General features: G+C 35.8%; 2 protein-coding genes across 4 annotated transcripts; one reads left to right on the forward strand and one right to left on the reverse strand.

The window, feature by feature from the left end:
- Positions 1–4,365: 4,365 nt before the first annotated feature.
- Positions 4,366–15,912, reverse strand: LOC107318761 (protein unc-13 homolog A-like). 3 transcript variants are annotated; one of them, XM_015872984.2, is made up of 7 exons: positions 15,783–15,909; positions 14,479–14,508; positions 12,695–12,794; positions 12,195–12,312; positions 10,991–11,114; positions 9,999–10,134; positions 4,366–4,666 (listed from the first exon to the last, which is right to left on the reverse strand). In XM_015872984.2, exons 1-7 carry the CDS (start codon positions 15,802–15,804, stop codon positions 4,615–4,617), a joined length of 582 nt encoding a protein of 193 aa, XP_015728470.1. In that variant the 5' UTR covers positions 15,805–15,909; the 3' UTR covers positions 4,366–4,614. The 3 variants fall into 3 exon arrangements, with proteins under 3 accessions (XP_015728470.1, XP_015728468.1, XP_015728471.1); XM_015872982.2 differs by lacking the exon at positions 4,366–4,666 and adding an exon at positions 8,683–9,007 and having other exon boundaries at positions 15,783–15,912; XM_015872985.2 differs by lacking the exon at positions 4,366–4,666 and adding an exon at positions 9,024–9,134 and having other exon boundaries at positions 15,783–15,908.
- A 4,686-nt stretch (positions 15,913–20,598) lies between these two features.
- Positions 20,599–116,725, forward strand: WDR72 (WD repeat domain 72). Its single transcript, XM_015873028.2, has 20 exons — positions 20,599–20,889; positions 25,707–25,868; positions 26,514–26,620; positions 29,230–29,308; positions 31,776–31,947; positions 32,496–32,572; positions 33,943–34,062; positions 35,701–35,846; positions 36,216–36,312; positions 37,851–37,992; positions 38,442–38,684; positions 39,250–39,470; positions 40,407–40,602; positions 50,669–50,874; positions 65,669–66,489; positions 70,802–70,893; positions 72,501–72,583; positions 78,712–78,823; positions 109,634–109,732; positions 115,074–116,725. Exons 2-20 carry the CDS (start codon positions 25,716–25,718, stop codon positions 115,127–115,129), a joined length of 3,222 nt encoding a protein of 1,073 aa, XP_015728514.1. The 5' UTR covers positions 20,599–20,889; positions 25,707–25,715; the 3' UTR covers positions 115,130–116,725.
- Positions 116,726–144,179: the final 27,454 nt, after the last annotated feature.

Here is a 144,179-nt window from a genome sequence, read left to right on the forward strand (position 1 = left end):
TTTTAAACAAAGCATAAAAATTACACTAACCCTTCCATTTAGCAGATGCTTCCCCTATCAATTAGGTTGGCCAAACACATCAAAATTGGTCTAATATTTCAAAGTCAACTTGCATTTTCATGACATCTGTAAAATTAAATCTCACAATAGAACATATTGTAAAGCAGTTAATTATAGGGCAATTGCAGCATAGCCACATCCAGACATATAATGACATCCTCTGAATACTTATTTGTTTGCAGCAGACAGCCTAAAATACCTGCATTGATTTTTAACTATTCATCACTAGTGTTGATTCAATCAGCTCTGAATGCAACTGGAAATAAACAACAGAAGAAAAATTCAAATAGTTGCGATGTCTTTTCCCTCTTACAAGAAAAAGAAAGGCATTATGAGATGCTTTTCAACCAGCAGTTTCCACTCCCACACCACCACCTGCCATGTTTTTGTATTATTACATACACCTGGGCTTCAATGACCTCGTCTTCGTTAAGGCACCTGTCAAGAACTTATCTGAAGCTGGCTGCATTGAAATTGTTTACAGCTGAAAAAAAAGTGTATCAGGAGTTTTTACCTAACTCTCCTACTTAGTACAGGAGAACATTATTCTTGTAGAAAAGCGAATGTGGAATTTGGAACCTGTAAAAATGGTATCCCAGAATTAAGAATTATCATGCTATGAAGCTATAATTTAATTTTAGTTTTTAGTTTTAAAATTATTAAAAAACTATTTAAAGCTATTAAAAATTATTAAAAAGCTAAAAAGCTAAATTATTAAAAAGTATTAAAAAGCTGTTTAATGAGTCACAGTTTAGTAAAACACTGGGAAGAACTGAAGTAACAAACGTACTTCTCAACTGCAACATGTTAAAAAGAAATGAATGACAAAATATAAAATATTGAAAGGAGCATTAAGAAGAGAGCCAGGCATTCCTAGCTAGGTCACAGAAAGTCTTTCAAATTAAGCATCACAGATTCATAAGATTTAGCATTATCTGTCATACATATATACATCTTTGTATCCACTCATACTCTTATGACTTACTGACAAGACAAACTACTCTAAGATACCTTTCCAGTAGCATTAAATATATAACCCTTTACATTTTCCTGCTTTCAGATTCTTACTATGCATTTCATTATTTTATTTCCAAACACTACAGCAGAGAAACAACTTGTTTGTAGGTCAGCCACTTATTCCTATGATAAATTTTCATTTTGAATTTGACTCTGCTATTTTTTGTTTGCATTTTCTTTCTTACCATCTTCATCAACAAATTATATAAGCTTTACTATCATCTTTAATTATCTGCTCACACGATATTAATATTAGAATTGTTATTCACTTTTAAGAATTTAGAGTTATAGCCCTGGGTTCTTGGTGGTTTTTCTTGTGTTAAAACTACATTTTCAAAGCATAAGTTTCTTTTGGACAAGTTCCATATTTTATTTTGAAAGCAACATTTTCTGTAGCAATGAAATAATATTTACTGATTTCAAGATCATCTTGTGTACATACCTAATTCAAAACTTAGTACAGCAATAACACCTTCCTACCAACCATTCCAACCCAGACATTCAGTAACATGTGAACAGAAACAAAAATGTCACTTACAAGATCATATACTGTAGATAACTTTTTAAGAGATTTTTGTATCACACTTCTTCATGTTACTTACATAATCATTATGAACTTAAAGCTTATAACAAGGTCTCTTTGACCCATGTTTTGACTTACCTCTAGAGCGAAGTCTCCAGTTACATGTTTATTCCCGTAGTAAAACTCACTTTATGTTTTTCTTAAGCCTCCATATTTTCTCTACTTCTTCCTAAGATTTTTCATAGGAGCAACTCACCGCATGGCAATCTTCCCATTTTTCTGATGGTATTTGTTCTTGCTTGGTTCTTAGAAACACCTGAGCCACAGTCCATTAGCTGCACAGCTGCTAAAGACACCCTGTCAATAGCTGCAGCCTTGTTAACCCTCCTCTTTCTGGTGGTAATTAACCATTTGTTGGAAAATAAGTTCTTCCTTCTCCTTAGCATTTCACCCTTCAGACAATATTTTTATGGGTTGTTACCAGTTAAAATTGATTTGGGAAGTCACAACTCATTTTAGCAACTATTTTCCAATAAGCCAGTTTGAGGGGTTGAAAATGGTTACTGAGGGAGGGAGGGAGATAACTTCTTAAACTGCTGCAACTGACAAAGTCATTGATCCGATACACCGAAGTCAGTACTTAAAGTAAGCTTGTCTTGAATTTTACATTTGCATCAACTTAGCTTAGTGTATGTTTTACAGCTTTCTTTTGGGTAAGATCTTCGAAACATTCCAAACCCTCTTTGATGCATTGTGTTACATTCCTGCAGTCACCAACCCTAAATCTATTGCTCTGAGCATTTAGAAGACTGATCAATCAAATAAACATCTTGGCATTAACCAAAATGGAAGATGAAAGTATTCCAAGAGGTAAGGTGAAAGTTTCTGTATGTACACAGAATAGCCAGAAAAGGATTTATCTGAAGTTATTAATATTTATGATCATCACTTAAAAAAAACAAACAAAAAACAATAACCCTGAAGGGGGAAGCAGAGCTATAATCCATACCCCTTCTTTAGTGGGAAATGGCATTTTTAGAAGGACTAAGCTGGAACTGATAGCAGTTAGTTAGCTTTGCCATCTTTGGGTAAGCATTTTTGGTATCCCCACCTCCCTGTTCTTCCTAACATGAAAATAAGCACAGGCATAAAGCAAGTTGTCACTGAAGACCTATTGTTAGATCTTGTGTGAAATAACTTCATTTATGTCACCATTTACATGTTGTGACAACTAAACGCTCTCCAGGGCACAAGTCTACATTAATGATAAAGGTATTTCATTCCAACCTGACAGCAAAGGGCTGAAAGGTTTTCTCTTTGTGAATCTTCAGTAGTTAGAAATCAATCAGAAACCAACACAGAAGGCAAGATGTTTTATACAGAAACTTGAATTGATACGGAGAACACTTGAACAGGGTTTACAGTAACAGCTGAAGATCTGCAACTTTTTATCTCAATATTCTTTAGGATTAAACTCTTCAGGTGTATAAACTCCTGCTATTTTTAAGTCACTTCGAGTATTTTGACTTCTAAAGACAGATGCATTTTTGATTCAATGTTCCAAGATACTCCTTTTCTCAACTGTGAAGCCCACCTGTATCATAAGGCTTGGTCTGCAAAACTGGGTGGCATCCTGCTTTGCTTATGCTGGAAGAAATAACTCAACTGCCTCAAATATCATCCTGAGAACAACTGCAACTGAAGGCCTAGTGCTAAAATGCAGAAATTAAGAATAGTTCAGTTGGAAGGTACTTAAAATAATCATCAAGCCTAACTGCCTGACCATGCAATGTCTATGCAGGTCATAGAGAAGGGCATCCCTTTCCACTTCCCAGAAACTGTAAAAAGCAGTAAAGTCACCTCTTGGCCTCCTTTTCTCTAAACCAGATAACCCATGTCCTTAGCAGTTCACCCCTGGTAGAAGGACATGCCTTCTATCAGCTTCAATGCTTTCACATGGAGGCAATCATGTATCTCATTTTTTTTTCTTCTGTACCGTGGAGATGAATACTGAACACAACATTCAAGGGAGGCTGAATCAGGGAAAACTACTTTTAACTGGCAGGCTATGCTGTTTTTAAACACACTCCAACCACTCAAGCTTTGAACTGCAAACAGCTATTCGAATGCTGACTTTTTAAAATTTCAGTCTTAGCGTACTTAGTGCAGCTCCAGTAAATACTAATACTTTCTCCCTGCACAGCTATAGAGCAGTAGTTTTGAAGATATTCTGTATTATTCCCCCCCCCCCAAACACACACACACACACACAAAGTGTGTCAGACAGTAAATCAACATCTTACAAATAGTCTCCAAGCTTTCCTGATGAATGCAGGGCAGTTTTGTTAACTAAAAAATCCTCTCAAGATGCATTACTGTGCTGCAACAGTTTATCTTCTCCCCAGTGTAAGGCATTTATCAGAATGAAAGGACACACAATTATGATAGGAAGTGATGAACAAGGGCGGAAGCCATCAGAGAAGATGTGATGCAAAGAAACACGTGTAATTGTGAATAGGATATGAGTAAGACATCTTTCTACTATGGTCCAGTGATGTACCAGCTTCTAGTTCATCTTAACTGCCACAAAGCATCACATAGCACAAGTAACACTAAAGAGCTATTTTTATATGCTCTTTCACAAGTTTCAGGCAAGTGGACATTAGTCAGAACATTATTTACAATAACAATAGAACAACTATAAGTATTTATTTTCCCCATTAATTGCACGTGTTGAATTTGAAAATGAAAATATGATCTAGAATTACAGATGTGACTACAAATATCGCTATATTCATACAACTCTGCTCTTCGCAATATATAATAATACACATTTCATTATGAAATCTGCATCCACAAACACAATCATAAAATAACAGCTTTTTATTTTTATTGCTGCAGATAATCTTCAACAGTGTGAACTGTGCAATGCAAAACGTAAGAACAAGCCTCTGCTTCACAGCATAACTGCATCATTAATACATATTATTTATTCAGTAAGCATCTTCTCTACATTATTTTTCAGTCAGTACAGACTGTAAGAACAATTGTCCATCTGTTTCACTTCTGACAATTGAAAACATTCAATATAAAAAAAAAATCCAGCAACAGAACCTAGATATAATTTTCCAGAAACACATAGGAATACAGCAGGACACCACTCTTACCATGATTATAACATCAGTGGAAAAAAAATATCCCCTATGATTCACTCTAGGAATCTAACGCTCTTCGTTTCCCTTCCATCCAATATGATTTGCAACAAATAAGGAGTAATAGAGAAGGCTGTGCTGTCATATATAAACATCTTTAGCACAAATCACTGAAAATAGGAAAATGGATACATGTATATCTGTTACAAATTAGTTGTAATCTGATCATATTTCAGTCCGCTTTGTACGGAGTCCAACACCACAGAAAGTGGATGGGTTTTAACTCAAACTGAATCCATACCTGTAGTGCCTGCAGTTATGTGATTCACTATTGTTACAGCACTTAGTACTCTCCAGTTCTGATTCTGAACACTGCCCATACTTTCTCTGCTGTGGAGAGCTTCCGTAGCATTCTTTACAATTTCTTATAAAGATTTTTTCTTAAACAGACTTCGAAATAACATTTAACTTCAGAGAAATAATTCCAGAAACTTGGGGTAAGGGAAGTTTTGAAAAAAATGAAGTTGAATCTGAACTCTTCAAAGGCAACAGAGCAGAAAAGACCTTTAATGAGTGTACTAACTTGAGTGACAGATGAGAATGAAGCCTGAGGAACAATGGAATGAACTCTCAGCACCACAGTACTCTCAAAAAGGCTTAATTTTATTAAGAGTGTAAGCTGCTATTACAGCAATTTTCTAATATTGAAAAGATCTACCTTACTGTAATAAAATAAATGAATAACGCCATTTATATGTGGTTTTAAATGTCTTCAATAAGGCAAAACCAAACTTCACCTAAAGCAAAATATCTTTCTACTCACTTTTTTTTTTCTTTTTTTTTTTTTTCCCTGTAATTCATGTATAAAACTGCTGCCTGAGTGGACAGAATTTTCAGGTGAATGTTTCTCAATATGAAAGATGCTCGTAAGGGTGTAAGTATCTTGGTGGGAGCTTGCTGTTAACAGTGATCTTACCCTGCCATTTGAATGTACAACTATTAAATTACTTCAAGTTACCTAGGGAAAAAAAAAGCTTAAGCAGAAAAGCAAACCAAAGTACAGCTGCAGCAATAACTTCAAGATTGATTCTTTCAAACTATTCTGACCATCAAAAGATTGCTTCCCTACTCTTAAGGTATTTCCCATAAAGATGTATTTTTTTCAGCAAACACCATCAAGCATCAATACTACCATACCACCTTAAAGCAAAAATGGAAGTTTAAATCAGATGAGGTTCAACTAAGATGGATGCACAGCAGCTATTGCTAATACTTGGTCTTAGGTCATCTTGTTTAAAAGTTTTGCTAGCTGTCTGTTGTATGTGCTTTCAGTACTTCAAATTCAGGACAGTCCTCTTTCCCACTGGGAGAAAGAAAATCTCTATTACATTGTCTACTTACATTTGGAAGAACACAACTGGAAAACAATAATTTATACCAAAGTAAATAGTACAAAGTAACAGTATATTATGAAAGCACTGCCCATATTAAGGCAGCACACAGATCCCACCGTGCTAAGTACAACAGAAATGAGAAAATAACATTAGTTCTTCATCTTGAATACCTGCCTGTTGTTCCATTTGTGTAAACTAGATGATACTCATGTTCTCCTTCTGTATACCATGAAGTTTTACATATGCCCACTATAGTCTCTGTCTCAAAGCTCAGTCACCATCTCAAAAACATATTTGATTTAACTCCATTAGTTATAATCGAGATCTAAAATTATTTTCCCTCATTAATTGAGGTTTTGAAGAGGAATACAAGTATTTAATACTATCTTTTTTAGATTTGGGTAATTTCTGTCCCTGAGGCTGTAACTTGACAAACCTAGTAACTAAACTGCATTGCTTTTCACAAGGCTATTAAATCTCAGCACTGACTGAATTGCTCAGATATTGCTGATAGACAGAATGCCTTTGGGTGACATTTCTCAGTGTCTGAGGACATTTTAAGCAAGTGCTTTTAAAAATAAGTTTGTCATTTTTAATCCAATATTTAAAGTTCAAGTATCAGAAGCATGTCTAGTCAATTCATGGTCTGACTGAACCTTACTCAAACACTTCAAAGTAGAAGTAGGTTGCAAAAATGCTTACTAAATGAAGTCTCTTTCAAATTTTTTGTTTTCAGAACAGCAAAGTGCTTTCTTCAGAGGAAGTCTTCAAAGAATTTGTATACAAGACAACTGAAATTGTGGATAAGTATCTCTGAAGCAGGCAGAAAGAATCCGATTCAGATGCCTAAGTATAGGTATTCAAAGCTATAATGAACTCATCTGGCCTTCAGATGCCACTTGAGATGAGCTCGGGCATTCTAGAAACCCTATGAAATGTCTGCTATACGTGGAAGTGGGAGTTACCACAGGGAATATTAAATAACAATTATGTTTAGAAAGAGCATAATCTTGTACAAAATCTCACGTTATGCCTTTCACAACCTTCCAGAATTGATGAAGCTGTTGTCCTTGAAAATGATAGTTTTGTTCTTTAAACATGTTGAAAACAATACAGCATCAGTCATGAGAGAGTGAAACTCAGTGATACAACTGGAACAATGTAGCACATGTGGATTGTAATCACACATCTTGATTCTGGAAAACTGCCTCCAAATAACATATGTAAAAAACACACAGTCACCAAAATCCACTTTTGAAAGTGTTTTGTAATAGTAATAGTCTTGTGCGGGTTGGAAGGGACCTTAGAGATCACCGAGTCCAACCCCCGGGATTCGAGCCTCTGTGTTGCAGAGCGGCACTTCGACCACTTGTTCCACAGGGGGGATTCGAACACCCAGGCCGCAGTGTTGCAATGCGGCACTTCTACCACTGTGCCAAAACAGTTTTGGTTTGGTTTTTTTTTTGTTTGTTTTTTTCCTTGAGGGAGGGGTAAGGGGCAGGTATGTGAGGGCTTACTGCTTTCCGGCAGTAAATGTGAAATGAAATAATATGGAGGCTAATAGGAAATGAGATTTGTATACAACAAAACTTCAGTATTTACAGGATACAGCCAATTTGGTGCAATCATTCACAATAAATGATCTAATTTAATTACTCACCACAGGGTTATATGATGTATTTCATTAGTACAAATGTAATTTTTTTGATATAAACACACAAATATTTCATTACAAGCTTTATAACTATTATAATCTTTCTGGATAATCTTTGAAAATTGCCTCCAATTAGATTAAAGTAATTTCCATTTTGAATTACTACCTTGTAATTTAGTGATAACTCAATTTTGTAACACAAAAGTTCATTTAAATTCAAAAAAAAGTCATCTGAGACAAAAAGGCTGAGGAAATAATTTCATTATTAGGACAGATTAAGTTACTTTCATTTAGATTAATCTGCTCAGTAGATCAGATCTCTGTTGGAAAAGATATGTCAGCCCAGCCAATATGCTAATGACTGGACATGTTGTTAGGAAAATATAGTGAAATTGGTCTTTAATTACTGACATCCCCCACCCTAAGGAAGCAGTTTTACTTCTCCACTAATATACTGCAAGACTTTGCTTGTAAACTTAAAAAGATAAAATATAACAAGAAAAAAAAAATGCTGTAGCACCCAGTTTATGTTTACTTTCTACTGACTGACCACACTCATGAACTTGATCACCTTTTTGCTAACTCATGTATTTAGCAGTAATTCTTCGTTGAACATACAGGCATCAGAACTACAGCCCTTACTTACACGAAGAGGTCTTTTAAGTGTGTACACATCATACTTTCATAGAACACATACCTTAATAGTGTAATAGCTTTTATTGTCTTTTCCCTCTGATAGGGAAAACCGCAAGTTCCTGAATTTTTAACTCCACTGAAGTGTTCTCAGTGCTTGACCTCATAGGGCTTCACACCAGAGAATAATAAAATCAACTGTCTGTCAACTTTTCTGTTCCACTAAACACCCTTAGATGTTCTTCCCCGCCCCCCCCTTCCAGGCCCCGGTGTTCTCTGCTTTAATTTAATATTTTCTGTACTTCAAAATTAAGCATCATGCAGGCAGCACATTGCTTGTGAACCACAAACCAGAAAAGCATAGTGAAAGATAACACAAATAGCAGTAAGACTGTATAATTCCTCCTTTTGCAAGAGTTCAGTACACAGTTTTGAGGAAAAATACCTGTTCCATGCTTCAGCATGCATCTCATTATTTAGACTCGTTGAACCTCTGACAAAATGCTGGAGTAAGCAAGGTCTGCCCCTGCTCATTCCTATTGTTACTTCATGCTGCCACAAAACACTTGAGCATCTGCCAAGTTAAATGGACCACAAAGCTGGGCTGAGTGAAAATTAACCTGGCAAAACATGCCTCATTTACATACAGAACAGTTCCCCAGGCTGGTTTATTGACTAGCTATACAAACTGTTGTGATGACCTGGAGAAGGGGACAAAACAGGGAACAGTAATAATCAGCTGGCAGAGAGGAGAATAAAATTGCTCCATTCATCCCTGAACCTACTCAATTCACTAAACAGGCAAAAAAAACCTCATCAAGTGAGAAATGGTGCTACTTGTTTTTTGATTCAGACAAAGGCTCAACAGAGCGCATTCCAACAAACAACAGTTCCAGAAGAAGAAGAAAAGGAAATAGGAGTAACCAGCTGGTGACAACTAGAAGGAAATGAAAGAGTAGGAGGGGTCGAAAACAGGGACAGTAATGAGAATGACTTCCAGTTCTAGTGAGATGCTCCTTAATTTGAAAGGAAACTACCATATAATTTATCATTTGAACAAGCTAATGACTGACTACATCATCTTTAAAATAGTGTCCTTTAAAAGCATCACCTTAAATGAAGGCTGACAGTTGTGTGCTTCTGAAGCTATCTGCACATAAGCATGTACATAGAGTCTCTCGCAACAGATTCTAGAATGTTTGCTACTTTTATATCACTAACAGAACTCTGTTTTATAAGAATTTACCAAATAAGTATTTCTTATGCGCTTTTAATGCCTATATTTTTTATTAGGTTGAAATCCCCTTTCCTGACAACCTATGATTCAATGAGAGGGCAAAAATATCACTAATTTTCTTAGCAAGAGACTATTCTTCACACTTTCTTTCAATATAACATGAAGATATTATATTTCGTCCTACCATATATATAAAAAGGTGTTTTTCCATAGCTTCTTGTAGGTTAATGCAACTTCCAGTCACATACTTGCTTAAAATAACTGCATATATTCTGAGCGACATTCAGTGATAAATGTTATAACTGCTTGATATGACAAATTAACATACCTTATCTTGTTTTCCAGCATGCTGAGACCACTTTCCAAGGATGACAGACCATTATATGTATCTTTATGTGAATCTTTTGTTCCTTGAAGTAGCATCCCCCTGTTGCAGCCTTTGTAATCTAAATCTTCATTCATATCTGAGGAGGAGAAATACAGAAATAGTAATTTGATTCCACTTGAAATCACAAGTAAAGAAAAGCTTGAAGGGCTCTCACTTCTACTGAACATTATTTTCCCTTCTGCAGATTAAGTCTGCGACATTCTCAAAGGGGCATCTTTCAGGAAATACAAAAAGCAACAACAGTCTTTATCTTTCCAATGTAATTTGCTTAACAAAGTGACTACACCAACTCCAAGAGTCAAGGACAGATTCTCAGTTGATGACAGCTGAACTGAATAGTCATTCAACAGAATAAGTGATCAAAATGTAATGATTCATTTAAGCTCCAGATAGTGGGTGAAAATTAATAACCAGCTTGCTCAGTACCAGACAGAATGATTCTAAGTTCTCCCTCTGCAAGGAGAATTGTAGTGAAAGAGTGACCTCTACAGGATTTCCACGGCACTCTACCTAGAGTACCAAGGACAGTCTAAAATCCTATTTCTTTCAAATATATTTATTTGGTAGGAGTACAATGACATTCCTGCTTAGTAGCAACCTGAAAATCATTAGCAACCTGAATCTGCAGTTTGTAAATATACAGTTCGGAGGTGCTTCCTTCGAACAGGTCAACAAGGGGAAAAACAAACAGAAAGCCCACAAAAATACAGAATATTGAGATGGCTTAACTTAGCTTTTGAAATGCTTTACAATGCTTCAGTGACACATTTAATCTACAGAAAAGTTAATACTTGACTCTATTTTAGGAACTTAAAGTAGAACAGAATGGTTTAAAAGCCAGCATTGGAAGATATTTCTCCATTTATTAATTCTTTGGTAATGGTATTTACAGATGCTTCCCTTCCCTCCTCCCCAATTAATCTTTAACTCACCAAACGGTATTGCAAAGTAAATATCCAGTAAGAGCTCATGTGAAGTTGGTGTTCTTGTGCCTTGAATCTCAGTTCCATTTTTTATTACTTTGGAATGCAGCATCCACCAGGCACCTGGACCTTCCTAGGAGAAACATTCAGAAAATATGCCTACATAGAATTTAAAGCCTTATCCACCAAGTTTTTCTTAATTCAGTGTGAGTACCTTTATGACACCTTACATCTCCCCACCCTCCCTTATTCTTGTAAGCAGAATAATCAAAATGTCAGTTTATTATACTAATAGATGTTATTTTCTATGGAGAGGTGGCTATGAAAACTTATGGGGGGATGCTGTAAGAAAGCTTTTCTGATTTTCTCTCCTTGAACTTATCACTAAAAGGGCAACTCAGGCGCCAAACTTAAATCATCTTCCTAATTCAGGGTTACATATATATATGTGTGTGTGTGTTTGTATGTATATAATCCCCACAGACTACATAGAAGTGTATGGGTGTGAGAATTGCAGAGTATTGTAAGAAGAGAAGATGTCTTATTCTTTTTACTCTTTTCTGACAGTTTTGTAGCACTTCCACTTTGCTCCAGTATTCACATACTCCATGAAAACTTTTTCCATGATTTTCTAGCCTGAGAGCAAACATCCTTACACTGGTGGCTAACTAGGACTGTGCTGGGTACTTAATGACTCCTTGGAATAATGGGTGTTCTCCACTTATCTTTCTTCATTACAATACTCCATTCCTTATTACCGTAGAGCAAACTTCTGTTGCCCTCTACAACACAGAAGTCAATTCCCATGGGACAGGACAACAGGTTTTTTTTGGCCATTTTAACAGATTCAAGGTCACACAGTGAAAAGTCAGGCCAGGAACAACAATTTGAAATTCCCTTGCTCAGATCCCATAAAACAAAACGTTCCTGCCTAATAATTAAGAGTACAAATGAAGTCTAACCCACATACTGAATTACACCTGACTCGGTATGATGCTTGTTCTCCAGGGTACGAATAACTAATAGATATCAGCTGTTACTGAGTCACATTTGCTCTATACCTCAGTATTAAGAGGCCGAAGCTAGCAGAGACTATAAATTTACATCAATTATGACACTGCACCAGCGTGAGAGACAAAAAAAAAAAAAAAAAAAACCACAAAAAATTCATTTTATTTTACTTACTGTTTCATATTTTCACAGGTCAACTTACTTCTGTTGCGTGTTCCACAGATGAAAAAGGAATCCATAAAACTCCTAAAATTCTATCCCAGAGCAAACCTTTCTTCCACAGTTCTACAGTGAAACCCTTTTCACCAGCACCAATTTCGCTAAAAACAACGAATACAAAAAACATTAAATTGAAAATGGTGGGTTTTTATCACAGTTCCTTGTGTTAATGGCTTACAGCACATTCAGAGAAGGTTCATATTCAGCATACTCAGAAGACAAAATAGCAGGCATAATATAAACATCAGACTGGACAAGCATTAAAGCATCATCGTTCTCAAATGCTTTTTTTTCCCCCTCCATTTGGTAAGGATAATTCTACCAAAATTGCAGCACAGTTCCCAGCTGTCAGTTGCCTTATTCTGCTAGTGTAATTTTTCCTTTGCTTTCACAGGTTGTAAGTTGTCTCACACAATATCAAACCCTCAAATAAAAAACACTGAAGAAGCAACAGTCAGTTGATAAGAAGTACCTGAAACTTACAACAAAAAGTCCTGTTCCCAGCAAGGTTCACTTCCCCTTCTGTCTATTGTAGTGCCTTTCAAGTTTTGAACTTTCAAAACAACATAGGTGTCAAATGCCTCTGTAAAAGAAGTAACAAGAAAATATAGTTGCAGATCTAAATTATTAATATTTTCTCTAGCAGCCAGAAACACTCAATTTGAAGGTTCTCCATACAACACAGTCAGTGATTGCTTTCAAACACATGGCTGTGAACAAGGAAATCTTTACAATGATATTATAACAGGAAAACCCCATTACATGTGGGAAAGAATGTAATCTTAGATGCAAGTAATTTTAGGGATCAGATTCCAGACGTGACTTCCCAGATTATTTATCAATTTCCCTGACAGATTTTGTATGAAACCAGTACGTAGTCTCCACAGATATTCTTCAACTTTCAAGTGATACAATAATATTGGTAATTAACTACTTGGTATTCATGTTCAACAAAACCAAGTGAAGGAGAAGGCTAACCTCTTTGCCTCTGTTTATCTTGTAGGTACATCTAATTAATTAGGACTGATAATATTTGACAAAAGGACTAAAAGGTGTTAAGTAACGTTTTTTCCCCCCAAAGAAAACCAACAGTCAACGTTTTCTGTAATGTAGTACACCAGTGTTCTCAAACATCTTTTGTTCTTACTTTAAACACTGTTGACAAAGTCAATATAGATGTCCAAGAAGTTGGCTTACTTTTGAGAAATAGTGTCAACAAGGCATGATTCCCATGCTATCCTATTACTCCATGTAACTGAGGCAACAGGTAAAATTTGCAAAAATTTTTGGAGCTGCAAAATGAAAACGTGGATTGGAAGATTGCAGCTCAAGTTGTGAGAAATCCTAAAACCAAATCCCAATTAAATCATTTTGCTAAAAAACAACCTGAAACATTTAATCCAACAGCTTAAAGCCCCTGTACCCATTTCTAAACTTAAGGAAAAAGAACCAACTCCACAGCAATCTCACCAAAGTAAGAGTTCCCTTAAAGGAAACAGTAACAGAAAAGATAGAGTGGTGAGCTGGATTACTACTAAAAATGGTGATAAATCCTGATTGCTTTCTATCTTTCCTTGCTCATTTTCCAGCATAAGAGCTTCAAAATATTCTGCCTGCCTGTACTGACAAATTTTCATTCAAGAAATAATGATATCTGCCCTTTAGAACTACTATTTCTCCAAGGGCTCCTCGGCCTCTCTCCCTGGATATAGACACTGCCTTTCAGTGCTTTATCACTAATTAGTCCTCTTTAGATTTCATGGGTTATATTCAGTAACAAAATATAAAAGCCGTCTCCCACAGTACAGCAGATACTGCATTCTCCTTCAAAGAATAACTATCAAAACAGACTGTTACTGAGCTTCTCTGGTAGTAGAAAGGAGTCACAGACTTTGTTCAAGACAACCAGCTTTGCTTCCACAAATCCATTACAGCAATTCTCAATAAAAAATGGGAGTCTCTGTTCAACATTGTGTGAGCAAAGGAAGTGAAGTTAAAGAGCTCCTCTTGACTCAGTTTAGGTCAAATTAAGTAACATTACTTTTTAAAATGGAATTATCTTTTAACTTGATTGAGAGATGATAATTAGCAACTTAAAATAATGAATTGTTAGAGTACATAACCTTTTATTTTTATCTTTAAAGTACTTTTATTTCCTCATTTGTTTTGTGCTGAACTCCTGTTGAGATACATGACAGTCACCTAATAGGTTAATACGACATATGAAATAAAATTAAAACAGAAATTAGAGGGTAATTCAGACTTACCAGCTGCTTTATCCAATCTTCCTTTTTTAACTATAAAAGAAAAAAAAAGATTTAATACCTCAACAATGTAATATTATTATTATTTAAGGAAATCTAAGCTATTTCAATAGTTAAAAAATAAAAATCAACAAAAAGTATAACACTTCCAAATATACACACCATTGTAATAATATTATTTATTGATACAATTTTGGAAAAAAAAAAGAAAAGAGGAAAGTTTCTTTTACAGCCTGTTTGAGCTTAGTAAATACATGGGTCTGATACATGGGTCTGATGGTAGAATGGAGACTAGATAGTTCTTTATTATACACTACCCATCACCTCTTAATGAGGGTTCAAAATACTAAATAGATTTACAGAAAGCTTACAGTCTTCCCAACACTGAAACTAAGAACTAACACCCTATTAAGAAGTACTTTTCAGTATTAATTCTGCCTGCAAACACTTTACCAATTTAAAAGTTTGCATTTTGAATCCTGAATCATTTGTTTGTTTTACAGCTTTAAGTTCCACTCCATGGCGTCACTCCCATGGATGAAGTGTTCTCTGGAACCAGCTGTGATTGACATAGATTTGTCTTAAGTATGGAAACATGGTTATTACTTCAGATTTGATGTATGACTAGTAAATATCATCTAATTTAGTCTTTAATCCAGATAAACATTATTCTTTCCTGCTATACCAGCACACATAAGACAGTTTAGATGTATTTGAATGAAGCAACACTGCAGTCCTGCAATTTTTATGTATATCATGTATTTCACTGGTCTAATTTTGACCTAATAGTTGCCAGTTAATTACCAATAACTGTCAATTAAAAACGCAAAATTTCAAGTATTTAGCTTTACACTATTGAGGTCCCTATAGCTTAACACTATGTTCTGAGTTCCACTTGCTTATCTACCTTCCATTTACTTATTCTTGCTTTCATTTGTACCTAAATATCCTTAAGTACTCCATGGCATTACAACATACTTATAAAATGTCTACCTAAATAGCTCCACTTTGTTTTGCATGTTGAGAAAGCTTTTGCTTTCAGACCAAACAGGGAGAGACCATCAGACTGTCACCAAGCTGCAGGCAGATTGGGACTCCAAACACTGCATCAGTTTGACTACACTGCAAAGGCACAGAATTTACACACAGTGCTTGACTTCCCTTGAAGAAAGCAGTACAAGAATGACACCTCCCCCCCACCCCCTTCACATAAATCAACAACACACATCCGCAGTCTCTGAAGGTGCTTCAAATAGCCACCTACTAAACATGTTGGTGAAGAAGCCAGCTTGATAAGAAAAACCTACCTTTTACAGAGAGAAGTTCCATTCCAGAAGAAAGGTAATTTAGGAGATAACTTTAAATAGTTTGTCTTGGTGAACACTAAATCACACCTCACCTCCTGTTTCTTCAGTGTAAGTGTGTTACACATTTCACTTTTCCTACACACTCCTCCCATGTTTTACATGGAGAAAAGCCAGCCAATTAAAACATCAGTGACAAATTCTTTCTGCTTCAATAAACATCCAGAGATGGAAAAGGAATGGAAAAATTATTACAGCTGTTTCCTCACTCTCATTTCCTCAGCGTCTATCAGACATAGCTGCCTCCAGTCCAAATAACAATCCTGAATGCCACCTCTGTCCAGCAATAACAAACATGGCACAAGGATTTTATTAGGGACAAACTCTGGGATTTCTTAAACTTTCATTTTTAATACTCTGTTGAATAAAACGGCTCGGTACTCTACACACTGGTTCACACAGTCAGAACTTCTATTTTACTGTATTAGCTACAGCAAAATAAAAGTATGCTTAATTTACTAAAACAAAATGCAAATATCACAGGGACAAGCTTAATTTCAATTCACTCCATGAACTTGTAATTCTATTGCTGTACCTGTTTACTTTGCATGGATAACAAATACTCTGTTGCAGCGATACTTGATGACTTAGAAACAATACTCAAAACACTGAAATCACTACAAGAACTGCAGCTTTTTTTTTTCTTACTATTTGTTCTGGTTAATTGGGTTATTAATGGTGCTGTTTTCTGTTCTTAAAAATGTTTTAATATGTATTCATAAAGTGATGAAAAACTTCATTTTTTTCTGTCTGTACCATACAATCTGTTTTTCTTTTGTTCTTAGATCTTAAGTTCAAGTAGAGGAATAGAGTCCTCAGGGCAGAAGAGGAGATGTAAACCTTTTAAGCTCAGGATCTACTGAGAAATTGTTTGAAGTTCAAGAGAAATTCAGTGAAAGGTGAATGTTGAGACTTTTTAACCTGGAAAAGAGAAAGATGCCATTGGGGTGAAGGGAAATTTATCAGTGTTTATAAATATCTCAGAGGAGATGATAAATGGGACTGTCTTTTCTCATTGTTTTTTTAATGACAGGACAGGAGTTAATAGGCACACATTTTAATTACTTCATTTGAAGAATATCTATATTTTATCATGAAGGTAATTTAATACTGAAATAAAGTTCATCCAGAGAGAATGTGAAGACTTGTACAGATGTCATCATTACACAGGAAGAAATATACAGAGAATACCTGAACACCAGCAGAGAATTGCTGAATATGGACTGAGGACACGTTTAGCACAAGTAGTCTTTCACTTTGAGAAAGCATTATGCTTAACAGAAGAACAACCAAGAGCTCTGAGCAGGACCAAGCAGTCAGGACAGAGTTTGACTGAAGGACGAGAGCAGAAGCTGCAATATGACAAGGGTGTTTCACTACCCAATAGTTTCAGTACATTCAAGTAAATATCTTAACTTAGTGATACCTTCCCCTATGTTTTTCTCTTCCATTTTATCATTTCTAACATAATGACTGATATTACAGGTTCTATAAATGCATGTCTAGAATCAAGAATGCAGGAAAACATTTTAAGTACACAATCAATTGCCTTGTATTTCTAGCCAAACTATGTCAAATCCACAATGGGTAAGAAGTATGGACAGAAAACAAGGTATGACGCTCCTATTAAGATATCAAGCTGATACTTGACATCACCAAGTGATCTTCTGTAAGACACATGGAAATCTGTTCTGTTGCTTTTTGTTTTTAAACATACTTCTGTTACATTATTTCTTTGGACTGAGTTAACTTGCACATAGTAACAAATAGAAGCTGCTCAGCATCAAAAGCAAGGAGATTTCAGTTTGATTATTTACCTACTTGGCATTAGAACCACACATTGTTCTTCTCAGGAAGTTCTTTCTCTACAGGATGCTTGTAATGCAACAAATATGGTCACAAACACATGATTTATAATATGACGTATAACAAGAATGAGGATTAAAGCCTCTCAGTTCTCACAAGGGAAGGAAAATAAAAAAGTAAAGATTTCTTTGGTTTAAGAAATATGGAAAAAAAAAAACAAAACAAAAAACAGTGCAAAAGAAAAAAAAAAGACCTTTTAGCCAAAATTCAATTATACTTAAGTACTATTTATAGGAACAGCCTCCTTGAATCACATTCCTATGTGAATGTTATGAAGCTATCTTTTCTTGGCCACTTTTATTCAGAGCCATGTACAGAATGAGAAGAGAATCACATACTGTGGATTATTTTTATTCAGTTTGGATACTCTTCAGACTCTCAGCCTCTACAGTGATGGGGTTATTCAGAATTATGAAGTCACACATTCCAGAAAGTCATTGTATAGATAAAGATATGCTTCAGTGCAAAGATAGATAAAACTAAAGGAAACCCAATTTAGTTTTTAGCATCTATATTCAGTTACCTTTGATTTTTTAAAGATCTCTTTATCATCAATATGATCTGTGTAAGATTGATTGCTGCTACTGGAATTCAACTGCTCACTATAATTCCAGAGGAACAAAGGACCAAGACTTCTAGTTCACCAAAGCTATGAGCTGAAAGCAGCACGATGTGCACTTCTGCAACCTTAATCTACTTGAACACCAATTTAGCAATAACGAATTCTGTTTCCGCATTCTCAGGAAAATTAAACAGAAGTTTCTCCTCCAGCTTTTCCCCTGGCTCCCTCTAGCGTCGGAAAACGTGTATTACACTTCATGCTCCATTGCCTTAAGTAAGGCAGAAACACACATCTATTTTTAAATGATAACCCATATCACTACCTTATCTTTGGACCTGGAGATTCAAACATTATTTTTCTTGGGAAATGAAACATTAAGTTGTGTTTTTCAAATCTAAAGAAATGACAAGAAGTTGAACTTTGCCTTGCTTTGATTCTAATCCATGACAAGTAGCATCTTTCATCACCTGTTTATCCAATACTAATTTGTGAAATCATGCTTATTCTCATAAAAGCATTGAATTAACCAACAGCATCCTTAAGTCTCCAGGAGTGGTGAACCCAACAAAAGCCTTCCTTTGCAAAAGAACAGCTTAATTGTAACAACATGTAGCTTTGTACAATAAATTCTCACCGCTTGACAACTCTGCCCCAATGCAACCTAAGCTACAACTGCTTCCCACTTTGCTACACGACATCTGTCAACAATGTTGTTAAGTCCTAATTGTTCATATTAGTCTCAAAAAGAAGCTTTGGTTACTAAATGAAGCCAGTTGAATATTCTGGCTCATGTAAGTTGCTCATTGTTAGCCTTGTTTTGATCCAATTATAGTTTGGGAAAACAAGACACTGACATAGAAGCTAGCTGCACGATGTTTCTACACAGCCTGGTGCCCAAGTTCGCAATAAACACAGCATTCCTGAATGAAGCACTCTGTAAACCTACATAAGCTCTCTTCAACAGAAGAATCAGAAAAGAAGATCACATATACACAGAAGGTAAAATGAGGTGGCATGAGTGGTATCTACATCAGAGAGAGAGATAGGAAAAGAGCTGAGTTTAAAATGTTTATCTTCTGTATCTGTATGTGAAAACACACTCAAGGAACAGAGCTAGAAATGACTGTAGCTTTAGTGCAGGAAGTTCATTTAGTGCAGGAAGTTCACCTTCGGAGCAGAAGAACCAAACCAACCATTTATCTTCTCCAGAAGAGGATGCTGAATCCCAGCGCTGATTTCATTTTCTCTCTGCACCCCTATCCTTTGTGTATTTTTGACCCGTTAACTGCCGTTACCTTCTGGATCCCATCGGTTCAGAGGTCTCCTTTTCTTAGTAGTTACTTCCCTACATGAAATTATTCCACGTGAAAAAACAGTAGTCCTCCCTCACAAAGTTGTTTACAAGAAATACAATAAGTTTCCAAGGGAATGCTGAGTCTTAGAAAAGCTAAAGTGCAGAACGAGGTGGGGAAGGGGAGGGGGAAAGGGGAGAGCACTTTTTAAAGTTCCACAATCTCTACGAACTTCTTTTCTTTATGGTTACTCACCTCTATAACACGCCCCGTGGATGAAGGCTGCAATCACATCAATGTATTTTGGAATATCGTTCTTTACCTCAAGGCAGACACCTCAGGGAAACACCTCTAACACACGCACGAGCTCAGCAAGACTAAAATAAAAACACAGCAGGCATAAGGCACCGCAGTAATTATTGCACTAAAACAGGAGAACTATAGACACTAAAAACATACTTAAGCCTCTTTACATCCTCTCAGGTCTCTGTATGCTTTCATATTATTCCAGTAAATACAAAGAAGGCAGATTTAGGAAGTAATAAGTTCAGAGACACAAACTTTTCAGTAACACCTGTTCCCGTTGCTTTGTTTATCTCGCGAACCAACAACCATCACATCTATTCGCTGTCTTCTCTCCCGCTCTCTCTCTATTCACAACAGTCCACCTAAGCTCTCTTTAAGCCCTCGAAGCTGAGCAGCGCGTACCCCCCGCACCGCGCAGAGCCCCGCCCGCCCGTCTGGAATCACACTCCCCCGCAGCGCCCACCTGGGAGCCCAAAGCGGCCGCTCCGTTCCACTCCGCCCCTCTCGGAACACCTGTGTCCCGCTGCAGCGCGCAGAAGCTCAATACCTCTTTGCCCTGTACGGTAGTTAAGCATTGCCTGTACTCCATCGCCTGGTGGGGGGGGGGCGCTCTGAGGTCCGGTGCTCACCCGTCGGATGTGCTCTGGGTGCGGCGTGTCCCTGCCTCATTAGCAAGGGGCGGGTGGGTGGACGGGATGTGCTGGTGTCGTCCAAGTTTAACCCTACGTCCTTTTTATTTTCTACCTACTATTTTTCTTGTTGTTTCGTTTTTCCTTCTTTCGGGCTCTCCGTCCTTTTCCCCACGAGCTGTCGAGGCTGAGACCCGCTGTATGAGCGCGTCACCTCTGCGGGCGCCCTGCGCTCTGACCAGGCTGCGGGCGGTTCGTACCAGCTTCGCTCCGGCCGCCGTCCCGCGGGCGAGCACTGAGTTGTGCGTCACCCTCCGGAGCAGGACGCACCCTGCCCTCGCTCCTGCTTTTCCCCTCGGTGTTTCTCTCGCTCGCAGTTCCCGGAGCGGCTCCAGGTGAGGGGCTGCGCTGGCTCAGCTCAGCTTTTCTCTCAGCGCAGGCGAGACACGCGCATTGCACGAGGCTTTGCTTGTGCAGACCCCTCGCGCGGCTCGGGCTTGGCGTGGTGATGGGAGGACAGGGCGAGCTCTGCTGTGCTGCAAGTAGAACTTTTTCTTTTAGCTGTTATTTTGTAATTGGTTGTGGCCTGTCTGCGTATTTGTCAGCAGCTGCTCCGTGTTTGCGTGACATTTAAATTTCAGTTTGTGGTGCTTGATGTCTCGTGTGGGTGTTGAGATTCCAAAATAACTAGAGATGTACGTACATCTGCCGCACTTTGTCTCTTAGCAGTGGTTCAGATTAGGAATTCTGCTCAGGGAATCGAGAGGGCTCGCTGAGAGCCTCGTGGTCACAGTTGTTTCTTCAATCCTTGCTAGGACTGCAGCTCCCTGAAAGGAGGTTGCGGTGAGGTGGGGGTCAGCCCCTGCTCCTGGGTAGTGGCGATAGGATGAGAGGGAATGGCCTTAAGTTCTGTCAGGGGAGGTTCAGGTTGGATATTAGGGAAAAACTCAAGAGAGTGTCTTGGCACTGGAACAGGCTGTCCAGGGAGATCACCGGCCCTGAAGGTGCTCAAGAAAGGTAAATGTGACACTGAAGGGTATGGTCTCTAGCTGTCACAGCTGTGGGTTGATTGCTGGACTGTGATCTTAGTGGTCTTTCCAGCCTTTATGATTCTATTACATAACATAGTGGTGTTTCCTGTAACTTCAACAAATAGGTAATGCCTTCGTTAAGGGTATGTGAGCTTTGGGAACGCTCATTACAGACACTGCTGCTGTGTGAGCTGGTTCTGCTCCAAAGGTCTGTGCTGCTTTCATGGCTGATGGTGTGACTGGACCAAGCCTCTCATTAAACACTTCGAATGTTAAAATTAGAACTATACTGTAACAAAGAGTGCAGTCTGTGCCTTGCAAAGTATTGAGTCAGGTTCGGACTTTGCTTCATAATAAACTGTGTCTTTGTATGGGACTGTCTGTGTGTATATTATAAATCATTCAGGGCTGTTTACACTAAACAGTTGTGTGCCCCGTAGCAGGGAACATTGTGTAGAGGCCTGTTTGGTAATAAAGAGTACTCGAAGAGCAAAAGGGAAAAGTGAGGAGTTCTTAAACAGTCACAGTTGGGAAACTTTCCTGATGATGTGCTTGATTACACTGCTAATTAGTGATTATTGCATCACTACACAAAAGCCAAATCTGGTGAAATGTTTTATTTCTAGCATCTGATTCCAGTTCTGTTTGTTATTTCAACATGCTGGAGTACAGTGCAGCTGAACCCAGACCAACACCCTTCTGATGATGTATCTTCAGTGACTTCAAGGTCACTCAGGGAAGACAAACTGAGTGACTCAATCTCTGATGGGTATTTGCTGCCTTTCTCTTGGGGATTTTATTTATTTTTAACTTTTTCTTCCATATTAAAGCAGTGTAAATAATGAATCCTGTAGGCTTAGTTATGGCTACGTTGTTACACAGTGCGGCGTTTCATAAAAATGAAAGTTCATCAAAGCTCTTGTTGGTGATGTGCGACTTTGGCTTCTATTATGTATTAATGGCTATCAAATGTGTACACAGCTATTATATCCAAGACTTTTTAATGGAAATGGAAGAAAGGGATTTTATATTCTTGCATGTATTTTGGTTTTTGTGTTTGGAAAAAGGTGTCTCACAATGCTTTCCTAGCAAGCTTAAAGTAATAGCTTATGGGGCAATGCTAACTTCTAAGAGGTGCAGGTTATTATACCATACCCTGTATCATTGTGTACAGCATGAGAGTTCCAAGTTGCTGGTATTTTCTTGCCCCATTTTCCAGTTTAGGAGCAACATAAACTATTTTAATTAATATTGTGTCACCAAAAGGTTTTCAAATGGCCAATTGAATTCTGCCAAGATAGAGTCTTTTGATGAAAACATATCTTTATTGATTGTTGAAGAAGAAAATCATTCTTAAAATGAAATCCAGAGAAAAAAAATCATATCCCTCAGAGAAAATTTCTGAGTGGCAGGCTGAGATTAACATCATAAAATTGAATTTGTGCTGCAAACCTTTGATGTAATCAGCAGCTGGGAGATGGTGTTGCCCTTACTGTGCTCCTTCTGATTGTGGTGAATTACAGTGTGGAATGAAATAAGTGTTTCTTGTGTCACTCGTTCAAGAAATACAAACAAGGTATTACTAGGTGGTTCTTGCTAGTTAAAATGAGTTGTATTGATTCCTGGTCCTGGGCTCTTGCTCCCTTGGACTGAAAAAGCAGCACAGTTGCACCCCAAGGGAAGTCTGGTGGTCACTCAGCAGTGACTGCTCTGGCTGATGAAGGTGTAGGCCTGGCAGGTCCCATAAGAAGTATTGTTAAATCTTAAACTAGAAATGTACTGGCAACCACGGTCTCCAGAATGAGAATGAGGGGAAGCTATCAAAGCCAAGTAGAGGGAAAGGTGTGGTTCAAGATCTTGAAAAATGTATTAAAACACAAAGAGGTGGGAGAAAGAACAGTCTTCTTCCTTGGAGCCTTTTCATCTCCATTGTATTCTAATTTCTAAGTTCTAAGGTTTTTTTCCCTCAGTATTTCATTTTCTTTTCTAATTTACTGCATTGCTTAAACCTATAAAAACCTGCATGTACTCTTGATGCTTCACAAAATGCAAAATATTGTTCATTGTTTTCAGATTCAGGAGTACAATGGGATTCTGAAGAGCAATTCATAGCAAAGTTGTGAGCAGCATTGCTGGCATCAGTGTGGTGGCAGAAAGTTATTTTCAAAGTTAAGAGGCCTGTGCTGTGGTTCTGGTGAGACGTGTTCATAAAACAAGGGTCAGGATGGTGGAGATGTGATGTTATAGGTGGAAAGAACTGGTATGAGTTTAACTAAGAACAAGAATATATTTTTTACAGTTATGAGGGAGTACTTTCCGGCAGCCAGAGGAAGGCAGGACAAACAAGAGTTCATTATGTTGCAAGCAGAGAGAAATGAGAACATGACTGAGGAACCTGATTTAAAGTTGGATTATGAGTTAACACTGTGAATCAGACATGCTTGAATGGGCAAAGCTGGAGGAATTTAACATGTGCTGATAAGCTTACATGCAGGCGAGAAATGCCTTGGGCAGTATTTGACTTTGTAGAAAAGCTTTACCTCTTTAAAGGAATAGTATGACAAATAATTTGCTTTAGAAAAGGAAGAAATTTTGCTGTTGGTGCTTTCAGCTTCACTACATATCTTTGATAAAACCAATATTTTCAGGCAAAGTGTGAATATATGCACTTGTGCAAATAAGTCTGCAGTATTTCTAGGGCAGTCGTGGTATTCCTAGAGTCAAAATATTTATGCAAAGTACTCTTTATCTTGTACATCGATATCTTGATGTTAAAGAAAGCTAAGAAGAGGAGGAAGATTTAAGGACAATTACATGAACACAAGTTAATATGCCTTGTCCTCTGTTTCTCTCGCACTTCAGCTACAATGCAAGGGCAAAAGTACAAAATGTTTCTGTGAAAAATTACATGTAAAGGAGTTTAGAATGATTTGTTCAGAGTAATGTCAGTTTGTAAATTCATAACAGTTGTGGTCTAAAAACGTGCTAACAGATCATGGGTTGCTCCGAAAGTAATTTCTTCTATTTATTTCATGGAAAATACAACAGATAAGAAGAACGCAATAATACTACTTGATAGAGCACATTCTCAGCTATAAAACGCTATACTTCGATGTAGACACCACCATTAGCTATGCATTTTCACCAGTGATAAGCAAGAACCTGTGTGCCATGCTTGTAAAAATGTGCAGCAGCATGAGTGACTGTTTTGCTGCTGCTATGATGATGATGCCCACATTGCCTATCTTTCCACACACACACACACACGTGTATTACATACTCACTACATTCCTAAATTCATTATCCTATCCACACCCAATGACTGCCCAACAGACATAGCCTTATTTGGCGATCTTCATTGTCATCTAGCCTTCTAGCACCGTGATGGTCCACTTTCGGTCCATTGTTAGTCCTTGGGGTGGTCGTTTACTCCTCCTAACACTCCTTTTGTTCCAAAGATTGCTGTGGAATGCAAGGACAATCGAGAAGTCTCTGCACACACAGATAAGGAAGACAAAGGGGAACATCTTGATGCTGTCTGTCACGTTCTAGGCATTCTTCTGTTCATGACCATCTGAAACACTGCTTGAAAAGATACACTCCATTATTCTTGTTGCTCCTGCTGAAATGCAGCATCCATTGTCTCGCTGTGCTCACATCCACTGGTTGGTCTCCATAAACATACAGCAAGAATTGATGAACGTCAGCAGGTGTTATTTCTTCTGCAGAGGGAATTCAGTTCCACCTATTCTGTCTCTAGGAGGTTCTGCTCTCCCGATCAGTCTCAATCCATTCTCTTCTTAGAGCTCAGGCATGTTATGTAGGGCAGGGTATGCTTACATTGTGATAGTACTTGTCCTTTTTGGCACAGCACACGTTTAAAACAGCAGCTTTTCTCTGTCCCTTCTTTCTTAAGCTATTAATGAAAGCGTTAATGAGATATTGGCAACAGCCAGTCTCAATACTTCATCAGCTTTTATGAGCTCCCCTTTTCAAATGCTGATTTAATTGCTTGGTTGTGTTTTTGTTTTTTTCTTTTTCTGTTGTGTTGTACATTTTCCTGTTGTGGCTTTTTATTTATTTATTTATTTATTTATTGTTTATTTGGTAGTTATTTATTTTAATTATTTCTTTTACTTTCCATGTGGCTTACAATCATCTTGACTTGTTTCTGTTTTCAGGTGTGAGCTATGAGGGTATCTATGCCAGCTGTGGCGGTGTGGGGGAGAATTGCTCCCTCGCACAGCATCACTGCCATTATGATTACAGATGACCAGCGGACTATTGTTACGGGAAGTCAAGAGGGGCAAATATGTCTCTGGGATCTTTCATCAGAATTAAAGGTTTGTTTCTACCAAATTGATGAATTGAGGTTTTACCTTTTACTATCAACAGTGGAATTGTCTAGACTCTTGCATTTAAATTAATTATTAAAATAATTTATGAGTTATTATGGGAAACTTATGAAGCAAGGTTGTAAATGTTAAACCACCTGTATGAGTAACTGATTATTTGCAGACATCAGAAACGATTTCATAGATGATTGCTGATTTATGGATTATTTTGAGATTATGTGCTGTAATCGCTGTAAGAAAACATGTAACTACTGCAGTTCTTACACCATGAATTCTTTTTGCTTCAATACAGTTGTTGAGCATGGGCTGTCATTTCAAGATAAAAGATGAGATGTTGTAATTATGATATGATTAAACTGCAAAACTACTGACGAATTGACACTCCATAAATTCTTTAGGAGCAGATTCTAAACTATAGTAATTAAAGATTATAATTCCTTTTGGCAGCATGCAAACTTGAATGATCGGTACACATCTCTGTATATTTCAGGAATGTGGATGAAGAACATAAGAATAAAAAGCACATTGTCAATTACTGATAATGTCTACAAATAGGATTTACTAGCTTTTAGATCTCAGTAGTTTATAAAGAAAGTGCTCTGTTTAAGTTAAACCACTGTATTATTCTCCTAGATTTCATCTAAAGAAATTCTCTTTGGCCATACTGCTTCTATAACATGTTTGGCAAAAGCAAGAGAGTTTGAGAAACAGCCATACGTAGTAAGTGCTACTGAAAATGGGTAGGTAACTGAATACTCAATTCATTTTTTCTGAATCATGAAATGTACATCAAAAGTAGATCAAATTCTGCATTTGGCAGAGAGTTTTTAATCCACTTTCTTCATTATATAAAAAGAATAGCAATTATGATAATGACTATTTCTCATATACAATCGACTAACCAAGAATGCATCTCTTAGGCAATAGAAGAGTTTGCCAAGTTCAGGTAACCAGTTAGTTGTCAGAAGAATGAGTTATTCAGAAAGTCAGTTAGGCCCAGTTCAAATGGAGGATGATGGGCTATGTGGGGAGGTATTGGGACATTCATAATTTTAACGTCATGATGTCTTTTTTCTTCCTGAATTTGATCTCAAGAATTGAATCAGGAAGGAGGCTAATGTCCTTGATGCAGGTTGTGCTTGCTCAGTGACCACATCCGGAAGCACAGGAAAAAACTAGTCTTGAATAAATGGTGTTAATGTTCTTCCTCCTTCATCTTAGCTTCACCTTTTTCAGTTAACAAGGCAGCTCTCTTAAAACCTCTTTTCACAATGAACTCTTGTCAGTTGCTCTCTTTCAGCTTCAACTTCTGTACTACTTTCGCACTGAGAACGTTATCCTTTCCTTCCAGCTACTGAGATCTCTAATTCTCAAACTTCAGGTTGCAAGGAGAGGCAAACTAAGCAATGTGATTCAGGCATTTTAACCAAACTGTTTATTTCTGTCTGCCCAGTGGGGCAGTCTAAGCTTTGAAAATTCATCAGAAAATAATAGTGGGAGAACTACAGAACTAGTTTTTGTTTGCTCTCTCACAATTCTGCTTGAGGGCTCAGAAGTGAACCTATCTTTCATCTTAGTTCTGAAGTTCTATTAGTGCAATATCATTTCCAGATCATAATGAAAGACACTATTTCCAAAAGAGCTGTGATGAAATGTGTTAAGAAACAATGAGGTTTTTGCTATAAATGTGATACATACAGATATTCACATTCTGAAGTTTCTGCCATATTGGGCTTGCTTGGAATGAATACCGGTAGGACTGAACAGTCTTCTGGATGCTTTAAATACTTGCTTTCCAAACTACCAAACTATTGCTTGCTTAAATTCTATACTGAGTAAATGCAGAATATGTATCACTTATCCCTGGAAGGTTACAATGTGAAGTTGAGAAGTACAAATAGGAAACTTCATCTTCAGGAGATATGGAATTAATCAAACTCTATTTTTTGGCCTGTGAGTCCTTCAATTTTCTGCCATTTTCAAGACACTACCTTTTTGCATTGGGGATAGAGGAAACTGTGTGGGAGATACTTCCTTTCTTTGTTTCTTCACTCTAAATCCCTCATCAGAATCCCTTAAATGTTTCTTTAACTGATTTATTCCAGAAGGATGACTATCAGTCACCATTGGTACTTTTAACACTGAAATATTATAATTTAATTTAATCCACTATTCATAAGTTTTCACTCCTGTCCTCTGTCTGCTTGTGGCATGTGCTGTAAGATGGTATTATCAACATGCTGCACCAATTCTTTTTTATATGCAAAGTAAATTAAGTGCAGCGTGCAGATGCTGAAGCTATATTCTGATCTAACTTTGTGTGTGCTTCCATGTATTTACTATAGCAGCTTCACTGAAGTGGTGAAATTAATTTCTGTGTATTCTAATATAAACAAGAAGTAATTCACTGCCTTGAAAGTGATTACCAAAGACCAGAAGTTATTATTTTTGTTCTATGAATGCTGGCATACTGTGTATATAGATTGTACCCCTACAGAAGTGAAAAAACATTAAGTCAGTGAGTAGATTAAAATGCAGGCCACTAAGTATTTTTATATATTTTATATATATATATATATATCCCTTAATGCTTAAGACTCCTTTTGTTAAAAATGCCTTTGAATACAATCTGAGAAATTGTGGATATAATTATTTAAAATTTGAAGCAGAGATTATTGTTTAATTGCTGAGCTAGGACTACAGGCCATGTAAAAATTCATTTACTGCATTTAAATTGGTGGTTTTTCTGTTGTACTCTAGCTCAGTAGTATCTTGACCAATATCTCAGTGAGGAGCAAAACTAGCTAATGAGACTCTCTAAAACAGGGCTCTTGCATGTTATGAAGTAGAACTGCCATTCAGGTTGTCGAGAGCCTTCGGCAGCAGCCTCATGGTGGCACTGTTTCTTCTTCACCGAGGGCGTCAGTTCTCCCCGAGGACTGAAGCCCGCAGCAGAAGATGCATTACGTTTTTCAAAACGTGTGGTTTAAGTTCAGTGAAATGAATCATTTTCAGGAGGATGTCGTTCCAACGAATGATAGTTATAGTGATGCTCTGACGAGCTATAATGGCAGTATACCTACAATTTGTTGTAGACTAGAGTTGGCCTTAAAGTCAGATTTGCTGCGAAGTAGCAGGGTGTAATTACCAAAACAAAAAGCAACAGATACTGTATGTCATGCCCTGCTAATGACTGCAACGTTTTCATACCCAGTAATCTGTAACAAAAAGCCACATAAATGACCAGACTGCACTTAAGTATAGCACTAAAGAAAAACTTGGTGGCACAAAATTATTCCATCCAACTGAGTGGAAATGACAGAGAATAATATGAAGTTATCTTTGGCAGGGAGATGTGTGTTTGGAATGTCACTAGTGGACTGTGCATTGAGAACACAAAGCTTCCTTATAGGCATACAGCAATCTATGTAAGTACAAAAACTTTTCATGAAATATCCCCTTTCATTATAAGAGGAGTTTTTCCTCTACTAACTTGATTTATTTTTTAATAAATAGGTAGTTTTAAATACAGTTCTAAACATAATAAATAGGAAATTGTTACAATATGAGTTGTATGCTATTTTTCCTTTTAGATTCCTTCTGAGAAAATAACTATGACTCAGTATTCCTTAGTCAAATCAAACTGATTCTCATTTAAAGTATTTAGAATGCAATCTTATTTCTGTATTTTAAAGATGTGGTGTGAAGTAAAACTGTCTTGCAATCTTTACTCTTGTCCTTTGTTAAAATAGCATGGAAGCTTCAAGTTTTAATGCTGACTTCTGGGTGATCTATTTCTGAAGTGCAAGCAATCTAGGCAAACAGAGTGCCTTAATGACTGACCTCCAAGACTGGTCTGCCCCACTACCAAAAACACACTTTCATTCATTGCAGAAATGAGGGGGCAGATTAGTGGTGTGCTTTGTCTCACTGGCCAAACTGCTTTAAAACTTCAAATCATTTGAAGTCTCTGCCTTAACTGGATAAGGTACATCAAATACGTAGATATTGGAATGTGAGCATGTTTAAAATATGTGATTTAGAGCCTAACATGTATGGATTTGATTCAGAGATGCTTCTATTTGTGAAATAGTAGTAAAAGAGCTCAGAGCTCATAGGTTAATTAAAAACATATTTTTCTCCAGTGAAGAAGACTACAGTGGAATTAATCCTCCCAGTGATGGGAATCTGAGACTTCACTGAGTTCTCACGTGACTCTTAAACTACGGCCAAATTACAAAGTAGAAACTGTAGATGAGTAGCTTCTTATCAGTCCATTCACTTGTACATGAACATGTACAAAAGCGGTGTAAGCCATTTTTCTAGTTAGTACTAATGTATACATGATGGAAAACATATATGCTTTTAGTGTTTAATTACACATAATATTAATGCTTAATTATGTATTTGAAGCATGGTACCATTGGTGTTGTGTATTGCTTTATTAGATTTTAATAGTTTTGGAGAAGTTCTTCAGAGAAGCAGACAGATGCAGTCTGGATGATTATCTGGTGCTTTGTGTGCTTCTCTGAAGATAAGTGGCAGAAGCTTAGCTCTTCAAGTAGGAGATGCAAATATTTTCAGAATAGTGTTACTTCTCTATTAAAAGTAGTGCCGTTGTGACTAGATAATGATTTTTTGGTCTATAATTCTGATGTGCTAAGATGGCTAAAGGACAATGTGAGCACCTAAGAAGAAAATTTCCTAAGAATGCAAATACTGCAGCTAGGACAAGAAGCAATTTTTAAAACACAGTCTTCGAGTACTTGTAATTGTTTTGTGTTCTTTGGTTTTACTTGGTTATGGTTTTTTGTTGTTATGCTTTTTTCCTTCTTTTTCCTGTATGACAGAACTTCAGCTTCATGTGGAGTTTTGTTTGGGAGTCGTAGTGCGTATTGTTTTAGCATCATCATTTTAAAACGTTTTAGTTGACGTTATCTGGCTTAGTACGTTCCTTTTGTTCAGCATCGGTAGTTCTGCTACTAATGGCAGATGTCGAGCAGTGCAAAAAATACTTCTGATTTGCAGTGGAAATTAACACCAATGTCAACTCCTGACCATTTCTGGGATCTTAACAAAAGTGGGATCTTAGAGAACTGACTGAGGACTAACCTCATATATTTGAGTAACAGTTACAAATTCATCCTATTTCTAAGCATTTCTCCATTTGATTGTTCATTTCTGTAAGAGTACTCATCCTATTCCCACCTATTTATGAATCTTTTGTTATCAGGTTTGAGTTAGTTAACTGACGCTTTGAGACCTATCTAACCCAAACTGGAGGTACAGAAAAATATCCTTGAACATATAAAACACCTGCATCCCTGTTGTCTATTATCAAGCCCTTTGCTATGTGTTTCTTCCTTTCTTTATTTGATTTTTTTTTTTTTTTTTTTTTTTTAAATAATGGATTTCTTGAACAGGAGAGCAATGAGCATCATCCTAAATATATTGTGGAGTAGAAATTCATCCTGGAAAATAATTGGGAATTCAATATAAATCCTCTTCATTTTTACCTAAATTAACCCCAGTCTTTGTCATTCTCGCTAAGTGTAGTTTTATCAGATGTTTGGAGGAGGTGAGCTCTCAGAAATTGCTACCAAACTTTTTAGCAATTTAGAATGGAAATTAACATCCCTGGACCTTTCTAAAATCCTGCCTAGGCAGGGCAGGTAATGTTTTCAGTATTAAGTCCCTTTATCTAGAATTTAAACGTATATTAATTTGTTATATGTTTATGTGAAGCACTTCAATTTTACCAAAATTGTTTACTGTTTCATGTGTGTAATTCAGAGTGTTGAATATATTTCTGAGTGTGATATGCTTAATGTGAATGCTACGCACACACATTTCCAGAGCTTTTTATGCTAATTCTCTTTTCTCCACATTGCACAGTATTACCATTGCTCTTTCCGAATGACGGGTGAAGGCTGGCTTCTTTGTTTTGGAGAATATCAAGATGTTCTTATTATTGATGCTAAGACTTTGGGTGTTCTGCACACTTTGTCTTCTCAGTCTTCTGACTGGATAAATTGTATGTGTATTGTTCACTCCGCAAGAATTCAAGGTATACAGTATAGATATTCATATTGACCAATTAATTTAATGAAATATTTCTGTACAGTGTGCTCTTATTAGATTTCAAATACTTAATCGTGCTTTACAGAGCACTTATGCATAAGACATTGTTCCATTATTAGTACTTAAGTTGTCTATAATACACCTGATGTTGTCATGTTTATTTCTTAGTTTCATAAAGAGAAAAACAAATGACCTCTACGACAGCTTGTTGTTTGGAGAGAAGTACAAATTAATTTGGTATTACCAGGGAAATTATGGACAGAGAACTGCTGTTTTATCTTTGCTTGAAATGTACCTGGTTGGTCAAAACAATTCACTGTTTGCTTGCATGTTTTGTATTTCTAAGTATGAATGGGTTGATTCACAGAATCACAGAATTATCAAGGTTCATAATTCATTTAAACTTTGCCCTGTAGAATCCATCAGATTAAGTGCTATATAGAGCACCACTATCTATGCCAAGGTTTTTCTTGTTGTTAGGCACTGTTTGGACCCTTGTTTCAAAGTGATTGTCTCGCTGTTATTTTTTCACAGAAGACTCATTGGTTGCTGTGTCTGTAACTGGAGTTCTTAAAGCATGGGACCTATCTTCATCTTTGACTAGCATACAGGTCAGTTTGTGAAATGACAATTGCAACAATAAGACAAGTGTAAGAATGACATCAAGTGAAGATACACTGAAGCAGAATATGAATGAGAATCATATGAATATGCATTAATCCAGATTGATTAATTTGACTGTCCTTGAAGACTCTGGAGTCCTATTAAGTTTCTTCAAAATTCTGAAAACTCACCCTCCTGTAGCTATTTAAAACTGGTAATGATATTGTCCAGTTCTTGCCTTGACATTGTAGTGTTCATATCTTTCCTTAGACTCTTAAAAATTCACCCTTTGTATTCTCGCTTCATCCTTGTTATTTTTCTCAAAATGATTCTACAGATTATACATAAATATTTTTCATTATACTGTCATCAGTTAGAAAACACTCTTGCTGTGTCAAGGGCTCAATTTGTCCAGCTTCAGACTGCTTGATTCTGTTGAAATTTGTCGGTATTCTCAGTAGCAGTCATTTGACTTGCACAGGTGCTAGAAGTGGAATATGGTGTTCTGGGTTCTAGTCAAACTCTGAGGACTGGTATCAGTCACAAGGAGAGTAGAGTATTATAGCTAAGTACTAGGAATTTCATCTGAAATGGCAAAAAGTCATCAATCTTCTTTGAAGCGTCCATAATACATTACTGCCTTATTTGACAAACCGCAGAGCATGCCACTGCAGAACTTGTTAATTGATAGGATCAGGCCCCTCAGGACAGTCTGTCATGTTTGATATTGTGTAAGTGTTCACGTGATGTGTTTTTGACTGTTCTGCAATGTTTTGGGGCTTCCTTCTAATATTACTAGATGAAAAAAATGCCACTATTATTCTATAGAAATTCTGGAGACTGTAAAAACTGATCAACACGTAGCATCAAACCATGTGTGCTTCTGCTACATCTTTATGTTACTGTCTGGGACTTTGTTTTTGAAGAGAGGAGAGCAGAGATAGTAAAAATCAAGTTACTGCAGATGCATAGAGAACAGTAATAAATATTGTTGGATTGAATTGATATTAAGATGAGGTGGAATGAAAGAATGGTTTGCCCTCTTAATGTGCAATGATTCCATAACCAGCATAACGCTTTTGAGGGAAGTTATGATACTGGCAGTATCTATCAAAGCAGAAAATGTAATTTTTCATTCATTTAATTGTAAAGGTAAAGTAACTCCAGTATAATCATAGATGAAGATATCAGCCATTCAGGATGTAATTTATTTATACAGTACTTGTGAACTCTGTCTTCCACTCTTGCTTTTAATTAGGAAATATATGTTGCTTTACACTAAACAAAATGATTTTTCAATAGTTTCTTTCTATTCTAAAAGTAAAGGTTGGGCTATCTGGAATAAATCACATGGCTTTCTTTCCTTCTCTGCTCAAAGGAGAGGCAAAATGTGTGTGAAAAGGAATCAAAGTCTCTGGACTGTATAAACTGCCGAGCAATACGGTTTTGCACTTACACAGAAAGGCTCCTTCTGGTTGTGTCTTCCATATGCTGGCAGGTATGTTATTGAGCATTATATTTGTTTGATTTTGTTAAGAACTTTGAGAAGCTGATGTGATCAATTCTATCATGTAAATTCCTCTTCTTTTAAAATTAGTGCTTGCTAATTGTCAGGTGTGTGCTGTCTTCTCCTCAGTCATCTTAACTGTGTTACTGAGGTTTTCATTTTAAGTATTCCTGCTTTAAAAGTTTGACATTAAATTGGTTTGGTAGGAAGGGGATTATTTTTTAAGTATCCCTCAGTTTTAGAGCATTAACCAATGCTACATTAGAAGCATTGCTCCGTGCTACATTATAAAACAAACTGTAATTGTGAGATTTATCTGAAGGTGATTTTGGACTATTAGTATTAATGTCCAATTCAGGCATCTCTGGAAGGCTGGAGTTCATAGAGCTGAGTAAGCTTTGTCTAATGCTTTTGTGTAGGGTATCCTTGAGTTTCCTCTTGTGCTATTTTGGGGAGAAAAAAAAAAGTCTGTATAAAAGCACTGATAATTTTCTTGTACAGAATTGTCAAGTTTTGCATGAAAAAATACTGTACTATCCTGTTTATAAATTTCTGTGCTTTTCACAAAATGCATGTGTCCTGTAGCATCTTGTATGTTTGTGTACTTAACTATACTGCTGATTCAAGCAGCAGAATATGCAAGTGGCTTATTTTGAACTTCTGTTTTAATAAATATATAACCCTAAATCTATATAGTCCTCTAAAAGGAAAGATGATGATGAAATCACTGCTTAAAGAGGTTATATAGTATGTGCTGTGGGAGAGACTCGCATGCACATGTATCCTCAGTGTCTCAACTCACTTCTATGGTTATGAAAATAGTGAGCGAATTATCTAAAGTCCTGTGCTCCAATTGGGTAATTCACAATAATTCTCATTCTGAAATTTTTCCTCATGTTGTTGGAGTAAGTTGTAGAATGTGATTAAGAAAACTCTTTCCAAGACTACTAAGGAACACAAAGACCGTATCTTGGGTTGCCAGGCTTTAGTTTAAGATGGGGATGCAAAGGTAACAGGCTACTTCTTTCTTTCTAGTCTCCAGAAGCAGAAATGCTACAAGAATTCTCCCAAGTAAATGTTCTTCACTTTCAATTAATTTGTGAAAAAGAAAAATCTGTTGTTCCTCAAACAAAGTCAAATCTGTTCTGCTAAAAATGTGCTGTGATTACATCAGCAGATTATTAAAGAATACATAAAGAATAAAACCAGAAGCATTAACAGCATGTGTCAATCTTCAATATCACTGTTATGTGCTAAATGCATTGCTTCTTTATAAGAACAGTTCAGTAAAAGATAATAATGAAAACACAAAGCAAAACAAACTAAATCCTATCTGAAATCCTTTAATGTAGCAGAAGCCCTTAATGTTAATTATTATCTTTTTGTGTGTGTGTATGTGTGGTTGTTTTGTTGTTGTTTTTTTTTTTGTTGTTTTTTTGTTTTTTTTTTCTGTTTATCTTTGTGGTATATGGTTTGATTCTCATGTTATGCAGGTTTAATGTTATAAATATTGCTTTGGCTTAAAAGAGTCAAGATAATGTTCTTTTCATTGATCCTTTGCCTAAAACTAGCTTGAATTAATACGATTGTGTCAATATTGTTTGTATTTCACTCTTTTTTGGGACTCAGGTCTACGATTATTGTGATTTCTCCTTGCTGTGTACTGAGTTCTGTAAGAGTGGTCAGTGCTTTGCTGGTGGGGAAGTACTAGCAGCTTACAGGCTTATCATCTGGACAGAAGATGGTTACAGTTACATCTACCAGCTGCTAAACAGGTGGGCTCAGATGGGAAATTCACACAAAAAGTTCAGGTACAGGATGAACTTTGGGAGGTTTATTATGGAAAATCTCTGCGTGTTGCAAGTGATCAAAAACCAGAACAAAAACACTTTGGCACTCAAAGATTTGCCCTGAATTTGACAGCCCTCAGTCTTTGTTTGCCACAGCAGGGGAGACAGGAATAAGATTAGCCATGTAGAACTTGGGCAGCTGGCGCTGTGATTTCACAAAGTCGCTTGTAATTGCTTGGTAACTTTTAATTTAACTTGCGGATCTTAGATGTTGCTGTTCTCCTTTCTTTAAAAACAGAGAAAAGGGGGGAAAAAAAAAAGACTTTCTAAATCTTTTCTTTCTGAATTATGCAGTGGACTTTCCAAAAGCATATATCCTGCAGATGGGAAGGTGCTGAAAGAAACTGTTTATCCTCATTTACTCTGCTTTACTGATGTGAAAGAAAATAAGGTAAATTCATGAAAGTTTACAGTGAGATTCAAAAGGTGTTTCATTATATGTTTGTTATTTCTGAAATATCAACAAAGATTTAAGTGCTACAAGTGTGGCCTTCTGTCTTTAAACAGCAAGAAAGGCATTTCTTCATATTCAATGTGTTTACTTGTAAAGTTGGGGTTATTTATTGTCTTTAATTCTGGCTTATTTATTTTTTTCACAGAAATTCTGTATTTTCAGCCCCTGGCATTTCCCGATTTTTAATAAAAGAGCAGAGGTTTTCTTTAAGTTAAAAGCAGTCTAAAGTAGCTTTAGAACCTTTTACTTTCACATCTCCTTTAAAAAACAAAACAAAACAAGTTATTTCATTCTTGTTATATTAAGAAATGTATGCGTGTTGCCGCGTATGCCTATCCTGACTTGGAGGGTTTTGAGTCGGTGACATTTTATGCAGAATGCTCTTATATCAAGCCTTCGTAGTCATAATCACACAGCTAACTCTTACGGTGTGGGCAAACTGACAGTGCTTTCAGTAAATGTATTTAAACAGGTTTTTAAGCAGTTAATGAAGATCTGCAATAGAGACCAATTTTTCATTTGTTCCTGGCCAGAAACACTGTCAAATCTCTGGGCTTTTTCCAGGGAGCTTTTGTTTTTGTTGACAACAGAGACTCTTAGAAACTGTATCTAAAATCAGATGGGATAACTGCTCAAGGATGCCAAAAGGTCAGATATTGTGAGAGGAAATAAATAGCCAAGACACACAGTTTAGCTAATGTTAGGGTGTTACAGCAGGAAGCTCATATTTTATTCTTTCCCCCAAATATATGCATTTTTAATCACATCTGCTGCCCTTTTCTGATATTTTTACTCAAATGTTTACTTTAGCACCTGAATAATTTTTATAGTGGATTTGTTTTTCAGAACTCAGCTACCTGGGGTGACAATCTGTTTTCATCTCTCTTTAGATGGTAATCTGAGTTACATGATGGTAGAGTCACTTATTGTGAAATTTACTCCCAAACTTCAATGTTGTAAATAAAACATATTCTGCTTATGGGGATGCTATTAAAAAGTCCTCATGGAGCATACAGTCTGGCTGCATTGACACTATTAACTAATGCTTCTGCTTCGAGGAAAACTGTGCTGATGAGTGTTCAATCCATGCTACTGAGCACGCATTATTTTTCTGGTCTGTTTTTGGCAAATCTCTTTGTTACGCACCTTTGTATCTGAAATGCAGCATCTGTGCTCCTATGCGCATCTTTCAGTTTAATTTCACCCAGAAGGAATCCTGATGTGGTACTCCAGAATGACCCCAAAACAAAAAAGCAGCACCAGTTTCCAAAGTATGCTTCTGCTCTATGCTAAAATGCCTTACAGGAAATACACCTGGAGTTTCCTATTTTCTTATTTTCTGGAAGAAGAGAGTAATATTCTGTTTTTGATATTTCTATGGCTTCTGATCTCAAACTTGGAATTTGAAATTAATTATTGCATTATTTTATAACCTCTTCCACATCAGAAGGTTGACTTACAGTTATTTTTGGCAGAGTTTCCCTTTTGTCATGGGCTTTATGAATGAAAGAAAGGAGCCTTTCTATAAGATCCTTTTTTCTGGTGAAGCTTCAGGAAGAATCACTTTGTGGCATGTTCCTGATGTTCCTGAATCAACATTTGATGGTTCACCAAAAGGTTTGGTAATTCTGTGTTCTCAGTGCAATCTCTTTAGCTATGCCTATAAATCATGCAAATTTGTGGAAAATATTCAATAGTAAAAATTGCTGTTTATCCATCTGCTGTGTGGTGACTCCCTGTAGTCAAGAGCAACACCAACAAATAAAGAGTGTTCAGTAATTAACACTTTTTCATGTGGTTGAATGAAAATTCTGTTTCCTTTTAATCTGATCATAATTTCGTTGAATGAAAATTTGCTTAGTTGATCCTGCTTATGGCTGTTCGTAGATGGGTATATTTAAAATAAAGGATTTCAGTGAAATGATGTAACTTGTTGGATTGGCAGCTGCTAACTTCAACCTGAAAGTCCAGGAAGTTTAAAAGTGATTGTAAGATGAAAAATATGTTTTGGTTTTCTTATGAATTTGAACAAATAATGTTCCTGCCTTTTTCTCCCCACGCTCTAGAAATTCCAGCTTCAACAACGTGGACTCTCCAGGATAATTTTAATAAAGCCCATTCAATGGCAGAGGGCATTATAGATCATCTTTGTGAGTCTAAAGACGGAATTGAAAATGCAGTTGTGACTTCCTCTATGTACATACCCAGTCTAGATAAGCTCGTCTGTGGATGTGAAAATGGGGAGATTGTCATAACTCCAGGTCTGGAAACTGCAAGATCAAGACTTCTAGAAAATGTGTCCTTGAAAGGTAAGTTTTAACAATTTTGCTTAACTTTCTCAATGATGCACGGAAGACTTCATGCTTCTAACATTCCCTTCTGCCATCCCTGCAAACATTCCATGAAAGTGGAGGTGAGGCTCGGGGTCTGAATGAGGAAAATAGATTATGATAGTCTTTCCAGCTTCCCTGTAGGTGACTTATCAAATCACTACCAGAGTACTTTATGCTGCTAGTCCTATGAAGGATGTGGGGATTGGAGGTCAACTAGAGTTAGAGTTGTGGGATATCATAGAGGCAGCAGTCAACTTTGTCATTTTCCCTCTCAAAGATAATTTCACTTCAAAAATGGAAAAAAAAAAAGATATACTTTCTGCTGAGTGAAGGTCAGAATGTACATCTTTGGTTCTCCCTTTTAGAGAGTATGTGTCCAAAATTGTTTGATCTCATGTAAGAAGACACCTTGCTTAAAACTCTTAGAATTAAAATTTAGTTGTAATTAATCTTCTGAATCTTTTGATGTTTTATCAAATGTTTTATTGAATGTGGAACCTCTATTTTTAAATAAGAGAAATAACTTACTGTGTTGTTTCAGGTAATCTACCTCATAAAGTTTTGAATGGGCATAGTAGCAGAGTTACATGTTTACTTTATCCACATGGTAATTCAGTAAGGTTTGATCCCAGCTGGCTGTTATCAGGGAGCCAGGATTCTACAGTGATCTGTTGGGATATATTTACTGGAAAAGTCTTGCATCAATTTATTCTGCAATCTGGTCCAGTGACAGAGCTATTGAGATCTCCAGAAAACTGCAAAGTAAGTAAAAAATATAATAAAGAGTACCTCAAATACAAGCATGTCTGCCCTGTGGCACTTTAATCTTCGATTTACAGTAGTTAATCACTTAATTGTTTTGTTTGAAAGTTGCTTTTAACATTGGGGTGTTGATTTTGTTAACTTATAATTTCAGTGGTATAGAAAAATGCTAAAAGTGTGATGTATTTAATTGTAGTTCTTAACGGTACTCATCCTTTTTCATATCATGATTGTAAAATTATATTTGAATCTGACAAATCTTTAGTAATGATATATTTAAATACTTCATAAAGGGCTAGTTCAAGGTCTTAACACTTGTAAAGCTCTTGTGCAGTTTTTCTGGAATCTAGATAAACTGTATTTTACCTGCTTGTATGATAATCCAATTTGTTTATGGGGCTGATATTTTCCATCAGGTGAATTTATTCATATCACCAAAAATGACTACAAGAACAACAGAATCACAGGGGTTAGAAGGGACCTCAAGAAATCATTGAGTCCAACCCCCCTGCTAGGGCAGGTACCTTACAGTAGGGTGCACAGCTGGACATCCAGACAAGTCTAGAATATCTCCATACAAGGAGACTTTACAACCTCTCTGGGCAGCCTGTTTCAGTGTTCTGTCACCCTTAATGTAAAGATATTCTTCTGCATGTTAGTACAGAAGTTCCAGTGTTCAACTTTCACTGCTTTGTCTGGCCAAGTACCGGTGTCTAAACTATTCTTAAATTTGAAAAATCAGTAAAGGATCTGGAGATGTGTTTTACAGCTTGCCTGCTAAAAACGACTTGGAGATGTAGTCTGAAATAAAGCATTGTCCAATGTTACAATGTTCTAGGTAATAAATTACTAAATAACATGTTCCAGCCTTATGACAATGATATCGTGGTGATTTTGTTGCAATATTCATAACAAAATTCTTAATCTGTTTTGCAGTTGCAATATCATAGTGTAGTGTGCTGCTTGTGCAGTGATCACTCAGTAGCAGTTCTACACCTTCAGAAGAAAGTTTGTCTCTTACATGCCAGAAAACATCTGTTTCCTGTGAAGAAGATAAAATTTGACCCCATTGAAAATCTGCTAATTGTTGGGTGTGAAGATGATTCAGTTTATGTTTGGGAAATTGAAACAGGTAATATCAGGTTATTTGTTTGCTTTCTTTAAATTATGTTTGTCTATAACCTACAGGTGACCAAAGAAGAAAAATGAACATCTTAGGCTAATTAGGAAGGTTAAATTTCTGTACAACAAGCTATACATAAGCTATTATATTAGTGACGTACCCTGGACTGTATAGAAATTTTAAGTCAGATTCTGATAACTGAATGATTAGCTGGTATTGCAGTGAATTGAGCTCCTTAATAAATAAAAACATTTTTATAGAGACGGTGGTGTTTGAAGATGCTACCAGCCTCTAAATGTTCCATCTACATTCTTTGCCTCTTCTAAAATTGATGTTGAAAACAGTACGTAATTTAGATGGGGGAAAATGGGATTTAGAAAGTTTTCCTTGTTTAATAAATAACTAAACAGAGCACTTCTCAAAATCATGTGAATAGCTATTTCATAGAGAAAACCTTATAAAACATATAAAAACTCAAGTCTGAGATGTCCTAAAAGGTCATATAAATTTTACTGAAGATTTAGATGCATTTGAAATTGTGGTGGAGTTTGGCAACGTTTACTGTTTCCTTATAAATCTGTTCTTATCATTGCTTTCATTTTAACTTGTTTTGCATCATTTATTCTGTAGTACTTTTCTATCATCGTACAATGACTAAAGCAGCCCAAGAAGTTAAGGTGCTGGAAGAGAGATGATTATATCTCAGTTGTAATTTTATTCCAGTGCAATTAGATAATATCAGTCGAAAGTGCAGTGAATCGTTTGTAAATCAGTGGGATTTAATAGCATACGATTGTAATGGTACCAAGAATGCAAAAAACAGTATGCATTGAACTATCTCCCCTTTAGCCATGAAAATTATGCTCATTTGAAAGTAAAATGGATGCTCACATATATTACATATTCTAAAAGGGTCAAAATGATTAAAAATACTTTTAATTACTGTTTCTGTATCTTGTTGCCACTGGTATAAGGCTAGAATGAGGGCTGCAGTTGTTACATTTAAGGAATGTCTGGAGCACAAGGGATGCAGTTATTTGCTGCAATTAGCCTGTATCAGGTTTATCTTTTATATTCCACTTCTGCACTGGTAGCTTAGAAAATGCCATCTAAGTCCACCAGGATATACTGTACTTGCTTTAATGTAAATTAAATCTTTATTAGAGGAGAACATGAGAGGTCGTAGCATTGATCCTTGAAATTGGCCTGACCTAGATCAAGAGCTGTGTAGATACTTCAGTGTCACTCAGGCAGATGGAGCATTGTTTAGATGTATGAGAACGATGTATCAAATGGAACTCAGCAGAAGCAAAGCCTTTTGCTACAGTTTTCATCTGTCAGTATTTGAACAGACAGACATATATGTATGACTTGTGGATTTGCTTACCTGTGAGTTCCCGGAAAGTTGGAGAATAATCTCAGCAGTTGCTCTGTGCTCAAATTCCGTCATGGATTTGAACATTGGACAATTTTAGTAGTTTCTATTGTCAAAAGGTGGTTTGTTTATTTTTCTCTTCTGACTGTGCAGCTGGTTTTGTGACTGAGGCTTTGCCTCTAAATGGAAGTCAGTAGCGGACCCAATTTTTGTGTCAGCCCATACATCACTGTTTGCAGTTTAAAAAGAATTCTGAACACTGTTATTGTACTAGAGATAATGGATAACTGGGAAAACAGCCAGTCTGCTTATAATTTGGGGATGTGAAATAAGGAATCTCTATGAATATTTCAGTATTTACCCTGCTGTGGAGTCAGCAGTAACTATGTTGAATTAGACAAATGACTTCACAAAGGTTCAGGGGCTTTTAGTACCTATGATGATTCTTCAGCTATACCATTTTAGCTTCAGAACTGTCCTATGAGGAAAAATCCTTAAGCAAATGAAAATTTTATGTTAGAGTTTATCTTCCAAATTACAACGAGAGTGGCTGACACTTCTTTCAAAGTTAATTCTGAAGTTAACACTTGCTAAAAAGCACCTTATATGTCTTTTGTTTCTTCTACGAGATGGGAAAACAGTAATAGAGATTAAAATCTAACCCAGCATTTCTGTGTGCAGCCTGTACCCATCTCTTGGTTAGCCTGTCAAAGATTTTATTCTATCTCTAAGCATGATGGGTTGCCTATATTATTCAAAATAGCCATTTCAGAATGGCATATGCTGAAATGACTTAAATGACAAGAGTATAGTTAACTTCAAGTGGAATTCCTCTGAACTAGGGACATTCATTTATGCTTATAAATATAAGCTAGTAACTAGCAGCTACTAGTTTAGGCTGTGTCTGTAGTGTACAGGAGGAAGTAGGAGTAAGTAAAAGGGCTTATCTTTTCTCTGTTGACTACAAGAGGAGAACAAAGAAGGGGGAGTGAAAGGAAAGCAAATTGCTTGCTGCTACTATTACAGGTCCCTAATAAGAAGAACTGAATCACATCCTAAGTACTTTGATTTACTGAATAAAGTGGAATTATTGTAAGTTTAAATGTTGTTGCTGAACATGCACGTGGTTAGTGATACGGAAAATGAAATAGATGCTATGAGCTAGTATTTGTGTAGGCAAACATATTTTGCCTACATTTTAATATATGGATATGGTAAGTTCCCATTAAAGTAGAATATTTTCCATGACAATAAATATCGATCTAATAATACATATGGAATATTAATATAGCATGTGCACAGGGTATGTTCCAAACTTGTGTGCTAGAAGATGAATATGAAAATCAATAACAAATTTTGTTCTAATTAAAGTGTAGAATATTTCTTCCAGTAGCCACCACTTGAAGTCCACTTCAATAAGGAAATTAGCTGTAATCTATATTGCTCTTATGTTTCTCTGAGCAGTTGATATATTTGAGATCTTTTTAAAAAGGTAATCGGTATAAGATGTAACAACAGGATCAGTGTTTTCTTTCTTGGTTTAAAAAATAGTGTGGAAACCTGCCAATGGAGCCACGTCTCTGTCTAATACATGCTGAGGGCAAGGAAATAGTAGGTAGACTTTAAAGAGGGATCTTTGTTTTGAGGTAGCAAAGCAATCCTCATTTACCAGAGGTAGGTTAAGTTTTAAGTTTAATGTGATTTTATTCATCATTCTTGCGTTATGTAACTTCAAGTCATTTACTGTATTTTATTCTGCCTAGCAAGTCTTGCTTTATTTTATTGTTTAACTATGTGTCTGTTGTGAGTTTGAAATAGAATGATATATTTAAATCAGAAATTTGGTTCTGATATTATTAATAGTTATGGAGTAAGTGTGTTTTTGCTAATGGCAATGATAATTTTACTGCAGCTGCTTGAAATTATCACTGTTGGGAAATACAATTCATAAAGTAATGCTTGACTATTTTCTGATCATGATTAAATTTACATACGTCAAGATCATAGCAGTCACAACTATGTTTCTTTCTTTTTTTCCTCCAATGCCCTCTGCTTAGTTTGAAGAACCCGACTGATGATACAGAATTCACTTTTAGATTCCTTGCTAACTACATCTGGCAATGTTTTTGTGAAGCGCTGTGTGTACAAGAAAAAAAAAAACAACACTGCATGGTGCAAAAAGCAGCCTATAAACATTAACTTAGAAATCTGTTTACTCATTTACTTTCTCCTGGCTAAAGTATTTTTGCCTCTAGGCCTTGTGCTTGTGGTCAAAAAGTTGCTTACATTTGTGAAAATAAGATAAAGTAACTGTAAAATAGTTTTGTTAGGAAGAGGTCACCAGATTGATCTCTGCAGTTCATGTGGGCAGGGCAATGGACTTCATATAACTGACAATGAAACACTGATCTTCAAAAGTGATAAATGGCCAAGTTCTAAAATAGGTGTTAATTGATGGAAAAGTCTATCAAGTCTTTTTTGTTTAACAAGGATATAATATTAAGCTAGCAAAATAACGGTAGCATTAGTAAGCATTTGCCTTGTCAGATGTAAATCTGTGATTACACTCAAAGTCTGCTTATACAAAACTACTTATTTTACCTTTTCTGATATTAGAACAAAAATCATTTGATATTCCCAATAATGACGTAAAACTGTTGTATGGCACAGAATTTCGTCAGTCGCTTTGAAGCTAAAAAGAATAGCCCTTATCAAACTGTGGCTCAAATATTAAGTGCTGTCTTACATTATTAGGAGTTCATTGAGGACTGACAGGCTTATAGAGTTAGGGGTAGTATGGTTAGGTCGTGGTTGGACTTGAAAATCTTTAAGTTCTTTTCTAACCTGAGCAATTCTAATGGGCCTTCTATCAGAGTGTTTTTTCTGCAGCAGAATACTTGAGACAATAACTGGCTACTTTGAACAACTGTTCTTTGTTTGCCTATTATGTAAGCCTGTTATATATGTAATATTTCAGAGGCTTTCTTTGCATGGTTCTCAATTACTATCTTTGATTAAAGGACATTCTGAAAAGTTTGCTAATGCAGGTCTGAAAATGGCAAAGATGTTCAGCGGTTGGGCTGTGTGACGTAAATCTAAACGCAAGAAATCACAGCATTGTCTGCTAAGTCTGTTTTCCTCTATTTTCTATGTGATCCTTCAGAATACTCAGTGCTGAAGTTAAAGAAAAATATCCTTTTATTAATAAACGGATTTGAGGAGGCTGGATTTCATTTAATCCACCCCAACTATGAAGGCTACCCTGAAAGTGATGCCTTGCTATTAACCTGACCCACAGTGTCAGAGGTGGATTTTGGTGGGATGGCAGTAGAGGTTGAACCTTTCCAACACTAGGCTGTTACGTTTCGTTGCTGTGCAATAGATGGCAGCAGAGGGACAGTTTAACAAAATGACATCTGCTTCATAAGCATTTCCAAGGCAAAGATGTGAGACTGCCATTTCTTCTGCATGGAGGAATTCACACATTGACATTCGTTGAGTCTTGCTGACTGTTGATGGAGACCAAGCAATGCTGTCCACACAGCGAGGCAGGGGGTGGTGCATGTCAACAGTGACAGCAGCAATGTGAAAGGCAAGCCATGTTCTGAAAGCCAGGTAGATTTTTGAGTGCAGCATGCAGGTTCTTGTTCTTAGTTGGCAAAAAAGCATAGCTAATAGTGGTGACTTTAAAAAGTATAAATAAGTAAAAGGTGCTTTGTAGCTGAGAATGTGCTCTTATCAAGCAGTGTTATGCTCTTTGCATCTGCTCTAGGTTCCATGGAAATAAATAGGAAGTATTAATTTAGAAGCAATCTGTGTATGTTTTTATGCTGTTTTTCTGATTTTTATTTTTATTTGTTTTTCTAAATCTATTAGAACAGAAAATATGTGGTTGGAAGTATTTAAGATGATAAAGGATTGAAAGGAGTGTCTGGACAGAAAATAAAGCAATGAGAAAAAGCTAATACTTGACCAGTGATGCTTGTTCTGAAGTGAGCTGGTTTTTATTTGTTTTGGCTACTAGTAAATATTAAAAAAAAAAAAAAAAGAAAAAAGAAAAGAAAAAAAATTTGTTCCTGACCACGTGTTGTTTTTGAATAAAATCAATTCTAAAACCATTTTTCATTCACACAGATTACTTATGCTGTAAGACTCAGTTGAGTTACTAGGTCACAGCAGCACTGCAATATTGAGGATGTCTTTTCAATACTTTGGCTGTGACAGCGAACAGAAAGCACTGGAGCCTGATGATATGACAGGTCATGTGATGCCAGTGAAAGCCTCGTCTTGAGGCAGCACAATATGCATGACCTCCTCAGTAAAAATGCATTATTCAGTAAGAGCAGAATCCACAGAAGTACACAGATAGCACTAACACCCAGAGACCCAATTTGTAGTACTTGGTCCAGGTGAAGAATAAGATGTTGTGATAGTCTCTAGCTAGTCACATCTGGTGGTCCAAAGCTGCCCAGGAGGATGAAATACTCCACTCTTGTCTGTTCAGGAGACTTGGTTGCCATGGTCACAGCCTGAGAGAGACTTTTCCTACATTTTGTGTGTATTATGGAGTCACAGCAGTAGTGATGCTGCTATGGAGAAAGCACTATCTTTTCTTATTCATCCATTGTTATTTTATACTTCCCAATACAAAATGTTTAGGTTTCTTTGTGTTTAAAATTGAAGTTTGGGACTTGCATCGCTTATACTCTTTCCTACCACCTTGCTCTTTAACTTCCTTTTCCTTCAGAACTGGAGAACACTTATCTAACAACTGTTCGTAGAATAAACCACTTAGCCACTGTATTCCTTTGACTGTGTATGGTGCGCTATATTCAGCTTCACCAGTAGCTAGCAAAGCCTGTTTTGCATATTTGAAGCTCCAAGACCAGATTTTACATTTGTTATTAAATTTAATATCAGGCCCCTGAATTTTTTTTATTTACTGAGGATTTATTTCTCACAATCTCTACGTTAAAATTAAACATTTATTGTTATTTCACAGGGATGTTATAACAAGTCTTCAGTATTTAGTGAGTTGCAAAGACAAAAACAATATAGAAAACATAGGAAGATGTGTGACTTCTAGAAGCAGATAGCAGAAAAAGCCAAGCTCTCTACACTTAAGAGAGAACTATTTTTATGGTGGGTTTGGTAATCTTGTGTTCTGAACATTGCAGGAATTTGCTTGCATGCTTAGAGAGGCCAAAATAATATAAAATGAATAACTGTATTATTTCCAAATACATTAATACTTTCAAGCATGTGTACTCATGCATGTCTAGTATAGATTGCATAATCCTTCCCTCATTTTGTGTATACTTATGTCTGTTTTGCTCCTGAGATTCGTAAATGTTATAGTGTTGGGAGCTTTGCAACAGGTGGGGTTTTTTGTGTGTGTTTTTTGAAGTGCTCATAGGTGGGTCTGACTTGAAATATCTTAGAAATGGTGCTTTCCTTGCAGTTAATATTTGCTTCTGTAACAATCTCTGTCACTGGCTGCAAATCCTGAGGCAGTCAAATAAAATGAGATATTAAAAGAAATCAAACCTTATCTTTTCTATTTTTTTTATTTTTTTTTCTCTCTGTGCATTATTACAGAGTAATCTATGGCACTCAATTGAATTGTAGGGGACAAAGAATCAGTCACATTGCTTTCTCCTGCCCAGAGTATAAAGACTTTGGCACATAAATATCTGAGGTGATGCTACAGTTAACAGAGATGGGTGAGCTTCAGAGAAATAATTTCTGATAAAGAAGTTTTATACACACAAACATGTGGTATGAGATCCCTCAATCCCAGTCCAATATTTTTTAGCAGGTGTTGCTGTTAGAACTTCAATGTTACGTGGTGTGTTTTTTTTAGTAGCAGTGAAAAGGGAAATTCATGTTGTATTACTTGAGGCTACAAAGAATTCAAACTTAAGAGGAAAAACATTTCAGGATATAGTAGGTATTTAATACTTTATATCCTTCCCATGTTTTTAGCTTATTTATTTATAGGAGACGGGTAATTACAGTTTCATTCCTAATTCCCATAGGAAATACATGGTACATAAGAGCTCATTTAAAATATTAGGGCTACTCCAAAAGTAATGCCTCCTATTTTATTATGATGGCCTACAACATCGGAGGCAAATTTTGGTGGTATGGCAGTAGATGTTGAACCTGTGCACTGGTATGCTGTTACATTCTGCTGCCATGTGACAGATGGCAGCAGAGAGGCAGTCTGACAGAATGGTGCCTGATACAGAAGTGCAGGTGAAGCAAAGGAGCTTAACTGAAATCCTCCATATGGAAGATGGCAACCACTGACATTCGTCAGTGTTTGCTGAACATTTCTGGAGTCCAACCAGTGGATGTGAGCACAGTGAGGTGATGGGTGGTGACAGTGATATAAAAATCAAACAATGTTCTGGATGGCCATACACATTGTTGTGAGCATGGTATGCTGGCTCTATGCAAGTATCACTATCAGAATGCACAGATAACAGTGGCGACTGCTGAAAAAATGTTTTGTGACTGAAAATGTGCTCTGTCAAATGGTATTATTGTGTCTTTGTATCTTTTGTAGTTTCCATGTAAATAAATAGGAGACATTACTTATGTCATTGCTTGTGTCATGAATAACTGTTTCAATTGTGTATTGTTAAATGTTCTGCAGTCTTCAGGTATTCAGACTGAAGTTTTGTCTCTAGAGTGTTATGAAAAATAGGTGGGGTATCCTTCCAGTAAGGCCTTATCTAGGTTGGAGTGAGAAGGTATCATGGAGCGTGAGAATGGCTTAGGTTAGAAGAAACATTATAGATCTTTTCATTCCAATTGCCTTGCCACAGGCAGGGTTATAACCCACTGATCAGGCTGCCCAGGATCCTATCCAACCTGGCTCTGAATGCTTCTGAGGATGGGGGCATCCACAGCCCACTGGACAGCCTCTGCCAGGGTCCATCACCTCTGAGTAAAGAATTTCTACCCAAAATGTGATGTAAATCTCTCCACTTTTAGTAGAAAGCTGTTTCCTCTTGTCCTATTGCTACTAGACTATGTAGAAAACCAGTCCTCCTATTTGAGTTCTCCTCAGCTACTGGAAAGCTGCAGTGAGGTCTCCCAAGGGTAAGCTGAAGAAACCCAGCTCTCTCTACTTTTCTTCACAAGAGAGGTGCCTCAACTCTCTGATCCTTTCTTTGGCTCTTCAGATCTGTTTCAGAAGCTCCACATCCTTTTTGTTTTGAAGACCCCAGACCTGGACACAATGCTCCAGATGAGGCCTCATGAGGGTATAGCACAGGGGAATAGTCTCCTTCCTTCCCCTATGCCATCCTTCCTTTGTCACAGCCCAGGATACTGTTGGCCTTTCAGACCACACGTGCACGCTGCTTCCTCATGTTGTTTTACCTCTGACAGGATCATGAAGTCGTTCCCCACAGTGCTGCTCTCAGTGGACTCTTCTCCCAGTCTGTTCACATATCTAGTATTGCCCTGATCTATGTGCAACACCTTGCACTTGGCCTTGTTGAACCTCATTATGTTCTTGGAAGCCCACTGTACAACATGTAAAGAGGAAGAAAGAAAAGTCTAATTGGGAGTGTAACCTGAAGGAGAGGGAACCAGAGCAAATCTGTGTGGCTTTCATTCTACCTGACTGACCCATGAACAGTCCAGGGACCATGGAAGAGATGTTCCACTGTCTTCAAACAAAATTAAACAATCTTACTCTATTTAGAAATGTCAGCCTCCTGCCCCGTGGCTGCTTTAATAGCATTTAATTCCCTTGCACTAACTTAGGAAATCATATGAAGTGTGGAAAAATACAGCAAGAAGGAAATAGAATTAAATCACCTGTCAGAAGTTAATTAGTTTTAGGCCCAATGATTTTTTTCTTCTTCCTTGGCTGTAATAAAAGAAGCCTAAGATAAAGAGCTGCCATTCAGCATATGCTACATTTTTCCTGATTCATTCTCTGCGATGTATAAGGAAAATGTGGTAAGAATGAGAAGTAAAACTGAGGAAAGCATCTGGAGAAGAGTAGAGACAAATTCTTCCAGTTAGAGAAATAGGACTTAAATCTATTTATAATATGGATAAGATGCTTAAATGAATCAGATTCCTCATATCCACAGAAGTGAGGAAGCTATCCTTAAACATCCTTGTATATCCTTAAATATCCTTGTATTTGTACTTGGGGCTTTTAATCTAGATTTGTATTTGTTTATGCTGTGTTTAAAATGTTTCAGAGGGAAAGAGGGAAAAAAAGAGCTTTCCCTTGCTGTTTGTAATTGGGAACGCTAGAGGACAGCACTAAAATATTACATAAGTATTATTGTTTACACTGTTAATTATGTACACAGTGAAGGCTTTGTTGGAAGAAGACAAATGACAGTTTTGAACAAGTGGTATTCTAACATTCCTTTTCTCCTCTGACTTCATACATCATACAGAATACCCTAGGTTTCCTCAAGTTTAAGGTATTTGTTGCAGTCTCTTCTAAAGAAGTTAAGTTTTTGGGTTTTTGAATGTAATAATGCAGTGAAATAGAACCTGCATTTCTAAGATCTAGAGAGTAAGGACTTAGTTGGCTTATCTGTAAGTGTAGCTTCATGACTTTCATACTCCTGTAAAATATACAAGGTGAAATTCAAGCTGCCATTTTAGATGCTATAGTTGCTAAAATAAAATAAAATATTACAACTTGTGTTTCTATAGGCACCTTGGAACGACACGAAACAGGTGAAATAGCAAAAGCAATCCTTTCTTCCATTGAAGATTCAGAATACTTAGTGGCAGATTCTCTACATTCTGTATATCAGGAGTCAAAAAGAAATAAAAATGTTCAATACAAATCCTCCAGCTCTTATAAGCATGGTATGACCTCTTACAACCTTACTCAGACGGAAAAATCTTCTGATAAGGTAAGGATGAAAATTAATGTGTGAGCAAATTATTGTAATCCAAGTTCTTTACACTTTTACCGTCCCCATGTAGTACTGCTTTTGTGTTGTGTAGACTTGATTTTAAATTTAATTGCACCTATTTGTCCAGTACTGTCATGTAGAACAAATCACTGAGCACAGTTTGAGCATATTTCTTTGCAATCCAACCTTAAGACTGCAACTCTGAGTCATGCCCTCAGAACTATTGCAGGTGCCAATTCAGGTGGATGAGTCTTGGGAAAGGTTTCAAGTGTCTTTTCCACATAGCTCTTCTACAGAGGTACAGATTTCTCTTGCTATCCAGTGGTAGATTTTACTTGGTGTTTGTTTTCTTAACTGTGGAGAACAGAGTGAAAGTGCCTTTCATTTATGTTGGTGCAATTAACTTGGCACTTCACTGATTAAAAAAAAAAAATAAATAATAATAATAGTGTTCATTGTGTGAGATATTGAGCCACAAATGTATATATCAGTCTTCAGGATTTAGCCTTGAAAAATACCTAGCTTTAACTAACAATTCTTCACTGATGTCATTAAACTAAATAATTGTGACTGCTCAAAAAGCTACACTCCTGGTTTTTTTTTTGTTTTTTTTTTTAAGCAATAGTTGGAAATGCCTTACTGTCACTACTATTAATGTACTATTAATCTGAGAAAACTATTACAAAGATACTAGAAAATGAGAAACCAAGTTGAAAGTACAGTACTAGTTGTTTATTTATTGCTTAAATATGTGTACTTTTAATTGTTATTGTAGATATTTAGAAAGGCTGTATCTGCTCAGTGTAAAAACCAGGTTGTTATACAACCTTGGTTTTGTTGCAATCTCAAATAAGATGTGTATAACGCTTATTCAGACTGAAAGATGAAAGTTAATACTTTGTTTCTAACACCTAGTTTGTCAGGAGTTGAATATATCTAACTGAATTCTTGATACAAAGTGATCTTAAGAATGGGGCTTCAATGTTGCTTGTTCAAATGTAGTCCTTCTTAGTTACTAGTTTTTTTTCTGAATGGCTTTTCCCTGCAATAAAACAGAGGAAGCCACTGAACGCGGATCATAAATACCTTCCCATAAACAAAGATGAGAAATGTTTTAACTTTGACTCATACGTAGAAACAGCTTTCTGAACAGTGTCTGGCCTTTTCCTATCTTCTTTATATAGTGTTAAACAAAATACTGGATTTTCCAAAAATCAGTTTGATAAGGGATAGCTTAATCCAAGTCCTTATTGTAAACTTTCTCTTCTGGTCTTTTTCCTAATTCTCCTTACAATTTAAATATGCCTTTGAGTTTATAATTGTTCAACTCTTTATATTTCTCTTTGACCTTTTACTAACCTTAGTCTGATTTCTAAAGTTCTTTTTGATCCCATTTTCTGAAAAGTCTTATTAAAGCATAATCCTGCTGAGCATGTTGTGGGGGCAGATGGTGTGCTAGTTGGCCATTGACACAGAATCTGATCTCACTGTTACTTTAGTTAAAGGAATAATTTCTTCTAGCTTTTTCAAAGAGGAATAACAAAGTTATAATAGATGTCTTTGGAGCAGAGTTTTGGCCATACATATTACATTTCAATTTTCAAATTGCATGAGTTTAACAAAGTGTTTAAGAAAAAGGATGTGCTGTTCGTGGAATATGGGAAAGTAGTTTCTGGCAAATTGTGAAGTGAGGAGTTTAATGTACTTTGTGGATTACTGTGATTTTAAATTTGTAGTAATGTCACAAGAGGTGACAGAGTTGTAATAATTTATAGCACTCTTCTTGATCAGGCATGTGTCTTGACTGCTCTGATTCTGCAATGAAATATTCCATTTTCATCCTTCAATTTTGTTCATTAGTTATCTTGTCCTAATGAAAACTCCTTGAGAAAATATTATTGATGGCTCTTAAACTTCCCTATGATTGACAGCATACCTTTCTTTCACCTTCTGTATTTTTATTTTTTTATTTATTTATTTTTTTTTTTGTCCTTACAGTCATGTTAGCCTAATTCTCTAACAAATAAATGTTTGAACTTGGAGAAACAGCATTCATCAAAAATCTGCCACTCATTGCATCCGGCATTTCATCTCACCTCCATCCCTGTTAGACCAGAAACTGTAGATTAGTGTGGGAGATGCTGGTGGCTAAAAGCATAGGGTGTAGCTAACTTGGGAAGAGAATAACAATTAAGTGAACAATGGAGATCTGCTTAATGTGTTATTCTAGAAATCTGGTATGGTCTGCACAAAGGGACCATGTGGCTTTTTATAGTTGAAGCTGTTTTGTTATGAAGCCCAAACCAAGGCTTCTTAAGACAAAAGACAATTTTTTCGTAGTTCTCGATCTAGAAACTTTTTTTCAGGGTTTTTTCCAAGTGTTTTGTATTGACTCTTTTGAATCGCAGCTTTTTAACATCTTCAAATATTTTCTTGAAAACATTTCATGAAGCTAGTGGAAGTTCTGTGGGTATAACACCTTCAAACCGTATTGTATACAATATCCTCACTGATTAAACAATTGTGAAAATCTAAAATACTTTAATATGTATGTATGCATCCAATATTTCATTCGATTCTCTGGCAAATTGTGTAATAGAAGGTTAACATGCTGAATTGATAATAACATTCCAATTTCATCAAAAACAAACAAAAATTTCACTTCAGCCTCCTTAAAAATTCAGTTTCAGGAGACATGCAACAGAAAATGTTAGGATTCCATCTATTCTGTCAGGTTGGTATTAGGTTTGTAAGAAATCCTTACTTTGTACGATGATCCACATGAAGTTCATAGGCAAGATTAATATTTATTACATTGTTTTATCATTAATAATATATTTAAGAAAATAAAAAAACCACACACATCTGCAAGACAATGGTCTCTTTCTTCCATCCTAAGAAAAATATCCTCACATAGCAGCCCAGCTTCAAAGGCTTTCTTTCAAAACATTTGTCATCATGTGAATCACAGATACAAAGGCAGAATGCTTTGATTTCATGGTGTTTTGACCATTTTAATTCTCTTATTGTGCTGCACGTGCCAGTGGGAGTACCAATAACAGATGAGTGTGACAAATGCAGTTAACGCAAGATCCATATTAGTATTGTCAAATACCCTAGATATATTTAAACAGATTTTAATTATTTTCAATGTCTAAAGACCCAAAATATATAATTTAATAGTTCTTCTAGAAAGCTGTACTTAGTATGTGAATGTAAAAATCTCTCACAAAAACGAAACTTTTATGTTGGCCTTAGTCATTGACATAGGGTATTCATCAAGTCAGCAATTTGTGTGGCAAAGTGCCATTTGAATAGTGTATTGTTAGAATACTTATGGTCCACTTGACAAGGGTTCTTGCTGTAAATAGTGCAATTTGACTCCAGCTGTTAAAGAGTGGCTTTGACAGCAGCCAAATAGAATGGAGATGCTTTACTGCACCGCAGAAAAATCAATATTGGGTTCTTGTTCATAGTAACCTGTTTTTTCTTTTTGCGGATTTATAGAAGACTATCTAGAATTCATTTTTGGAAGTTTAAATATTATTTTAAGATTTTAAGAGTCTGTTCTAATTTCATATTAACATTAGTGATAAATAATGAGAAAAAAAAAAAAAAAGGAGAGAAAATACTTTGTGTATGTATGCTTGCAGTGTGATAACAGCAAAACAGCATTATTTTAACTCCAGCATATTGTGAATAGATATTAGGATGCTGATGCATAAGTTATGTAACTAATGACAAAAAGTCTTTCCTTTGTGCTATTTTTAATGATCCTACAATATTCCTGTCATTTTTCTGTTTGTTTGGTTTTTGTTTTTGTTGTTGTTGCTTTGTTGGTTTTTTAAAGGATTTCTTTTCTGTTCATTCTGTAACAACCCCCACAGATGCTGACAATCTGTAGCACCATTGTAGATTTTCCTGAAGCGAAGTCTTGCTGGTGCTGAACAGTTTTCCAGTAGTATTCAATGACATAAGGTTGCTATGATACCTGGCCAGTAGCAATAGGTATTGAATCTCTGGTCTTAATTACAATAGACTACGTACTAGATTGTGTGCTTGTGGTGTTTGTATGGAACTAGCTGTAATTGTAGCTTTAAATCAGTTATTCTAGAAAACGAAACTAGTATTTTTTTTTAATGTTTTTTTAAATGCCTCATTTTATGTGATTCGGTGAAATCTTTACTGAGTGGAATCCATTTTCCTGATGTTCCATGAACATTTAACATTAGAAAATTTTTCAGCTTTTCATTTGGAATAGTTTGGATATAAATCTGTTATGTGCTGCTACTTTTAGTGCATGGCTAAATAATGCGATTACAGCTTCCTTTAGGTAAAGATGTAGGAAGAAGAGGGGCTTCTACAATTTGAGCAATCATTGCTAAGTCAAATTCCATTGAAACCCTTGATCTGATGAATTACACTATTGAAGTCTATTGAAGTCCATCTAGACTAGAAAAAAATGCTTTTTGAGATCATTTCCATAGCTGTGTATGTCAGATGAGAAAGACAGCGATGGGGGAGAAATACATTTATGTAGGAAAATTTATGGAAATATTTATATTTATCACTTGATATATTTCACTTGACGTTTCCTTAAAATGTGAATCTTTGAGCACATAGCCACTAGAGAATGGTGCAGAGAGTCAAAATATCTTAAGCGTCTATACAAGATCCATAAGAAGACACTGTGCTTATGCAGCTGTTAGAAGTAATTATTACTGTAGTAAAGTACCAGTTACTATAACAATTCCAAAATCCTTTTTTTTTTTTATTTTGAAGAGCTTCTCATTCACTTATGTAATAGCACGTATATTCTGTTTTAAACAAAATATGTGTAAGCAGGATGCCTATGAAACAAAAGTATTTCCTCAGAAGGAAGCTGGTATTTTTAAAACGTTACTTAAAACAATATGCAATAGAATGTACAGAAATGATAAATAATGAACTACATTATGTTGCCTAGAAAAAGCAAGACATCACCAGGCTGGAACAACAGCAGTCTTTTGTTTTAGTAGGATGTAAGGTGCAATTTAAAAATTAAAAATAAAAATTATTGGGAAAGTGGAAAAATCACTGCAAGTTAAATTTTTCCCATGTGAAAACTGATAGAGTAATGGAAGTGAGATATAAGCACAAATACCAAATATTACTTTTCAATTATGAACTTGGATACTGTAAACTGTGGAACCTTAGATTTGTATTCTTTTATTACATTTTGATGTTTAGGGTGGTATCATCAGAGATACGGATCTTTGATCACTTAAAATTAACAATTAACGCCAAAGCAGAACCAAGTGGGAAAATGTTGTTAACAGGAAAGGGATAATTTTTCATTCTTCTGCCAGGTTATTTCTTTTTTTTGTACATAGATTTGTGTTCAGTAGCTATATATAGTAGTATGTTATTCAAATGTAATAGTGAAATGAGCAAAGAAACAAAGATCTATATATGGATTTCCCATAATGCAGATGCAAAGCATTTCAGCACCACGTTTCCTGTGAAACACGCAATGGGGCCAATATGGCAACATAACTACAGTGAAGGAATCACTTCAGAATTATTAGATCAAGCAGGTGACATTCAAAGGGCATCATGATCCTGAGAGAGTGCAATAGCTTGGACCACATGCCAGCTTTGCTGAAAGTTACTGCAGTTTTCAGAGCCCCTCTACCAAGTTGTGAATTCATTGATTCTGGTGTTTTCTCCAGTCATTGCCACAAATCAGAATAAAAAGAAAGGCTACCATTGTGATAGCATAGCATATTTTACTTGTACAGATGTGGATAGCAAGCAACACAGGCAGGCCTTTGTTGAGGTGCACTCCTTCATCAATTCAAAACACTGGTAACGTTTTTTAGAAATACATTGACAGCTTAAATGTAATGATGGAACTAGGCCTTGCAAAATGGCTTCTGAAACCAACACCAAATATTACGATTCAAGAAACATTTCTGCTAATTATCAGAGATTTAAGTACTAAATTGTGGTTCAATTTAAAAACAGCAGAAACAACAAAGAAGCAACACCAGTGCTTACATTTCTGTTCTTCTGTTGTTTTTCTACATTTTAATACTCAAACCAAAAATTATTCAGTTCTGTTCTTTCAGTAGTTCTCAGAAAGATGAATCAACAAACCAGCTATGTCTCTATATTTATTTTCAATGATTGTTCCTTTGAAAACTTCTGCAATACTATTGCCTTCACTAAGATTAAACAACTGTCAAGGAAATAACCGTATGAAAGCTAGGGGTACAGGGATGTAGCTGCTATTCTAATACCTCCCAGAAAAGTCTACTAAAAGTATAGAATTTTGAAGTCCAGTCTGTATTTTCATATGTTTTTAAGAATGACATTAAGGCTAGACTGCAGTATTCTACTTAAACTTAACTGCAAAATTACAAGTATTGGGGAAAGTCAATTACTTAGAATTTGATCTAGTAGTTCTATGTAGGTAAATTTTACTTTTAGAATCCAGTATGGCGACTGCACTATCAGAGGATCCCAGGGCAAAGACATTATCCCAGTTGGAGACAGCAGCTAGCATTGTTTGGTAGCTTAATTTTTACATACTTGAGTCCTTCTTAGAACAAAGCAAAATTCCCATGTTTTTTTAATCTCCTTCTTTAGTTATGTTGGCAGTTTCTCTGCCCAGTATTATTTTCACAAATATTTGGGCATTCATTCATCCAGTAAATAATTCAATACAATAATTCCCAGATGCAAGCATCATGTCTGTGGATTACCATGGCATTGTTTTGTCCAGTTGATTATGTAGAAACCACAGTGGATATTCCATGTTGCAGCTTTCCTTCCTAAGTGCTGAGTAATGTAAAGAAAGTTTTTATTGCCACCCATCTCTGAAATCTGTACATTTCTAGAGTTGCATCATTTTTTGTTAGAAAATTTACTTCTGCATTGGTACATTAAAATGTTGACATAATTTATGTACTGAGTGTTCAAATACTAATAAGTCTTCCATTAAAGAAAGAATCTCATACTTTCCTTCCATCTAAGATTTTCACGGCTCAAGAGACTGTCCACATAGAAGGTGGATCTTATTTTGAGGTGAATGGGTCCTCTGTACATTTTGACATTCTTTATATGATAAAAATCTGAGAGCCTTTGTTAAAAGTACTAAAAGGGTAAATGATATTGAAAATTATGTATGTCCTTCTCAAGAGCATCCTGTTTGATCAATATAGTAACGCCTCTAGTTTGTGTGATCCTCTGTGCATGAAGACAGCATTGCTTTGGAGAAGGTAAATCTGCCCTGTCTGTGCCAAATTTAGGAGTCTATAGAAAATTACAGCGTACCCTTAAGCTGGGTACGCACAGGACTGTGTATGTACAGACTGTCTGTAGGAGATCTACTGGGATAGAAGGTACTTCTTGCCTGTTAATGTGGAGGTGAAAGAGCAACTGATGATTTTCATCCTTCATCCCTGGGCAGACTTTTAGAGATAGTATATGTTTAAGAGCTGTTTTAGTTGCACACCTATAATTTGCAGCTTTTTTGACCAACAGCATCTTTGCCCATATCCTGGATTTCTCATAAATTCACCAAAGCTAAGAAAAAAACCAAACTTGCATATTTACAGAGTTCATCATTAGTAAGACTGCTTTGAATCGTTGATTGAATTCAGATTGGTCTTGAAATAAAAGAAGAAAATGTTTTAAGGTAGTATTTGTACAAAACATAAATAACTCTAGCAGAACATGCAGGTCAGAACTTTACTTCCTGAGTGATTATTTTCCTGAAAACAGAAGCAGCATAAAAATAAGAAAAAACCCTCCAATTTAATCCAATTTAATTATTTTTCAACAATGAATCTAGTTAAGTCCATATTAACTTTGTTACTTAAGTTTTTCGAAATTAACAGTGCAGATTTCTGATATGATTTATCTGGAAAGATTATTCAATGTCATTAAAGAACAAGATTATTTACATAAAATTTGAAGTTATTACCAGTTTTTCAGACATGACTATCAACTTTGCTTTCTCTTTAAGTGTTGTGTGACTTAAATTTGCTGTACTGATTGAGAGCGCTTTTCAAATGTTTAAGAGGGATTTTGAAGTTAAGGTCCAAGCTCATATTTGAGTGTTCTATAATATCTATCTGTTTTAGTATTCCTCCACTGTATGATCTGTTGGAATATTTAGTATATATATCAGTCACAGTAAAATGATGGATTAAATTTTCATTAATCATTAGGCTTTATATATTCAGTAGTAACTTCATGATAACTAGCTGTATCAAGCCTTTAGTTTTATATGTTGAAGCTACAAATATTTTGTAGTAGACAGGTATTGTATTCATAGTATGAATTTAAGAAATGCTATTTGTAATCTGAGGGTTGTTTTTGGTGGTTTTTTTTTTTTTGTTTTTTTTTTTTTTGTGAAACTTGAATGCAATATTTTATGTTCATAAACTAGTTTGAAGCCCCAAACACAATTTCATTTATCTTTATATTCTAAGCTTTATAGAATCTGCAAAAGTGTCCATCTGTTCAGCTGAGATTGCTTCAAATAGTGAGTGGTCAGAGAGACTTAGATGATAAAGGTCAAAGGAGCCTCTTGACCCTGTGATACTTGCTAAAGCAATTGGAGCATAGGGACTGATATACAGTTAGATATAGCTTGCTAACGCAATCTCCACTTTAATTGGTAATGATAGCAGGAATACACAGTAAAGTCATTGCTGAAAGAAAACAAAAAGTATCCAATATAGTAATTTATTACCAGTCAGTGGGTTTCACGCATAGGTTGTTTTACCCCTGCAGTGGTCAGAGAAAGCAAAAAGGTACTCTAACACTTAAAGGAAAATGGATGCCCTGCTGCTATCAGAGATGCATGGTGGTCAAATGATTGCCTGTGCCATTAGCTTGGTAATGTTTTCTCTATTGTAAACTCAGCTCCCCATGTTCTTCCTGTGCATCAGCTGCAGATTGAAGGCTTTCTCGTTTGTCTTCTATTTGTGCTGCCAATCATCAAGCTGCTGTCCACCAAGCACATTTCAAGGAGGCAATTTTTTTTTTTTTTTACTACTATCGACTACCATCTCCAGCAGCCCAGGGCTCAGAGGATTTAGAAATGAATTTAATGCTTTAATTTGTACTGTGCCAGCCATTTTGTACGTTTTTAGAATGTATTTTTCTTTGAGACAATTCCATGAGAATTCCACATTTCCTGTTTTGCAAAACTGTAACAGATTGCACCTGCAAACATGCCCCTGGAACATAATTGTTTCTCTTACGTATACTACATACTTTGCTCTGGAAATAGGACTCCCTATTTATTTCTGTGGAAAAAGCAACACTTACAAAGAGAACAGTAATACTATATTAACCACATCTCAGCTCCAAAACACTATTTTTTCAGCCATAAACCATACATTTTTACTAGTGATTAGCAAAAATACGTATGCTGTGCTCATAAAAATCTGTGCCAGTGGAGGTGACTCACTATCACCACTGCTGAAATGTGCTACCCATCACCTCACTGTGCTCACATCCACTGGTTGGTCTCCAGAAATGTTCAGTAAGCATCAATGAATGTCTATGGGTACCACTTTTTCCACATGGAGGAAAAATGTTTTGCTTTATCTGCATTTCCATGTCAGGCACCATTGTGTTAGACTGCCTCTCTGCTGCCATCTTTCACACGGGAGCAACATGTAATGGAATGTTGGTGGGAAGGTCCAACCTCTACTGCCATATCACCAACATTCAACTCTGATGTCATGGGCCAACATAATAAAATAGGAGGCATTACTTTCAGAGCATTTTTTGTATATGTAGTTAATCTTATTTCAAAGATCAAAGAGAGAAGATCTATGAAGATGAAGCCATTTATTAAGCTATTCCATATTCTGTTTTTAAGATGACAAAAATAACAAATGACATCAGAAAGGAAGTAGCATTTGTTTCTTCCTGCTATCAGGGACTAAATATCATGGAGAACAGAGTATAGCTATCCTTTCAGTACAAGTGAATTTTTAAGATCCCTGTATGTGATAGACTTGCTTCAGTCTACTGAACTTTTATTTACGTTCACTTTTGTTTACACATAAATAAGATGATGATATTTGGTAAATTTGCAATTTCTTTTTAATTATTATATTTAATATGGGATTGTTCATTCATTAAAAGTGGAATTCTTGCTCTGATACAGATTTTATCATGGACTTCAAATGCTCTGTTTTATTGGATTAGTGTTAGTGGTCTATTAGGAATGTATATGCTGATGACTGTGAAAATACCAAAGTTTAAATTTTCCAAGAAAAATGAAACAACAAAACAAAACAAAACCTCAGGATTCATAGAAATTATATGTTGCTCTTCCAAAAATCAGAAACAGCACAGCTCATCTTAATGAATTTTCTTTTGACAGTACTTTGAAAGATCATTACCACCAGCACACCAAATTCTACCTGCAAACTGAATTCTAATTTTATGCAGTGGGGGACAGAGGGGAAGTAGAAAAGGAAGGAGGGGACTGGTATTTCTCATCAGGTTAGCTCATATTTGCTTTATTGATTCACGCTGCAGGCACTGGGAAATTAGGGTCCTGTTTGTTTGTTGTATGTTATGTTTTATATAATTTTAAAGTACAGTGGGGTAAAGACCAAAAGTATTTAAGAATTGCATTTAATACTTTCAAGCATGCTTTTGTGTAAAAGTTGATACCTCCCACACTGTGAGAACTATTCCTTTTAGTGGTATTAAACTGACCCCTAAGTGTATTTTGAGCCTGGTTTGCCTTCCAAAGTCTACCTTGCCACTTTATTTCTTTTATTTTATGTAAAATGAATGTCAAGGCCATTGTTGTCCAATGTATTTTTAGCACAAAACTCATATTTTTATTTTATTTTTTTTAAAAAGTGCATCTGGTGAAGAAAACAGGAGTGCATAAAATATACACATACACAAGGATCTGAAACAATAGAGTCACTGCCAGCTAATGGACGTGTGTATTTTAAGTGGAACAGTGTTCCTAGATTAAGGAGGATCCCAGTGGGAAAGAACCTTTAGAGAAAAGGCAGCTAGATAAAATAACATTGGACTTGTACTTCCCATGAATGTTTTGTAATGTTGACGCCTTTAACTTTGTAAAGATAGCACTGATGTATTTTGAAGCTATGGAGAAGGCAGCCCCACGCCCCACAGATGAGGAAAATTCTTTTCCTGGGTGCTAAGGTGATTTGGTAAAGATTTGTAAAGGGAGAAGGAGGGATGTAAAAGAATAATCTTCCAAAAGCAGGAAGGGATTTCATGTCAGAAGAAATGAGAGATCCTGTAGTTTGTTGCAACAACTGTGTCCTGGCTATAATATCTTCAGCAGCAAATTAGGGATCAATTATGTTATAGTTTCTATGCATAGAATGTAACTTGCCATTTGAACACCATCATGAATCCCTGTTCTTTCTCAGATAAGGAAAGCTGTGGATCAGTCAGAGATGACAATCAAGAGATTCATGAGTCTGGATATCATTTTGGTCTGTAGCCGTGCTTCTTTAAAAGCTCACAGGTGAGGGCTCAAAGGGAGCATTCTCAATGAATGCAAACTCCTCCTAGAAGCAAAATGTTCTGAATTCCAATTGCTAGCATGAATATCATCAACATGAAAGGCTATATTTTCCTTGAACAAGGGATATCTGGCCTCACTACTGAACCTTAGCATCATACATTGTTATGCTGGTTTGCATGGTGGTGGCAACACTCTTTTACACTGAGATTCGGGAATGCTTAAAATAAGACTTAAGAAGTCTGTAAAAGCTTCATTTGATACTCTATTTGTGAATTTTTTTAGGGACTAGGAAACATTTTAGCTGAAATGGCTGATAGTGCTTTTGGAACAGTGCATGCTGGCACCATTTCCAAATGAAAATGAAGTACTTGCTACTTCTTAGTTTTAGACTAAAAAAATGGGTTAGTTATGTTATGACAGTGAAAATGGTTTTAGCTTTCTGTTTCAGTTTTTAGATTTCATGAAAATGGAGTGGTTGTTTTTATAGATAAAGTCATCTTTCTTGAATGATACAGATATCCTTCAGATAGATTTCTTAAACTTATTGCTAGTGATGCAGAAGGAGAGTGTATGCAGATAATTCTTATAAATGAAGTACAGTGGTGTGTCTGAATGTTCATAATTATTTTGGAGTCACGCACTTCGACAATGATGAAAAGGACAAAAGCTAGGTTTTGAAATCTAGATCAAGTTATTAAAACCATGAAAAGCTTTCTCCCTACAATAGTTGTCAGAAGACTGTTAAAAGTAATCTTCCTAATTGCTAATAATGGAAGTAGATGGAAGAAAGTTGGTGTATTCATCAGTGAAGAGTCAGAAGGTAGGCTATGCCAAAAGTAAAATTTTTAATTAGCAAAGGTGAATTAGAAAAAGAGGAGATCTCTGTACTGTCCTTTGAAAATAATGATTATCAAAATCTGTGGATGACTCTTTGTAGTACAACATAGAGTGGTCATTTAACTTGCAGACCTGAAGGAAGCCTTTGTGTTATTGGAAGATTTGTTTTAATGTAATAATTAGAAATTCATTTGGGGAATAAGACTGGAATGGCTTGATACTTGGATATAGAATGTGATGACATGAACCCAGGATTGTCTTTCAAACTTTAAATGAAACTCCATTCAACAAAAACGGTAAAAAAAAAACAAAAAATAAAAACAAGAACCCTCTGCTGACAGGAGGGAGACCTCTGAGTTAGACCACATGGCTCAGAGGCAGTCCATCCTTTGTTATTGCTACTGTTAGCCTACTTTTTGATTCTAAGTTATTAAACTCTTAATGTAGTTATAATAATAAAAATAATAATTAATGACAATACCTATTTGTAGCCAGTAAATCTAGTTTTGTAAAATATTTCTGGAACTTTAACAAATACACCATTCAGAATGTAAATAACTTAATCTGCTTTTCAATAACCATTATCAGATGCTATTCCCAGCACTCAAGTTCATAGTTATTTTTATGGGCTTCCTTCCATTTTCTGTCATCTTATGTTAGAGAGAATAGCTTGTCTATATGTCCTAAATAGTGTTTTATGTTTGTAGCTTTAGATGTCCACCTGCTTTCACTGAAATGAAATGCCTATTGCAGAGAGCTAAGATAACTTGGTAGATGCTTTTAGGATCAATGTCAATAAGCTTTCGAATTGCCAATAAACATTTATTGTGACCTCACGCCCAGTTGCATCACCAGATTCCTCAACCAACTGACACCATCAAGATGTTTTCTTGATTGAATGGTGATTTTTCCTAAAAGCTTCTAAATATGAATCAACATAATATAAGTGTATAAAAAAGACAGAAGGGTACAAATTTTCTATTTATTTCAGAACTAGTTTGTGAATTCCAGTGTGTACTTTACATGGAATTCTACCTGAGTATTAGGAAACAGTATAATTAAAGGTGGAAAATAATCTTAATGCTTAACTACAATTATTTATTTATTTATTTATTTATTATTTTAAAGAGGGAAGGGATAAGGAGGAAAAAAAAAGGCACGAACATGCTGCTATAACCCCTTGTTTATCTAAGGAAATCCATGGGAATGTTAATGTTTTGTATTTAGAGTGTGTTTTCACCTGTTGTTAATGTCATTCACTAATTAAGAGAACATCAGATCATTTTATTACCCAAAACTAAATAGTCAAATAACTTGTTGAGTAAACAGAGTCAAAAGTTTTGTTTATTTGTGTTTTTTATACAATTATTTATTTATTTATTTATTTATTTTTTGTAACTGATTCGGAGCTATTAATCCAGCAAAAGTTGTTTGCATTGTAGAAGGAGTTATGAAAAGAATTACTCTTGAATGCAGCGGTGATTAACATCTTTTTCAAACTAAATTTAGCTGTTAATTTTCCTTTTTTTAACTAATATTTGATGGTTTATTTTAAGATTCATCTCATGGCTGTAGCAGAAACAGTTCTTAATTTGCACTAGTAGAGTATTTCTGATTATCACAAAAGAAATTAAGTGATCTAGAAAATCCTGTTTTCCTCTGATATGGAACCTGACACTACTGCCTCTCTGCAAAAGATCCACTGGGCTGAAAATGTGCTGCTCTGCTATGTTTCTGCTTGTATGTGCTTGCTTATAAAGATGAAATCCCTAGAACGAACACAGTACTGAGGGCATAGGCTTAGTGCAGGACAATAAAAGCGTAAAGTTGTAAGTGCTTAAAGAAAAATGTAAAGGAATCAAAATGAAGTTTATACTCCTGTCTGCTGTTTCCTGAAGATAGAAGGTGCTTCTTTAACAAATAAATCTGGATTCTGATATCCACTTTGTTACCATCTCAAAATTTGACTTTAACACTCTGTGATCCTCTTAGTACATTCAGAAAGCACCCCTTGGCAAAGAGAGTCCCAGTGATTCCTGTGAACTAGAGTAGTTGTTTTTCTACAAAAGCATCTGGAGCACATCTCAAAAAATAAAATAAAATAAAATAAAATAAAATAAAATAAAATAAAATAAAATAAAATAAAATAAAATAAAATAAATACCTGTATGTTATCTCTGCAATGAAAATGTGTTGGACTATCCTGTATTTCAAAGCTGATAGAGAGTCTTGATTACAGCATTTAAAAGCATGTCACTTTGCACAAACTATTTAAAAGAAAAAACTTTTTGTGAAGTAACAAGTGTAGAAATGCAATTAAGTTAAACTTAATGGGGGATTTAATGGATTTAGCCTATTCCTTGTGCAACTGTGCTGATTTCTACAAAATACCATGGATTTGTTTGAATGCTATTTTTCTTTCAGGTAATGGATAACAGCCTTATTCAACAGCCCTTTGCTGTTTTACCAGTTAAGACAAAATGGAACAATGCAAACTTTCATGTTCTCTTATTTGATGTGGAAAAACTTGTGGATCTTCTGCTGTCATCTCAACCCTGTGGATTAAAGTCATCAAATTCATTCCACAACTATGATGCTCTAGAAAGAGCCAAAAGTACCACTGAGAAAAGAGCACTGACATTAAAAAGAAATAAAACTCCTGGGTTCACATTGTCAGTGGATGAACAAGTAGATACTGTTTGTGCAAACCAGGCCAATAGAGATTCTAACACAATTAGACCTTTGGAAGAAAGTGGTGGCATAAAAAGACAGAAAAAAATGAAGAGTTCAAGAAAGACTAAAGTGCAGCCATCAGAAAACATCGACGTGAACATCACCACAGATACAGCTAAACTGCTTTTGTCCTGTCTCTTACCCTGGGGTGTAAATAAAGAAGTAGATAATCTTTGTGTTGGGCAATTAGATATCTTAAGGCTGCAGAGTCCGGTTGCTTTTGGACTTGTGTCAAATGAAAGCCACCTCTCACTGATGTTGCCAGGATGGAAATGTACTGATGGTGGAGTGCTAGAAGAACACACTGTAAGCAACTTGTTTTCAAAAAGAGTGCTTGATTTATCAAACAAGTACCTTGCTACAACTGAAGGACACACTGCTGAGAAAGATGGAGCAGGGAATAATGTTTACAGAACAAAGGGAGCAGAAATATTTTTTTTCTTATTAAGCAGAATAGTTTTAATCAACAGAGTTTTTAACATGCCTCCAGCAGATGCAAGTCAAATTGAAAGGTAAGAAAATCTTTTCTTCCTTAACTGTAAATTGCATTCTTTTTCTAGAGTTTTGTTTTATAACATGCTCTTTAAATGAAAAGAGGTTGCAAGAAAGTGTCTTTTTTTCTACTTAGCTGATGAGTAAAGTTGTTTCAGCTGAACAAGAATTAGAGCTATCCAACTTCACATCCTGTCTTTTCAGAGAGAATCCTTTTTCTCAGAGTTTCAGGAGAATAATGAGGTCTCCTAAGACATATTTGGGCGCATTAACACATTTGTGCTATGTTAACTTTCAGTTCCTGTAAGCGATATACTTAACCAGTCTTCACAGATAAACAAAATGTGAGCCAAAACCAATCTGTCCTAGTTATCCTATCTGAAGTAACACCCTCATGTTATAAGAGCCATCCCAAATAGCATTTATTACTCAAAACAAAATTATTGACTAAATGCTTTTTTCAGCATTAAGGAGGGAAAAAAAAATAGCGTGCTCAACGTTATTTGACACAGCCAAATAGAGCATACTAATCAGGCAATGGATATTGTCTGTCCACAGACAGTTGTCATTCAGCAAACCTATGTTGGTCTGTATTTAGTATTTTCGGGACAATTAACTTCAGTGTTGTTGATGCTATGGCCTAGAGGCAAGAAGAAGAACAAAAAATATTGATCCTTGTGCTGCAAAGGACTGTGCATCTTCCACAAAGCTGTAGGCATTCAAGATGCCTGAGGAGATATGCAAGATCTTACAAGACAAACATGCATTTCTCAGTTGCTTTTCTTGCTTATTTCATTGCTTGCTGGTCCATACTCAATGCAAGATGTTACACAAAATGAAGTTTCCAGGATTTGAGACTGGACTTTAATTTCTTTTTATACAAACAAAATTTATGTTTGCAATTTGTTGCACAGTGCTCTGGCAGATACGTATAAGTATAGGAACATTTTAAATTTAGACATTTTTGCAGACATAGACTCTGGATTTGGAACATCTCTTCCCTAAAATTATAAAAGCTGTATGGGAAAAAATACGGAATTTATTTTGTGAAAACAGTAAAATAAATTTGTAAGCCTTCTTCAGGAAAGCTAAAGCCGTGACATCCAGGGTTTATTGTAGAAACAGGCAATTTCTTTGTACAGTATGAGGATAACTTATCACAATCTATAGTTTAAAGAAGTTATTAATTTTATTTAATGTGCAAAATGTTTATTTAAGATTTTGAGATGGTTTGATTTAGGTTGTCTACATTCTCTGTGGTTGTACAGCCTTCCCGTTTATTGTATTTTTTGCTCTCTTATAGCTAAGTTTCAGTTTGATGCTGTTTGGGATGTTGCTTCCCAATGGCCTCATCTGAATAAGAGCCTCTTGAGTTTCTCCCTGTGTTGTTGTTGTTTTTTTTTAAAAAATATGTATGTATATCTTTAAGCTTTATATTTTTATCTTGCTCTCCGTAGCAGGAATAGCATGTGCTGCAAGTCTGGATAGAAATAACATGCCTCTTTTTGCCCTGATTTTACTAGCACACTCTTACTAAGTTTTGAGGCTATTCTGTCTTTATTCTTTTCTTTTTTTCTTCTGGAAAATAAACTGAGAAGAAGCCTCTTGTTTGCTTTTGGTTTTTTTCCTAGTATAGAAAGATAGCAATCATTTTCAGGGAACTAGATCAGGACTAGACTGCGTGAGGTGAATCAACACAGACCTGGAAGTCTCTAGTCACCTGGCCTTTTCTTCTGTGCTGCTGATGACAAAGTATTTTTCTCATCATGGCTCTCTCTTCAGACTGTATTTTTTTTCCTGTATACTCCAAAAACTGTTTCAAAATGTTAGATATGTGATCAATAAGTTTCCTTTCCCTCTCTTTTTTTGTCCCCTAATTCTAAGCATAAGCATGAATAGGACTATTTATTTAACATGATATTGAGATTCAGCATTCATTTAACTTCTTCCTCTATGATTTGTCTGCATTGTCACAGTCTATGTTAATTTATTCTTTAAATCTTCCTGTGTGATTTATCCTTTTTCATTGTTCATTTTTTATTTGAGACTGAAATGAGCTTTGTTTTTGCTGAGTTGTGCTACTATAATGTAGATTGCCTATTTAAGAGTGTGAAAGAAACTAAGAACATGTGACTTTACACAGTTTGCATTCTAAAAGTACAGTAAGTAGCCACATGTACTTAAGCAGTTAATTCGGCTAAAACTACTGCATGCTCAAGGGAAAAACTAAATATTGAATTCTTATTTGCTGTAGCATTTACTCAACAAGTTAGTAAGATGTTTTATGATGCTTGCAAGGGTCCTGGTCTACTAATTATTACTGTGGTAAAACAACACTTACTAGCTCAGTTACTAATATGGATGATAAAATGCAATTTCATTTTCTTTCAGTAGGGTTCTTCTACCTTTCCAGTATTTTCTTTTTCAGAGGCATATAACTTTCCAACCTGTGGAAGTTTTCTATAGGCAAATGAATACAAATCCAAGAAATGTGAAGCTTTATAACCTTAACATTCAGAGCAGGATAAAAACGTTCGCACAGAATAGCTAGTGAATATATTTCTGTATTTCTGTAGCTGGTATTCAAATTCCTGCCCAATTTCATGTTAAATAATGGACCAGCATGTTTATTTCTTGCATTGTAGTGGGATTTCTAGATACATTACTACTACAATACTACTATGCTCTTGTGGTCTCAGATTTTAAGAATCCAACCTTCTTCTGCTAATGCTGTTTCTCTTTGCATTTGGCACCGAAATATTCATTGGGCTACAGGGAGAATGATTCTATTGAGAGACAACTGTGCCTTGATCCAGTGAATACAATAATAAAATTTAAATCTCTTTGGCATATCTGATTTTGTTTCCTACAGGAAAGTCATTTTCTTTTCTGTTAAATAAATACGCTCTTAATCTGGAGAATCAGAACTGGAAAAATGCAGTTCATATACCTTTTGGTATTCTTGGATGAAAATAATCATATTTTGAGCAGAAATCCATTCTTTGTCAGCATGTGTATGTATGTATGTTTCTGTGTAAACTGTGAATTTGACAGTTCAGCACCCTCAGTGAACATGGGTTGAAGAATTCTTGACTAGCTGTTGTTTTCAGGCAAAGACTTTGATCAGTAATTTTTAGGATATAGTATAGCTGTGAACTCTTATCTACCAGACTTCATGAATTAAATTGTTGGGATTTGAAAATAATGAACAGTGAATTACATGTTTTGAGCATACTATCAAACAGTATTAAGCTGAAAATGAATATGGGTAGCTTTCAATGGGGTTTGAACAGTTTACAAAACAAACTGTCCATAATGCAAAAAAGAAGTATGAAAAGCATAATCTTGGAAGAACTTGGAGATGAGACTATAAACTATTATTTGTGAAGATGTTTTTGAATCTGCAGTTTGAGCAGTTGTGAAAATAAAGGAAATGGCATTAAAATGTCATATTAAAAAAGTGGGATATAAAAAGGAAAAAGCTATCAGATGAAGTTTTTCTCCTGATGCATTTTGATATCTGTATCTACAACTTAGTGCTCAAGCTGACAGTTTTCAGACTAAGTTTTACAACTTAGTAGTTAGTTTTTAAAAGTGAAATACTTTTACTTTTCCCTTCCTTTCTTCTCATTCTTTTTCTTCAGGGGTTACATTCCTGAATTAATTAGAGACAAGTACTAAAGGGTTTTCCCAAAGAGATATTCATATACATGTTAGTCTCCCAAATTTACAGTCATACTCTAAATGAAAATTTAGAACGCTGAAAATCTATAAAATAAAGCTATCACTTTTATACTATGTAATAGAAAAATAACCCAAACAGTGCATGAAAATCTTATCTTAATGCAATTATTTACATTATTTTAAATTCATAATCAAAATATTTTGGGTGTATGTAAAGTTCCTGCATCTAGATGATTCTTGGACTTATGTACATTTGACCATTTTAATAGCAAGTTGATGGTGAAAGCATTCAAATTATTCTTGGAGAGAAATTATATTATACGCAGGTATAATTGATAGGAAGAGGATTTAGATTGGAGATTAAAGGAAGTTTACTGAGAGGGTGGTAAAGTGTTGCAACAAGTTGCCCAGAGAGTTTGTGGAGACACTGCACCTGGAGATGTTCAAAGCTGAGTTAGATGGGGCCTTTGGCAATCCAGTCTAGTACTTGAACTAGTGGTTGGCAACCCCCTGTGGCAGGGGGTTGGAACTTGATAATCCTTGAGATCCCCTCCACTCTAAGATATTCCCTGATTCTGTAAATATTGACCTTTAATCAAACATAAAATTTTTGTATGTTCAGATTTTATTCGTTTCGTATTCTTTCAGCCTACAGCAACCAGAATCTGTACACAACAAATGGCAAAATATGGAAGCTGCCATATCTTCATTTCCCAGTTTTTATGGAGAGTTACCACGCAGTAAGTATATAGAAGTGTGGCAATATTAGCTTATAATGTTGTTATATTTTGCATACAGTTCATGGCTAAAATATATTGCTTAACTTCAAAAATGAAAATACATATATATTATTTAGTTTCAAGGACATTGCTTATAAATAAATTGTATTAATCTGCTGTTTTCTTTAGTGATTATCATTTTTATTTACAAAAGCACGGATACTGATAAGTAGTACTGTATTCAAGGAAATATTTTGTGTGGTGGCAGAATATGTTGGCTGAGTTTCTAAAGACAATTTTAGCTATCTGAAAAACTGAGATGTAATAAAATGGTCATCTTCACCCTCCCCCATCTCCCTCAACAGTTGCCCACCCTGCAATATATACAACCCTTCAAGCAAACTGTTGCCTTAGTAATATGAGGGTTATCTTGCCTGTTCAATAATGCCCTTAGACTTTTGGCTTAAGGCAGAATAAAGTAATCTCTTCATGCTAATGTACCATAGGCAGTCATTCACAAATCTTGGCTTGCAGGGCACAGTAAATTTGTTCTTACAGCAGTGAACCAAAGAACAGAAGTTGGAATGTAGATTGTTGACAATATGTTACCTACCAGATAGCAATCCTATTATAGGTTAAGTCCTGTCTAAACTGCTAACACAAACTCTTTTAAGTTGACCTTCTGGTATGTAAATAAGCCTTGAAAACCCCATCTAAAATTAGCTTTTATTGTATCTTTCATTCTTTCTTATATGTGCTGCAATTATTACATGGTTTAACTTGTCATGATAGCAAAAACGCTTACTAGAAGAAAGATGGAAAAAGCTAAGGGATAATAAAAAGTAAATGGATAAATTGCACAAAAATATATTGCTAAAATCTTAATGACAGAAATTGTTCTACTGCTACCTAAAACTCTGAGGGTAATCTCACTTACAGTTTGCGTTTCTTGTTTCATACATTTGTTTGGATTTAAAAATCAAAGTTTTCGTCAAGACTTGTGGATAACACAGATTTTTTAGGAGGGACAGCTTTCTCCCTATATCTGTGGCATTTCAGTATATGTTTACAGCTGTAAAGAGTGATAGGAAGAATATCACATTAGAACAGGATCCTTTAATGCATTTTTATATCCTCAGACATAAAACTGAAGTTTGCTTGGATGAGAACAGAGGATAAGGTTGGATAGGATTCTATGTTTCTTGTTCTCTTTTTCAATCACAGGGATGCTCTCTGAAAGATCATTTTATGTTTACAACAGAGTGGCTTCAAGTTAGCTCTTCTATCAGCTTGTAAGAACCAAAAGCAAAAATTCTTAGGTCTGCTTAAACTTGCATGCTTGTATAGATCTCTCCTATAATAATCATTAGATTGTACATAGCATAGGCAATAACTTTTAGAAGTCATGAAGGAAATCATATCTTTGCAAATAATTAGACCACTGCAAACAAAATGAAGTTGGATGAGACTAAATGTATGCATGCCTTATGTTATGAGATTAAAATGTGTTCTGAGAAATTATTTTTGCTGAATTATTACGTTGCTGAAGAGAAGAATTAAAAATGTTAAATTTCTTTCTGTGAACTCCTAGGTGTTCTGTCAGCTCATAAATTACATGTGTTTTTCAGATAAAAGAAGACATCGTTCCTCTGATTTGGGGAATGCTTCACTGTTGAAACTCATTTCTTCTTGGAGTGACCAATCTATAAAGGTGGGAAATAGCCTCTGCTAATTACAATAATGAAATCTTTAGGAAATATTGACCTTATTTCAGTATTTGGAATCTTTCATATGGTACAATTGTTAATAATTTATGGTAAAAATATCACATAACTCATGCTACTAGTATCTTTTAAAATCAGATTATTTCAGTATGGGATATGTCACTACTGAAACTATCTTGCCTTTCAGCACTTGTTTAAATATGAGAAAGCAGCTGTTCTTTAATCTGAATGAATAGTAATTATCAAGCAAAGCATGCTTAATGATATTTTATCTTGTTCACAGCATGTTTTAGAGATGAATAACTTGTTCTTTGATGGCTAGATGTAACTTACATAAATAAAGGCAACATCGTGTATTAATATATTATGCAGGAAACAGAAAATGCATTCTTAAGGGGACATAAAATTATCCCATATCCTTAGCATTAGAACACTCTTCAGGAATTAGCTGAAAAACATCGTAAGTTACAGGTTTCCAGGTCAGTTGAAGCTGTGTCAGTGAAAGCTTGTGTTAGTGAAAAATCCTTTGTCCATAGAGATAAATTGCTTTTTCCTAAGAATTCACTGGGAACTGTGAAGTAGTCTGAAGAGTGAAATCTAGAAATCATTTTTAATTTTGGAAATATGCATTTTAAAAAAAACAAAACAAAAAACAAAAACTGCAGTAGCTTGAGTCAGTTAACGTTCAGAATTAGAAAACTGAAGACATGGTACTGCATCTACAAGAGATTTCACTCTAGAAAAGGGAAATAACTGTAAAAGGTCTATTTTTATGATGCTGCTTTTAAAATTGACTGCAACTCTTTGCTGTATTTCAAGTGATTGAGTATTTTCCAGAGCTGACGCAAAGGAAGGCACCATGGAGGTAGTTCTGTGTTCTGTTATAGAAATACTTTAATTTTTTCTGTCAATTTATCCAGTGTAATTCAACATTTTATCAGTTATTAATTGTAAGTCCATTATCTACACATCTGGCATATTATCTCAGCCAGATTATCTTCCCTCACAAACTTCTCTTACAATAGTTTTGTTCTTTCTTTTTCTTTTTTAATGAAAAAAAAAAATGAAAATAACTTCATCTCTATTGCTGCAATTTTCATGTGAAATCCATTTAATCCCTTGCTGGCCTGACCAGCTGCTAAAACTCTTTATGGAGTAGAGCTGTATAGTCGCAAAAGTTGCACTTGCAGTACAGCTGATTATGTAAGATTTATGTATTTATATTTTCCAGTGAACTTAGTGTCTGATCAATTTATACAATGCTAATGGTCTTATCTGCCAAAGGAGATTAGTCTGCAGGAAGATAAGGTTTGGAATAAACCACCTCGTATCTTTCTTTTCTGAAAAGATTTTATATCCATTGAAATTGTGAAGTACTGCAAATATCATGCTATGAATTCTACCCACATTTTAACATTATTCAGAGGCTGGTTAGTAGCTGCAGTGATTGTTGTAAACCAGCTTTGTAGTGCAGTTTTTTCTGTTCGCACTCAGCAACTGTAAATATAATATTCAAAATCATTTGTGTTACCAACAGTTATGAGTATTCAGCTACCCATGGCTTACATAAAATGATTGTTTTATTGATAATTGGGTGGCATTTTTAGCCCTCTCTTTATACACAAACAATTTCATTGCCAACACATAAATCCTGAGCAGCCTGATTAAGAAGTCATGTACATCCACCCCAAGTTATCTTGCTTTAAAAAAAGGTCTTTTTGTGTTTTGTTTTTGTTGTGGAAGATACTGATTCTGAGACATGACTCAAAGGACTTGCCATTTATCGATTCCTCATCTCCTTACTGTACTGTAACAGGTTCTGTGCAAACAAGGAAACTGAAAGAACCTGCTGCAAAAGATTGATCATGGCTTTACTGAGTAACTGACTTGTTGAAGCTGAAGGGCCAAGGGAGGTCTTTGTCTTAAACTTTAAAAATGCATGTATTTTTAAAATATTTTTCCAAGGTTTTTTCCCCAGTTGATTTTAAAGGAAAGGTCTTCATGCACTTTCATGTTCATCGGGTGAAATGTAACATTTTGTTGCCAAGCTCCGACTGTGCCTTGAAATTATGCTCGCATATGTAGTATGCACATATATATGAGTATATATAAAAAATTACTTAGCCTGAAATGCATAACGAGGTAGCAGTGATTGTACTTCTGCCCTTAATTGTCTAATTGTCTGTTTTAATTGTCCTTTATATTTAAAATAATCTGCTACTCTGTTAGGTATTTAGTTATATTTTAATTTTATATATTATATTATTATATTATTGCAGCTTTATGAAGCTTTCTTATTTAATGTAGTGCACATTAAAACAAAATTTCTAGGGAATACTTAGTAAACAATTGAACTGCAGCATACAAGCTTTGATGTTGTTTGGTCTAACAGAGATAATGATATTTTTTTCCACTAGACGCTTTCTTTTATAATCATTCCTTTCCTATTCCTAGCTCCTTTAAATGATAGATGTTTAAATGCCTTCCTGTCTTTGCGTATATGGACAAGGATTTAATTACTTGACAGCATGCAAGCAGTCTATCATATCTGTATGGCACTCATCAGTCTATGGGTCCTCAGCGAGTTGCCTCTGTTGTACACGACACTATCAGGGCACTGTGGTGTAGCACACCCATATGGAAATATCTGCTTAATATCATTAACTCCTAATGCCTCCGTGATCAATAGGAGTCTTGCACCTCTTCCTACTAGTTCAGACCTACCTACTCACAAGACAGTTCTAATCTTGAAACTGTCCTGTTATATAGCCCCAAGTAATAAGATCTTGTTGGAACTCAGCTGTATTAATTCAGAACCAGCATCAGAAAAACAGTTTCCACAGCTTCAGTGTATGGCATTTAGGTCTTCATTTGGACGTTCACCCCACCACCCACACCAGGTATTCCTGTTCTTTGGAAGAAACTTTGCACTATCTCTAATTAGCTAGTCATTTAGCTAGGTAATTCTCCCCTTAAAAAAACAAAACAAAAAAAAACAACAACTGATAATGTCGTATTTAAACCACTGAATTAATCACATGCATTAGAATTGTAGTTGCTTTTGCTTCCCTCTCTCATCTGTGGGAAAAGATAGGCACAGAATAGAAACCATTTAGATTTTAGGAGGAATTGTCTCTGGACTTCCTCATCACTTTTAATTAATTCATGCGAAAAATCTGTTTGTTTTTTTGTTGTTGTTGTTGGTTTTTTTTGTTTTGTTTTATTTACTTAATTTCTATTAATATCTAAAAGAAGATAGATGAATCTGAAATATTTTACAAAGATTTTTACCTGCAAACATTAGATCACTTTATTTCAAGAATCTCTCTCAGAAGATAGTTTCTTCTCTACTGATGTTTCTCAAGTTTACAATAATTTCCCTAACAAGCTGTGAATGCATTTGTTTCTACAGTACTTGACTCTTTACCTGTAGCCAACTGGCTTTATCATTAGTGTCTACACAATAATAATTCTTTTGATAGTTTCTGCCCTGTATAGCCACACCACTGTGCTTTAGAAGGAGGCAGATAAATTTAAGCTCAAAAACTACTCAAAAAATCATTACAGCCAGTGCATGGTAGGTCACAGCTTCTTCTTCCCACCCTTCACCACCTCTCCCCGCTCCTCCCCCCTGAATATATCTATCCGTTCTTGTTATAGGGGCTTTAAATTAGAGGAAAGCAAATTGGGTGCTGCAAGTCTGATGATTTGATCTGTAGGGTTTTACTCACAGATGTGACTGTTATGGAGGTATCTGGGAGGCCGCTTCTGGAAGGCTCAACCCTGCAGAGGTTATGGTCTGAGCAATAACCAGGGGTGATGTCTAATGCCTTTTCTCATCAAGCCCAGTCATTATAAAGAGAATAGTAATGCCTGGAAATAATTGATTAGGAGTAGAAAGGAAAGCCAATATAACTTTTCACTTATCTTTCTGAATTGTTCTCTGGTATTGCAGCTGCAGATCCTGATAGTCAGGCAATTGCCTTTTACCCTTGAATATCTCTATTTGTAGTTGGACATACGCTATTTTTACTTCATCAGGTATAACCTTAGAGAAGCATAATTTCTGTCGTATTTCACAATCACAGATAATAAAAACACATTAGCCAACAAGATAGCCAATATACATGTAACACAGAAGGAAGCTAAGTAAAGACTGGAAAATGTCAAAGATGACTAGGACTATTAACTTAAATGTGCCTTGTGTTAAAAACAGGTAAATCTTCTGGAGATTTTTAAACTTTGTGATAATGTCAGATGAAGTATATGGATTGCTGGGGAAAACACAGTTGAGAGAACAATACCAAACGTGAAACCACAGAGAGCCCTGTGGTAATGTGGATTCAACAAAATGATAGACAGGCTGCCTGCAGAGACATACAGGTGCTTCCACAATATCATGTTGTGCCATTTGGAACAGGTTTTTTTTATTCTACTCTAAGATGTTAGAGGAAATTACATGTTACAAATGCTGCCTGGGTGGCATACACAACAATGGAACGGATAATGAATATCTGATCCAAATTACTCACAGGTTCTTAGTAGATTAAAAAAAAAAAACCATGAAAAATAGATAATGTGCACAATTTCCTTGTGCAACTCTGTCAGAAATATATATATATATATATATATTTTTTTTTTTTGTCAGGAATTTTCCTAAGACAATGAAAACTTCTCAGGATTTCAGTCTCTTAATTATTGTAGATATGTTGTAAGAGTCTGATACAAAGTCAGGATCTTTAATCACCAAAGCTCAGTGTTTTACAGATGTCAGGAAACAGAAACTGCCCTTGGTTTCCCTTGTAAAATAAAGAACTATTATGACAAGATGAAGGTTTACACTAAGTCACGGTACATAGGGCTGGGTCCATTTGCTGTGAAATTTCACTGTGTGGACCTGGCCAGGGTATAGTTGTCTATAATAAGGTATTTTGTCATGAAGGACACCTAAAGCCTTTGTTCAGCTTGATGATTTGAATTTACAAGAGCAGCTAGAACTGTGAATGCTACAACTGCCCATGAATTCGCTGTACTTTATTAGTGAGGTGAAACTCCTTCAGGCAGTTTGAGGAAGTCTGCATTTGATTTATTAACATAAATTTGCATAATATAAACATTTAAAAGTTTATATTAAAATATTCTATATTTAACTTATTTTCATATGCAACTTAAATTCACATTTATATTGAGATGGGGTAAGCTGTCTTGGAAACTTCAGATTTTCTCTGTCTTTCAGAAATTTTATTGTAGTAGAGAATGACTACCTGAGGGGGTGAGAAACTTTTATCTGCTTTCTGTAGAACATAATAAATTAAAAGAAGGTTCATGTGCTGCCATTCTATGCTATGCTGAAATGTAGACTGATCAGGAAATGTGAAAGCTTGGGTCCATTGTAAAAGGTCTCAATGTGATTTACAAATGCTTTTTGCTTTAAAATTTTCCAAGTTCTCCTCAGGCTTCTTTGCTTAAGCAAAGACAAGTAAAAATTATAACTCTGCTATATAGTTTACAAACTGTAACACCTGTGTTTGGTGCAATAGGTATCATGTCCTGTTTATAAGCTGTTCCTTTTGGATAAGAGGTGTTTGTGGGTAATTTTTCTCTTTGTACTATTAAAAAAAAAAATTATTAACAAAAATAATATAAAAATATTAACAAAATTTTTCAGAGAGACTAGACACACTTCTAAAAACATCAGAAGGTTCTTATTCAGTCCATAAAACACTGTTGCAAACACAGAAACAAATGAAGATATTTTTATTAGATGGTATCACACCATCTGTGCTTCCCTAACATGTACTGCAATGCCCCCCTTGTATCAAAAAGGCAGTAGACTATTGATTCTAGTTTTGAAACTAAGGAAAATTAATGTTTAGTTTGTGAACAGTGCTTGCTATTCATAACTTGCATCATTTTACTGCTATCCAGTTAACATTTGTAACTTATATAGAGCCACACGATTATCACTGTCTAATATATTGGTAAAAGTTGCATTTTCAATGGAATCTGCTTTAACTGTCTTAACATCATCTGGTATTTGTTTACAATTGTGAAATACTTAGATAAATTAACTGAATTATCGCTATCATCCAATAATAATTTGCATTTATGGCAGATAATTGAGGCAATACAAGCAGTGCTGTTGGCAGAAGTTCAGAGGACTATGACAACCTTGAGAAAGACAGAAGTCTGCAGAGAGCCACTGGCTGTAGTAGAGAATGGAAATGGTAAGTTGCAGACAAGGCCAAAGACTGAGAAAGCTAATCAGATGAATTTGCAATATGTTAAAAACTTTGACATATAATTACAACATTTATTGGTATATTCCTTTAGCGGAACATACTCAAAAGAAGTTAACAGAATGAGTTCACAATACATTATTACTGTGCAAGATAAGTTAACCAGCCTACTCCTGACCCTAACAGGCCTATAGCTTTTTTTCAGATGATTGTCGGGGAGTTAAAGGACTTTTATGCTCTCAGCATTAAAGAAGAACAGATAAAGTTTCTTTGCTTGTGCAGTTTTTTCTGGTTCTGGTATTGTAAAAACATTTGAAAATATAGGAAGCAGTGTGCTTGGAATAGGAACCCTGAATCATCCTTAGAACTTATACAGATTTCTTTTCCATGACATCAGTTTAGCACTAAAAATTAATTGCTTGACTTTGTAACTTTGAAGTCTAGTAGAGAATATTTTATTTTTCTTTTAGAAATTATCTCTCTGAAAGGAGATATCAAATGCATTTTACAATTAGATCATTTCATTTTACAAGAAGCCAACCATCTGCGACTTTACAATGGTGCTGATGTTTATAGTAAAAAAAAAAATAAAAGACTGAACTAGATTTTGTATTATGAAACTAAACCTTCTTTTCCCCCTAATCCATTAGCTGAGTCTTAAAATTAAATGGCTTGTAGTTCGGATCCTATCTTAAAAGTGAGCCTTCTCTTGGGAAACTGGTTTATAATCTCATTGAATGTGTGTTTCTGTCACAAAAAAATTGTTATATATTTGTTTCTTTCAGGATGTTAAAACCAGTACTTGTTTCAGGCAGCAAAACAGTGTGGTCTCTGCAAAATTTGCATTGTTAAATGTAACAGACTGCAAACACTGTGTAATTTTTACATGTTAACTTTTTCTTTGTTTACACTTGAGATTACTTTGGATCACTTTATTGCCGTGCACTCTGGGAGAAAATGCATTGTAATTGAAACACCCCAAAATATTCATCACAGTATATAAGCAAGTAATCTTGTCTTAGCTTGTATTGTTTTCTGATTGGCACTGCAAAACTTGCTGATTTTATTAATAATTTAACAAAATATTTGGTGATTTTTCATGTGTTAGAGTAAAACTGGTTTGGGATGTGATAATGTGTAGAAATTGTTTAAAACCCACTCAGGACTGAGTCCAGTCTGTGTAATTACTGAGACACATAATTATGTCTGGCTTTACTCATTCATTTGATACATAGGTCACTTTATATCTCACTAAATCTGTATTGAAGGATAGCACAGTAGCAGTCATCTTGTGCAACATGAAGATAAAGGTTAAATATTGTTTCAAGTTTAAGTCATAATTCAAGACCAGGAACATGTACTTGACCCTTGAGTAGAAGTACCTGAATCTTGGTGACCAGAATTATTGTACTGCGTGGAATTTCTGTTTAATTGGAATTAATATATTCCCAAGATTTTTAATGTTGATTTACTCATCACATTCCTACTGAAGTAAACTGATTTATTATTATTTTTTTTAAGAAGTCAAATATAACTTTCAGGATTTGGCATTCTTACCTCTAAAGTTGTTAAAGATTATTGCTCACAGGGCATTACCTGTGTCCTACTATGTTCTCCTGTTCAGCTGTAATTTCTCTGGTACTGTCAGAGATGTGATTATTTGGAGCAAGTTCCAAATATATTGGTAAACTTTGGTTCTGTTCATCAGAGAAACTGAAGTTTTATCTGATTTGTTTTCTTTTCGGTATTTATTTGTAATTCAGAGAAAGTACATTGTACTGATTTTGTCTTGTTTTTTTCCTAAACACTGATGAACTCATACTAATAGTACTACTAAAGGTATTGTTGTCTGCTGCCAAATTAAGAAGAAATGAATCTGCTATTGTTCTTTTTTTTTGTCTTTAATTTGCAGTCTTTGATGTTATGACATACATACATAGTATATACACAATCATGTGCCAAACTTGTTAGACCAGAGGAGAAATGGCAGAAGTCTCATTCCATTTCATCCAACAGTCCACTGATTGGATACAAGGAAATGAGATAGTCCTTTTTGTAGTTCGTTTGAACCCATCAGGCATTCTGCAGTGATTTTTTCAAGAGGTTCTACAGAAATTGTTTCTTATCTAATGGGAATCTCAAAACAGTTGCAAGAGTAAAAGTTAGAATCTAGCTTACTTCCCCTTCAGTTGAGTGCTGCATGTAGGACTGTAAATTCCTTTTACCTAATGCACTGAGGCAGTTTTCCACTTGCCATCCTTAGATGCCTATTTCTTCTAATTTGTAAGGATCCAGAATCATATTATCTGAGATGGTAGTAGAGCATACAAGTTTTTTCTGGCATTGTGCCTGTTTTTTTGCTAAATGTGGATAAACATGTGAACGTGGATTCAATTGCATTTTAGGAAAATGGTATTAATGTGTTCTAATATTACAAAAAAAAAAAAGAAATAAATTAAAAACAAGTACAAGACACATGCTTTATTACTGAATATGGAATATTATTTTAACTGCCTCTTAGATTTGTTAAAAAATTACACTGCTAAGTATTGTTTGCAATGAATTCTAGTTAACACTTAAAAATCCTTAGTTTAAGAAACTAATAATTATTCAGGGTTTTAAGTATGTATATTTGAAGCATTTTATCTATTACCTTGTCTTCTGTATGTGATTTTGGAGCTTTTAAAACTAATCAATTAAGTAAATATGTTCTTGCAGGAAAAAAAAAACCACAACCTTCTTCTGATAAATACCAGCATGAGAGCAGATTCTAAGTTTTAGAATTTAGTGTAAAGTTTTGTCAAGTACTTATCTGCAGATAAGGCATTCTGTTTCCTCATTAATGATAAATCAGTGTAAGCCAAGATATAACAGCTACTGTTCACTTGGATACGTGTAGTGACCTGCAGCATGGGGCTTTCATCTTAATTTCAGAACTCAGTCTAGGCACATGCAACTTTTCATGTTAACTTCATGCATGTCTCTTAAGAAATCTTTCCATATAACAATTGAATCTTCTTGCTTGCCTGCAAAGTCTTTTTGTTTTGTCAAGAAAGTGCAGATAAGGATAAGGGAGAGCAGAGACTAAATATGAAAGCAGTTATGAGTCTAACAGTGTACATTTTGGAGTGGAGCATACATTTATTCATTTATTTTTTGTAAATGCGCATTCAAACATGAAGCAGAGAAGACCAGTGCAAGTTATCTGGAAGAAAGCCAAAGAAAATTAAAAGCACCATTCAATATTACAGATTTCCTGAAGGAAAGCAAGTGAAAGATTTGTGCAAGCTTTCATAACCTATTTGTGAATCTCACAAATCTTATCATATTTTCTGATACGCAGATTTTTGAAGGAAGCAAAGATGTTTTACTTCAAGCAGACTACTTTAAAGATTTTTTATTGCTAAAGAGGACCAATAGTACTTCCTGCTTCTTTCTCATACTAGTTCAATTTATCAAGGACATGGAGATTAAGTATCTAGCAAATGTCTAGCAAAATCTTAGGAGGTCACTCCTCCTAACCCAGAGTGTTAAAAATGGATAGTAGAGCCAAGGGGGTACTGAAGTTAGCAGGCATTTCAAAGGAAAAGGATAATAAATCTACCAGTTTTGTAAGAGAGAGAACTAACACATAGAAATCACTAGAGGAAATTGTTTACAGATTTTTTTTTAAATGAGTATGGAAAATGATTTGGAGATTATTGATACAGAAGAGCGACTATACTTTAGAGATTCTAAAACCAAAATAAATATAAACAGATAAACATAAGTGAAATTTCACAAAAAGTCAAAAATTCGATAAGAGTTGAAATGAAACAAATATGGTGAAACTAATTTGTCTCAAATCGCACCTTAAACAAAATTAGGTGCCCCAGGCTATCAACTTTATGAGTAGCATGAGGGAAGAAGTTTAAAATACTTCAACTTCTCCCTAAGTAAATATATTTTTTTCTAGAAGAAAATTCATGATTACCAGAGGTCTAAGCTATCAGAGAATTACATGAATTATGTTTTATTCAGCAAGATAAAACTGTAAACTCCTGGAACACACTTTTCTCGGGGACGATTCTTGGATTTTATTTGTTGAAAACAAGCATATTTTCACTCTGAAATAAGAATGATAAAACTTAAGCATAAAATAGATTTTTTTCCTGTCCATTCTCATTAGCACAGACATTTTAGACTCTAGGAGCAGAATGGTTTTTAGGCAAAACTGAAGTTTTATACTTTTTGCACTGAACAAGTTCCTGTGTTTAACAAAAGCTCATTAAACTATTATAATTACTTCAAGCCATTAAAAAAAAATTCCGACCAACATAGTATGCATGCATATTAGCAATAAAGCAATGTAAGAAATGTTGTATAATAAACTTTTCAGCACTTAATTGGAATGAGACTTATATGTAATCTCAGATTTTGAAAGAGCAAACAAATTAATCTAGCATTTCTTTGATGAATAGACTTTAAGTACAGGATGGTAACAGCAGTAGCTTGCTTCTGTACTGAATGTGCATTAAAAATGAGTGTATTATATCCTAGTTTCATGTTACAATTATTTCCAGTAAAAGAATACAAATCAATGTTATATTTTAGCATCTAACCTGTGGTTTATCTATACAACTGTATCATCTCCTATATATCTAATTAAAACTGTATTTTGATCCAGTAGTCTTTAATATTAGTGGTCAAGTATTAAAGGAAGCAAGCTTAAAGACTCATTCTAGAACTACAGCTTAATTCATTCCATGCATCATATATTTTACTAGAGAACTCCTTAATGTAGCAGAAATCAGATTTAGTGCATATTTTTACACAAAATCAAATTGTACAGGCGCCATCTCAGACTCCTCCAAAACATTAGGAAGGATAGGATTGCTCTAGGACACCGGTCAAGGGAAGGATTAAGGATGACGCATATTCTAAATTCAAATCTACATTACAGTTTTTATGTGCTTATTTCACTGTTTACATACTGAACAGGAAAACTTTCCAACAACTTTTTATTTTGAGCTTTAAGATTCTTTAACACTTTTTTTGCTAATACAGACAATTATCATTGGCTCATTTTCAGTCTCCCTACTTCTGATATTTATCTAAAGATTTGTTTAGTAATGACAAACTGCAGCACAGAACTTAAAAACATGAAAGTTGGTTCTGAGTTGAGGCTTCAGAATAAATGGATAGCAAGTACTCCTTGTATAAAGCAGTACCTTAGCACTTCTGAAATAAGCCTAGCAATTTACTTCTGCTGTTTTATTGAAGATCCAACCCTTGTCACACCTTCCTTCCTTGTTCTGAAGGTGTCCTTGCACAAATAATTTTTCTTAGTCAAAGAGCTTTCAGATTTCTCACATTTGATTTTCCTTACTGTTTAGTTTGGAGTCTTTTTCTTTCCCCCCCCCCCCCCCCATCACTGTGTATACAGAGCTCTGAGTCAAATAAGTCTCTTGGTGCTCCCTTAGAAATGGAAGAGATATGGACATAATGTGGAACGAAGTTTGTATATTACAATGTCATGTTTGATTTTTTTGTATGTCAAACTTCTTTTTACCATTATCTATGAACACAAGTTCATCCAAAAACAGAGAAACTACAAAACCTTTTTTAAATTTTTTCTCCAAGCTCTATCAGGTTAGATTTTGAAGTTTATGCTTCTACTACACTAACTTCACCATATCCAGAATTTAAGGGCTCAGATTCTCAGTTGTCCATTGTCTGTACTGTTAAGCAACACATTGAACACTATTTATTTGTTCATACAATGATAATGAATCAAACAACAGGAATAAAAAGAATTAGTTATAAGCACAGCTCTTCCTCTAAAATTAACCCTGTTAATACTTGTTAAGTATTTTCTATATGTCTCTTATGAGAAGCAGGGGGAAAAATGTACCCCTATGTATAGGCATTCATTATGAGTATTAGCTTAGCTCTATGCTACTAACTACAGAGCAGAACAAATCAATAACATAATACTTTTTTGTAGTTTTCCATCTCTTTTCCCGAACTTCTCGATGCTCTGCATTCACCTTCTTACAATGTTTATTTATTAATTTCTTCCTATAAAATCACTATCTTCTAACTTCACTGTTTGAAGTTCACTGAATGTTCTTTAAAAAAAAAGAAAAAGCCAAGTCAAATGCAGCCTCAGGCCTGTAATGAAACACTGTGCATGGATTCAATATGAATTGAAAAGCAGGATGAATGTATGAGAGACTAAAATCCTACACTAGAAGGAATAGAGAGCTGAATGGCTCTCTGAGAGAGGAGCAGGGGAAAACATGAATGAAGAGGGATGTTCCCTACATTAGGAGAGTTTTCTTCTCCATATTATGTGCCCTGCTTGAAAATGGTTTGGAAGAGTTTGTGAGTACTTTTTTGGGGCTGTGTTTTCTGGCTGATGCTTCCTGTAAGGGGTAAAATATTTTAAGTGGCTTTGATTTTAGAGCATACTGTCAAACCTGAACCAGCTTATTTCCTCACAGAATGCTTTCTTTAGCTCTGTTTTCGCGTAATGATTATTTTGTTGTTTCAAAGCAGATAAAAATTAGTAACAGAAATGGTATTTCATATTTTGGTGGCGTGTAGAACCAAATAGCAGAAAAAGATTTCCAAATTCAGGAAATTCATAATTGTATCTTTCAAAGTTTTCCCCTCTCACCCCTGTTCCACATCAGGTGTTTTAGCAGAAGCTTTATTTTTAAGTCATAAAGTTAGATCCACCAAATATCTTGTTTCAGTGCTCTATTTCAGATACACTTCTTGTGTTGTATTGTACCAAAACTAAGTCAATCCAAATGATAATGAATGCAAAAAAATTTCCAGTACACCTTAGGATTTTGCATCAAATCAAAGTAAATATCTGCAGAAAAAAATTCCTACTCTTGGAAAACTTCAGCTTCTGTCACACTTGAAATACCTTTCACTTATTCCCTAAGGACCAAGTGCCAGCATTGTTCTCATATGATGGATGTTAGTTGCATCACCTGCTGCACTACCAGAAGATGCTCAGCCTAGTGAGGAGGGTGAGGGAAACTGAATCTGAGAGATTTTTTCTTTAAACTAATTATTAGTCAGTATGAACATTCTATTCTTCTCCGCTGTTATAGCAGGATAGGCTTAGGATTTCCTTTAGCAAAACCAACATATTTTTGTATTTATATGTGACTTAAGCAGGCACACACACACAAAAAAAAGCATTTTGATGTAAAAGAAGGGAGATCAAATAGGTATGCCCCTGATCAAGTTAGCAAATGAAGGCATTCTTCAGCCACAGGAAAAAAATAGTTAATTAATTAGCACCTCTTGGAAGGTTCGAAAGGAGTCAGTTTCACCAGTGACCATTGTTATCAATGTCAAGGCATGATATATAGTATATTATATAAATTGTACTACTGGCAATAGGCTACATTGAAGAGAAGTGAGGTGATCATGATTGCAAACCTGTGCTTTCCTTTGTGTAATGAAATTTAATGATTTAGTTGCATGGTTAGGAGTGTTTTTAAATGACTCATATGGGGTTAAGGACTTTTGTGTCACAAGAAGAAAAAAAGAGCTAAAGCATCAGTAGGAGGTCTGATCTGACAAGCAGCAAGATCTACCTCACGTGTATCAGAACAGGGCAGTGTTACACTGATAGAAAGATAGAGCAAAGTGAAACAGTTTTTCCTATCTTATCTTCTGATAATTGCATTTAATAGCCATATCTGCAAAATATTTTCTCTCAAGTTCATAGTTTATAAGGGTGTTATTTCTTTCTGAAGTTAGCCTGGACTAAGCTGTTTTTCACACAAGATCTTGAACGGTCAGCACAAATGTGTGTTTTCTCAGTTATGCTCTAATACAGTTCACTGTTAAAATAAGGCAATGCTCTTAAAATCTTTGCTCTTTGACCATGCCTCTTAAAACATGTATTTCAGCATTGGTGGGGAAATTCAATGCAGTCACCTGGAGTGGATACAAGAGAGGTAGCTGTTGTGGGATAATAACCTCCCTCCTCTCACCTCTCATCAGTTGGTATTGCAGTTTGAATCTTAATTGTGTGATAAAGATGCATTTTTCCAAAATTGGTTAATGATAACATTATGGACATAATCTACTTTATGGAGAGGCAAGATCAATAATTTTGGTATCAGCAGTCAGATATGTTACAGTATATTTTCTGTTTTGTGGACCCTCCTAAAAATAGATGATTTATAGAAACAGTAGAGGAGAATATAATAACAAAAAATGAACAATTTTCAGTATTTTCCCAAGCTGTGTGATGTTTGCATATATGTATCAGTCTTTTTAAGGAAGAGGCTGCCTCATATAGAAAAGATGAATTTGTAGTGCCCTGTGTTTTTAGGAATCAAGCAGTAAATGTCTTGCAACAAAACAAAAACCTTTAAGACCTTGTTTATTGCATTCTGTTGGCTAAAACTGCCAAAAATGAATTAATGGCCGTAACCACTGCAGTGCTTTTTTTGTTCACAAGAAAAATATCTTGACATATTTTTTCGTTTTGTGATTGGTGCACATTTCAAGGGTATAAATTAATCTTCAAAGGATCCTGGGGAATATCTTTCCTGGACACTTCACTTATACATCAAGTTGGCCATGTTAGCAATCTAATCACAAACCTGTAATTCAGTGAACAACAATTTCTTATTGTGAACAGTGTAGCAGCTTTTACTATCATTTAGGTCAGCCTAAGATTGCTGATGCACCATATGTTTCAGGCCATGGATGATGGATGGTATCCTCTGGTGCCCATCCCTAAGTGATTGGAAAGATTGAAGACACACAGTTCACTTAAGCTTGCTTACTATTACATCAAGTAATCAGCGTGATAGGCAAACCTGTGCTCTTCATGTCACACTGACCAACTTTTTTTCAGGGACATTGTGTCAGAAAAACAATCTGAGAACATTTCCAGATGACAGGCCAGTTACTAGAACAACCATTTAACAACTGGATTCATCCGAAAATCTTAATGAAATGTAAAAAACCCATGCACGTTTTAAAAACACTTTTACTTATTTGAAGCAGACATGGTGTTTTATATTTAAAGGGTTTTCGTTCCAAGGCTGACCTTATGCAACAGAAATGCAAACATGTAATCTCATAGATCAATTTTAGGATGTATAAACAATGCTCCCAGTGTTAATCAAAGAGAAAAGATGCTTTGAAATAATTGAAAATGCATTAGATGTTTCTTTTGAGTTTTGTGGGTATATGCACATTATCAGTTTGAATTTTTAAGTAAGAAATCTTTTTCTTAACTCCTGTCTCTCTAATAGCAACCAGTGTTATTTTCATTCTTCCGTTATCTAGTCCAAGCAATTGAGGGCCTCTTAATCAGGTTGCACTGTGGTGAGGAAAGTCTTTTGTATGTTACAGGAGCAAAAGCCTTGATAAGAATATAGATCTCCTTTTGCATAAATCCCTGTAGGACTGTGTGCACTGGACAGGATAAATCCAAACAAATCAAGAGAAGTGTTTTAAACAGTATGGTTTAAGTCTACTATTGGCATATGTTATTGCATAATTGGGTATTTTTTCTTTTAAAGTAACCGAGTGAAAGCTGAGCACACAAGTTGTGTTTACATCCATAGCAACCATGAAAAGGAACTTGTGAATTCAAACTAAATGCTCATTATTTCATTCAAGATGTAATAATGCCATCAATAATTAGTGCACTTGTCTATGTATTTTCTAATTAAAAACCACAGCTAATGCATGCACCTTGTTTTTTGAACAGCTCACAGGATTACATTGTTTTTCCTGACAAAATACGTATTGTTTATTTTGAATGATAAATCCTGGCAGGTATTCTACTGTCAACCTCTTTGCATTATTTCATCATATGGTAGTTTCCTACTTATTATATAAACTTACTTATAGGTGGCAGTGGCTTAACATCAAAATAAATATATTTGTCATATCTGGAGTGTGCAATTAGTGATAAAAAATAGTACAATCACTTTAAAAGCATTTTGAAACCAGCTCCTTGAAAGTCAAGGTTTCAAAACAGACTTCCTCCTTTCACTACTCTGATAGCTGAGACTCTGAATTCCATAACAGGAAACAATTCTGGCATCAGTCTCTTAAGTAAATATTAAACTAAGGTAATGGAAAGAAGAAACTATTCTGAGGAAGACAGTCAGGGGAGCAGTGATTATCACAGACTTTAAAACTAAGGCAAGCAGAGGTGGTGAAGAAATGTATTGAACAGATGGTTCATCAGTAAGGTTCATTTCTTACCTGTGGGCAGAAATTGTTAGAAAGCTGAATAGTCTGCATATATAAGCTTTCCAAATTAGAATTTTGCTTTTTGCAGCCACTGACATTTTGTTTTTTGCTGAGGAGACGTAAGTATTTCTGGCTTTACCATAAATTGTTCTGATCTTAAGCTCTTGCACTACACTGAAACATGGGAGCTAACAGAATAATAGAAATTGAAATATATGAGTGAATGCAAAGCTAAATGAAAGTCTTGCAAATATTAGTGGCACTACCTTGGCCTTGACAATGAGAGAGAGGGAGGGAAGGAGAGAAAGAGAGAATTAAGGAAAAACCTTAAATTTCTGAAAACACATTTTTTCTTCAAAAGAATTTAAATGAGAGTGAATGAGAGTCCAACTTCTGCTGAGCCTGCTATGGGCTTGAGATAGGAACTTGAGCTAAAAGAAGGGATAATCAAACTCATACACTCTGATAAATTATTTGTGGGAATTTTTCCTATTCAAAAATCAGAAGTGTCAGTTTATGTGAAACAGGCATAGTCTCCCCATCTTTTTACTTAATTATGACTCTTCAGAGTTGGATAGCTGTGAGAAAGTGCTGGTCATCTTCATTTCAAAAAATAGCATCTGGAAGTGTATTCAGGTATCCAAAGCAAAGGATGAGCAGAGAGAGGTCCCAAATACCAGTAGACAGGGTTTAGTCCACTAAAGCAGTGAAGAAAATATTAATTATTCTCCTAAATATGTGTGTATCAGACAATAATATTAATTATTGTAATTAATAATTAAGTAAGCACATTAATTTTATATGTTGTAAACCTGTTTCACACTATGACTCAATTGACAGAGCCCATTGGTTTCTGTGACTGTGAAACCTGGAACTGGCTGCAGGTGATTGGCTATAAATATTTTACATCACTAAGAAATGCAGAATTGACGCTTGCTTTGAGGGTATTTTTCCCATATAACTCAAGCATAGAGATGAACATTTTTGCTAAAAGCAAATGAGGTATAATTTTGTTAATTATATATTCGGTGATATCTATCATTAGTATCATGTCAGTGGAAAATACTTGAACCACACATGAAAAAAATGGGAGAAGAGAGATTATATTTTGGAAGAGCACAGCAGATAGTTATTGCCTTTTATGCACAATGGTATTTTTAAATGAGACGCTTGTTCCTGAACAATCAGCCCAGTAAGGATCCCGTGATAAAAATGGTTATATTATTTTCAGTCACAGTCAGTAGGCAAGGCTTTTAACTACTGAGATCTACTGTCCCTTTTAAAACCATTTACAGATGGCAGACATGTTAAACACAGTGGATTGTTGGTAAAGTTATCCGTGTGCATCCAAAAGTGGCAGAATATGGACTAAGGTGCAACCTCAATCTGTGCTGTAATAAAGTAGCTGTTCATCTGTGGTCAGAGATCGTCATGAAAGACCTTGAGTTCCTTCACTTTATTTTGTAGAAAGGCCATCAGACAGCTTTGCATCATCTAACTCTATCAATCAAGGACCTCAACCACTGCTTTCTGCTGAAAGCTTTCCTGTTTGGCTCTGTTTTTCACAGACAGCTCAATAACTTGTCTGTGGAGCTGTGATAAATGTACCGTGTGCTTCTAAACTGTCTGTTTAACGCTGAACTGAATTTCAACTTGTAATGCTTGTGACTAATTGTTTTCATCAGAAACATTTTCTTTCTGTTATCCAATAGTTTCTGGTTATCTCATGTTTTCATTTATTCTGTAGGAATAGTAATTAAAAGTTGACTTTTGTACAATGGACTACTAGAAAACTAGATTTTATTCGATGAATAAGGCCCATAATGTAAAGAATAAAATTAAAACAAATTCATATGAATGAGAAATATCAATTTCTAACTTTTTTTTTTTACATATTATGTTTCAACCCAATTTTATTTACAAATTTTCTTATTTCTGACTGTGAGCCAGTCATAAGTGAAATATCCTTGTTTTTTTTGTCACCATATATAAAACGAGGCTGATATCACAAAACCTCGTGCTATTTGGGCACAATTGCCTGTTTTTGCTGAGAATGCCCAAAATAGAGCTATTATGGCAAATGAATAACTTCTCACTCTGAAAGAAGGTGGTTCTTTCAAATCAGGTTGTAGGTCAATGGCAGGGCAGGGTAAGGAAACTCATGTTGCAGCTGTCTGCAAATGAGCTGCACTTCTGATACAATATAAAACAGACTTCAAGGTTGGTAAAGGTTAGAAAATAGATATGAGGACAATTACATGAAATATGGGGAAGAAGAGTTTTCATATTTAGATATAAACTTTACAAGCATTTGTGTAGCTCGTGCTTTTAGTATTTTATCTTTTGGCCTTAAAATCTAAAAAAAAAAAAAAAAAAAANAAAAAACAAAAGAGCAACCCCAACAAGTATGTTGCTTTTAGACTGACAGAAACCGAATAGAATGTGTTGTTGTTGCTGCTAAGATAAACCATTCCTTTGAAATAAAACTAGATTGCAATATGTTTAAATGCTTTAAAAAAGTTAAATTTCTACTTAAAAAATAATCAGTTTATGCAAATTGAAAAACTGTAGTATGCAGTCAGCATCAAAGTAATTCATGATCTTCTCATGGAAAAAATGGTTTATGAAAAAACATTTTAATAGAAAATAAAAGCCACAGAATTCAAAATCTGTTCTGGGACATACAAATGTAGCTCCTATCAAGTGTAATTGTGCTCAAGATTAGCAACTAAGACTACAATTTGGATCAAGATTAGATCAGATGTACACAAATGAAACATTAATTTCCTTATTTTCTCTGTAGCGGTTTTAGTAGAAAAAGAAAGAAGATAAGCCATTTTAATTGCTCTTGGGAGTGTGTTACTCCAGGTTAAAAAGAATAAATATTGTACAGTCTGGAAAGCATGTTGATTTTTAGTGGACAGTACTAAATTTACACTTTCCTCTTCTAGAGCTCAGAGGTAACACTAAAAATGCATCCTTTGGGTCTGTGAAGTAAACAATACAGATATAGAGATAATTCTCATTTTTTGTGTCACCACATAGATGTGCAGAACCAAAAATAAAATTCTGTGTGGGGTGGCTCTGTTGTGCTGCCTGAAAAGGAGGTCGAGGGAAGGAAAATTGCAGCTTACCTTGAGTTAGCTGTTAGCACAATTGCACAAGGGCAGGGGGTACGTTAGAGCACAGCTAGGAGATTTGCTTAACAAATTCACTGTAAAGGACCTGCCTGGGATGATTTTCTCTGAGAAATATTTGCCTATTTGCTGTTATTACACTACCAGTTGAATGCGGTAACCTTTTTGACTTCTCCTTCCCATAGTGAGATCCACTCTGTGGTACGTATTTTTGACTCCTGGCTCTCAAATAGCATACATGGGAGAAACCTGGTGTGCAAAACAAAATTGAATTTCTGCTTACAGGTGATAACATTTGCCAGATCTATGGAGCTCCTTCCCTCTTGAAAAAAGTTATTTTCAGATCTTAGTTAAAAGATGCATCTCAGGGCTGTGAATCTAATTTCAGACTGCACTGTTCTGCCTCTCGTTGTTTTACCAGTAAACAATTAGCATAAAACCATCTGATGTATGTAATGAAAGATTCATTCTGTTGAGTAGAAGCTTCTGCTGGTTCATATAGCCTCTAGGGGCACATCGAGTATGAAGCTTTTGTGAACAACTCTTCATTGGCTTTCAAAATGACTTGTACTCCCATGACTATTAAATAGAACAGAAAGCTGGATAGAGGGATTTTTGTTTGTTTGTCCTTCTTTTATGATATTTCCCAAAGATCCCAGAGGTGTTCTCTTTTTTTTTAAGAGAAGTATGATGTTGGAATACCAAAGCACTCATCAGGAGGATAGGGAAACAGCATGGAAGTGGTTAAATTTGGTTTCATAGGGGTTGTCCACTACAGAACTCACATCAGTTGTAAACCAGGGTGAATGTGGATATTTTTAATGAAATCTAGCAGTCTCCTTGGAATACACATGTTATTTTGTGGCAGAAAAGAAATCAAGCAAGCCTAAATACTTTTCCTGATGCCCTGGATGCAGTAAGACTTTTTTTCTTTATGTAGTCTGCTGCTGTCTTAAATACATGAAGAAAAGCTACAGGGAAATTTTTTTAAGCAACTTTTATAATCTAATATATTTATAATCAAATTTTATTTCAATTGCATACAGGCTGGAATTGCTGGTCACTGTTACTGGTTCCCTAAATGACTGCAGTAAGATTTAGAAGCTGGGTGCACTAACAATGAGTTTAATTGGTATCTGCGCACAATACTGAAGTCCCAGAATTGCATTCTGGACACACTCTTGGCTCATTGAAAAATTGGGATAGATTATGTAGAGACAGTGTTTAATTCTCCTTGCAAAGTCCTTACAAGTGCAGAGGGAGGACATGTGGTCAAGACAATCCCTTTTGCTAGCTCCCCTAGCTATTGGCTGCTACAAGGTCTTTAAAGGCAGTGATAAATTTGAGGATAGTCATCTGACTTGCCTTAATCAGCACTGATTAAAAAGATCTAAATGGCTCCTGGCAGGCCCTGGATCAGATGGATGCAGATTCTCTCTCCCTAGTGGTATGCCACTCACCACTGTGGAGGTAAATTTCATCTATAAATGTCAGGTGTTGCATTTCAGTCAAAAGTTGCACAGCAGCACTCAGAAGAGCTGATAGACTGTGGGGGTATAAGAGGAATGTAAATAACTCTGCAAATATTACAAAGTTATTACGTACATTGATTGTATGGCCTTTTGGGGAGGTCACCTTCCTTTTTGTTGACTGTCTCTGAAAAGATATGGCTAAAACAGAGAAGGACTTAAAGAGAGGGAAGAAAATTTAGCAGGTTTCTATATAAATGTTGCTTTTAACACTGGTTGATTTAAGGAGAATATAAATATTTTTAAAAGTCACAGAAGTATATGGAATTATGAATGTTTTGACAAAAATGAGTCAGCTTCTCACTCTTCTTTGCCCTTTCTGGTAAGCCAAGAACATGTAGACATTCAGCTAAACTGGAAGGTTGAAGCTTTAAAATGATTGGAGGAAAATATTACTTCATAATGCCTCCATTTCTCCTTCTATTAAATGAGGCAGTAGTTGTTTTTTGTTTTTTGTTTTTCCCATCTCTGTTGAATGTTGAAAGATTCTAAGTTCTTAAATACCTGCCACTATGTAAGTTAAACATCACTTATGCACAGTAATACATAACTGAATAGACCGCAGTTACTTTTCTGTCGAATTTTAATGTAGCTTCTAGACTTCTGTATCCAAGAAGCATTCTTTGGATAAGTACTTACAGTAACCTTTAAAAGATGTAAGCTCCTATAGATTTCCAACTCCTGCATTTTGTTCACAGACAAGTAGTTAGATATCAGGATAACCAAGCAGTTATTTTCCCTTGCAATCAGATCTCAAAACCTCTTCAAGAATGTTATTTAGAAGCTTGATAGGAAGTTTCTAATTAACGGAGGACAAACACAAAGATATAGAAGTATTACTGCAAATTCATGCAAGCAGCTGGAGCACAGCTGAGTAAGGAGATAGCAATTTGTGGAGCTCAGACCCAAGTGGGATAGTGACCCTAGGCCTTTTGTAGGGTGAAAACTAATGATGGATATTTAATTCCAGTATTGTGTTCTTTCTTCTTCATGAGCCATGTACTTTGTAACTCTTTCTGAGTCATCACAGTTTATGAAGTGTTCTGGGGAAAATCATTGTTGGTCTTACACACTCGGCTTCTCTTCTACCCCCTGAATAAAAAATTAAAATGGAATAAAACTGAATGTATCTTATTACTAATTTTTTCTGATCCATATTGTGTGAGGTGCCATGAAACTTACGCCTCTTCTATGTACATCCACTAAATGGGAACCAAAAAAATATGAAGAGAACAGACTTTGTAGGAAATGTTAGTAAGGTATTATACTTTGTGGTTAAAAGCAATCTAGGTAAAGCAGTAAAATAATTGCTGTAGCAGGGATTACAATGTCATATTACACCTCTCTGTAAATATCATTTTAATTTTTTATGGTGCAGATTATTTGAAAGTTTATTTTATATACTGCATAGCACTTAAATGTCACTGGATATGAAACCCTTATGCAGGAAGCTCATTAGTTGAGCTGTCTGCGTCTGTATATCTGCCATCAGCATCTGGTGAGAGGACTGCTGCTGACCCTGCCAGACTCGGGTCATGAGGTCAGCAGGTCTCATTTATTATTCAAAATTGCTTTCTGACCTTTTATCAGCTAGGTCAAAGTATACTGCATTCTCCTTGCTTGAATTTTATAGTGAAATCAGTATCATGCACAGATAATATAATTATCAATCCATGTGAATCTCATCCCTCTCTCTCCAAAAATGTACTCACTTTTGAGACTGATTAAGTTCATATAGTTACCTGTACAGATACACATACACCTCGAGACAACATTTATACCTTAGGATAACACATGTAGCTTTGCGTCTAATTTCGTACTTCAAATTGTGCATCTACTTTCCACGATGGTGTTACTGAAACAGCTGAAGGCAGAGCTCTGTTGCTCTCAGATAATCTCTCATTTTTATCACTGCCATTCTTTTGGATTCCTTTCCAGTGTTCTTTATTTCAATATACTTATTCACTATATTCTTCAGTAGAAATTGTACCTCCTATTTTGGTTGCACATAGGTTTGTCCAGTGACAACAGGAGTACTAAAAGAACCGTAAAGAAAGAAACACTAATAGAAACAAAGATGGATTTCCTGGAGGTTTTAATGGACTTTGAAAGGAAAAGCAGTAACAGCCCCAGATATTTTTAAAATATCTTTTGATTACAGATGCAGTGCAGATGTAGGAAATCACTGGTTGGCACAATTTCCCTTCTCAAGTAGAACTAAGATTGTCTATAGTGAAATTAATGAAGTACCAATTGTTCAAAATGTTCATTTTGTGGTGAATAGGTAGGAAGAATAAATGATATCCAAATAAGAAAAATAATTTGAAGTTTTACATATCTAAACTTGGAAGAGAAAATTAGCCAGAATTAGCTTAACAAGCCATACTACAGTATGGAATATTGGAAACCATATATGTCAGATTGATTCCTAAAGGGAGCGGTGCAGTATAGCATTATTCCTGTGGAATGATTTCATCCTTTTTAAAAGAAGGTGTCAAAGGTCACATTGGTTCTTGCCCTTGAAGCAGACAATATGAGATGTCAGCGTGTGTTTTCTGACACTGCATATGATGAATAACCTTGACATAGTAATAAACAAATAACCTATATTAACGTTCATAAGCACAGTGAAGTATTAATGTAATATATAATACTTCGACAGTGTATTGTGAATATGCAGCTTTCGTTCGAAATGCATTTTCTCTGATAATACTGTAGTAAATCTAAAGTTAGTTAAAAATTGCTGTAAACTACATATTCTTGAAGTATCAGAATTTATACATACCTGAAATGTGGCCAAACAAGTTTAGAGGATAAGGGTAAGAGAAGTACTTTAAACAGCCACTGGGTTAAGAATATGCAAAATACCTGAACTTCTGCATTCACTAGGAGACTTACACTGTTGTGAATAGTTTTTGTCTTATAAATATTTTGCAGTCAATTGTCTTTGTAGGTGCAGCTCTGTCATAAATCAGTGAATAAATCAGCTCATAATGAAATAATGAGCTGCTCTCTTGCATTAAAGAAAAATAAATGCATAATAATATGAAATAAAAGCATGCATTACATCTGGTTGGAACAAGGGGTACTTTAGTAAGAATGGGAAGCTAGGAGATTTGCTGTTGTGGGAAGAATTATAACATGATATGGTAGTCCTTTTTATCAAATTATTTATCTTTAAAAGCAGTCTTGTATCTTTTACAACTCTCTTGATGGCACAGTGTTTTCTTTGAGTTTTTGTTGTTGTTTTCATGTGTTTTTTTTTTACTGAAAATTAAGTAAAGCTAATGTATAGTAGTGAAATGCAGGCTAACTTTGTAGGTTATTACTTGATTGTGTGCAGGACATTTTGATGTACAGTGTTTTACTCATTCATCAGTAATGTCTGTATCTTGCAAGTATTTTTCTGTACACCATTTTTGTTAGCTTTAGCTGCGTAGCTATGTACCATGCTCCCAGACAGGTAAGATGTTTCTACTATAAACAAGCTATATTAATGTTTGTTGGTTTTCTTTCTGAATCTTTTAGAGAAGTCACCATGTGCTATCACACGTGAGCTAACCCCGGGTTCCACTACAGCTTTAATTGTGCAAGCTCTGTATATCCACGGTGCAATTAATATTCGCACTATGTCACAGAGTCTGAGAAATGCCTTCACTTGTGAAACATCCTAGCACGTACACTGGTGTGCCTTACAAAGTGAAAAAAGGCATTTGTCATTCTTCCATCCATATTATGAATGTTGCATGTCCGTGAAAGTTACTTTGCAGGATGTGTATTTGCAAGAGAGGTCAAGAACAAATTTCACAGGATTAAATGAAAAGAAAAATATATAGAAAACATAAAAGTAGGTTAATGAGAAAGGTTTTATCTTCATATTTCAGCAAAGAGTTATCTGCTCACAAATGTTCATGTCTTCATGTGGATCCATCATTGTTTCTATAATTACATATTGTTTAAATCTTCAGGTGAACAATACATATTGCTTTGGTTTTTTTCTTGTCTAATCTTTGTCATGAACATAGTTTTCACGTGTATTTCTGATTTTAAAGAAAAATATGTTCTCTCACTGTGGTCTTTCTGGATCTTCCACAAGCTGTGTTATGTATTATACATCTATTTCCCATAAAGTGATGACAGAAGGTAAATTAGTTGAAATTTTGGTGTGAATATTTCATTCTAGGTTAGCTAGATAGCTGGGCACTGCTTACCATGGTGGAATAATTCCCAATTCAAAACTCATTTTAAACACATAATTAGTAATCTTTCCAATCATTATTAGTTTCTGTGAATAGCTAACATGAGCTATTACTGGTGTTTCTATAAGATACTGTTGCATCACTTTTTAAGGAACATGATTTATGTATAAAGAGGTTTGCTGATTGGCTAGAACAGGAAGGAATTAGTATTAAAAAATGATCAAGCAAAAAGTAAGCTAGCAAAAATAGTAAGATCTGTCTATCCATTTTCTTTACGTTCAGCATTAGGTGAGGCTGGACTTCTTAAATACTGAAATGTAAAGGAAATAACGTGAATACACATCCAATAGTGTTCAGAGTCCCAGTGAAGCCATAAAATAACATCTGCTTTTTAGAGGATGTCATTGTAAGAAAAAAAGATGAGGAAAGTAACCCCTATTCATTTGCACTCAATAGCTTTCTTCATGGACTAAAACAAAACAAGTTCCTGGTTCCTAAAAACCACATTTTCACTTGCCTTTAGCTCTGAATAACTGAGTGATTCCCTAGAAGTGGAACCTGAAGTGGCAGTTGGAACTAAAAGTGTCAGATTAACAGAGATAAAGTGTTTGATAATAATATAATATGGTAATACTGCTGTGAACCCAATGTGTAAATTTGAATTTAACTCTTCACATTGATAGAATTTCTTTACATTTTCTTTATCCTACATCTATGTGCTGTTTCCAGCTGTGCTGATTTTTTTTGAAGGGTCTGGCATAATGCTATGTTTTGCTTTTAGGGGGGAAAATTGTTAATAATGCACCAATGTTTTAGGGGTTGCTGCAGAGACCAAGGACATTTCAGTTTTTCCCTGAACTTCACTGAAGTTTTTTCCTTCAGTTTCCAGCCTCTGCTTTGACAAGGAAGGGGTTGGAAGAGACAAGGGAGAGACGGGGTCTAAAAATGTATAAATGTAAAGTGGAGCTATTGGCAGAGGAAGGCATTTCTCTTCTGTAAAAAGCATCAGGCCTTGGCAACATCTGTAGATAGAAGCTCAGTTGCATTTGTCATTTGCCTGTGAATTTGGCTGTGCAAAGACTGAAGTGCCCAAGACCCTCAGTGGACTCCTGCATTTAACTAGTCATTAAAATTGGGTATACAGCTGTGCTACCGCTGTGTATTGTGAGCACTTTGTGATTCACTTTATAAGAACTATGTGTTCTCTGTTCATAATGCTGCGGTCATTGCACTGTCTTTGAAAACTGCAGTCAAGGTCTTGCTGCACATTTTTACCTTGTTTTGTGCAGGAGCCTTTTGGCTTTTCCACTTCATTCATCTTACAAGTTGGTGTGCAGGTGTGAGAGCACCTTTAGTGCTCTCCTGAACAGGCATTTTGTTTCCTGAAACACTAAGTTTGTTTTTCTCTTTCAACATGTAGAGGGATACATGTAACTGTCCATAGATTTACCTCTGACTGTGTAGATAGGCTGAAACCATATAGGAGCAGAAACAAATTAACCAGTAAATGAGAGAACAGTATCAGAACTACAATTTGGAACAGGTAGGGCATTTCCACATGGAATTTCTTGTTGATGGCTGGATCATTTCCAAACAGTCAGTGTATGCCTACCTTCAAAACACAGGAACTACCTTTTAGACAGGAACATGTATGAGAAAGCATCACTATGGAAGAATTAGGTTTCAGAATTCCTATATATATTTCCAATACTCTGAGTTTTACATACAGACTCCTGTGGTGTTAATACAGGAAATGAAAATCACTTCAGCAACTAAACTACCACTTTTAGAATCAGAAAATCAGGGGTTGCATGAAATGACATTTATTTTACTTAAGAGACAAAGATAATCTCTTTTCTGATCAGATGCCCACAGTGGAGCCAATCTGATTTAACGTTTTCTATGATAACTGCTTTTTTAATGTTCATTTTAAGTTCAAGAGAGAGAAGTTCTCACTGTATAGGCCTTAAGGTAAAGCTTTCATTTCAGAATCAACACGAAATTAATTACCAGGCATGAACGAAAAATCAAACTCTAAACACTGACTTGGCTGACATGATAAGAGAAGAAATTACCATTAATGTAACATAGCTTCACTTTCACCATTTTATGGCCAGCCTTAAGCTAGTGTATGTGTTTCTTTTCTGAAAGTCCCAGATTCTACAACAGTAATAATATGAAAGTATTAAGTTTCACTAAAAGCAAGCACACAAATGTAAGTAGGAATGAAAAGAAAAAGAAAAAAAAGAGAGGAAAAAAAAAAACAACAAACAACCTAGAAAAATAGCACATTCCTGAAGAATAAGGGCTCAAAAACTGGAGAGGCGGAACACTTTGAAAAAACATACAATATCAACAACAGCAGAAGAGCATGGAAAAGCTCACACTCATGTAACCTGTTGGCTCTTCATCTCCCTGTGAAGCTTAACTACAGTAAGAGCATAGTCTTGTATTGTATTTCACGTATCAACAGAAAGATCATCTGCATTTTTTGAACAGTGCTTTTCAGTTCTTCACGTGTGGTTTCACACAGCCTCTGAACCACAGAGATACTGGAAGTCACCTTCTTAGGTGCCTTTCTCCTTGCCAATGTGCGTAGTGTCTTTTTTACCTATTTATTACCCATCTCAAAGCAGGGTCGAGGACCTTATTTCCATTTCCAGATATTCTTGCTGATGGTTGAAATATAAAGTTAAACACAGGTGGATGGTGTTAAGATGCAGTATTAGAGAGAGGTTTTCTTTTACCCACTATTTCACCATTACTTTCCTGTCCTCTCATTTCTGTAGAGCTTGAAGTTAAAGGATCTGTTTTCATGTAACTGAAAGTGATGATGAAAATTCTTTATTAATAAAATTAATTTACAGATCAGCGATGTCCGGATTTTGTTCTCAGTTGCATCACAAGTGTAACTCCATTAGCATAACTCTAAATTAATTCTTCTGTAACAGAGGCCAGAATCGTTGTCCACTTATGAAAAACAGGTTTCCAACAATACAAGAAAAGGGACAGTTAATTGGAGCAGCTTATGTTTGGGAACAAGCACAAAATAATACAAATTGGTCAGATTGTAGTTTGCTGCCCTGAAGGCCAGTTCACTACAAAACTTAACCATGTAACTGAAAATCATTAATTAAATCCTGTGCAGTCAGGAATCATGCATAATGTAACAGCTACTGCAAACTGTCCATTCCTGCTCATTTACATTTTCTTCTTGCTTCTGCAGACATGAGGAGCCTGTATTTGAAGTAGTCTCTTATGAGATTTTGCTTTTACATCCTTGGAGAATGTTCCATTGTGTATTTGTAGGACAAGGCAGAAGTATCACGTATGTGGATTTTTGCTTTGATAGTATTAACTCTAACCACAGAAAAAATACACACCTTGGCAAATATTTCCTACACAGCATTGCATGACTACATATGCATACCTCAGACTTTTTAGACTGGATGGAAAATAAGTAGCCTAATGCACCAAGTCCTTAGGTAATAGTATTATAATGGGGCTGTATGTGTGAGATAGCTACTTCTTAATTAAACATGAAATTCCAGCTGAAAAATTAGATTTCTGTATCTTCCTTCTATTTTTATGACAAGGATTTTAGTAAACAGTCCACTGTTTACTCCATGGTGAGAATATAGGTTCCTACCACATTGTTGCTAATGTTCAAAAAGTCAACTTGTTTAAAGGACAGAAGAGAAAGCAAGCGGTGTTCACAAATTAAAAATTGCGCAGCAATTTCACTACAAAACCAACTACTACTTATACAGAAGTATCCAATTAATCCATTACTCTTAGAAGAGGAATCCCTGTATATCCAGGTACAATCCTTGCCAAATATCTGGACACAATCATAGGCTTTTAGGATTACAAGTAACATAATAAAGGATAATGCCCAAAATTAAGCGCACCAATACAGAATGCTTGGGTTAAATGGGCCTGCCATGTGCACTATAAGGCTGCAGTCTGTTAGGTTTAAAGTGAGATTAAGGAGTTGTGTAACCTACAATTATGCCGTTTTTCATTAAAGAAATAAGATGATTGGGCTCAGTAGGGCCCTTCCTTATATTTACCTCTGTTTAATTGGATTGGGAACTGCTTAAACATCTTTGAGTTGGAGCTTAGAAGAAGATGATCCCAGCTGTTTTTCAAAGCTTAAGACAGCAGGCAGACAACATGATCATGTCAAGACTCATACTAAAGCCTTAATCCTACTTTTTCATCAACTAGCACTACAGCTGAGTCTTTAACCTCCTAAGTACTAAATGTGCTTTGTATGTCTCACAGTACATTTGCTGTGAAATGTTACTGTCCAATAATATTAATTTTGCTTCCTTTCTGACAGGGACTTAAAAAAATACTCTCTGTCTATCTGAATTTGGAGAGCTATGGTGTAAGCTTGTGTTTTCAGACAAAATATAAGCCTGCCCCTATTGAGGTCTGTTGTTCTCTATGGAGGTGAGGAATTACATCAACCCATATCTCACTTTCTTACATTGTGAAACACAGTATACTGGTAACTGTTATTCACAATGCATGTGTTACCAGATTTAATATAATTTTATTTTCAATAGGAAATAAATGGCAACAGCTTTAGATTTATTCAGGTCTTTTTTTCCTTAATAACTTTTAGCATAACCAAAAGAAATGTTACAGATTCCCAGCCTCCAAACTTGCTAACTAGAGTGTTATTTAGTTTGATAATCCTCGAGTTGCTTAAAGATTAAATGTTCTAATGAGTTTTCCCTGCATCTGTTAATAGTGTTCTGTGTAATGCCATAATCCTCTTCCATTTTCTCTTCCTTTTGATTTTTTTTTTGCTTTATACTGTTTTCTTTTTTCTTTTTTTTCTTTCTTTTTTTTTCTTTTCTTTTTTTCTTTTTCATTTCCTTTTTTTTTTTCTTTTCTTTTTTTTTTTTTTTCCTTTCTTTCTCTTTTTCCCTTTTCTTTGTCAGGTAGTGCTCCTATTTGTCCTAGTGACACAGGGCTGCCAGCAGGAAAGCAAGCGTAGTTAATGCTCAGCTGCTCAAACCAGTCAAGCAAGCTAGCAAGTCCCAGCTGTGCTACTTGATGTTTTTTGATTGCACCTAGTCCTCAATCTGTGAACTGTTTTCTGGACTTAGATTCATCAAGCTCTGCCGCTTTAAAAACTCATGCAGGCAGGCATCCTAGGATATGCCATTATAAGCTGCTGCCAGGGGATCTTCTAGGAGATAAATGGAATCTGTGTGAAGTAAATTAGTGTGAACCAGTCAATCTGTGTGTCAGCCTCAAGCCACATCCATGGGTAACTAGCTTGCTGACTGAAAAGTCCGCTGTCTTTTGCCAATCAGAGGTCTCAGCCACCAGGAAGCAGTCCTATACAACATTAGTTTCTTGGAATAATGCCTGTTTGACCAGTTTGTGAAACTCTTCAGTATACAGTACTGTACTGCTTGAGTTTACTTATTGCTTACAATTGAATTGAAAATCTTTTAAAGTCAGATAACATTTTAACAGTAGGGAGCATCACAGAAATGTCCTGGAAATAAGTACTTCCACTTTCATACAGCAGCCATTCAGCAGCTTCATGCTGTGCTGAGTTGGCTTTACCTCCCTATCAGTAATGCATCTTCAAGGCCATAATGCAAAATAATAACAATAATCTGGCCAGAAGAGGTTAATAAAGATTCTCTGTATATTTTTTTCCCTGTGGATTAAGCCTTTTGGAAAGCTTTGATCAAGAGACAGGAAGAGTATGTAAGTGGTAAGATGCACATTATGCACAGGGATATGTGAGTGTCACAGAGTGCTGCACACTATTGTTTTAATTTGTTTTTTGAAAGAAAATTGAAGAAATTCACAACTAGAATTCTTGTGTATAAATGGAGTAATTAAAAGCATTCTGCACTTGAATATCAGAAAGATCTTTCATGAAAAAACTAGCAATAATGTAATTTTAAAAATGTGAAGTATGGATTTCCCTTTTTGTTTCTTGTTTTTGGAGAAGGCATTAATCTACTGGCAGGCAGTAATATCTACAGTATGGACTATCCAATAGTATTGTTCTAATGTGCTTTATATTTTTTAGAAGGACAGACAGGATAGGAGATGATGTTTACTTAGTAAGTACCAGATCTGCAGTTGGGCCCTCTTTCCTAATTCCTGTAAGAAAAATGTATTTAATAAAAAAAAAAAAAAAAAAAGAGAGAGAGAAAGATGCTAATAATGCTCATTGACTGATTAAACTATTCAATCCTACGTCACGTTTTGTTAAAAAGAAATGTGGGCTTTGTGGCTAGAGAGGAGATATGAAGAAGAAAAAGCAGTATATAGTGATAGAAGAATTAAAGATGGTTTGAGGTTACATTTTCCTTTTCATAATCCTCCTAAGTTTTACTGAAGCATATGCTCTGAGCTTTGCAATAAACACTGTGTGGGATTTTATGGGAAATAATTTGCTTGTAGCAGAACCCATTGAGACAAATTTAACAAGTTGGGTATTTTATTATACACAGTACACAGAATACATGGACACATTCTGGTATAAATCATAACTAAGATTGAGACAACTGCTTTAAAATTGAATGAATGTTTCATTGCACTAATGAAACAAAAATGGGATGTCCTTTGAGAATGTAATTTGTTACACACTGCCGTATTTTAGTTGAGAGAAGTAGGGAAGTCCCTCCGGGTGAATAAAACTGCAAGGTATATTGGGAAAAAAATCACTGAAAATTTTCATTTTCCTGTCTGGAGTAATTCTGTCCTCATGGTTATAGAGAGGGATGGAAAATGGAGTTTATAGTGGGGTTTGTTTGTTCGTTAATTTAAAATCTAGAAAAATCTTAAAACAGATTTAGACTTTTACAAGGAGATAAATTGTTTGGTTGTGATTCACAAAGGGAGTGGAATGAACTTCATTTGCACACAGCTTCCCACAGTGCAGCAGTTGGCTCCTGCTCCTCTGGGTGTGTGGTTCCTATTTCTACAGAATGAGCTGTGCATGTCACACATGTCAGTATTAGGACCTATTACTGCATTTAATGCAAGAATTTATATTACTTCAGCTTCCAGTGTGACTTGCTCCATGCTGAATTATTTCAAAAACTCCTTTCCAACTTCCCTGTGATGCTACATTCGCTGTAGAATTTCACATTTTTCAGGGTTACTGTCTTAATCTCTATTTTTAAAATTAAAATTTAATGGAAACTTAGTGTGGCATTCAAATGTCAGAAAAGGACATGCCATGAGAAATTAGGTGCTGACTAAATTCATCAGTAGAATATTTTCTTTATTTCTTGTTTGCTTATTTTTAGTAAGACTAAAGACTATGAAAGGACCAGCAACTGATGTTCTTAGACCCTGCAGTAAATTAGTGTTTATATGGCCTGAGTAATGTTTTGGGGAAGAAAAAAACAAACAGAAATGAATTCAATTTGGAAAGCTAGGTTTCTAGGTGGACTTTAGGTTGGTTTGCATACAGTCAGGATGGGAGGTAACAGCAAGGCAAGAGTTTTTCAGAAAACAATCTGGATGCCAAATGAGAATTATTCAATAGTGTTCACACTGTGGCAACGAAGGCAAACCCCATAGCAGGCTCTATGAACAAGAGTATCACCTGCAAAACCTGAGGTCATCCCTGTGCTCTATTCAGCATTGGTAACACCAAGGGCACAGCCCCAGGCTGGCTCCTGCCTGCTGGTACACTGCTCCGTTGCACTGCTCTCATCCCAGTGTAAGGGAGGGTGCTCCATACAGTCTGGAGCTGGTTTGTTCCCTTCTTTCCTTGCTTCTAGATGATTGGAGCAAGTACTGCTACTATTTCACCTGCTATTTCATGAATACCTTTTGCATTTTTTGTATTAGTGAAATAATTATTTCCTTTTAGGCTAGCATCAAAATACATGGAAAAAACCATAGGTATTGAATGAGGATGCAACAAAGGACTGTTAATCACAGATGTCATGGAGATGCACAGGACTTGTGCACCTTTTCTCATGCCAGAGCCGGGGGAGGGTTGACACTAAGCTAACAGGGACTTGTCCAGACAAACAAAAGGAGATATCCCCAGTGTGTACAACATAGAGCCTCCCATGTTAAAGAAAGTCAGGATGTTGGGTGTGAAAATTTTAGCCATTTAAGGGAAGAGTGGAAAAGTTTGTGGAGCAGAAATATCAGTATATTAACTGCAATTTTATTTAGATTCAGGTTATTTTACATTTTGAAATGAGCACTTAATACATTTATGTCCTGTAGCCAATCTTATCTACTATTTTTGATTGAAAAATAATTTTTGTTGCCCTATCAGCTTGTTTTGAAATGTCACATACTGAGTGACAAATGCATCATTGCTTTCTCTGCAGGCACACTGTCCTCAAATTATTAATCCCTCTCATGAATTAACAAAGCATCTTATTAAAAAAATATTAATTCGTTGATTCACTTCTGTTCTGCAAGCTTTCTCCAATATGTCTGCCCTTGCAAACTGGTGTAAAGAACAGGTTACTTAGAGTCTGGCAAGTGATGGCTCATTCCTGAGTGAAACAAGGCTCTTTGGACTTCAAGCAGAACGTGTAGAAATAAGACAGTGATCAGCTGTTGCCATGATTAGTACAAAATCACAAAGAATTGCTTATCATTTTGCAGCACTCTCACACAAAGGCCATTCTTTCGTAGGCTTATCACAGATGAGTCTGTTATCTTTTTATGGAAATAATTTGTTTGGTTTTCTTTTTTTGCATTTGAAATATTTGGAAGCTGTTTATATAAAAGTTTCATTGAATACTGTGATAGCAATCATTTGCAATTCTAAATTTTACACCTATTTTGCCTGTATTTTTCTTTTTAATGCTAGAATATAAGATGGTCAAGTTCAGTAAACAACTCTTATTAATATGTATCATGAAAAAATTACTGCAGTTCTCAATACTGATTCTGTACAAGGAAGATGTACCTCATGTTAATATGTTGTTTGAAGTCATTTGCCTCTGTGAAATTTATTCTTTTCCCTTATCCTGTACACTATTTTAAGTATCAAATTACTTCTCACTGAAAAGTACTAGAACATAATTGGGGTCATTTTTTCAGAAATGGCTATTTCCTATCTTTTTTCTCTGATTTGCAGATTTGGGGCTTATTTACACTCTAGACATTTACAACACTTTGGCTTCACAAATTATCTTTCAAATGGAATCAGAAGTAATGTTAAGATTCATTTAAATCCAGTATAGGACAGGGTGTGCTCAGAATGAGTAAAGACTATACTTTTTATGATTCCATTAGTTCTGAAATTCCACTGATGTCTTGGGTATGAGAAATTCAGAGCTATGAGAAATTCAGAGCTATATTTCCCCTATTGACATTTGAACATAAAATTCAGTAAAGTAGGTGTCTATTTAAATGTAATTTTTACAATTTTTTTTTTCAAGAGTTATATAACGCCCTTTTTTTTCATACTTTATTTGGGCCAGACTGTTCTGTTCTTTTCATTTTTTAACTCAATTTACTTTGTTCTTCTGTCTTTTATTATGTTTTTATGGTACCTTCCTCTTCAAATTGAGCATGTAACTTGATGTTAAAAAAAAACCAAAAAGACCTGAAGGCATCTGCCTAGGTCCCTTTCATACTCACTTACATAACTTCATAAACCAGGGTACCATGAAGTTTATTTGCTGTATGGCTCGTTCCTGTCAAAAATCTGCTTCAGAGGTGAATATTTTGCTTCAGCACCGCATTACATATTAAATTAAGCACCTTTTTTGTTGTTGTTGTTCTTTGACTGGAATCAGCTGACCTTAGCTAAACTCATATTATGTAGCTTCTTACAACTAGACCCAGGAAAAACTCAGTCATCTACTGAATTCAAATATTATTCACAGCTCATCCTAAAGTTGGGAGTTTTCCATTTCAAAAGGCTAATTCTGAATTTTTGGTCAATGTTATTTTTTTTTTTTTTTAGAGAGGACATCTCTTGTGACTTTTCCTTCTCTCTAGAGGTGCTGTTTTATGCTCTGTTTTCTCTCTCAGAATTCTCTGTTGGAATTTTTCCTATTGTTCTACTTCAAGAGTCTTCTGACTTATACATTCATGCTGCTGTAATGGCTCAATCTATCATTCAGCGCAATAGAGCTGAGTACTTGATAGGATGAACTGTTTTAGAAAGTGTTGTAATAAATTTGGTACAAACCAAATCTCTATGCACACTTGAGATTTCCAGGTTTTTTGTTTGGTTGGTTTTTGTTTTGAAATGGGAATCCTCACCTTCAGACAGTCTAGCTGAAACTTATTTAGATGTTGTAAAAATCAGAGGAAAACACAAAGATCTTTGGAGACATTTTTTTCCTGCATGTGTCATAGCATTTTCATGAAAAATAACATATTTTATTTCTTGTAAGTTATTCTTCAGTGTCAGTGTTCCTCATGCAGGTTATTTTGTCAACACTTTCACGACAGAGTTATGAACTAAAATTCCTCCTTATGTGGAGAGGTCGACCACTGATGCAAGTCCACTGACAAAGTTGTAAGGTTAGAAATGTAACCCATATTCCTGCTATTTCTGGGCAGTCTGTGTGCTTAGTTACCATCTCTGGCAGATAATCTTAGCAAAATCTACTGTTTAGTTTTTAATTTGCTTTTTTTTTTTTTTTTTTTTTTCCTTCCCTATATGAGATGTACAGTGTTTCTATCACAGATTTTATAATTATGTTTTAATGTTGCATTTTCAAGGATCTACCTCCACAGCTGTGGGATGATTGATTCAAATGGATTCTGGGTAAATGTAGGAGTTGAGTATGATGGGAAGTTTTGATGACCTGGGATCAATAGCTGCAAACCAAAGGAATGTACAAAATAACAAAGTGGGATGTGCAAAAGTCTAGGACTTTGCATACTTTTACAGATACTAATAAAAAAAAAAAAAAGTCTTTATTAATACTGGTCACCACTGTTTCCTTAAGAAATGAGCTCAACTGAGAGTTTTAAGGGGACTGAATATTTGAGATTTTGTTCTTAGTCTGCTTTTCTGTAATGCTGCTTTGGGTTCATAAGAGCAGAAAGAGCAGAAGGGAAAGAAATGAACACTGTCAAAAGAAATACCCCTAAACTTTTCAGGACAAGCTGTGTGGAATTTATTTGAAAGCCGAGAAATCTAAGAAGTTGTATACTGATAAATAATTACTTCCATGATAATATTTCCCTACTCAAAAATGAAAATACTTTTAGCAATTAATTAAAAAAAAAAATATCAAATTTGACCATCTCTAAACTGCAGTTCCACCTGTATTCTACTGCATGTTGAGTAGCAACTGATTTTATTGTGCATTCTAGCTTGTTATATTCAACATATTTTCATCTTAACATGTTTTTTTCTTCCTACTGTATGTCTCTGCCCATTACTAAGCCAGCTAACTAGCCTTTGATGTTGTATGCTAGATTCTTTCATGAAACAGAATAGCACTTTTTATGGTTATGAAATAATGTTCGTATTTTAGGATCAAGCCAGTGCCTCAAACTTGTCCCCAAATGAATTCTTGTCTATATACTTTTCAACAGTGTTATGGCTGAATATAAGTATTTTGAGTTTGGGTTTTATTTCAGTTATCACTTGTGTTTATAAAATACATCTTCAACATTGAAATACCTGCAGAATATCAGGAAGTCTTTGTTTCTGAATATAAATTACATCTCTCCTTCCCCTGTTCTTATTCTTTATTGCTCCAGTTAGTGTACTGAAGCATGACAAGAACTCAAACCCCGCCAACTTCCAGGATGTGGAGGATGCGCCTGACAGATATGTCTTAGAAGAGTCTGAGAGTCCAGGTGAGAACCGTTTAAAGACAGTTACTAAGTATCAAGTGATAAATCTGACATAGCTTTTGGTTGGGTAAAAAAGGCACATTGTAATGCCGTTTCCTTTTTAGCAGCTGCAGTGTCAAATTAACGGTCACCTCTAGGGGTCACAGTGTTATCCTTTCCACTTTCATCAAGAATTCAGGTCTTAGAAAGGATAAGGTCTTTATGACCAAAAAGAAAGCTGACACAACTAGTTCATTATAATTAGTTTTGGACTACACTTCTTAATTAATATATGTGCAATGTCTGACCCTTTGAAGATAGAATGAGGTTATGAAAAATTAGAAGCACTGTATATACTGCAGTTAAACATACAGTGGACATTCAAGTACTGTATCTCTGGAGCAAAGCAAATTAGTAGCATTAAATATCTTGATTCTTTTCTCTAAATCAGTTCACAATCATTATTTCATTTTAATGACTCTTAACATTGATTCAGTTAAATACAAGAACATCCATAAAGTGCATTATTTTTGGTGACCAGAAGATTTATCTTCATGTAGTATCATTATCTTCCTAGTTATGGAATATCTAAGAAATTCATTAAATGAATCCCAAGAGGAAACAAGTATGAAGTACATCCAGTCACAGCTGATAAAAAACATTCTGTGCAACTAAATATTAAAATCTAACAGTCTATGAGTTTGACCCACATACACCATATATGAAACCTGCACATAGTACTCATTAATGAAAGAGTTAAACATCTTTCTTCACTCGGTATTTTCCTTCCCTGCTTTATCTGGTTTCTGTGTACCCTCTTGCATCTTTGTGTGCTGATCCGTGTATCATATTTTTGATTCATCGTCTCTGTGGCCTGTCAGCTTAGTTAAGAGATTTCCAAATCTTGCAGCCTGTGCTGACAGGGGGCAGCTGCCAACAGTCCCCTGATCCTTCCCCAAGGAACACTGCTGAGATTTAATTTTCAGTCAAAGGGTGCAGTCTGAAATCCATGTCAGGTCCCCTAAGTCATCTCAGAACCCAGAAAGGACCCCTGTCTAGGGGATTATATTTCAGCACACTCCACTCCTCCAAGATTCCTTGGGAGTTCAACTGCCGTCATATACCTGATTTGAACCACATTCCTTTTTCATCTTTTCCACAGAAATGAACACAAGCATACGTTAGAATAATTGAAACCAATGAATTGTAAGTCTGTATTCATTTTAAAGCCACGCTGGCTTGAATTCACTGCTGTACAGCAGAAGGCAGTATGAGATTTAGAAATAAATATGTAATCTACTTGGGAAGGAGACCAGTGTAATTTCTTGGTCATGACCACCTCGAACTGTTTGTGGTGCATGGTACATCCTTCAGAAACCATCTGTAGTCCCTTCTACAATGATTCTGTGTGAAAGCGTGTGTTGTCCAAGATCTGACCTGTTCTAAGGTGAAAAAGAATTTAAGCAAAGTGATGTGAAAGTGTTGAGGTGAGAATTAATGTACATTAAAGATAACATTAATTTGAACCTTGCTTTAAATTATTCTGAGTGGCAAAGTGCACACATTTGGATGGAAACTTGAATACCAGTTCTACACTCTGCATGTCTATGTGAAGTAATGGAAAGGATAAAAAGCTGTCAGGAAGTGAATGTTGGCTAGCAAAAATACATGTTGATAAAGCATCTAAACTTAAAAACTGAGTTCCGTGCGGTCCATCTGACATCATTAAACTGGTAATAAACAATGAATTACTCTGGCTTTTGTTTCTGACCATTCCTGCATTTTAAGACATCTTGTCTTATAGGTCTGAAAACCTCAGGAGATTTCACTACTGGTCTCACTGCTTTCCACTGAGAATTTGTGGCTTGGTTGTCATGGAGACATCGTATTTCTCCAAGAATTGCTCATATTGATCCGTGGACAGGCGTAAATGGCCAGGCGAATGTGAGGAGTAAAGGGGGTTGGGCAGTACTATAAAATGACCAGAGGTTATGGGTCGGAAATAAGCTCATAGCAAACACTTAGGTAAAGAGAAAGAAACAGTTTCATTTTGTTTCAGGATTTCGTTTTTGCACTTTATGCCATTGTCTTCTTTCGCTATAGACTGAAAGAAACTTGTTAGTCACTTGTCATGTCAGATCTTTGGTGCTTGTCCTGACACAGCTGTCAGCCTTCCAGCTCTGTGCAGTTCAGGGACACACAACAAAGAGCCAGGAACATGAATTATTTATTGCTCCTTGTGTGGATGAAATTCTGTGATAAGAAATTAAGACACTTCTGACCGAAGTGCTTGTTTGAAAGGAGAGATTTGATAACGGACTACATTCACTTAAAACTTACTACTTACTTTTAGTAGCAAACACTGAAACAATAATATGGGTAATGTGGGTATTCAGTTGGGTAAGGTTTTCTCTAGTGTTTCTCAGGTGTTTTGACTTTGAAATGGATCTTGGAATTTAAGAGTGCCTGGAAGGCCAGAATTTGATTTGGTGAATTGAGCTCTCTCATATTCAAAGTCAGGACAACTGATGGTCATTTATAAGCTTAAACTGAAGAGTTGTGAGTATGTTTGTTTTGCAGAATCTATTGCATATCACTTAGAATACATTATATGTCCAAAACTGATGTTAAGAAATATCTTCACTTTATTATATCTTCCGATGAGGAAAAGATGAAAGTATAACAACATACCAGAAAGGAACTCCAGCTATTTCTGGAAAGGGTTCCTTTTTGCCTCTTCTACCAGCATCAGTAAGGCTGGAGGTACACAGCCATTAGTAGACATATCTGTTTACTGTGCTTCCTGCCGGTGAAAAGTACAGCCTCTAACCTTGACATAAGAGTGAAAGTCATTTTCAAAGTGATCTAAATTTTCTAAAATCACATAAAGAGTAACCCTGCTTATTTTACTTTCACACTCTTTATGTGCCCATACATGTTCTTACTGCTCCAGAGGTTGGCCTCCAGCAGTCATGGAAAAAAGGCCTATGCTCAGATGGCAGGAATCCATCTGACTAACCAAGACCCCAATCTGAGATTTACCTGTGATTTCTTGTATTCAGTGTGTGATCCAAGCTACACTTAGGTAGGAAATGAAACCCCTCAACCTGCACTTTTCTCTCAGATAATTCACAGCAAACACTTTTCATGTGTGATGGACGCAGGTAAATGTCAGACTGCAGTTTCTTGTCTAAGTGAAATAGATTTTAGTTTCTCCCTTCATGTGCCTACAAGCTGCCATTATCTGTGATAGTGGCTCACATCTATTTTAGCCCTCACACAGAGGAGATACTGGGCTTCTCCCTCAGATGCCTAATAGTAGGTTTATCACTGCCATTTTCCCTACATGCTGAGGACTACTTCTGTTTGATATGCAAAGCCTGGGCTTTTCAAACTCTGCTCTGGCCTTGAAGATAATAATCAAATAGGAATTGCAACAGATTTTTGTAGAACTTAACTTTTAATCACACCAAACTACTTTAAAGATTTCATTGCACCTTAGAATGGTTCCTCAGTAGAAATAAATAATCAGAGTATTGTTTTCCATTTCAGCAGTCAAATTTTCCACAGTTACAGAAACCGAGAAGGAAGCTGAAATGGATCAAATTTAGATATCTGAGTTCTAGGTCTGAGCTATTCACCCAAATATTTTTGTGTAAACAATGGTGGAAAATTCACAACCCTAGAGGGCAAATAATCCTGTTCATAGGGTGTTGTTTAAGTTTTAAGGGCTCCGAATTTTTTCAGTTTGAGTCTGAGAGGAACACAGCAGGAGTTTACACAACTGCAGATGTTTTAGTCTCCATATGTGCTGCAGTCCCAGTAAAGAGGCTTCTGCAAACATAGCTCTCATGAGATTAAAAGAATAGATCTGAGTGGAAGTCAGGAGGAACAATGTAGGCACAGATGCCCCTTCACTCTTGTTTCCCCCAACAGAGATATTGCAGTATATCAAGCAGTACGTTGTTATTTCTTTGGTAGTGCAGAAAAATTGAGCTTGAACAGATGAAGCAAAACAAAATGACAGTTGAAAGATGTAGATTGGAATTCAAAATTTTTTTATCTTTTCGATGAGAACCTTGTAAACGATAAGAATAGCATTCGGTAGCCAGGAAGTGTGGCTGAGTCAGCTGGTCCCCTCTGCAGCTCATGACTGCTCCATGTGATATCTTCACTGCAAAAGCATCATAGATATTATTTTTTTCCTTCTTCTCTCAAGACAGAATGTGATTCTGATTATATGACAGATAACAGTAAAAATACAAACAATTTTCATAGTCTGTCATAGTTGCATGTCCTAGGTAGACCTTGGCACAAAGATGGGAGAGATCTTTGACTACTCCCAAAGTACAATCTGTTAGAGACGGAACTGAAGGAAATAGAACTGACAGTGTGGAGATATAACAAGAAGAGATACTCATCAGCTGAGTATAAAATATTAGGGTCTAAGGAGTAATTCCAGAAATTAGGCCCATAAGAATTTCACTGCATTCGATGTGTTGCCGGGTCCCATCATCATTCGGAGTTGCTAGTATTGAGTCATTGTTTGGTTTGGTTTGGTTTTACCTTGTAAATGAAACTGTAAAACCAAAAGATTACATAGTTGACAACAGGAAAATGAGTCTCTCTTTATGTCTAAGATATAGATAGGCAGAGAAATGACAGACAATACGACAAACTGAGAAGACAGCCATTAGACTGGGAAAGAACAGAGTGCTTCATGTACTCATAAGGAGTGCTGAATCTACAGAAGCAGTGTTTTTAATTTAAGTAATACTTTAAATTCAGATTGTAAATATATATAATATATATGCATTAATTGGGAAAAAGTAATGAAGCTAAAGCCTGATGACTGTGGTTACTGCTTACAAATTTAGCTATTAATGCCTTATTAATAAAGCTTCGTACTACTACTGTTTACAGCTAATATTGGATTGTTTCTCTTGAAAAAAAAAAAAAATATATATATATATATAAAATTTCAACATGCTTTTTCCATAGGAAATGCAAATAACCTATTAGCTTTAAACTGAAATTATGTTTTTCTTATCTTCTGGAAATCATTTCATTAAAAACAAAAAGATGAAGACAAGAGGACTGTTTTGTAGAAAAACTCTGAGGAAGGCTATGCATTCTCTTAAGCTATTTTGGATTCCATATTGCCTCATGTAATATTGCAGTTCTGATGTGAATAGAATAGAAACTTCCTGGATGTAGATTTGTGATTTTATTCTATTTTTTAACAGTACTGTGTTGGTGCTGAAAGTCTTAATTTCATGACAGAAATATAGATTCTAAATCTACAAGAAAGAATTTCAAATAACTTTTTTGTTTTTTGAACAAAATACTTTTCTATCTTTTCCAGATGATATGAAGTCACATCCCTGGATATCTAAGGTGTGCTCCTGTAAGGTGTGTTAGAAGATCCCACTTAGCTGGAAGAATGCGACAATGCACAAGATCAGCAAAGACATAAGATAAAGGTGGAATGGACATGGGATGGCTTATTGTGGTTATTATTTTATACCTTTAACACTTCATTTTCAGAAGAAATATCTTCCATAATGTCAGCTGTTCTTTGCTGATTTACTGAATTCATTCACACTTCTCTCACTAATAGATTTACAGTTATTCAATTTAATTTGATATTTCTAACATAGAAAATATCAAGTCCTTATTTTAGATGTTTTTCACTAGCTGCAGTAGTGATTCCTGACATTGATTGACTGTGAAAATCTTGCCTCAGTTTGAATATTCTTTTGAGTGCAACTAATTTAAATAATCAAACTTATTTTTTTCTCTCCTTTCTTCTCATTTTCATTGCCAATAGCATTTCAGCACTAAGCAAAATGAATAGCATTTGGCTTATTTGAAAAAATAGAGGGTTTTTTTATTTTATTTTATTTAAAGGAAAAAAGCACTGGAATATTTGGAAACAATAAAATATAAACAACTTTGTGTTCACAGATCTGCATGGGAAATTGATTTTAAGTCTGGTTGTGTCTAGCATGTGCATTTTCCTTTTATAAATACTGCCAGCAGTGTAATCTGAAGATAGGTGCTCCGATATGAAGATGGAGAAGCCCATCTGAATTCTCTACTGAAGTGATACACTTTGTTGAATTGCAGTTTGTGCTCATGGGGAAAAGAAGATACACATCTCTGTCCTTATAAAAAAAAAATACTGTGTTTGGAAAAATATTAGCAGTTCATTAGACTCATATATCACATAAAGTTCTGAGGGATTTCTGCTGGTCTGCCACTCTGAGCAGCACATTTGCTTTCTGTGTTACCAATAGTAGGAGGGCTAATGGAGTCAAAGAGGCTTGTAGATGATGTCATCTGGATTTGTACAATGGTGGAAATCACTGCCTGATATTATGCTTCCTGTTATGTTAGCCATAATCTGCTTTATCTAGTAAATTGGGGATTTCTTTAGCGTGAAAGAATTCTCTGGCAATTAATCCCTCTCTTCTTTCTGTGGGAATGTCATGGCCATAGGTGTGACCAAACCTGGCTTGAATTTGGCTGCAACATCATAAGAAGTAGAATTTGAATTGTCATTCTACTGAAAATGTGCCATTAAAATAGGCTGAAGCCCAGGGCAGATAATGATATTTAATTTTGTTTTTCTGGAATTATAAATACCATGCATAAAATGACATCTTTTATAGTAAAGCCAATGTGTTTTACAAATTTTGTATATTTCAGGAGGAGCTTTCATAGAATCATGGAATATCCCGAGATGGAAGGGACTCATAGGGGTCATTGAATCCAATTCCTGGATCCATGCAGAACCACCCAAAAATCACACCATAAGCTTTCCTTATTCTTAGGAGTCATTTTCATATATAAACCATACCTTTCATTTATACAGGCTTATATTTGAATTACGGTGACTTAAACAATCTAGATGTGGAGTGGTATGGCTTCCTTCTTTCATTTATCATGATGGATGTCTATAGTAATTTCACTTACGTGTTTATACTTGCATAACACAAGGTCTATGCAGCCAAGAGCAGCACATGCCTGCAGCTGATGTATACCCTGTTCTTCAACTTTGTGGTAAAATCAAAGATTAAAATATCAAGAAGGTGAAAATAAAGTTACAAGTACAATAACGGGAACTTACTGCAAGAAATTTGCAGACAGTAAACCAAATGTACTATAATGTTTGAACCTTGCTGTCTTCTTTGCCACACACCCTCATCAACAGTCATCTCTATTTTGCTGCAGTAATCTTCCACTGGCACTGAAACATACATTTCCCTTCACTGCAAACATTACTGCTTTGCATCAGTATCTACTGACTTGCACCAGCTATGTTCTTAAAACAAGGGTAGCAAGTCTCCTAAAACAATTTCTGCAAGGTATTCTTGATTTTGTGTTCAAAAAGGTGTCATAGCTCAAGAAATTGGCATTGTCCATAACACCCAGTATTGCTGTGGCAGCAATTACATTTGTGCAGCACAATATTTGATTGCTTGTCTTTAATTCGTCAAAGCAGAGCACATCAGCAGACTGCCAATACAGACAGCCCTTGGAACAGGTTGTGTGATGATGATTGGTGTTTGCTACGTGCTTATGTGTGCTTTGCACTAATTATAATTACGGTATCAGTAAGGTAAGTGATCTGTGTCTGGCTAGGATGGAGCTAGCTGGGCTCTGCTCTTGTATCTCCAGGCCTACAACCCCAAAGGCCATCAGGCTGGGCTGGGCTGAAGGTGGGGAGAAACGCAGCCAGGACAGCTGAACTAAACTCACCACAGGATATTCCATTCTTTATGATGTGATACTCAGCAATAAAATCTGGTTGAAAGAAGGTGAAAACGTTGGCATTCTCGAGAGTATTGAGGCCTTGCTTTCCAAGAACTGGATGAATATTTTTTCTCCTTTTGCTTCCACATGACCTTTGCATTTTTTTTTCCCTTTCATTAAGCTGCTCCTTATCTCAGCCCACAAGCTTTTCTTTTCTTTCATTGTATTTTCTCCCCCTGTGTTTCTAAGGAGGGGGAGTGAGAGAGCTATGGTGGTGCTGAGCTGCCCATCGGTTGTTAAGTCATCAAGGGAAGACAAGAATTTATCTTATTAGGTACATTTGTGTTCCAGTAAAATGAATTTATCTCCAGTGTGAATGCCTTTCAAGTAACCAGCTATACAGTATTTGCTCAGGACAAACTCATGCTTAGAAAAATCTTTGTGTATCAAAGTGATGATTTTAGAGCTCTATAGAAAAATACATATTAACCTGCAATTGTTTCTTATGGGCCATAATAACTGAAGAAATATTTGTGTACTAATGCACTCTGATGTACTGCTATTCTGTTCATTGTTATGGAGATTGATTTTACAACAAAGTTGCAAAGTAATTATGAACGTACTTCTCTGTAGTGTTACACTGAAGGAATCCTACCAAAGGAACTCACATACTATTATTTTAGAATACTTATCCAAATTTTAGGTGTGGGATAAAAACTTAATGGAAGCCTACACTGCTTAGGGAGCAAGGCCTTATTTTTTGCTTCCTCCAGAAGTCATAGGGTCTTTTACTCTTACTCAACATTAGGACATCCCACCAGTAAACAGGGCAGCTTGTCCCCACTTTAGCCTATGTTTTTATGTCTTGCTTATGCTTGCACTCTATGCCTGACTGGGCTGTGTCAACTGAAACACCAGTGTCAGTGCATGGAACAGAGGAGTAACAAGCAGCTCAGGGCAGGAAGATGGGTAAGATATCATGTAAGTTGGTGGCAAGCCACAATTATACCAACATTATCTCAGCACAAAATTGGCACTTTAATATGCTTTATGAAAGGGTCTTTCTGGAAAATAGATATTTGTCTTTCAAATCCTATTGGCAAATCTATAGTTATGGTTATAATTTGTTATATTAAAAAAAAAAAAAAAAAGAATCTACTGATTCTTTATTGTAAACGCAACCCTAATGTCATTGACATCTCTTTAATTTGAGGGATTTTGAATTTTCCAAATGATTCATACTTGTTAAATGATGGCTGATGGAGATTTCTGCCTGAAAACATCCTTAAATACTGAACCGTTCATTTTTGGCTCTAAACACAAACCATTACATTTTGAAATCTCATCTACTTCTATTCCTGGGTTGTATTTTTTTATATTTTATTAAGCAAGGTTCTTCTGTAGTACAGTGGAAAATGTCCTTAAAGTACATTGGCATAGAGTTTGAAATATTTGTATGAGATTCAGAGATAATAGAGTGAAAGTCTTAAATAAGACCACTAGGTAACAGAGCCACAAGCTGCAAAAAGCACCAGGAATCTATAAATGGAAAAGATTTTGCATGTCTGACTAAGCTAAAAGTGTTGAAAATTCTGGAAACAAAATAGGAAAGGGTGTAACAAAGAGCATCGCTTCAGATCTTTACTCTTTTTGAAAGAGCATGCTCTCTGAAAGCAAGCTAGAAGAGTGAGCTAGAACCCAAATCTCAAAGTCACAGCATTGAACAGCTAGCAGATATGCGCACTCCTGGTGGTTCTATGAGGGTTCTATAAAGACAAAGTCCTGCTCCTCATGTTTCAAATACTTCTGTTGAATTTTACAGACCATTCTTGTATGGCAAAAGCATGCAGAGGAATTTCAAGGATTGACCTTTACTCTCGCTCATGGAAAAGCCAGTATGAAGTGTAAGGCAAAGCTCTTAGTAGCATTACTAGAGACTCCATTGGTTTATGATTTGAGTCCATTGATCCCCAAGTAATTATTATTACAGATCCTTCAGCAGTATTATTTGAGAAGTAACACTTCTATGAATGTAATCAAAGGAAAAAAAAAAAAGCACAACAACTGAGAATTGTCTATTGAGGACCATGGGAAGTTTACTTCTTGAATTGCAGCTGCTGGAAGGTCTAAAGTGTGACCAGCAGCTGTGCTGCAGGACAAAGCTACCTCGTGTAAACACTGACTTCTTTGCATTCTGATGAATATGTGAGTCCTGGCTACGGTATGATCAGTAAGTACAAATACACCTGCCAATGTGAAGCAGCACAAGTTCTTAAACAGTGTTAAGTGTTAGGATATCTAAATATCTGCTTTTTTTGTTTTCTTTTGTTTTGTTTTGTTTTGTTTTGTGTGGACTGAATACATGATGGAATTGTTATACAGTACTAATTTAATTGCACTTGTCCTTTTATGTAGTTCTAGAAACTTTAGCTAAAGAACAGAGTTTTGCAGCCTGATTTTTTGTTAATTTCCTCACAATGTAGGGCTAAAAGCCATTTTTCTTCCTCCGGCAATACTCTCAGTAAGATAGCCAGGAAAAGTACCATCACTGGAATAATATATGTGGTTTAATTAAGTACATCACTCCCTCCATTTTTACAGTAACCGAGATAATTATTTTTATATTTATTATTAGCATTTGAAAGCTTAATACTCAGCAGAAAAAATATTAACAGTATCCAGAACTAGTAAAATAATTTTATTTTTCTTATCCTCAGATTTTATATAAATAATTTTTAAACTTCTTGTTAATGTGGAGCTGGAGAACTCTAAATCACTACAAATTTCCTTCACAGGAAGTGAATATTCTGTTCCATTTCATAACTTAATTTTCTATAGCCACACTGGCAAACAGCGTGCCAAGTAAAATGTAGCAAACATATTGTTGTTGTTTGTTTTGGTTTATAGTCTTCCTGCCATGTAGATGGCAGCAGCACTCAAGCCTTGAAATTCACACCGGTGAGCTTATTCCATGTCTCCATGCTTAAGCATATTATTGTCGTAAATGAACTGAGAGTAAGATTATTTTTAAGATGGATATCAGGTTAGTTACATGTACTCATAAACAAGCCTGTAATATCATAAAGTCAGTTTTTAAAAGGCAAGGTATTTTATCTGCCTGCGAATATAGATGTCACAATTTGTTCTTTGTCCATTATGACATTTTCTTTCTGTAAATTAAATTGCATTTTTTTTTTCTGTTGTGCAAGGTTTCAGAATATGTGTCGTTTCTGAAGATCCAAAAATGTTAAGATTTACCAAGATAGATACATTTCACTGCAGGATGAGAAGCAGCTAGCAGATGCTGTTGTCGGAGCATCCTTCTGTATAGGAAGCGCAGAGAAAGGTAGTGAAATGCACAGTGTAGGGTTTTGTGCTGTAGGCTCTGCTAATTATAGTATCTCATAAAAAGATCATGAATTATCCTGAAAGAATACATTTTAAGGTACAAATATCTTTAATTGCTTGGAATTGTCTGCACTCTGACCTTTGCTTTGCCTAAGAAGTACAGAGAGGTTTTGAAAGAGAAGCCACAGAACAGAGACCCAGAATCAAAGCTGCCTTTACAGCCTCAGTCTCTTTGCGGCATCAGCTGAAACCTCTAAGAGGCTTTGTGGGATCATCTCTTTTTAGAAGTAAAAGCAGGTGTTACATAAAGTAATGTATCCGTAATTTGTCTGTAGAATAGAAGTAGTGACAAGGCCCAACCTTGATGTTTTGTATGGGTGGATGGGTGGTCACTGCATGTTTCCAGTAAAATATGAAACAAAAATTACACAGTAAAACGATACATTTTTGTTAACCCTATCCAAAATTTTTAGGCTGAGCCATCAAATCTTGTCTTTCCTTGTTGACTTTTTTGCAGAATCACCTTGGAGTATTACTTGAAACTGCTCTTTAAGAATGGGAGATAAGCAAGAGTGAGATTTTTAGATTTTAAAGAGGTTGAACAATTTTAATGGATTGGATCCTGAGAAAAAAACAGAGATGACATTACAAGGGAAGATTCATTCTAGCCGCTGTTTCTTATATTTGTTGCTTTCATTATATAGAGTGACAGCCCAATGAATCACTGGGTAGACTTTTGGTCTGACAATTTGGGAATCATCTGAGCAATTAACAGGCAGTCAGCCAATTGCAGTGGCTAGTGATTAAATTACAGAGGTTCTTTGGTGGTTTCCATAAAGAAATCTCTGGGAAGAGTTAGGCGAATCCACCATCTATCATATCAGGAACACGAGTCTTCTTATGTTTACTTGCTTATTCAACTAAACACTCAAGAATATCATATCACTTGAAGTGTTCATATTTGAAAGACATTTCATGCATTTAGTTTTTGCTGTGTTAAGCCTGGGCATGAGGAAACATTTATCTTTAAAATTCCTTTTGTAAGAGGTTTCAGAAAGTCTTTTCCTCACGTCTTAAATCACATCTGACTAACTCTGAGTACTTCACTGGTTTCTTTCGTTTTCTTACTAAAAAGTGCCTTCTCTTTATTTAAGTCCTTTACACAAATATTGGTGGTCAGCCCACAAAACCCATATTAACTTTTGTTACTCCAGTGTGCCTAAATCTGTAGATTTGTGTGGGCTTCTTTCTTCCTTCTTTGTGTGACAAATCTATCACACTGTCCCCAGAATTCTGAGTTTTTTCTTCCTTCAGTGACACTCAGAGGTTAAATTTCTATAGGGAGAGAACAAGGTAAAAGCAGCAGTAGGGAAGAATAGGAAGAATTAAACTCTATTAACAAGAGTAAATATACTAGCATGGCCAAATTATGGTCACAGTGACCTCCAAGCTGCACTCTGATCTTTTATGGTAATTTTGACCAGAGCTGCTGAAGGTAAAAGGTAGGTCAATATGCTAGGAAGAGAGGATTTATAGGAATTTGCATAAGATACATATAGCCATAACCACAATGCTGTACATGTGGGCAAAGTCCTCCACTGCACTGAGCTCACTGTCAGAATTCTTGAAAGGGAGATGGGACAATAAAATAAACCTCAGCAACATTAGATTTTCCTAAATGTTTAACTCTTTTCCATGGAACTAGGCTTTTTGGATTAGCCAGGAAAGTGTCCTTGTTAGCTAGCTAGGAGAGGAGATAGTTCTATATATTTTAATGCTCTTGCAGTTTCTCAAAAAGTACTAAAACATACTAAAAATAGGACTTCCCTAGAGATGGATTCAACTGCCTTGCACACAATTTTTTTACAAGGTATTGGAAAAATGAGTCCCACATTAGATGACATGATTTCTTAACAGGCATTCAGTCCTAACCCATGTCCTCCACCTTCTTTTACTCAGCCAAAACTACCTTCAAAAGGGCTCATGGGCACCAGCTTGTCAGCATCAACTAGTAAGTTAATGTAGACTTACTTCTTTCTTATCCTAATATTCAGGAGAAGATAATGAGAAATGGACAGAGCCAGCAGGTTAATGACGTGAACCAACTGGAAGGTAGAAATATGAGACTTGGGAAGCAGATGGTGAAGAGAGAATGTTAGAGTATGTTCAGGTATTACACAGTTGAGAGAACTGCTGGCATAGGATCCTTTTCTAGTACTAAATGACCATTTGATTTGTTAAAGCATAGCAACAAGTGGTATAAGAGAACATAAGCAATGCGAATTTACTAATCTACCTGGCAAAATAGCCTTTCACATTCCTACTATAGTTAGTATTGGACTATGATATGAATTCTGTTTTGCTAAACAAAGAAAAAGTGTAAAACCTTACTTACCTGTGGTAAGATGAACAGTGAAATCTCTAACAAATTCTAACAAGTGCTTAGATAAGCATTGCTAGAAATCTGTTGTGCATTTGAATAGACTATTGATAAAATGAATGAGTAGAACTTAGACAAATATGGAGAGATAATGCAGTAAAACAAATGGCCCAAGTAAAGGGCTATACTAATTTGAAAGCACTTTAACTTTTTGGCTGAATCTTTTCCATAATCCTGGGCTGTAGGTGGTGCAGCCATGTAAACATGACAGTTGCACCTTTATCATATAATATGAAAAATCACTAGTTTTTTATAATTGCGCTGTCAAAAAATTCCTTGTCAGTATGCAACCTCCTATTACAGACGAGCAGAATACAGAAAAATCTACACAGTCTGCAGCCTTCTATTCTGTTCTTACTGTTATTATCAGCAACAGTGATTATCTCAAAAAGTTCAACAGTAAATCCAGGGGAATAAATGGAAACATTTCTCCTAAGTGGTGTATAACAATACCTGACATTTGTATAGCACCTTTCATCTGTAAGAATCCCAAAGTGCTATACAAAGTCTGCTGGGATCACTTCACCCACCACTGAATTGTAACTATCTCCATGGTGAAATTCAACTTCTATTCCACACAAACACCATTGCACAAGAGTGTTTTTGAAAGAAGTGACAAGTGAGTGAAGTGCATTGAACTGTTCTTGTGAAAGTTCTCATAGAATCCTCAGTGACAGCCAGTGGTTAAAGCTTTGGTTTGGCCTCTGCAGCAAAACACAGCAGCTGCTTCACCCCCTCTGCCCTCACATACTTCCTCCCCAGCACACACACACTCCTCTTTCTGTTCTCAGAATGCTGTGCTTACGGTGAGACCACCAGCTCCAAGTACACTGACAGGTTTGGCCTCGCTTATCTCAGCTACCGCCAGAAATGACTATTGAATAAAATACTGCTAGTGAATGCAGTACTGATGATGAAATCACAGTAGTAAGTCTGTGTGCCTGGATTTATCCTTAGAAAGTGAGTCACAATGAAAACGAAATGATTACAATTTATAGCAAAAAAGATGGGCACTACTAATCTAAAAGCAGGTTTCTTTCACAACCTGGGTGTATTTGAGCTTAACTGTGAAATTAAGTACTAATCCACTTTGCTTCATGAAGTACTTCTATTCTTTTTCACTATCTTGGTACTATAGCATTTGTAGTATACTTAGTATTTCTAGGAGTGGGTATGCCTGTCCCATCACAGAAGGTGGCTAGACTTAGATGCTGTATCTGTACTAATAAAATAGAGTAAGGGAACATTTTCAGGTATGGGAACTCATCTGTCTTTATTGATAAACTAAGGGGACAGACACTCCATGTTTTTGACCTGTAGGAATCAGCACAGTCCCTGTGAGAACACCTAGAAAATGCTGTGACACAAATGTTCACGCTCTTCTGGAAGGCAAGAGCATTTTTTAGTCAACTTTTCTTTCAGGTCTTCCCCTGCCAGTTGGCTTTCTGCCAGGAAGCCAATGTAAGCCCACTTATTTTGCAATTACATATATATGTATCGAAAGCGTGTACATGAAGTATATGTTAAGTGTAGTAGTTGTGCATTTCTGGAAGTGATAAAACTCAGATCCTCTTTTATAAGTGGATCGTATTTCCTTCAAGAGAAACATGCAGTATGCTGTCTGAGTCATCTTGAAAGTGCTCTACACGTATTAATTAAATTGCAGAGCTGAAAATGCATGTTCTTGTGAGAGTTTTCTATTACATTTTCATCTCATAGTAGGTTGGGAGTAAGCCAATGCTGGGGATACTGAATTTTGGAGAGCTAGGTACCTGCTGTTGATACAGATCTGATCCCTCCAACTTAGGTTTATGTCTGTAATTAGTAACTTTAAAAAAAATGAAAGTTCCACATGGGTTCAATCCACTGCAGGGTTACTATTTTATCTTACATGTTATCACTTCTATGGTCTTGTCTGTTGTTTGGCAGTATGGGAGTCAGTAAGTTCTTTCTCTTTTAAGCCTGGGGTAACATTGCAAATTACCTCTACAGGGTTGAGGAAAAAGTTAACTAAATAGATAGAACTGCTTTAGCACTGAGAGTGTGATGGTTTCTGCTCTTCCACAGTTACAAGGAAAGAAATCAACAGAGGTTTTTTTCTGAAGAAGATACTGACTATTGTATTTCTTTACAAGGAGAAATGCAGGTAAATAAATCAGGTTTTCATTCTGTACCTAAATGTAGACAAAATATGTATACGTGACAGATTTTATATATTAGTATCAATTTCCAATATTAACTTTTAATGCATTTTAAACTATTAAGTTCTGTAATTTAGCATGTCGGATAGCAGGTATTTTATCCTAACACAGAACATTTTCTATTTGTGTGCAAGATAAACTCTAATAGTGTACTCACACTGTGCTTAAGATACCACTCAGAATATCTAATGGTGGATTTAGAGTTATTATGTGGAGATATTGATAGATTTTATTCTTACTATTGTTACATAAACAACAGAAAAGAAAGTTTTACAGTTTTTACTTGGTAAGTATATAGAAATAAAAAGGAAAAGCTCCAGTGACTGTAATATACTGCAGCAAGTCCCTTTAAACATATCTTGTGCACAAATCCAAAATACTCGACTACCAGAGAGACAAAAAGACATGCACTCATATCTAAAACTGGTTTTCTGGAATATATGTTAGGATGCAAAATACCTACATTAAATAATTTAATAGTATTTTAAGGTCATTACATTTAATGTTGTAAATTAATATTAAAATGGTATTTGCTGTGAGTCCACTGAAATGCATTCGCTGATAACAGATGATTTCAAACTGAGTACTGTGTATGTCTATATATACACAAACACAAACACACATAGATACATATTTTTATATATCAGTTATTATACCTTCCACATTGAGTCCTATTTTAAAATGGAATATGAAGATTTTAGTTACATCATGAAATGTCAGTTACAGGACTGCAGAAAGAATACTCAACTCTTTCCATTGTGCGTATCTATTACACACCAATTTTTATTGGTATTAGCTCATGTATTTCTGTACTTCATAAAACCTCATAAAACTTCTATATTTTTGCATACACATTTAACTCTCTTAAATACATTTTAAAGAAAATTTGATCTAATTTTGGTCCTAACAGTCAGGCCAGAACAATACAACTGATATATTTATGTCCGCACTTGAAACAAGACAGGTCTTAGCAAATATGGTAACAAAAGAAACCCAGTAGAACCTGACCATTTATTTTCCCTGTCCTCAAAGACAGAGGCAGAAATTCATAATTCTTTTTATAATCACTTAACATCTGACCACCACAACTGCAGTAAAAGCCCTATCCTCCTTAAATTTTCAGGCTTTATCCTTTAGTTGACAGACAGTTGCTAATCACATGTATAATACCTTGAGCAAATTTCAGGCCATATGGGGATAGAATAGCTTCCTGAATATTTTACCCAATTCCATCCTTACATTTCCCACTTTATATGTGAGACTGGTTTGTATCTGTGAATGAATGCTATGATGTATACAGTCTGTGATGAGCATAGGGATAGTTTCACTGATAAATCTTTAAACATAGATGATGAAGTTTAACACAGACATTCAAATTCATTCATACAAAGTCTACATTTACTACTATCATTATCTGCTTTGAAGGGCTCCGCAAAAAAAACCCTGCTAAGTACAGCCCATAAATTTTTCCTGCTGGATAGAATATTTTGCAGTTTGCCTGGCAGATAGAATAAGGTAGCACGCTGTCCTCTTTATGCTGCCCTGGGCTTTGCTGCCAGCCAGTGCTGTTGTGAGCACAGGGGTATCAGAGTCTTTAGCTAGCTATCATGCAGCAATGACATGAGAGCTCCAATGAGATCCTCTGTTTTGATCTCTGAAAGGACAAAATTGAGAAGAGTCACCTCACTCCTGAGACTGGATTAGAGTTTTAAAGATCTGGCGTATAGATTTTGATCTCTGAGTTGCCTTAACAAAAAGCAAATTCCATAACTTCCTCTGCAAGGTCTGTTTGACTTTGCTGGAATAAGAATGCTTGTTCAAAGCTAGCCCAGCAATCACCATTCATCACGTTGTCAGTCACACTCAGATACCAAGGTACCTTCAACAAACGTTTTGTATTGTAACCTGTTGGTTGGTTATTAAATTAGTTTCCCACAAAGTTCCGGTAGTCAAAGGACATTCTGTGGATCTATATGGGATTTATATTAACTCATACCAATCTTTACAAGGTTGCCAGAAGGTGTAAGAAAATAATGATTAGCTAGATTCTTCCTAGTAATTTAGAGATATTGATGAGTGCTAGCTCAAGTTGCTGTTAGTGGTAAAGCTTTACCTGCAGTGCTTGATTCCTCCTTACCACAAGAATTAAGAAGGAAGTTTCCCACACTCAACACATTCTTACTTTTTGTTATTTTGTATTTTTAATGTGAAATATACCATTGCTATATCTATCAAAATTCACTTGCTAAGTTTATAGAACAACTGAATAAATCATTGCAGCCAAGAATTTATGACTATATATTCAACCTGTTTGTCTGAAGAAGCCATCTTTCAGCTTCTGTTATTTACCAAAACCTATTAATACTGTCCTTCACCTGCTGGCTTTGATGCAGAAATAAGAAATGTATTCCTTTTCCTTAGTGCTTTACAGTACTGCAGTATGAATTCTGTGATTTGATTCTCAATGCTTAGAAGCAGCTGCTGAAGTAAGCAAGTCCTGAGTCTAAAGCAGATGCAGCATTCTCTTCAAAACTTATTGTGAGTAAAAATAGTTACATTGGTTGGCACTAACACTGGAAAGTTCTTTTTAATCTAGTATGATACTAACTAATTTCAGAAACAGCTAATGTGATCTCATAATGTATGTGTAAGTTATCTTAAACTACAGTTAGTCTTATTTAACGCAGGAATGCAAGTTTAAAAATATTCAGACTTTGTTCCATCAGTCTTGTGTGCAGTTCAGAAAAGGTACATATCTGATAACGTAATGATAATACCACATGCACCTGTTCCCAGAGAAGGCTGTTTATTTAAGATGTGAAGCAAGGTTCGATTCTGAAGAAAACTTGACAAGGACAATTTCTTACTTTCCTTTGCTAGCTGACAAAGAATAATAATAATGACGATAGGTGACAGCATTCCAAGCTTTCACAGAAAACACACAGAGCAGTTTATACGTATTTGTTCCTTTCTTTCACGTTAGTTTTTCACATCTCTAGTTGAGATTTCCAAAGAATCCCAAGAAATAAGGCATTCAGCTCTCAGAGTTACTGAAATGCACAAAGCTATTATTGTTCATCCACAGCAATATGGAGTGTTTTGGATGTCTCATGTTCAGCAGTGGGAATGTCACAATCCTGGCACTTCTTTGTACTGCCCCCTTTCTGCAGTGTTGCCAAGTGCAATACTGGACACTTTCTGGAAATATACATCAATTTTCTGTATCTTCTTACATATAATATCTCAGCTAAGCATCTAGATGTGTTTTCCCACATCATCTTCTTTCCAGTATGTAAACCAACATCCCATTCAGCCTCTCAGCTGCACTCACTCGCCTGGGGATATCTGAGGGATACAAGAGGTGCTTTCCCCAGTGCTCTCCATGAGCAGAGCAGAATAGAACACTGGGAACTACTGACACAGAACTACTTACTTGAAAACCTCATCTCTCACAGGAGAGTGATTCTCCTCTGATAACTAACCCTGATCTCTGTGCAGCACTGTAATGAGACACTTTATCATTCCTCACACACACTTTCTCTTTGTTTGATCAGTCCTGAACTAAATACGAGAAGCCAGTGTTTCCTGGTCAGCTTTCTAATGGATATTCAAAATAGCTTACAAATAAAAGGGGCATCCATTTAGCTTTAGAAAATCCATTCGTGAACCTTTTGGGCTGCCTGTAGAACTCTCCAGTTTAAATCATGTACTAATCCAAATCACTGAAGTAACATTTTAAGATCTGTCATCTCTGCATTTTTCTTAGATTAGTCCCATCATCTTCTATGGAATAAAATTTAACCTTTATCCTCTAGCTGGACAAACAGACCTGGACAGTCTTTAACCAGTTGCTTTTCTGAATGGATAGAAATTTTTTTTAAGCTCTCTAATTCACTTCTTTTAGATCTGGACAGTAAGGTCCAGGATTTTAACATACTTCCCACATATTTTAGTACATGTTTCTGTGGCTATCTGTATGAGATGCTAAAATCTTTCAATAGATTCAAAACTTCTTGTAGGGCAGGCTTGTGTGTTAATCTGACTCAACTGCTGGTTTCAAGCTGTAGATCAGGCTTTCCATACAGCCTTTAAAGAGACAGAGGTATCAGTGAGCAAACCAGAGCAGGCAGTTTCCTCTAATCATCCATACTATCATCTGTGCTGGATCATGGCAGCAGCTGATCAATAGAGGAGTATTTAAATATGTTAGAGCCTGAATCTGATATTCTACATGTTTAACTGCATAAACAGATCAATGGGACAGGATTGATCTCTATTGATATTTGGCAGTTTTCAAATACAATTAAACCACATTTGGAGTACTGAAAGCACTTGAAATAAACAACTGGGCACTATTTATAATTTACAGAGCTACTCAAAAAATTTAATAGATCAAGCAGTTGTTTCAACAATGCCAGCGTCAAGGGAAAAGTTGAAATCCATATACTGTATATAAATAGCAAACTGAAATTAATGGTAAACTGAAATTCGATGTGTTCCTTATCACGTATTATTATATATAAATATCTCAGTATTTATGATGATAAGCTTGTAGAATTAAATTGGCATTAGCCGATGCATATGAATGATTATGCCTGAGTGGAATCTGATATTGCATTATTTGTACAGTAGCAGTACAAACTCTAGAAGAGTATAAATGCAGCCATGAATAACTGACCCAATGTGAGAAAGTTACCATTTTATAAATGAGATGCTGATAACAAAATGGCAACTTTGGTCTCCTCACATTCCTTAAAACAGCAGAATGCAAGAGTTACACAGCTGTTTTTAGGATTTTCTGACCTCTGTTGGCTGTAACCACGCGGTTTTTGACAGGGCTCCAGATATTCCAAAGCACTTCCATGATTTGACACCAGACATCTCTATTGTCCCTTCCAATAGCCTAAGTGCAGGCTCAGGGAGCTGGATACTGAAAGTCATAAGACAGACAAGTGCCTGCAGGTTTTCTCCCTGGAAATCTCATCTGAGTCACACCAAAGCTCACCAGAATATTCCTTTTGGGGAATAAGATATATTGGCCGTTCTGGTCTCCCTCTGGGCAGTTTTGAAAAGCAATACAGAAGCTGTCATAGTGAAACCTAATGTGAGAGTTGTGGATTTGATCCAGAACATACAAGATGATTAGGAGGTTCATTTTCTAAAGAATTCTCTGCTGAGAAAGGCTTATAGATTAAAGCTATTTGAAATATGTAAAAAACATGTGAATATGTAACACTGCTCTGCTATAAACTTTATTCCGACAGTGTTCTGAAACATACCTAAACAATATCAAAATGTTTTCCTTTCCCAGAAAAATAATCCCATCTGTATGTGCTTATGTCCATATCCTGAAAAGGTGGGAAAGTGATTGCAATGTGTACTATTTTCCTAAGCCAATGCCAGCAACTATGTGAAAATTAAGGCTTTTTTTATTATGAGGATTGAGACGAGGAAAGTAAAGCAAGCTCCTTTTCCCTTGGGAGAAAGAGCTGTTAGGGTTCAGAGAGACAGTACAGATTCCCCATGTATATCTATCAGAGGTGGGACATTACAGTCCTTAAATCTTCAAGCCTCCCTGAGCTCCTCCTAACATACAGAGTATTCAGAACATGTGCATATGAGTGTGCAACCTTCTACTGAAAGTATGTACATATCCTTCTCAACAGAATTGCTTTTCCTGTTAACAATACTAGAAATATTTTTGACCTAAGAGGCTCTTATAGGGTAAGATTAAGAGGGTACATTCAGTATTAAATTCTTCAGTGTTCTAGTAGCCATAAGTAATCCCCTCAACCAATCTATGCTGCACAGAACAGCGCAGTGGAAACTGTACAACAGAGAAACACTTTGGCAGTTTACCTGGAGAGACATGGTGATGACTTATAGTACACCCTGAATAATATTTCTTCTCTGTGCTTTATCTGGACCAATAAATGCTTATGCTTCCAGATGCAGGAAGAGCTGTTTGTTCTGTTCAGCTGACATCCCATTACAAAGAAAATAAAGTAAACATATCAGAATTAGTCCCCTAAAGCTTCCATCAAGCCTTCTGCCATGAGCACTTTGCTGTTGTTTTTGTTTTTTCCCTTTGCCAGCTTTTGGCAACTCAAGGGCAATCTATCTTTGGGAGAGAGAATATCATCACTCTTCTTCCCCAGAATGTATAATCCAAGAACTAAAAATAGTGGCCATCCAGAAAAACATCAGAGAGCTGCATAATAAATAAGTAGTCAAAATTGTTGAAAATACCATCTTCAAGCAGTACAACACACTTAAATAAAAAATCTTGCAGTGAGCAACTCTAGGGTAACTAATTGAAAGCAAAAGCTATTTCCTAACCCTACTCAGTGGTGGTCTGTTTAAATGGTAAACCAAGTTTATGAGTAAATACAATCTTCCCAGAATAACTGTGAGGAATTATCTACTTTAGATTGTGCTGCGCAAAAATACTATTCCAGTTTAATTGTTCATTGTCAAGAGGTAAAGAAGGAAGGAATCATCACCTCCAGAAAATACACTTGATTTATTCTGGAATGACAGTCAAACAATGGGCTTTAGGACCTACCGGAAATGCAAACCTTATAACAGCTTTCAGACAAACTCCTGTTTTCAACTGATCATTACTACTTCTGACCTTTTAAATCCTCTGCTGCTAAGGGAGAGTCTGGTCTTTACAGAAAAGCTGTTCTGTATTCCATTCATAGACAGCAGAGAACTTAACTATATTTACTGGTATTTAACATATGGAGCATATTTGCCTGGAAGGTAGATGAAATCTCCCACATTTAAGATCAAATCAATTTGAATTTAAGGTCACATTTGCAGAAGTCGATGTTCCATAAAATCAAAGAAAAGCTCAGTTCTACTATTTTTTTTTCTCTCTACCCATCAACTGAGTAGTTTCCAATAGCACAGCTCTGCAGCCTTTCTCCCCTCCTGTCCTTGCTCACACAAATATCCATGTGGGAGCCAGTGACGTGATTTCAATCTGACCCACCTGAGTGGAGCTGTAAATGCTTAGGTCCAAGACAAACATGAGCTGTATCCTGCAAACTTCATATTCTCACTTCCATGGCCTTGACCGTATTACTGGCACCACTCACACAACTATCCTACCTTACTGCTAAGAATCAAACTTTTTTTCTTAAGATGAGATATACTCAGTTTGGACCACGTACTTCATGTGCTTCCAGGACTAGACAGAGAAAATAGGTTCATGTGATTTCAAGGTGAAAGTATGTGCATCTTCATTCATAAGCAAGTGCCACTGCTTCAAAGGAGAGGAGATTTGCAGGAATCAATGATCTGCAATATCTTTTTGCTTAAGGTGTAATTGCCATCTAACAGCACTTAGGGATTTTGCTATTGCAGGGGTCCAAAATACAACTTTCTGGTTGGGAGGTTTCTGATATTGGAATGTTGTCTTTGCACACAGCTAACATACAGCCTTTTCCACTGAAAGTCTAAACAGGAGAGAATAGGAGCTGCACTTGATTTCCACTTCCAACTTCCCTGCGAAAGTGAGATACAGCAGGTCTGAAAAAGGCATTTATGTTGTTAATACTAATATTTCTCTATTGCTCTTTAAGAGAAAGTATTGATTACTTACCCTTAAGGAAATCATGAAAATATACAGTCAAAGAGGAACAGAAAAAAGAAAATGGAGTATTAAGTGCTTTCCGATGGCCTAAAAGAAGGTTTTCTTTTAACACAGTGTGTAGAAGTAGTAGAAGTAGTGCAGAAAAGTAGGGAGAACTCACAAACATTTATTACTGGATTTTAAAGTGACATACTGCACAAGTGATAGCCAGCTGGAAGGTGTCTAGCAGCATCTCCTGTTCTGATGAAAAGCTGCCAGCCACTTGGAGAAATGGTTGTGAAAGATAAGCAAAAAGCTTCTTTATTATCACTATCTTATTAACAGTTTGGGGGAAAATTTATCAGAAATATCTTGCTGGCTGTTACTGTTTGAATCTTAAGTAAGCATGTGGCAAATCGTGAAGTCCTCTTTGTATTTCATAATGTTTATTTCTAAGCTGACAAAGCACTCCTAACTGGTTGCTGCCTACCAGGATCTGAACCTGTGTTTCCATACAGTTTATGGGACAAATTTACCTTGGATGCAAATGAGCACCATTCTACTGAAGTCAACCAAATTTCTTTCTCTTGCAAAAAGGCTTTATTTGATCCTAGGTATTTAGATCACTGAGCTATTGTCTTTAGCTTAGCAATTCTTCAGCAGAAAGATAATTTTCTGACTGCGAATGCCAATAGTCTTTTTACTTTGGTAGCTGAAAAAGTAATAAGTGCGTAGAAGTGTTTCATGAACCGCTTCACAGGTGAAGGGAGACAGCCTATTTCATTCTGAAAGCATCTCTCACTGCTCAGAGGAAGAAGAGGAAGTCTAAGTGAATAAAAGGTCAGTGTATTTTTGTGTCTTTTGCATCAAAAACAAAGGACTTTGGACCATTAGACATGAGGGGAACCTTCGGAACTCATTTCCCTAAAGCACTCATTCAGCTCTGAAACAACAGAGCTTGTAAGCCTCTGACATATAGACTGACCTGAGGGGGACAAATTAAATAAGGATGTAATTGTACCAATTGATTTGGAAAGCCATCCTGGAGGACAATATCTTTAAAGAAAGTTTTATTCTGATCTTAGACCAGTGTAAATCTAGAGTGATGTCACTGAAATCAAAAAAACCTCTTCTACGTCCTGGCTGTAGACTAGACCAGAATTTGGCATGTTGGTTATTCACCCTGGACTACCTTTGGTAATTCTAGTCACAGCTCTCTAGAGGGAACTTATTTATAAAATACTAAATATTTTCAGAGCATCATTTAAAAATAAAAATAAAAATCAACAATTCTGTTTCATTACTTCGGCTTTTTGCTACAGAATATTTTTTAAAGGAATTTTTGTTGTGCTTACCAGGAAGGGAAATAGAAACAGTAATGTTTACAGATCTGATTAGTAGGATTACTCTAAGGCCTGTTGTATTCTACAGAGCAGTCAGGACAACCAGGAAGCAAAGTAACATGATCTCCAAAGCAGAATGGTGGCAGTGAGCCATCTATCATTTTGATCTATTTTACATTAAGAGATTAGCAAGTCCGGGAAAGAGAAAAGGTATAGAACAGAAGTACTTTATCCTTCTTGAGAAATGGGTCATCTGTGAGTCCCAGGGAGCTCTGCAGATAGAAGTAAGAGGTGCTATTGCACTCTGCTCCTTTTTTCTTTGCCTCCCATCCCACTGATACAGAAGTAGAGTGAGCCTGTCTGCTTGCTTCCTGTAGCAGGTGTGAGCAAAGGAGAAGGGTGCAAAGGTGTGTCACCTTTGTATGCAACTACAACACAGAGGAATGTGAGCAGGTAGCTCTTATCCTTCCAGTCCCACTTCCTGATGCAGGATTTAACAGTTTTAATAGAAGACACGCTGACAGCAAACCCATGCCTATCATATAAGTTAAATAATTCCTGACTAATGGAATGATAATTTTAGGAGATACTGAGTGAATCGGAAGGTGTGGAGTCCCATTGAAACATGTTATTGATTCGATGCCTTTAAATTTGCTAGAGACAGTAACTAGCACTTGTATTCGCTTATTTACTCATGCCAAGTTGTTTATTGTTGACCAGAAGTAGGTCTGGATAAGAGCTGTTAAAACAGAAGTGCCGGGTACCGGCTGGAAATGAATGAAGAAGAAAATGGTTGGAGTGGAACCTAACACAGATCTGTCTGTGGTTTAGGCTATTTAAATACACTTTTTTCCAAGTCCCTCCATTTTCTAACTTTTGATCTGCTACTTCTAAAAATAGTCTCCACATGAGAATAATTTTTCAAACATAACTCAGATCACAGGGTCTGGGCCCCAAGCCACTCCAAATGACCTGGCAGTAATGACAGCCTACAGAAGATGGCTTTTGTATTGCTTACATGAATCATTGGTGGAAATGTTAGAAAAAGAAGGCCGAGATGGTTGTTACCATATTTTGAGCAAGAGTTGCTCCATTTTTATAATTACTTTGAAGCTGTGCTTTTTAGTGTAGAGGAAACATTTGGGAATCTTAGCTCCTTGGCTGCCTTTAGCATAGTCACTTCTGTGGGTTCACTTGCTTAGTCTACCAGGGATCAATCTTAACTTAAACTGCCATAACTAAGTTTTCCACTCACTACACTGAGGGTTAGTGCTGACTAATCCTATTCAAACCTACCAAAATCCTACCAAGTCATTTAGATTTGATGGCTGCCACCACCACTGTTTCTCTGGCATTCCCAGACACAATGAGACATTAGGTCTGGATTTTCTAATTCATCTCTTTTCTTAGGAAAAATGCTGTTGGGAAATTTAAGATCTGATCCTGTAAATTCTGTTTCACATGAGCAATCTCACTGCAGATTAAAGACTAATCATAGAAGGATTTGGAGGATTGGGCCCTTTGATTTCTCTTTATGTTAAGACCCTTTTTTATCTGGATCATCCCATTGATTATCCTTCTCCATCTTTTACATAGGGCTTTAGGAATAATTAGAAGGAAATAAGATTTTCCAACTTCAGTGTTTAATCAGTAACGTGTGTACTTTGAAAAGTTATATTTTTACATGACAAAGAATGCATCATCCAAAACAAATACCTCCAGGGTATTTGGACTTGCTTCTAATTGACAACTTGGACACTATCACAACTGTGACTCACAGGCACAATGAACATTTGATAGATGTTACCTTTTTAATTCTTGATAACATTATGAAAATGTTAAGAAATGCAGCAGCAGATAACCTTTCTAGACCTAGCAGCAGCATTAACTATGTGAAGTTAATAACTGACTACAGGTCATTTACTTAATTTAACTTTAAAAAAAGTTTTACTCGCACTGCTCAAACTTTCCCTTCATTTTTATCTTCTTTTCTCCAAGGCCGCAGATAAGCTTTACCTCTTACTTACTCGCAGGTCAGCTTTCCATGAGACTCAGGTCTACTTACAACCAAAACCAAATATTTATAGGCATGTGGGTATGAAACACCATAATGATAAATGCATGATAGTACACCAGAATGAAAGATTTCAAGACAACAATGTTTGCTGTCTGAGCTGGACATTTACTTAGTCTGTGCAGCCAGCAGCAGGGACTATGATATAAATCAGATGAAGTGTTTTTGGAAGAATAAGTCTATACTCTGAAGTATGACTTCAGGGATCAGGACATATAAGTGCACAGGTGTCATTTTGCAATGAAAGCCACACTAATGCTTTCTGCGCATTGCTAAAAACACTTTGTTTCAAGGTTGTGCTTCAGAGAGGATATAGCTCTGCAGGTTTCTTTTAAAAGAATGAAGTGCTAAATAATGGATTAAAGGCTAAAAAAAGGATTTGAAAGGTCTTCACCATATTCTTTGTACATTTCTGTTATACATTTTACTCCTCAGAAACACAATTACAGACCATATTTAAATTTGAAGCATGTCATGGCATGGTATGTATTCAGACTGATCAGGCAGTATTGGAAAATCTGATGTTTAACCTTCATCATTTATTATCAAGAAATTTTTTTGACAAATAAATGTAGTTTGAGTTGCTTATGTTTCTTACTGGCTTTGCATTTATGTATTTACATGTAGACAACTAACTTTATATTATCTCCTCCAAAATCCTTTTCCAATATTTTAAGTATGTTAGTAATCGCACTAATTTTATTCTTAAACTGGTTGTAAAACTGAGGGCATAGTGGACCCTCATGAAACTTACAGTAAGTTTTGAAAAATGTAAACATATTCTTTGCCCTGTGCACATAAGTAATGAATGTGACTACCAATGCCTTAAAAATAAAAAGATCTTGTTTAACAGATCTGATTTACATTGCATGTATAGCTATGGCATCACTGGAGATCTGCTTGATTGTGGTGACGTACTATGTCTGTTGAAGTGAACATCAAAAGGTCATTTAATCACTTGTAATGTTTTCCCCTTGTCTAGGCCAGGGTTTTGTAAGGGTAGAGTTCTGCTAATGCACACTCCTGCCGGGAAGCTTCCCAAGGTGGGGCACAAAAGATGCTAAGTGGCAGGAGGAGGATGAGTAGAAGCCATTAACTTTCCCCCAGCAAGGTCAGATTTGATGTTTCCTTTGTTTGTAGTATCCAAATTAAGAAGATGCTTCTGTGCTCTCAGTGCTGCTTCTACGTAAACATACTCCTGGGTAATCTCAGGCTGGTCACATCTCCTTACTATTAGCTACCCATTAACAAGCTGATTGAAAAGGACCCAGCACAGTTTACACAAAGCGCTGACTATTTTCCAGGAAGACCAAATTTCTCCTGGGCTTCATCAACAGTTCAGACTATCAATATACAGAATAAAACACTCTTGTTCTGAAAGACTATGATCACAGGAGAAACCTTTGCGTTCTCTCTTCTGTTTTTATTGCAAACATGTTTGGGAGAAAAGGTGTTATCTTGCTTTTTATTTTTTTTTTCCTGAAGCCAGTATTACCAGCCATTTTACTTCTACTTTACTATTATTATCTAGGTGATGGCTGTGACATGTTGATCATATATGGCAGTGAGAAAATTGATTTCCCTCAACAAAAATGCTTCCAATTTTCCCTGGGCCATAATTTTATGTCCACAACAAAATAAAAGGGTCATTTTCCTTAAGATGGGGGAATTGAAATCTTTGATAAAAGCCATAGTAAATGTTGTACTTTTGATTGCAGAAACTGCAGTTTTCACAAACATCTCTTCTGTCTGTTCTGTGCGTATGTGGGTTTCTGGAGAGTAAGTGAAAGAAGGAAAGAGAGAAAGGAGGCAAAAAACAGCTTTGGGAAAGACTGAGGTCACTTTAAGAACGGCTGAAAATCTGAAGCTTCTTGGACACTAACATTTGTTTCCTGGGAAAACTTTAGGACTTTATTGGTAATTTCCAGTCAAGCTTCTTTTCAAAAGGCGACTAGTCAATGCCATACTGCTCAACCACCTGTTTTTAGATTTGATCGCCTTCAATAGTATATCAATTAAATATATATATAAATATATATTTTTATATATGTATAAATACTTTTTGATTTTGTGGGTTTTAGTACTTGGTTGTTTTGTTGTGGTTTTTTTGTTTGTTTGTTTCTTTGTTCTTGTTTTTGTTTTTCCTGAAAGAGGATCTCTTGTATCTTCATATAATCACATATCTATATTTATTAGATTACAAATTTTGGCAAAATAGAAGCTATTGGTTGGTGAGATTGAAAACTACTTAGGGTTGATCTTTCTGTCCAACAATTTCTTTGAACATTTAATAGAAAATTTTGGAAATGTTTATTTTCACATTGAAGTCTGGGAAGCTGGTCAAACAGTTCAACTTTTTATTTCAGAATGTTTGTACACGAGTTGGATTTGTTCAGCAGTCTGGACAAAATTTATGCTGAATCTTGAAATACTCAGGAAATCCTGGAAACTGACCTTTCAGTACTCGGCTACTTTGATCACTCACGGCTGCAGTCCCATGTGTCAATGTAAGACAAGGGATAATGTCTCACTAGAAGGCCTTTTCTCTATATATCTCAATTCTACAAGATGAGGGGTGCCCATAATTATCCTCATCTCAGTCTGGTTTGTGGAGTGGTAGGGGAGATGTACCCAATCAACGTGTTTCAAGAGTTTACAGCAAAGGGGTGCTTGAACAAGAAACAAAGGGCCAACAATCTTCTGCATGTGAGTCTGATCAAGACTAATGCCTAGAACAAGACCTAAAGAATTACCATTATTTAGACTGAAATACACTATCAGATACATATGAACTTTTTTCCTGATCTGTTTGATGGCTAGATGCCTCATATTTGGCTGCATTTTTTTCATGTATTTATGATACTCCATCCTTTCATTAGCTGGTGAAAATCAGTTGCTGATATTCTTTAAAGAAGATGTTTCTCAGTGTTTCCTCTGCTTACAGGCAATATGTGCAGGAATCCATCATATAGGGACCACAGGAGTACAAAGGTTAATTAAGATGCTGAGGTACTGCTAACATCTAAAAAGAATTGTGGTTTGAAAGTCTGACTTATTCTTGCATGTTATATAAGTATTGTTTGCAACATCCAGAAGATGTGCATCTAACAGAAGTGTTAATCCCATGATATTTTTGATTATTTGATCTGTAATCAAAGAGGAAAGAGGTGGAGGTGAGTTGTGATTGGTACGCTGTGTTCATTTCTCTGGGGCCGTAAGCAGGAGGCAGTAAGACATGAAACAAGGATAAAGAAAAAGAATTCACAGCACAGTTTTTGAGACAGCAATTTTCACAGCACCAACAAAAGAAACTGTTCTTTCGTTTTGACTTGGAAGGTCCTTTCTGATTAATGGCCTATTACAAAAATCATTTTTCTCAACATTTTCTTGAAAATTAGAGATTGGATTACAACAAGTGATGAAAAAAGAAAGACCAAACCTTTTACGTGGCAAGTGATGGAAGGGCATGGTTATGAGGATTTTTGTATTTTGACTTCCATGCACAGTATGTTAGAGAATAGAAATGGCAAGTTGTGAGAGTTTGGTTTCTGCTGCTGATTTTTCCTTTTTTTTACTGAGGCACAGCACACAGATTCCCCCATGCATTTTCACATGCTGAACAAGTACAAAAATGCAGAGCCAAGGGAAATACATCTTATGGGAGAACAGAATTCTGCATTGTGTGTAGAACTGTTGGGAAAGAGCATGTGCAATCAAAAAGCAAGAATCACTTTCTGTTGGAGTGAGCAAAAAATAAAAGTAGATGGGTTTAATATGACGTAATGTCTCATCAAACAGAGAGGAAGCATGAAAATGAGGCACTTAAAGAGGCAGAAACAGATGCTAGAATGAGGCCTTTCCTTTTGTTCCTAGAATAGACACAATCATGAGCTCTCCTCTTAACTATTACTTCAGGAAATGGTGTAAGAAAGGGAAAGTTTGTCTCTAAGGTGACATTGATATCAGCACTGACAATATTGGTGACTGTTGCCATTCTTGCTCAAGAGAGTAAGGACTTAAACCCCCTGAAAGTTTCCTGTATGTGGCAGCCAGATTTGATTCCAGCTGAACTCAGAGACTGACAAATGTGTTGTATGTGGGCTATGTTTTGCCTCTCTTGGTTAACCATCTGGAAATGTGAATTGGAAATGTGAATTGTGGTACACCGGGAGCAATCACCCATTACAGCTGAGAGTGGAAGATGGGAAATTAGATGGGAAAAGGGAGCGCACAGTGTCTGCTGGGATTCTGAAATTGGCCAGAAAAAAACAAATGCGGAGGAGCCAAGGAGGCTTGGAAATCTTAGGGTTATGTGATTATGCGTAGTTCACATTCCCTATCCTTCTATACCACCAAAAACTTTGAGACTCCTGCAGCATCTTTTCTTGCTGTGAAAGTACAAAACATTTTGGGACACTGCATAATATTCTGAAATGGTTTTCAGTACTGAGTAGGCCGGGCTTTACCATCAGTCACACCTGATGTTTTCACACAATTCTGTTCACTTCAACAAATTTAGGAGACCCTAATTTCTCTCCCCGACATTTTTTTAATCAGAATAAGAAATGCTTTTTATTAAGAGTCAAATCTACATCTACATGTCATTAGTTTGAGAAATCTGAGCAGTCACATTGGATGCTGCCTCAATAAAATCTGCAGATATTTTCAGCTTTTCAAGAGTGGCAGATAATGACAGGTCTTAATTGCTTTTCACCAAAACCCCGGTTAGACAACATTCCAAACAGATACATTTATCTTTGTCTCTAAAGTAAATAGTCTTAGATGCCTACAGCAGTGAATTTCACCCAGAAAGTTATGATAAGAGGTTGGTCATAAATAAAGAGATTATACATATATAATATTATATGAATATGAAAACATGGTTATTTTGTGTATTGAATCATGGTTTTGCATGATCATGAGTCTACATAGGCATGAACCAACACAGTGTGGAGCACAGCCTCCAGCTCAACTAATCATATCTATTAGGTTACTAAGCCCTTCCTGCTGATGGACCGGTGTAAATGGGATGTAATGGAAGAGCAGCTTTAACCCCACAGCAGTAACAAAGTTATAACTATGTCTCTCTATCCTCCTATAGTGCTACTGACTGCATTCTGTTTCCTGCCTATCTATTTTAAACAGTGTAGAATTTGGTACCATTTAAAAGAATAAGCCTTTATCTCTTTCATGATTTTTAACTGATTCTTCTTGCTTTCTCTCTTCAGCCATATCTCATAATTCTGTACTATCAAATTTGGTGAAATATCAATGCATATCTTCCCTGAAGATGGCAAGTAGCATTTCAGATTCTCATTTAAGGAGCTTACAGTGGTGGTCCTACCATGCGGTACATATTTTCATACAAGAGAGGAGTATGTTTAGTCTTCACCTAAATTCACAGTTAGAGGCTGGAACCAAAAACATTTCAGAGGCTAAAGCAACATCCCTTACTCTGGGTAACAGGCCTCAGAAACTATTATAAGTGACTTGGCACTTCAACATGCAATAGACATAGAGTGAGATGTTTCAAAACCACTACTTATCTAATTTGCATTGACTGAAAATCCCACGAGGCACCTAAATACTTCTGGACAATCTTACTGTGTCAATTCATAAAGCTCACATAACTTCCTCTTTCTCACATTGTGCACACTCTTCACCATGTGAAATACTACAAATTCCTGTTCCCTTAATTAAGAGGCTAATTGTACTTATAAATAATTTTTAGCAATTATAGGAAACCTCTCTAAACAGTGCTTTCTTTTTCTTGTAATATTCATTGCAGTTCTCTGCAGCCATCTTGCTGCAGAGCATGTGACCAGATTCAGACCAAAACAACGTGATGCAACAAGCTGAATTTCCTGACTGACCTTCAGCTCTCTTGCTCAGTAGTAATATGCAGCTTTGTGTTCTGTTAAGTAAAAGCCACAAAGAAAAGTCAAGTGATTTTTTTCACTCTTGCAGAAACAACAAAAAGGTTGCTTCTTTATCTGAGAAATTTTTTTGCTCATCTGTACTGGAGACGGGATTGTTTATTGTATGGACAGCACTTCATTTGGGCTGGGTTTTGACAAATATGACAACTTATCTGTATCAAGGATTGAGGAAGAAAGGGCAGTTTTGAAACATTAAATACCTTTGCAGTCATTTTTTTCTTTCTTTGGGTTTTTGGGGTTTTTGTTTGTTTGTTTGTTTGTTTGTGGGGTTTTTTTTGTTTGTTTTGATGTTGTTTTTTTAAGCACTAAATCTCAGCATGAGTGTATCCTGCAGTGGAAAATTACTACCCATTCAGAATTGTGCCTTGTTGCATTACAGTCATATATTTGAAGACACAAAGCTCTATCTGCAGAACAAAGGCATGCTCAAAAAATGACTTAGCATCTTTATTCCTTTATCACAACACTTTGTGGCAGCATTTTCAACTTGTTATAATCAAGTGATGCTTTTAAAATGAATCTTTTTGTTTTAGCTTGTATTATAATCACACATCTTCATTAAAAGGGGATATTACAGATGCTATCCATCTGAATTTGTTTCTAGCAGTGTATGAATTAGTCTCTTAATGAATGAATGCTTTCACAGCACCAGATGACAAAATTTACCACCTCCTACTTCTTTTTCACAAAGGTTTCCTGGGACAGCATTTACAGCAAATTGTTTTCTTAGACCAAATGCAGAGAGGCGCATTCCTCATCAGCTCTGCATGCAAGATGCAAAAAGTAAGAGGATCAAGCTGCACCTACCCTTTTTGGAGAGGTGATTGTTAAGAATTTCTCTCTCAGTATGCACTTGGATCCACATTAGAAGCAGTCAGAGGCTTTTAAGGGTAGAAAATCTCAGGACAGTGTACAAAATCAGAGCCAGGGTCATGACCTTGACTATTGATCCAGCCTCTCTTATTTCCACAGCTTGCTGAGGCTTGTTCTTCCAACCTGCTGGTGTACATTAGAGCAGAAATCCATAACATGGCCATGTTCATCCAAGCACAGGAAGAAACTAAATTAAATGTTAAAAAACAATCTGAGACTAGAGTTGGAGACAATTCATCATGATCCTGGACGTCAGGCAGGTAGGATGACCAAGAGTTCCTCAGCCAATAGACCCAAACAGAATATGGAGGGACCACGCTGCCTCATTTGTCAGGTACAGAGGAGGTAGTCGGAAAAGCACCAAGGAAAAAAAAAGTCTACCGAAGGTCAGTGTTTTAATTCCCAACCATGCACAAAAAAAATCATCTGCTGGAATGCAACTTATAATTGAGGTTTAGAGCAGAAAGTGAGGGAGATTAAAAATTATCTGAAGTTAAAAATTATCTGAAGTTAACATATTAACAGTAAAAATCAGGAGGAGAAAAAACTTTGCATGGAAGTAGTGTACTAAAAAGTGAGCACAGCTGAGTTCTTACAAATCTGGAACTCAAGTCCAGGTGTGAATTTGTGCACCAATTTTGGTAGCCTATTAACATCAGCAGTCTCTGTTTTTTTTTACTTTAGGAAGGTATTTTAGTGGAGTGCTAACCTATCTTCTTAATGACAGGGGTTTAAAGGTACACAATCTGATGCAGAGAATGAACCCAGCATGTTTAATAAGAGAAAGATTCGGTAGGCTGCTTGAACTGTTTAGAAACTGCCCTTTGCTGCTTTTCAAGCTGATCTTATTTGTACTGGACACAGAACACATGTGCCTTATATACTTATCCAACACATGTAACCTAAAGGATACTTC

Source organism: Coturnix japonica, chromosome 10 (assembly GCF_001577835.2).
Source record: "Coturnix japonica isolate 7356 chromosome 10, Coturnix japonica 2.1, whole genome shotgun sequence".
Classification (NCBI taxonomy): domain Eukaryota; kingdom Metazoa; phylum Chordata; class Aves; order Galliformes; family Phasianidae; genus Coturnix; species Coturnix japonica.

Bases quoted from the DNA above. Each gene is read 5' to 3' on its own strand.
- LOC107318761 (XM_015872982.2), bottom strand. From the start codon at position 15,804: ATGGAACTTCTCTCTGTAAAAG. The intron at 11,115-12,194 runs GTAAGTTGACCT...TGTTTCTCCTAG, and splicing joins CTGTGGAACACGCAACAGAA to GAAGGTCCAGGTGCCTGGTG. The intron at 10,135-10,990 runs GTGAGTTAAAGA...TCTCCTCCTCAG, and splicing joins TTACTTTGCAATACCGTTTG to ATATGAATGAAGATTTAGAT.
- WDR72 (XM_015873028.2), top strand. From the start codon at position 25,716: ATGAGGGTATCTATGCCAGCTGTGGCGGTGTGGGGGAGAATTGCTCCC. The intron at 32,573-33,942 runs GTCAGTTTGTGA...CTCTGCTCAAAG, and splicing joins CATCTTTGACTAGCATACAG to GAGAGGCAAAATGTGTGTGA. The intron at 78,824-109,633 runs GTAAGTTGCAGA...TTATTGCTCCAG, and splicing joins TGTAGTAGAGAATGGAAATG to TTAGTGTACTGAAGCATGAC.